Raw genomic sequence first — 125,772 nt, forward strand, 5'->3', positions numbered from 1 at the left:
TAAATTATTACAATAATATGTAAACAAATATATTATGTATGCAATCTCTTGATTTATCAGAGAGCTCTAGTTTGCAGGAGTGCAATTTTGCAGTATTTAAACCCTACTTTTTAATAGTTTACAAAACCCAGACCAGTCATGGTGAGAAAGTTCTTACCTCTAATCTGTACTTCCCATCTATTTTTGCAAATAATACAGTTTAAATTATATTTAAACCCAATATATATAAAAATGATAGATATAATCTTCCTTAATTTCCATCACATTTCAACAATGAAATGTTAATCTCAGCTGTTAGTAGCCTCTTTTAAAGACTTATTATCTTCTGTATCTTAATGGGTAACAGTTTCATCAATATATTTCAGTGCGTGAAAGTATACAACAGAAGAGGCTATTGTGTTCAAAAGTAAACTTTATAAAATCATCTTGTGAATTCCATATAATGTAGCAAAGGACATTCAAACAAAAATTAGTCTATGAATGAAGATTATAACGGGTGGTTCAGAAGTGTGAGATATACGGTAAATTAATAAATAAATTGTTGTTAAAAGAAAAGAAGAAGAAAACTTTCTCACATTGCTGCTTTGTGTATTAAGTTGCAAATGAATTCACTTCTTGATTATCAAAATTGCATCATTATTTGGTATAGGTAATGCTTTTTCATTTTTGGGATCGTGGTAATATTATTAGCCCTGTTCACTGCAAAATAACAATACAGTGCACACCTTACTTCTATGATTGAAATGCAGTTTGAAAAACATGATAGGTAAGGTCATGATGTATGTTCAACAAGAATGCAGAAGATGGTTTTCAGACTTCTTTCCAATCCCTTTCCTAGTAGCAGTCATAGAAGTTATTTGTATTTTCTTCTCTGTAGTCAACTATTTCTTGTGTTTGAGAAACACTGATTATATAGGGTACATGCCATTCTAAGCCAAATGACTGGATTAGAGTAGAATAGTTGCCTACTTTTTAAGGAACTGCCGAGCTGCTTCATCTAGGTATATTGGATATTTTTCTCCCTACTTGCTTCAGTCTGATCAAGCCCGCTTTAAAATTTCAACTTTCTTTTGTCATGTATGTATGTATGTATGTATGTATGTATGTATGTATGTATGTATATATATATGTATTTGTTTTCATAGATTTTCACAGGTACAGGTATCCAGGTCTTGGCATGTTCAGGTCTTTTCCCGTGTAAGATTGAGACTATCTTGGCGAAGTTTCAACGAGGCCCCAGCCTGAAGATGGCGAGTGGGACCTCATCGAAATGTCGCCAAGATACTCTCAATCTTACATGGGAAAAGACGCGAACACGCCAAGACCTGCATATATATGTATATGTATACATATATGTATATATAATACACACATATACACACACACACACAGAAACCCTGTTATAAGCATTGTAACCAAGTTACTAAAATGTATACATAGATTACACTAAAAAAATTTTTTTAGCATTTTTCAACCATGAGAATTATTCTACCTCTATTACCCCAGAGTTAGCTCCTTGTAGTGTATTGCTCTCCATCACATATATACTGCAAAGTGCCTTGATAATATGATGGAAGTCAGATGTTTTAAATAAATAAGCAAAGTATTGTTCTAACTACCTAAGGTCTATGGACCTTTCAACTGGAAGGCTGGAATACTCTACAATCTTGTCTGGATGAGAAGTTAAACGTCTTCAAGGAAAAACCAGGAAGTCCAATTGCCTCTTGGAAAAAGCATCTTTGGGACAACCATGATCTGGATGACCGAGAATCTCTGTAGACAATCTGTCTGAAAGACCTGGAGCGGGCCTTTTTCAGCTCTCTTACTTTTATCTTCTGGTGCACCACATTACAAATACAAGGAGGTGGAAGGGGGGAAATTCCATCTTGAGTATGTCTTCCTATAAACTCACTATAATTAGAAAGTTGTTTACTATCTTCTGCTCCTATTTATATATTCTTGGGTGTTGATTTTCAGTAGAAGTCATGTGGAACAACATTTGAAAACACATGTTACAGAACATGCCGTGCGTAGATGCAATCCTGAACAGGGTGTAACGTGAGCTCTTTTTCATGGGAAAAATAAAGGTGGGGGAAGGAGTGGAAGCACAGAGATCCTTTCTCTGCCTTGTCTCATGACCATCCATCTTGGAATGTTAATAAAATGATCCCCACAATATCCCGTATCAGAAAAGATTTTGAACCTGGTGGAGCATGTGCTTCTAAGGCTGCCTTGAAATGATGTAATTTATCTCCAGATAATTTTAATAACCCTGAATAGTATTGCTATGCTTGACTATTTTAACTCCTGGCACAATAAGGTGAAATCATATAACAAATTCAGTACAAATTTAAAAAATAATCTATAATTAACAAGCCAGGCCTAATCATGCCTGAAAAGTGCATAAATAAAAAGTGCATAAAATGATTGGAGAATGATGTGCCTCTATTAGTTTTTTGTGACTCTCTCCTTGGCCAATATTTATCAAAGCTTGGGGGGCAATCGTGCCAATGGTCTCCTGCCTCACCAGCTTCATTCCTAACAGTAAGTAGGAGTAGCACTCTCAAGTTGACAGAGGGCAAACAATTGATTAAAGTGGTGCCACTGTATATTATAATACATATCCTTATCTAGCCACTCCGTGTATAACATTGGGGAAGCTTCTGTGGAATTCAAGTCAGGGAGCCAGATAGTTCATCCAATAATGTAATTATGGGAGACAGGGAAGAGACAAGGAACCTCTGTACATTATCTTGGGTATAAACTACCCAATAATGTTAGTAGAATAGAGATGAAATGAGCAGACAGGCCTGTACTGATCTGTACAACAATTCACAGAACTGATAACTGGCATCTTGTATATGTGTAGCTTCTCTCAGAGGTGGTATTCAGCAGGTTCTGACCAGTTCTGGAGAACCGGTAGCGGAAATTTTGAGTAGTTTGGAGAACTGGCAAATAGCACCTCTGACTGGAGATTTTACAGTATCCTTCCCCTACCACACAAACAAGCCACACTCACAGAACCGGTAGTAAAAAAATTTGAATCCCACCACTGCCTTCTTTGCATGTGATTGAAACTCACTTTTAGGTCAAGAAAATGCTATGATCCCCCTTCTGATTCCTTTTCATTCAGCTAATAGCTTCTTATTGGTTTCTTAAGTGGAGATAATGAGAGCGAGTTATGAGGGAGAGCATGGCAGGGATACATATATTTCCTTGTAATTCAAGTATTATGGGTTTTCTTTTCTCTCTTTCTCTCATCTTTTACTTAATAGTCCATTTCATTCTCACATCTACAGCTGATTCTATACAGGTCTACACGGAAATATGATCTATTGAGCAAAAAGCACCTATAAATATCTAGGGTGCCCAATTAAAACATATTTAAAAGTGCATTTTATATATGCTAAAAAAATGTGCAAATATGCGATATAATTCATTCAGTCTCCCATTCAATGAGTGAAAATCCTGAACTGTCAAAATAATTTAGAAGCTTCTTTATTTATTTGATTCAATTCTGCCAATAATTGAATTAATTGTGGCTCCTATTGATTGCTATTAATTAATTTTCCTGTTTGATAGAAAACAATCCTCTCCCCTTATGAGATCACGAAGTGTATCATATTTCATATTTATTAAATTTATATGCTGCCCATCTCACTTAGAGGTGATTCTAGGCAGCTTATAAGCAGGTAAAAGCAACAAGATAAAACATTAAAATATTAGTTTTAACATAAAATTGATTTAAGTATACATTTCAAAATAGTATACACATTTAAACATAATTATTGCATGTAATAACTTTTTTCTCAAATGGAACAATTATTGGACACTAATGAAATATATATTTAAATAAAGCATTAATTTCTATTTTTGCATTTTTTTAAAAAAAAAATCCTTACATTTCTGTTTCTGTAAACAAATAGTCCTTGTGATATTTTTAAATTGTGCTTTCAGCATTTTCAACACAGCAATACCAGAACACCTGTAGCAGTCTAGCCTGTTACACTATTTCACAAATAAATTCATTTTTAGAAAATCAAAAAAGTTCAATTTTTTTTAAAATAAAACATTAATCGACATTAGAGTACCTGTAACACTCTTCCACTGAATAATTGAGAGAAGTGATTGGTACATGATTCTGTTCTCAAAGTTAATCTGGCATTGTATTTTTCTTTTTTTCTTTTTTTTAGGAAGCCACAAGATTAACACTGCGGCCTTTCCAGGAATATATATGTGGATTTTGGCAATGATTCATCCTTCTTTGGTAAAAATGACAGACCAAGCAATCAGCGGGAAACAAGAGGCCTGAAATTCAGTTGTAGAAGACTAGGTGTTCCATTCAGAAAGTCATATGTTTAACTTTTGACAAATTAACCTTTAAGAAAGAATAAAAATCAGATAGTAAAAAGCAGCTTCTGCCTAAGATCTCACAGTACAACCGGATACAACTTAACTGTAGTACTGAAGAGGACATTCAGTCATTTTGTCAAAGATCTGTTTCCTGCTTAGCTTACGAAAACAAAACAACTACATGTGTCAACCACCGACTCTGAAAATGTGGTTTCCACTCATAACTGATACTTCTTGTTCTATCAAGATTCAGTTTGATAAGTTATATGTAAGAGGGCATAGACATTTCAAATCACAAGTTCAAAAAACTCCCCTTAGTTAATATATGCTGCAAGTACTGATTAGTACAACCTAAGCTAGGCTGAAGAAAGTGGTACAACATTGATAGGAAACATTGTACTAGTTTGTAATAAATAGAACCTTTGCTGTTTCTGGGATGCTATACAAAACTTTATTTTTTAATTTTCTGACTCATTTCTGTATCCAGACATCAATCTTCAGAAGTACTGAGGGAAATATATGTGTGCATCAGTGGTGAGATTCAAATTTTTTTACTACCGGTTCTGTAGGTGTGGCTTGGTGGGCACGGCATACTGTAAAATCTCCAGTCAGAGGTGGTATTTGCCGGTTCTCCAAACTACTCAAAATTTCTGCTATCGGTTCTCCACAACTGGTCAGAACCTGCTGAATACCACCTCTGATGTGCATATGTATGTGCACATGCATGTATATTTATCTTACATTTACAAAACAAACAAAGGAGTCACTGGAGGGAAACATGATGCTTGCATAAAAATTAAAAACAGCAAAAACATGCCTGACACAAGTTAAAATAGCTAGATTTCACCACTGAAAGCAAAAGCAGGGGGCTACAAGATATTAGAGAAGGAATTAATGACAAGCACTCCTGCTAAGGTGATGTTTCTTGTGTCACAATAAAAAAGAGCCAAAGAAAGGATATATCAAATAATTATGAGAAATGACAAGGTGTGGCAAAATATCCAAACTTAAAGGACCATATAGTACCATATTTTGACAAAGATACTGAGTGAATAGCAGCATCACTGCTTTCTTAGATGTGAATTCTGATGCCTAGTTTGAAATGTATGAACTCCTTTACATATAATGGTACAAAATCTAACCTTGATGGATCAAAATGATACAAAACTACACCCCAAATTTGGGATATATTTGGGTAGAAACCATTTTGAGGGGTACAAAAGTTAATATAGCTTTAAAAACAATGTTGCCTGAATTAAAAAAATCCAACTCCCCCTCTCCATTTACTTTTGAACCCTCTGTGTGGAAAAACAGCATTTTGTATAGAAATATCTACCACCTTCAAATATAGGAATAGATTTGGAATCATTGGATAGCATTTGAGTAGATCCAGAAAAATGAAAATGGACCCATCCATTTTTTTTCCATATGAAGATCACTCCACTTATTTCCAATTATTCCTGTATTTGAACCACTTCATCAGAGACTTGAGTATAATAAATTAATTATACATAGAGGGTAGTTGCTTTCAGAGCTAAAGTAGATGAAGATAACAGCTACACTCACTGTAAGTCTCCCTTTCTAACTCTTCAACGCATAATAGATGATTACCCTCTCTTGTTTCTAATAAATAAATTATATACATATTAGCTAAGAATGTTTCAGACATTATGACCTAGAGAGCTGGAAATGTCTGGAAATGAGCTTATAAAATGCATTCGGTGCCAATCATGTCTTGGAGTAGAGTAACAAAAGTAGGTGCTATTGGAATAACAATACCCCAAAGAAAATCTCTAGTATATTTCACAGCTGCTTTGTATTGTTCCATATTTCACAATCTGCAATTAATAATATCTATCAGATGAAGGCAAAAGCAGAGGAGGGGGAGGGACTTGTGAATCAGAGTCCTTCACTGTTCCTCCAGTTTCTGAGAAACACATGCTGCAGCCAATGATGAGTGTCAGCTGTTGTCCTTTCAGCAGATTTTAACCTGTTTATTGTGTCCAAAATTAAGTGTTTTTCTCTAAGGGACAAACCCAAAGAAAAACTGCAGAGCTCTGACAAATTAAGAAACATGTTTGAATGCAAAGGTCTGCTGAATTTTCAGTAAACCATATGAAAAATCCTGCAAGCTAGCTGTCAAAACATCTTTCTGATTTTCCAATGTGTGTGCATGGTACTTAAACATTTAGCAAAAATTGGTATAGTTTATTTATGTCTCTTGATTGAGGGTATCAATCTGCAATAATTCTTAATAAAAAATAAGAATTGTATTATTTTTTGATTAATCGCTTGTCTAGGAACTGGTATAAATTATGTTACATCTAGTCATAATAATATTTTAAAGTAGATCTATTAATCAAGATCAAATAACTCTTAAGATCAAATTAACTAAATTTCAGTGAGCCTATGCTAATTAAAGCAAAGTCTAGATTCAATCTGTTTATATTTATTTATTAAAACATGGAAATACTCCTTTCTTGCTTGAATCATTCAGCTATGATAGATAGATAGATAGATAGATAGATAGATAGATAGATAGATAGATAGATAGATAGACAGACAGACAGACAGACAGAGATAATGCTTGTGTGTGTACAAGCCAACTGGTGTTGGGTGGGATCTAAATTATGTAAATATTTTAGAATAAACAGCCAAAATGATCAAATTAGTTACTAAAATACAAAATTTTAGTAAATACAAAATACATAATTTTCCACATATAATGCCAAAACCAAAGAGCAATTGCTTTTACTAAACAAGATATCAGTTATTTGCTTGTTGATTTTTTATTTATTTATTAAATTTAGAATCTGTTCAACTAAGAGTGATTTTAGGCAGCTACATTTAAAACAAAACAGTACAAAATAATCTAAACATCTAGACAAATACACATTAAAATATTCTATAACCAAACAAAATCTTGGAACAGATAACTTCCTACATAATTTGATTTAATGATCCCACAGATTAGTATTTAAAAATATTGTTTCATCTAAATTGAGATCAAAATAACACCTAAAGATTTGTTAAAGGGAGTGGAATACATGGTAATACTGCTTTTCAGTCTGGGTATAACTAAACCATTTTACAAATTTCATATCCTAAGGGGTATGGAACAGATTTATCAGCCTCAGCTAATTAAACACACATTTTTAGCACAGATTCCATATAGTCATCCAGATGTGAAAGGCATTTCTAGATTGCAATCTGATTCTTTAACAAAGAACCATGCCATTCAAAATAGACTGAATATTACTTCCTTTACCAATCTGGAATACCTAAGTATTTTCTGGAGTAAAGCTTTTCCTTGCAACTGTTGATTGGCATTTTTCCAGTCTATGAGTCATCAGAAAAATACAACATAATTTGTGCTGCCTCATGGCTGAGGTCTGATTTGCCTTAGTAATGAAACTGCAAATGTTTATGTCCTTGCAACTTTCCTACAGGACAGTTTAAGGGTGATTAATGAATTTCCTTGGCTTTATTTGCCATCATTCCTAGTGTCACTTGCTGGCAAGCAAAGTGTCATCAATTCCTATTTTTTAAAGGTGGTAAGAAAAACTGGGTGAATTTAGCATAAGTAACAGGTTGCCAGCATGGGTAGTGTTAGGGATTGGTCTTCTTGAGGATCAATAGACTTCTGTCAAAAATAGTTTGGCTGCCAGGTCAATGGAAAGGAACAGAGTATCCCTACATTAGATCAGATTTCTCTTTTTGACCCAGGGGAGCAGGACAGCAAGGCGGTGGTGGGAAATGATGAATGATCAACGAATAATCCATAACAATGGGCACTATAGAAAATTTCTCTACTTTCAGAGCATAAAGTCCCCAGCCAAACAGAAAATCAAATCCATCATGTGCTGTGCTGCATGTTTATGTCAGATGACAACTGGGATCCATGTTTGCTGTAGCAGACATGAAATCCTGACCCATTTCTGCTCTTTCCACCAGAGCAGAAAGAAAATTGCCCTATGGCAGAGGAACAAAAGTTCAACTCCTGACAAGTTGATTTTGGGAAACTGAAAGAAGAACAAGACCAACCTGAATGTAGGGTGGAATGATTACAAGAAGGCATTTGATTTCATGCCACATGATTGGATAATCAACTGCCTAGAAAAAACATGAGTGAATAGAAAAAGCAAAAACTTTGTCCAAGGACCGATGGCACAATGGAAGACACAGTTGCTAGACAATGGTGATAGATTGGGAGAGGTTAATATCAAGAGAGGAATCTTACAAAGGTACTTACTATTCAGTGGTGGGATTTAAATTTCTGTACTACCAGTTCTGTGGGTGTGGCTTGGTGGATGTGGCTTGGCTTGGTGGGCATGGCAGGGGAAGTATACTGTAAAATTTCCATTCCCTCCTCACTCCTGGGGGAAGATTACCACCAGTTCTTCAAACTACTCAAAATTTCCACTACTGGTTCTCCAGAACTGGTCAGAACCTGCTGAATACTACCTCTGCCACTAATCGCTTCTATTTGTCATTGCAGTGATTCTCATTGCACTGATTCCTCTGTCAACAACACTGAATAACTCAGGCCATGGCTATGAAATACCCAAAACATCTGCCAGACTATTCTACCTCCTTTACATGGGCAATCTGAAGCTGTATGGAAAAACACCACCTGAAATAGAAACGCTGCTATAAGATGGGCTCCAGCACAAGTCGAAAAGCTCAGAAGACAAGACCTCTGGTGCCAGGGAGTGACCCAAGATGGATCCTACTTTGATGTTCTTGTGGGGTTTGTGTGCTCTGAGGAAGATGAGAGCTATGCCAGAGATTCCAACATACTGACAGGTCTCATCAGAGGAGTCAGACAAAGAGTGTCTCTCCCTTCAAAAAATATGATGGGACATAACTTAGAGAAACCCATACCTATTCAGTGATCACCCAGGTTACAGGAACCATGCTAGGTGTTGGAGTTCCTGGACATCTGGTGACAAATGGGCTATAGAGCTCAGGATTGCTAGCTGAATAACAAAGGCCATTAGCTGAAGAATTACTGGAAGATAAGATGTCTTTAAAAGAAATAATGATCTGCTATTACACATCAAGCCCAACAAGAAGAGAAAACAGTATTTGAAACAAATGCATCAATTCTGGAAAGAACAAAATCCAGAATCATAAATAACAGAACAGAGGATAGCAGATCATTCTTGAGTTATAATACAAAATATTCACAGAAGAAGAATTGGAAGAATTACAAAGGTCTAGCCTCAAAAAGAACACCAAAATTCCCTCCAAAAAGAAGTCCAGAGTAGTCCAGTGCCACATCAGAGATCATTCCAGTGGAAATCAGGAAGAGATCAGGAAAAGAGCCTATTGTGCAGAGGGTTAGACTGTAGTAAAGTATTGTCCCACTATTTTAGCTCCTCAAATGCAACAGCAAACATTCAACATTGGCAAATTGTTATTCTATTACTAACATGAAGTTTCTATAGATACACACATAATGCACACATAAACACCCAGCCTTAGGCTGCTGTATCATAGAGCAGCAGACACAACTGGAAGTGATTGATTCCTCTCTTAGCCAGGTCTCTGCAATATATGCCAGGTCAGCACCTTCAGCATGCCATTACACCAAGGATAATCAATGTTTTATCAGCAATCGACCTGGCATTAAAAGCAAGGACATTTAGGTTGCAGATATGTCTGATCATGAAGTTTTAAAAAAGAAAGAGGGTTAGGGTTTGTGTTTTGCATTTGGAACAGATTACTTTTCAGGTAGGGAGGGGAGTAGAACTCCTTAGCATCAGAACGTGTTAATAATATATGAAATACTAATGCTCTGATGGTCATTTTGAAAAATCCTTTTAGTGAGTACCTAGAAACCAAGAGGAACATACGTGCCAAATTTCAAGTTTTTAGGCTTTACGGTTCTGGAGATTTTGTGATGAAGCATGAGTGGTATTTTGCTTTTATATATATAGATTAGAATTGGAAGCTCTAAGGCACTTTTGCACATCCTGCCTCCATACTTACTTAGTTTAAGCATTTTTTTGATTACTAATGGAGTAGAATCCTAAACTAGATAAGCCTTTGGTCCTATTAGCCAAGTCTGAAATTCTTACGATAGTTTCCTATACACCTAATTTACGAAATTGAATTACAAAAGACAGCTATAAAAGTCCATTAAAAGTGTTTGCTTCAAATGTAATATATCATATGGAATATATAAAGTATGATTAGTAGATATGAAAAAGTAACTGAGAAAGGCTAAGATGTGAGCCATATTATTACTCCTCCAAATGTTATTTCACAATTGGAAAATTGCTGACTAAGCTAAAGATTTCACAGAATTTCTTTCATGCTATGTACAAGTGAGAAGTTAGACATTTTCACCTAGTGAATTGTCTATTCCCACATCCCTGGAATAATTGTGTGATCTCACATGTTTATTTAAAATGAGAATGGCAAGATTCCTGCTAAATCACTCTAGATCAGTATTTAAACCCACATATTTGTAAAAAATTATCTTCTGGTACTGCACTTGATAGTGCCAAGTCTCTAATCCAACCATTTAGCTCTACGTGACCCTGTTAGAGTTGCCTTTTTCTGATTATAATTGTTTGCAGAGATACAAGAGTTCTATTATATTTAGATCCAAATTCTGTCCACCCAGTCAAAGATGCTATACAGGTAGCCCTCAACCTACAACCAAAACTGAGCCCAACCTTTTTGTTACCAAGTGAGACATGCTAACTGAGAAGGATGTTATAATATTTCTTGCCAGTTTTTAAGTGAGTCACTACAGTTGTTAAGTTAGCAGCATGAATGTTATGTTCCCCATTGACTTTGCTTGTCAGGTTACAAAAGTTGATTGTATCACCCCAGGACAATGCAACCATCATACATATGAGTCAATTGCCACGTACCTGAATTTTGATAACATGACTCTGGAGATGCTGCAGCAGTCGTTAAGTCATTAATAAAAACGGTCATAAGTCACTTTTTTTTCAAATGGTCATTAAATGAATTGTTGTAAGCCCACAAGTTGCAAGCACAATTGGGACAGTAAATTCCATTGCTAAGTGATCTGGCTGTTAAGAGAGTCACACCCAGTTTTACAACTTTTTGCTGTGGTCATTAAGCAAATCACCATATTCCTCCATAATTTTTAAAAGTGGGAAGGTTTTCCAAGAACAAAAAAAATAGAAACATTGATCTACAACAAATAGGTTTTAATAGGAAAACATATCCAACAGATGGTAAGGGGGCTTAAAATGCAAAGCTGAATATTGTAAATGTGCTTTTAATCAGGGTGGATTTTTTTGGGGGGGAAGGGATTAATCTAATACTGCATATTATACTTGATGAATGTAGTTTTATGTATACTGAAAACAAATTCCTTGTGTGTCCAAACACACTTGGCCAATAAAGAATTCTATACTATTCTATATGTCAAATTTAAATGATTAAGACGTTCGCCAACCTTTTTGAGGGGGGAAACATACCTGTCGGTATGCATTTTATGGACAAATAACAGATCACGCTTGCCTCTGGGCAGATTCCACTAAAATTAGGACATATTAGACATCGTGTTTTTTGAGACTGATATATACTTACGGTATGAATGTAGCCTTTCTGAGGTGTATAACTGTGAGACAAAATGAAACAAGCGAAAACTGCGAGTTAGTTCTGCTTTTTTCTTGTCAGTCTGGCAGATGTTACTACATAAATCTTGTGTGGAAACTTTTCTAAGTGGGAAGCCATTGGTGGCCCAGGTTTCCACTCTAATTTCAACATCATGGATTCTATCTGGAGCCACATCCTTTGCACTTGGAGGAATTCAACTGTTTTCTTGAATGAAATACTCTCCATCAAATTTTGGGGGCAATTATCCAAATCTAATATAATTAAACTTGCCTAGCTAAAAGCTTCGCATTTCACAAAGTTCCCTTTATCTCGCAGAAAGCATCCACACAGGTTTCTTCTTTCAATAGCATAATTCCCTTATTGATACACTGTTCGTGTGGTGGAAAGTTATTGCCGAAAATCTCCCTTAACAATTGTTTGTTTGTTTTGAGTATTATTTCTCCCCAACGCCGGAACGAACTAAATGGCTTTGGCCCCACTGCAAGGGACACTTTCGGTCGGCGTTCCTCTCCAATTCAGGATTGCCAATCTCTTCTTCTTCCCCCCGGTTCTCCAGTTACCCCTCACTCCGCTGGCGGACAAGAGGCGGCGTGACTCTCGCCTGCCACGCCACCCCTCTCCGCGCATCCCGCTGTCTCAGCTCCTTCTCTTTCCTCTTCGGAGGAGCAGCAGCATCTGCTGAGTTCCCGCCTCTATCTCCGCCCGGCACCAAGCAAAAAGGGGGGAGGCGGAGGAAAGAGCAGAGAAGCGGCGCCGCAGCGAGGGCAGCCGCAGCAAAAGAAAGGGAGTTTTGTCCTCGCTGCTGCTGCTGCTGCTGCGGCCGGCCTGGGAGCAAAGCAACCATGGCCGCAGCTTGCCTCAGGCCCAAGGCGGGCTGCGAAGCGCGAAAGGCGATTACGGCCACAAGAGGAGCAAACGCCCAGCAGTGACCAGCCTTCTGTTCCCAACGTCCAGGCCGCGCGTCCTCCAGCGGCAGGAGGCGGGGGGAGGGGGGGCACGCTCCGCTTCGCCTTGCCGTCGACCCTCACTTTCTCCTCGGCAGCGAAGGAGGTTACCAGCACCATGTGGGGGAGGCTTCTCTCCGAGATCGGGCAAAACGGGGATTACCGGATAGGTAAGGCGAGGGAAACGGGCCAACTTGCGCGTGGCGCGGCGGGGCACACGGCGTCAGCTGGTCCCGCTCGGTGCCCGGCCGGCATCTCGGGGCGAGAATCGGGGCAAACGGGAGAGAGACCGTGACCCCGAATTGGGTTTGGCCGCTCCGGATTCTGGGCTGCGCTTTCTCCTTGGCTCGCCGCGGATTTTGACCGTGCCTTGCCAGCCTCCCTCCCGGGTCCGAAAGAGTTCATTACTAAAGCGCGCCGCCGCCTTACGCCATCAGGCGCGGGGCTCTTGGAGAAGGAGCGGGGCGAAGGGAGAGTTGTGGAGGGGGAAGAGACGAGTAGTAGGCACCCGGGGGAGGCAGCTTAGATCTGCGCGGCCGTGCGGATTGCAAGCAGCCCGGGTGGGGAGGAAGGAAGGAAGAGAGGGAGGGGAGCCGTTGACGCTGTAAAAGCAATAGTAGTGGCTCGAGGCTATATTTAGAGCTTTTCTCCACAATCCTCTTTAAATCTGGAATTGGGGAGCAGGGCTTGATTTGAGAAATGACAGCCAGCGCCAAGTCACCGGGCTCCTTCTTAAATTGCCCTCTTTTCGGAAGCTTCCCGAGATGAGTTTGAAGACAAGAGAGGATTTGGCGTTAAAAAAGAAAGAAAGAAAGAATAAATGAAGTATGCTCCGCTCTTGGTGCTTAGCTGGCCAGGCAGAGATGCGCGTCCTTGTTCCAAAAAGTAAAGCCAACTTGCAATCCCATAGACTGAAACAAAACTCCATCCCTGTTAGGGGACTGAGTGAATTACTCCTCAGGAGGTAATATAATTGTAGATTTGGACGGGTACACAGTATGTCCTGCCCGGTTCACACATCAATATCTCAAGTTAGCAAAACAGGCCAGTCATCTGTCTTATTAAGCCGTCCAAGATAACATTGTGTTGAATATATTGTGCTTTGTTTCTTCTGTCAAGCCCTGAGTTGATACTGTTGTGGAACAGTTAGTTTGCACTGGTTTGAGAACAAGCTGTACTTTTCTGCACAGCTTTTAGGATAAATAACAGTTATTTGGTAATTCTTTTGATGTGAATTACTGTACTGTTCTGTACTTTTTAGGAATAGAATGTGTTGCTTGAAAGGGTCAGCTGTTCTAGAGGAGAACAAGTATCATATCTCATAAAGATGTAATTGTTTACTACCTCCATTTTCTGATATTTTAATTAATAATCAGAGCCCTTTATGGTGAAACAATTGAACTCGTTTTATTGATAAATGTTATGGGTTACAAAAGAATCATAATCTTAAAAATGAAATGCAGAATTTGACTGGTTCACTATAAGTTTATATGCAATAATATATTGAAACAACACTTTCCTTGTCAGCTCATTAGAGTAGTGGTACCCCACCTCATCCGTCATACCTGGGACAAAAGTAGTCCAGATGAAAACCATAGTAAATTATGAAAAGTTTAACCAAATCTTAAAGCTTACTGTAAGTGATAAAAAAATAATCATAAAATGTCTAAAAAAGTATATTGGTAAACATTGGAAAAAGTGGACTTTTGCCACTGTCACAGCAGAACCCTGTATCTTTGATAGAGCGATTGGTGGCATTCATACAAAAAGTTGAAAACCACTGCACTAGAATATATTGTTGTATCTATTTTATCCTTTGGATCAACGTCATTGTGATTTTCTAACTCAGGAAATGGGGGTACAAATGCTTCCTTATATGTCATTTTGGATATTATCTCATTCTAAAGTAAAAAATACATTTTTAAAAAATCCATTATCTCTGCACTATGCAAGCCTCCCAAAGGCAACCTGACTCATTTACTTGCAAAATTTTATTCAGGTGACCTTTACCCTTTATTATTGGATGGACTCTGAAGATTTATCTATTCACCTTGCCTTTGAATTGAATTAGGAATTATTTTTATATATGATGCATCTGATATAATTTTTATTTGATTTCTTAAAATTGTTTAAATCTATTATTGTGATTTTAATAGTCTTACAAGTTTGAAAAAAGTTTACTTAAAAACCTGTCTTATGATTTTTTTAAAAAACCAGGTATATAATAATTAGGTATATTTAGTTTTACATTACTGATTTCTTGCAGTTTATGTTGCTTAATACTGTAGGGAAAATTACACATTAAAGGAAAGCCTGTTTTGCATTTTAGAAATGTTGGATCCAAATAAATTAATTGAAAATAGAAAACCAAAGCCAGGATATATAGCACAAAAACATGGGATTATAGCATCTATGATCTGGGCTCTATCAACTTTCTATACTCCAAATCCAGTCACATCTGACAATTGGCAATCAAATGTTGTTTAGTAGCCTAGTAGTTGAGAATTATACAGTACTACGTCATACTTTAATATGTTAATGATACTCAATTTTATGAACTTTTAATGCGATAAAGGAAAGATTAGATCAAGAATCATAGTTTTTATTCATCAACCAAGTATCTATATGGTGACAATAAAAGTTTATAAGTGCAATTAGCAGATCTTTCTATGAACATACTATTGAAATAAAGAGATACAAAGGTTTATGAAAAACGCAGTGTTATAAAAATTGACATCCTCTTTCAGTATTATATTTAAATATTGTTTGCCTGATCTTATTTTGTTTAGAAAATATTGAAATGAGAAATAAGGTGGATTGATTGAAATTAACAATAGTCAAAAATTAACAGGAAGTGGTGTTTTTAACTGTAAAAGCTTGAAATTCAGTGTGATGTTTGCTAAAATGTTTATAAAATTTAATTTGCTGAGATATAAAAGAGGCTACTCGCTGAGCCTATCATTACTGACTGGTGTTACTCTTTGATTGGTGCAAATTACTGTTTGTTATAATGCTTCAACCAATCAGATTAGTTTAACTATGATGGTATAAAGATTCTTGTCAGCTGAACTTCTTTGCATTCTGTGATTCAGAAATATTTGTGAGTATCAGAGACAGTAAAATTATGTTAAGAAAAATGTATTATTATTATTAATTAATTTAATTATGGCTGCCCACTCCAAAAATCTGTTAAAATGTTGACCATACCCAAACAGAAATATCAATCCTAATTGTTTCCAATTTATTCTGTTTGTAGATTGCTTAATGAGTAGCCTTGATTCTACAAATGGGGATCTGTTCAAACACAGATTCTATTTGCAGGCTATTGTTAGTTAAAATAAAAATATTTATGTAGTGCTATCTTCTCCCTGAGCACAATGTATGAATCCACTGATAATCTAGGCAGAGGTATACTCCAAATATTTTTAAAAATGATGAAATATAGTAGCATGTACTTTTTTGAATTTCACCTTTGGCTGAGTTTTTAATTGGGATACCTCATTGTTTTTGAATAAAATTTCTGAACTCTTATGAAAGTACCGTAGCTATGAAGATAAGACTGATTGATAATTTGGTACTTGTGAGCCTAAATACATGTATTCAGTTTTTATTTCATTATATTTTAGATCTCACTGTTTAGAGATGTGACCATCCTCCGAGAAGCAGTATGAATTGGCTGTATGAAGCATTACATAATTCATTCCAGATTCAGATGATTTTTTTTCACATGATAAATGTAGTGTTGAACAAGATTCCCAGGTCTCTTTTCAAGATGATATAGCTTCTGTTGCTTTTCTAGCATTTGAAAATTTCAGAATATATTCTTTTTAACCAACTAAACATGCAGGGCTGATATAGTAGTGTGAGGTGCGTGACTATCAAGTTACGTATGACATCAGTAGCCATGAATGACACAACTGCTCTCTGCTTGTGCTATTTTAAAAATCCTTAATTATTTCTTTTCTCTAGGAGCCAAAGACTCCTACTCTGTGCTATTTGAGTGCAGAGAAGCAATACAGCAGATAAAATGTTGTTTGTAAATAACATTATTGTTTTTAATGAGGGGGCTATTTCTGCTTTTGATGAGCCATATACCAATTTAATTACCTCCATTAATATTATAGTTCCAATAGAGATTGAAAATAGTTTTCAGGAAAGCATACATACAACGAGGCTTTTTTCAGAATGGGCTGACTTTATTGGGTGGAGGACTATTATATGTTTATTTGCATATGTATTATTCTATATAATGTGGCTTAATGGCATTTTTGAAAATATGAATAATGCAATGTTTTCAATCTGAAGCAATTTTTACAAAGCCTTCAACTTGAATGAGAAAAACATGACAATCTATGTAAAAGCTTGCTGCATCATTTAAGCAAAAAATAGAAAATAACAAATACATATGTTTGTGGGAGGGAAATGTATATTTGTTCGGCTGGTCTTGGTAGGAAAATTATTTCCAATAATATAGTAGTGTTGGTTTTTGAGGGATTGTATCAATTGTTGTTGATCGTTAATGATTGTATCCACGCACTATCCCTAACTTCATCCCTCAGATCTTCCAATGAATCACTTGCCACTTAACTTAGTCCATTCACTTTGCTTTTAGTTGTGTTCTTTTTCTCTTTCCTTCCAGATTTCTGAGCACCAGGGCCATATTTAGAGAATTAGGTTCAAAGTATAATTTGAGTCTGGTCATTTGTGCCTCAAGTGAAAAATGCCACAGTGAAATTATTTTTTGGTCCTCTTCCTTAGCTTTCATAATACAGATTTTCTTTTTGCTAAGGTTATTAATTTGCTATTCATTCTTGTAGTGAAAGCCAATCCACATTTTTATCATCCAAGTAATGATATATTTGAGTTAATGACTCTTCATAGAATATATGTGATTGATTTTATAAGACTTTTATTTGAGGGAAAGAATGAGATATTAAACAGTTTAGTAATCTTCATTTGAGCCAATCTGCCATAATACATGAAATGATTGGAATGAGGAACATGCCTTTTTTTTTTAAACATGAAGAGTTCTATGAGTTTTAAGTACAGCTGCTAGCCACCAGTAGATATCTTGAAACAAAATTTCCCAGAAATATTATCATTTTTATCAATCACTGTTTCCTACTGAAATAATAAATTGAATGTTCCTTAGTAATATCTAATAATTGCTGCTTCTTGGACAATAACATTTCTTAGCAACAGGTAATTTGTAATGAAAGTGGTAACCTCACTGACAATGTCATAATGTAAATTTCAATAGTAGGGTGAGTTCACAATCTGTTATGAACTTTGTGGGGTTTGGTGGATTGGATACTGTATTTAAAACTGCTGAATATGTACTTTATAGATGAAGATACCTGGACAGTATAACTAGAGCCCTCTTTGTTTTATGGGGTGGAATGGATGCGGGGGATGAGGATATGATGCAGATACAATGCAGTGGTGATGCGGGCTTGTAAGAATGCTGATGTGTCCTTGCAAGAACAGAAATTGATAGTGAGTTTTTAATTCTCTATAGTAGCACTATTATGTTCAGTAGATTACAGTGCAGCAGAGGTACATACAAAATATGTCTAGTTTTGAACCTATTGTGTTACACTGTTTCAGATTTGCAGAAACAAAATCTGGAATGCAGGTATAAAATTGCACCTCAAAATGGACAATCTAACATGGAACATGATATTTTAAGAATTTACTAAAAAGGAGGGAATAAGAAATCAGCTCATATTTAACCATTGTTAGCGTTCAGTTACGACTTTCATTACTTTTTTTCATTTACTTGTAAGAGAGGAAGCTGAATATCCAACATCAAATTTTTTTCCTGCCATTTAGATACAACCGTGTTTCTCACAAAATAAGGCCGGGCCTTTTTTTTTTTTTTTGACCCCCGAAAAAATGGCTAGGCCGTCTTTTCAGGGGTGACTTAATTCCCCCCCTTGCATCCTCGGGTGGGCGGGCGGCGACAGCTTGGATGTTCGGGAGACCTTCTGCCACCGTTGCTTTCCCTTCTCTCTTGCTGCTGCGGCGTTAGAGCAACGCCATGGTGTTTGGCGCAGCCACGTGCAGCCAGTCAGGGCTCCTCCCTGCAACTGGAGCCCTGAGGAGACACTTGGCTTCAGGTGCTCCTGTCATCGCCTTCCCTTTGCCTTCAAAGGTAAAGCGAATTATTTTAAAAATGACACCCTACTACAACAAAGCCTCCCCTGCCCGAGAGGGCAGCCCAACCCCACGTGGGGAGGCGAATCTCCCGGGGCCGCAGCGCAGGATCGGCCCACCTCAGGAGAAGCGCCCAGCCGCCATCCCTGCCTGGCGCCGGGCCAAGTGCGAAGAGCTCCGCCTGGGGCGCCCAGCGCAGCTGACAGGTGGGCCCTCCTTCCCAGCGACAGAGCTCTCACCAAGGCAGCGAGCGCCTCCCTGCCGGACCCTCCGCTCATCCCGCCAGGGCCGCGCCAGAGCCGTGCGGGCTGGGCAGAGCCAGGAAAGCGAGCCGCATTTTGCATGTTTAATACGGGCCTTAATTTGGGGGGAGGGGCTTAATTTGATTTTATGCCAATAAAACATGGTGGGGCTTCCTATTGGTGGAGGCAGTATTGTTGGAGAAACACGGAAGAATGATGTAAAATAGATACTATAAATAAATCTTGTAAAATATTATAAAATAAAATCAGTATTGTTATGAATCAGTAATGAATTAGTTTATTATGCAATACAGAGTAACAAAAACAGTCTTCTCAATTACATGTCACAGTCATGATTTGGTCCTTAGAAGCTAATACTGGCTCCAAATTGTGTCAGATTGGATTTGATTTAAGTAGCTTATTTATTAATTACAACCTATACAATTTGAAATGCTTCCCTTTGTATCACTTCTGTGTATGCTAGCAATCCCGTTTAAAATGATAAGAACTATCTCAAATTGCCTGGAAATCCATTTATTTATTGTATAGGGGAGCAGATGTCTCATATCCATTGTTGAAGAAAAACCCATTTGTTACTAATAGTCTATAATAGGAGGAAGGCTGCTTTTGCACTTGTCTCCAGTGTCAACTGTTCTGACTTCCACATAACTTTAGAATCCTATCTTTGGTTTGTAACCTGAGGTTCAGGAGTCAAACATGTAAGCATACAAGCTTATATTTTAATTCCAGTGGTGTCCTTTACTACAAACCATCCTCATAAAAATTTCAATAGCACTTTACTTTTATCAAAGGCTATAGTATTCTGTGTTCAGCCACTTCTTTTTTTTCTATTAATCTTTTCTTCTTGAGCAGAGTAAGTTAAATTCTGTAATTTTATATAGGCTTTAATACCTTTGTATTTTCATAAACTGTCTTTCCAGTTTGATGTTTACTTTTATAGAGGATTGATTTGTAGATTTAAAATCAACTGTAATAACAACGAAAACTGTATTTCGGATTTCATTGATTTGGTAAGAAATAATACATTATAATTTATTGGTCCTTGGAAGTGGATTATCACTGAATTGGAGCCCAGTATAATCCCATGGATCAAATAGTGAAGAATTAGAGCTAGCTACCAAATGCCTATATATAAGTATACAACAAGTTTTGGTCCCACATGAGATGGGGACTGAAAGAAATTCAGAAAAAGATTGAAACAACTTCAGCTTGTTTTAAGTGATTTTCAGATCCTAATCGATTTATCCTCTTGGTTCTTTTAATGATAATGAAAGTAGACTGTGTCAGTGGTGGTTTTCAATTTTTTTTATTACCAGTTGTGTGGGCATGGCTTGGTGGGTGTGGCAGGGGAAGGATACTGTAAAAACTCCAGTCAGAGGTGGTATTTGCTGGTTCTCTGAACTAATTAAAATTTCCGCTACTGGTTCTCCAGAACTGGTCAGAACCTGCTGAATTTCACCTCTGCTCTGTGTGCCTACCTCTTTTAGAAGTTTGCAGTGTATTTTGCAACTCAAAAAATCGTACCTGTTTATGAGGAAATTTATATATTACGGGAAAGTATGCAGAGAAACACATCAGTGGAAAATACTTTTCAAAAGCATGGCTAACTGGAAAAAACATACAAAGAGTACAGTTGGAAAGACATTTTTTACAACAGATACACATTTTCATGTTAAATGACTCTAAATTGATTAGAAATGGCTGAAGAGAAAAATGAAATATAAATGAAATAGACACACATTTATTTACACTTACACACACATGCACACACATACACCATGTCCTCACATACTGTAGTTTATGAAGGATATGCACTTTGTGTTGAATTTCTCTTCCACTAATTTTTTTCCCTAGTTTGAGGACTCAGTAATTTTTTGCTAACTGTGCTGCCTGATCTGATTTGACTTTTCCATTTAAAAGTCAAGCTAAGACAAACACAGTTGATTAGTTTTTGTGAACAATAGTTTTGTTATTCATTTAACTCTTTGGTTAAATGTTGCAAAATTTCTTTTTTTAATGGAAATGTTTTATGCCAATAGAAAAAGTATTTACGTTTGCAGCAAAAAAGAGATCATCACATTTTCAATGTTATTTTTGTTTCAGAACCCTGGAGCATAGGGTTCAATTCCCTGTTAAGTCTATGGCTGAGCATGGTGGCCCTAAGAGAATCACTATCTTGCAGCTTCAGGTTCCTAATTGTAAAATGGGAGTAATAGTGACTGTTCTTCAAAAGGTATCAGAAGACTGTAATACTGAAGGTATTTGAATTTGTTTTTTGTTTTAAGCTAAGATAGATTTTATGTAGTATAATAAAAATACATATTTCACATACCAGTGATAATAACATTCTTCCTAATCCTAGCATCCTTATAATATACAGATTTGCAGTTCCTTTCACATTCAGCAGCTATGGCGCTTCGGTAGGTAATACGGATTAAATTTTTTGTATCTACAAATAGTTTTTGTTAGCATTCTTTTTTCCCCCTAAATTAATGTTTTTCAAATTTAAGATTATAGAACATCATTTTTTTTTTTTTGGTGGAACACACATGACTGCTTCTTTAAAAAAATTGAAGCAAATTATAAATTATACAACATATAATGTATGAACTTGCATATAAAGGCATGTTTCAGTTTTTGGAATGATTTTTTTTTTAAGTTTTAATTCCTTCTAGCCTACTTTAAAATTTATTTTTGAAAGATTATAGATCTTCATAGGATATATGAGATTACAATTTTATCTGTCGAGACAATATAAGAATTATTCATTCTGTCAATATTTGGATTTCTTTGTTCTGAGTACAAAAAAAATCAACTTTCATGAAAATGAAGTTGAAAGAACAAATAGTAATCTTTTTAGTATCTTTGAAGGTGCCCATGGAACAATACCAAATTGTTGGAGAATACTGATATTCTTTGGGACACAATTGAAGAAATACTGGATTACCAAGCATAAGTTGGTTTCTTATAAAACCATTGCATTTAAACTTTACATTTTTAATTTTAGTTATATAAATTTAAAAAAGATTGTATGGATGATTTTTTTCATAAAACATCAGTTAAGTAAGAATTAAATTATAAAAAAGCTTCATTTTTTGCTTACTTGATAGCTTTGAACATTTCAAAGGGAAGTGAAGGGATCCAACCACCTGTCATTTTAACATTTCTAGGGCTCTTATGGGATAGGAACCAGAAACAATATGGGAAGCAAAAGAACATGCTTGAGTTTAGTCTTTGCCTTCTATCATATCCCATTTTTTAAAAAAAAGTTAGTATAAGAAGAAAAAGGAACCTAACAGGCACTACAGCAGGTATCCATTGATATATGCCTGTAAAATACATGACAGAATACAGATGTAAGAAAGACTTTACATTATAGTTATTTCTCTAAGACCAAGTCTTCTTGTGTGTTATTTAAGGCTAGTTTATTGAAAAAGTTTGGAAGAGCCATTGTAACTGAAACAGTTCTAGTGTTGTATTGTTGTGAACTTGAATGTAAACTTTGAGGAAATTGTTAGAAAGATGTACTGAAATTGCACAACATGTTTCTTTGTTCCCCCTAAGGCTATGAGTTTTAAATCAATAATTCTCATTCAGCATTGTCAGCAAGACCACATAAACAAGGACTGCCAAAGCTTTGTAATAATTACTAGTGGTTGATACTGGCCAGGTAAATCTGAGAAAAGTCTACATTTGCTAAAAGAGAGATTGCCCGTGCTAATGTTTACCTTTACTTTTCTCCCCAAGAAAGATATTTTTGCAAGTTAGAAGGCTCATGTAATTTGATATGCAAGTAAATAATGGGGAGTATGCAAAATCATCTTTCATAAAGGGAAAACTGTCTCTGTGTTAATCATGATTAAATAACATAATGATAAGACAAGGACTACTAGCAACTGAGGGGGTAACCCACTAACAACTTGCTTCTATTCTAACAATATAACTTTATTCTTTGAAGTATTGTAATGTCCTTTCCACTAATACTACTAATCTGATTTTTGCTATAAGTGACCTGTAAGATATAGTAGTTTTCTGAATTTGAACTGCATTTCCATGAACAGAATTCATGTCATCAGAAAGAAAGCCTTGTACTTCCCATCACGGTTTTTATGTCTATAATAGCAAGGTAATAGTCTTACTCTTATAGAAAGGCTTATAATTCTACTCTTTGTCACTTAAGTTTATTTCATTATTAAAGTAATGGGTTACATGAAGATGATGTATAATTTAGCTCTAATGTCAGCTTAATAACCTGCTATTTCATGTATACTTTACACAGTGTAATGGCTGGAAAATGGCTTCTTCCTGTTCTAGCTCTTTAATAATACATAAAAGGTTAGGTCACATGCATTTGTCCTGGTCTTGTTATTTTAGTGTGAATTGGCAATAATGCAGAAATAATAATGAAGAAGCAGTTCTCCCTTCCTTGTTCCCTCCCTCCCTCCCTGTGTGTGTATGTATATGTAAAATGTAACAGCCCACCAAAGCCAAGCTGAAAACTTGGGATATGCAGCAGTGGTGGACTTCAGATTTTTTACTACTGGTTCTGTGGGGGTGGCTTATTTGCTGGCTGTGGCTTGTCATGTGACTGGGTGGATGTGGCTTAGTGGTCATGTGACTGGGTGGACATGCTTTTGGTGGTCATGTGACTGGGTGGGTGTGGCCAACTCAATGTCACTCACATCAAGGGGTTCCTCACCTGGCCCCTCCCCTCCCAGCCATTCCTTGTCACCCAGCCTCAACTTATCTATAGTTCTGTAAAAATGTTGTTCACCTTTTTTGACTTTATTATCTGCATACTGTAGATGTACTTTCATGGACCACTGAAAGGACTAAATGGCTCACATGCTTTATTCAAGAGTGTGGTGAGCAACAGGCTTTTAAGGGGCTGCCACAAAGAAAGAGGGGGGGGGGGGTGTATTTTCCAAAGCACCAGGAGGCAAACAAACAATGGATGGAAACTGAACAGAGAGAAGCTAAACCTAAAACTAAGGAGAAACTTCCTGTGAGTGAGAACAATTAACCAGTGGAACTCCCTGTCTCCAGAAGTTCTGGGTGCTCAATCACCGGAAGATTTTAAGAAAAGACCAGACAGCCATTTCTCTGAAACGGTATTGGGTTCACCCCAAGGTCCCTTCTAAGTATTATTCTGACACCTTTCCCAGGATTTCTACTCAGAGTTTGGCATCCTCGGTTTTCTTGCCTGAGCTGTGGGCTGGATTAGAAGACCTCCAAGGTCCCTTTCAACTCTTGCTAAACACATGTGTATTTTATGCTCTGGACTATTGACACTGAATGCATGTAAACCCTGAAAAATATGTGGTAGCCCTGGGCAAAAGAAAGGCAGAAAAATCACTCTAGGTGTAGGGACAGTAATATATTAACACATGATAAATAATGGAACAATTAAAAATACTAGCACAGAGTTTTATCTCTCTCTCTTCTTATTCTTTTCTTTCTTTCTTTACCTTCCTCTTTCTTTCTTTCTTTCTTTCTTTCTTTCTTTCTTTCTTTCTTTCTTTCTTTCTTTCTTTCTCTCATACACACACACACACACACACACACACACACACACACAGAGAGAGAGAGAGAGAGAGAGAGAGAACGCACTTAACAGACAAGCATTTTGGAAGCAGATCTTTTTAATTTCTCCAAGGCTTGAGTGGATTCCCCCACCTCCTCTGTCAGACCGCACTCCTTCTCACTCCAGCGCTTTAACTCACATGGGAAAAGCGATACTTGCAGCATCCATGGGGAATCATTGGAGAAGTTTTTAAAGGACCTGCTTCCAAAATGCATTTCTTTTACGTTGCAAAAGTGCTCCAAGGCTCAATTCACCCCCACCCCCTCTGTCAGACTGCACTCTTTCTCACTCCCGACACTTTAACTCACATGAGGAAAGCGATACTTGCAGCCTCCATGCCTTTCTTCCTTTTCCCTGGGGAGAAAGAGGACATGGGGAATGGAAAGCTAGGAGAGCGATCGCAAGTGAGCAACCAGGCGACCAGGTTGGGGGCATGGCCAGCCAGGGATTGCCACCGGTTCGGCGACCCATGCCAAATAACCGCTACCGGTTCGCCTGAATAGGTGCAAACTGGTTGAATAGCACCTCTGATATGCAGCTATTCAGATCCAAATTGGAAAAGGGCTTTAGAATGTTACTCTTGCTGCATCTCTTGGCATATTGTAAGAAACCGCTTAGACTTTAACAATAGCTGATGTCATCCCAGAAAAATATCTTGAGTTTAAAAGGTACTAGAAGATGGTGGCAGGTTGCAGTTACTTTATTTCACCCTCTTTGTGCCTTTTGTAACCCAAATGCATGTTTTCCTTGAACCTCTCAGGTAATGTCTAAGCCCAGGTAAAATAGTTAAAAGAATTGCCCCATGCAACAATAAAATTTTTGAGTGACTGACAATGTAATAAAAAACTGGGGTGTAGAGTGCAGGAAGATGGAGAGGTGAGCTGTCATAGCAAGAATGAACTAATGAATTATTTTTATGAGCCTAAGTAGAAATAAGAAACATCTGTAGTTCAGATTTGTGTTTCTGTAATAAATCAATGGATTGGTGAGAGTAAAGTAAGAGAAGAAATAAGAGAAGAAATCAATTAATAGTGATACATAATTCTGCTCTGAAATTGCACATTATTTTAATAAGAAAAGTAATTCTGGAAAGAATCTTAGCCAAATAAGATTTGATTTACATATAGTGAACAGTTCATTTAATTCATTATTTTCTATATTTTGTTTGTGAAAGCATTTTCCCCCTGGAATTTGTAAAGTTATTTTAAAAAGCTATGCTAAATATTGCAAGGAAAAATTGTTTTATCATAAAAGTTTAGCATAAATATTTATGATAAAATTATAGATAACTTTCATTCTACTAAAGTAAGTAAATGGTTAACTGGAATTTTTTTTATAAGGAAGGTGGACCAGAAGATTAAAAGGAGAGGTGTGTGAGGAGAGAAGCAGTTGGCAGAGTAAAAGGAGAGAAAGAAAAATGCTAAAAGAGAAGACACAGTGATGGCTCTGTTGAAGATGTAAATTCTGTAAATAAATAGAGTCGTGGCTCTAAAAAACAAATAATAGTAATTTCTCATGCAGTGTAATTGTTAAATAATTTTAATTGTTTTTAATCACATGGTTCGCTCAGACAGAATATAGTAAAATGCATAACTTCTTGCTTAGATATGTTATCAGGGAAAGAGTTGCTAAAATAACCTCCCTATAAAGTCAGCCTCTCAGCTAGCCTGCCTGCCTGCCTACCTACTTATCTGTCTATATAGTGTAAAAGATTCTAAAGTCTCTACTTAAAATGATTGGCGAAACAAAATATATAGTCCTTGACAATTTAGCAGTTGGTCTATATCAGGGGTGACAAACTCTTTCATTGTGGGCCACATCAGGTTGTTTTTGACCTCAGGGGATCGTGGTGGGTATGGCCAGGGTGGGCATGTCCAGCTTGATGTTACCTGTGGTGGCCCAAGCTCTCTGTCAGCGAAAAGAGGCTCCCGAGTTCCATTTTCAGATGCGATGGCCTCATGCAACCTTCTGCCTGTGAAAACGGAGCTCCATTTTCTCTGGCACAGGCACCACGGGCCAGTCCTTCGTTGTTTCCAGGCCAGATCCAGCCCCCGTGCCTTGAGTTTTATACTCCTGGTATAGATTGTCTTCTAAAAAAAACCAATTCCATAGCCCTCAAACATGCCAAACTGAAATTTACACCGGAATGTGTGTGTGTGTGTGTGTGTGTGTGTGTGTGTGTGTGTGTGTACGTACACATACTCATTTTGAATACAGTGTAAACAGTAACAAGAAAACAAAAAGGAATATTGACATATATACTACTAATAATAATAGTGTAACAGAATAGTTTTGACTAGATTTCTCTATTAGCTTATTTATGATTCTATTGGTTATATTGGCATATTTATAACTATAAACTATCTTTATATTTAATTCATACATAGCAATAATCTTTCTTCATCTAATTTCTACCTCTTATCTCTGAAATATTTGTTTAATATAAGTTGAATAGAGAATTTTCAGGAAAGAAATAGATGACTGAAGAGGGCTGATGAATGTGGCTAAGAACAAGGAGCTGAAGAGTAAATTGATTCCTTTAACAGTCTCCAGAGAAAAAGAAATTGCGAAATTGCCTACATTATGTTCCATATGATTGCTTGTCACTTGGAGACTACAAGGCAATGGTCTCCAGAAGGTGAGAGAACCAGAATGAGGGAATTTGCTGTTCTTGCTGCAACCACCACTGTTAGCGCCTTTAAAAGACATTTAAGTTCAAACTTCCTTTGCTAACCACCTTTGGAATTTGCCTATTAATTGCTTTAAAGAAATTAGATACCCTCAAAATGTCAAGGCTGAGTGCCTTAATAGAAGAAAATAAAATTGTATCTTTATAAGCTTTAAAAATTCATAATAAACACCAAAAAGCAAGACATTGGTCGTGGAAAGTTATGTGTTAAGGATTCCGAAAACATTGGAATATTGGATTTTGAACATTAAAACTTTGAAATTAATAAATGCATTTTTGTGGGAATATTTCTGATATTGGAGACATAAGATAAACAACTTATAATAGTATTCAGAATACTCAATGGAATCAACAATGTCAGCTGTGTTGTATGTTTTAAGAACAACCTATTTCCAGAAGGAATTGTTATGCTAGAAGATAGTAAAATATTTTGAACAAAACTTATCTGATTTCATTGTGGAGAATAATCTGAACAAGAATTTATCTCTGGGTGTACAAAAAATTGCTTGAAAATTTTAGAAGGACATACAGTGCCAATTTAAGATTGTTATTAGAATAATTTAGAAAAGAGGTGTCTTAAAGTTAGAAGAAATTTGAGACAAAGGATAACAATAATTCAAATAGACTAAAAAGCAATGATCTTTTATGTAAAAGGGAGGAATATAAAGTTGGTTATTTGATCAGTATTATAATGGGATATGTTGTTATTGTGGGAGTTCATTCTGGACTTCCTGACATCTGTACCGGAAAAGATGTGTCATTGATTTGATTACAGTTAAGAGTTGAGATATGAAATGAGTTTTGACTAATGCAATTATTTTAGAACTCTTGAACTTTTGCTGACACCTGAAATGGAAAATATGTTGTTTATCGGACTTGCATATACAGGTAGTCAGTCCTTGACTTATGACCAGTCAGTTAGCCACTGTTCGAAGTTAAGATGGGGGTCCTCAGGGTTGCTTATGATCCAAATTTAAAGTTCTAATAGCTGCATCCATCACTCTTGTAGTCATTTAGTCACAGTTTGGGAGCATAGCAACTGGACCGTATTTATGACTGTTTGTAACATCCTGCAGTCATGTGGCTGCAATTTACAGTGGGTTTTGTTGGAAACAAGCATTTACTTGTAGAAAAAATGCACATTGTGGAAAATGGATTTGCTTAACAACCACAGCATTCATTTTATGATTACCACATTTGCTTAATGACTGCTACAAAAAAGTTGTAAAATCAGGCTTAACAACCGGCAGGTCTTATAACCATAATTCTGGGCTCTTTTATGGTCATAAGTTGTGGATGTGTTGAGTTACGGGATTAGGAGTATTATTATTTATTATTTATTTATTTATTATTACTGTGAGGAGTTAATGAGAGAAAGTGAAGAGATAGTGAAAAACTTCATAGTTGTAGTAATGAAAGTGGGAAATCACTTTCTTAGTTTTCCTTTCTTTTCCTTTCTTTATTTTTTCCTTTGCACTTTTGCATCTTTTATTACCTTTTTTTCTTTTTTTTTCAGTTTGTATTGTTTTTTATTATTGTAGTTAAAAACTTTTAATGTAAATAAAAATATAAGTTAGAAAGTTACAAGTTCTTTGTTAATTGGGCTATTTTTAAAGTTATTTCTAATATATATATGTATAAAAGCGAAATACTACTCACTCATCATCACAAAATCTCCAGAACCATAAAGCCTACAAATTTGCAATTTGGCACGTATGTTCCTCTTGGCTTCTAGGTGCTCACTAAGAAAGGATTTTTCGAAATGATCATCAGAGCATTAATATTTCGTATATTATTATTAACATGCTCTGATGCTAAGGAGTTTACTCCCCTCCCCACCTGAAAAGAAATCTGTTCCAAATGCAAAACATAAGCAGAGGAGAGGAGTTTCAGTTTTAGTTTCACAGCACCAAGCAGCTTTAGTACAGAACAGTTGAGCTAAGCCATGCTCAGGGCCCTTGCTGTCTCCTTGTTGCTCACACAGCAAATACTGTTTCAGTTTCCAAACAGTCCTCAACTCTCTCACACACTGATAGGATGCTAGCCAGCTGAATACCGATGAATGCTGGTAGGCAGAATCCCCCCCTTCCCCTTATTTTCCTCCCCAAAAACTAAGCCCGACCACATAGTTTGGTAGCGAAGCACGGGTATCGATCGAGCTAGTATCATATGTAGCCTGGCTTCCTCTGTGTGAAGCATTAATGATTATTTATGAGATAGAAATGGAATTATATGGAATGTTTGCTTCAGTGAATATTAGGTAATAGTATAATATATTTTTCTATTTGGTTTGTGCATATTGGAGAAAAATGCATATATGTTACTAGATAGGTCAGGCATAAATTAAATTCATTTTAGATATATCAATATTATAGTTTTATTTTGTTTATAGAGTTTTAGAAAACATTTTAAACAACTGAATAAGCAAATAAGAGCATCTTCTTAAAATTCAGCATGGTAAGAAATTGAATTAGTAGAAATGTCACATTAATAATTCTGTGTTGAAAATATTACATGAATTTTAATCCATATCATTAATTGGGAATCTGGCCAGCTCAATCCATGGTATTATTTGCTCAATTGTACCCAGTATTGAAACTGCAGCTCTAGATACAGTGTTCAGAATGCTGTTCAGTCATTTAGTCACTTCCTACTTTTCATGATCCATTGAGCATAATTTTACCAGCATTCTTTATGTACTTATAAACTCATGTCATCAGGGGATAGTATGTAGTTAACTTGTCTTTTGTTGGCCTCTTTTTAAATTGCCTTTGATTATTTCAAGCATCTGGAACTTCTCCAGTGGCTTTTGCCTTCAGGGTACGTGTGAAAAGAATTTCAGCTTTAGTTTTATTGTCAGATATTCCAGGGAGTAGTCTTGCTTTATTTTATATATTACTGAATGATTTGTTGTTTTGTTGTCCAAGATATTTTTAACAATATAGCAAATTTATATAAATAAATAAATTTCTCCAACACCATGAATCAAAGCCATTTGTTTGTTCTTCATTTAGACCATGTACTTTTCATGCTCATATATTGCAGTAGAATAAACCAGTCTTGACAATATATATTTTTACTGTTAATATATATCTGTGCTTTAATATTTGTAAGGGCTTATAGTAACATATATTAATTACTATATCATTCTTTTTAAATATAATTTTTATTAAATATTGTTTACAAAGTTAAAAGGTAAACATGAAAAATATTTTTAAAAAAGAAACATAAAGAAAAAATGTTGAAAACAATAGAAAGAGAGAAAAAAGGGAACAAAATTACTCGAAGAAACAACTTTTGATCTTTATAGTTGTTCTATCTATATCCCACTTCAATATTCCATAACATAGCTCCTTTCTCCCATGTACACCTCTTTTTAATCAGTAAATCCAAAAATATCTTATTCATTCCCATCCATTTTCAGCAAAAAATCCATAGTTTCCAGTATTTTATAAATGTCATTGTCCCCTCCCTAATCAAACAAATCAATTTAAGTATATTTGCAATCTCTGTTTTCACATTATTCCCCCATTGTGGATATTTTTGTATTTGTCTGTCTTTGTGTATAAAATTTCTACACAGTCATCCATGTGAAGTTTTGAACTTGAGAAAATAAAGTTTGTTACTCTTTAAAAATTGGATTGGTATTGCCTGTTGATATAGTCACTTTTCTTTTTTTAAAAAAATGTGAGAATCATACTGACTTTGCAGTTTCAACTTTACCCTTCAACAAGGAATTCCTTAAGCTTTCTTCAGTTCCAGCCACAAGAATAGTATCATCATTATGTCTGAGATGACTAATTTTTCTCCAAGCTATTTTAATTCCAATTCCTATTTCTTTCAGTTTTCAATTTCTCATGATATGTTTTTGTTTCTTGATGCCTTGGAATTGATGTTGACTCCTGGCAACTGCAAGTCTCTGCAATTTTCTTGGCAAAGTTGTGAAAATGGTTTGCTGCTGCCTTCTTCCTAGGGCTGAGAAAGAATGACTAGTCCAAAATTAGCCAGCTGGCTTGGTGCCCAAGGCAGGACTAGAACTCAGTCTTCCAATTTCTAGCCCGGTGCCTTCACCACCACACCAACTGGCTCTCTTTGCATAGAAGGTAAATAAGGTAACAGTATACAAGGTGATTGGAGCGCCCGTCTCTTTAGATGCTGACTTGTACATCTGACAGTTCTTGTTGCAGGTATTGCTAAACTCTGGATAGCAAACCTTGAACATTATCTTAACCAACCTGAGGGATAAGCGCAATTGTTCAGTAATCTGAACATTCTTTCTGCCCTTTTTTAGTATTAAAATAAGAATTGCTCTTTTCCAGGTCCTTAACCACTGCTTTCCCTACCTGCCCTCAAATTGTAAATAGTGCTGTGACTGTATCATTCTGAAAGGTTTTAAGTTTGGTTGGTTTAAAAGAGCTTCTGTAGCTTTATTGTCAGCTGTAAGTTTAGAGCCCAATTAGCTTTACAGTGACCAAACCTTCTCATTTCCCCCCCAGCAGCTATTTGCCTTCTTTATCTTTAATCACGTCCTTTGCATAAAAGTTTGATTTGTATTCTGTAAGTATCCTAAATAAATTTCTTTTCCTTCCAGTTGTTATTAACTTCAGTTTCTTTATATTACAGGTAGCTCTTGATTTACAAGAGTTTATTTAGTGACCAGTCAAAGTTACAATGGCATTTATGACCTTTTTTTCACACTTACAACCTTTGTAGGAGCCCCATGATCATGTGATCAAAATTCAGATGCTTGGCAACTGGTTCATATTTATGACTGTTGCTGTGTCCCAAGGTCATGTGATTTTTATGTGACTTTCTGACAGACCAAGTCAATGGGGAAGACAGACTCACATAACAACCGTGTTACTAACTTGTCAGCTGCTACAATTCACTTAACAACTGTGGCAAGAAAGGTCATAAAATAGGGCAGAATTCACTTAACCAAATCTCACTTAACAACAGAAATGTTGGGCTCAGCTGTGGTTGAAAGTCAAAAACTGTAGTTATTTAGATGTATTTGCTTGTCTCTTAATCTTCTCCAGAACTCAGCTTTTAATTTAAATTCATGTTTACACTGATGCCTTTTGTTTCCTGCTGTATCAGCAAACACCAATTCACGTTCTGCTGTTGTTTGCATTTTGGGATATTTTTGTTTGCTTCATTTTAATGATGTCATGAACTTCAATTCCAATTTACTCTGCTGGTGTAGTTATTCAACCTAATCCATTAAATCTAATCATCATAGTAACTTCATAATCACATGGAGTACTGCTGAAGTTGTACCTTGTTGATCTGATGATTTTGGGATATTTTAGTGTAAGTTGTAATTTTACAAAACAAGTTTGTGAGCTGAGCTTCAATCGGCATTAGGTCTTAATTTTGCTAATTAAAAAAACCAAACATACAACATGCTTATAACGGGAATTGAGACCAGAATTTCCATCCCTAAGTGTGCGAGAGACATTGGTCTGGAAGAAAATTCCAAAGACCAATCATAACAGCCATTCAGTGCCATTGTAACGTTAAACGTTTGCTAAATGAATGGTTATACGTTGAGGAGTGCCGTATTTGTTTGGAGAGTATATAATTAGTTTGATTTTGATTTTGTCAATCTGATGATGTCTACATGTACCGGTAGTTTCATTTAGATTGTTGAAAGAAGGTATTTGCCATAAAGTTTGAATTTTCTTGCCAGAACTTTTATTAATTTGATTTCTCCTTTCCAAGGTCAACTTTTCTATTATTCAACATATTATATTTTATTTTCAAGTTAAGCATTTCAGTCTCCTGTACTTTATGTATTGTTGGTTTTTGGGGGGAGGGTATTTGTTAGCAGAAACATAGATGGCTTGTTGTTTTTTCAGTGAATTATATTTACTCCGATTCCTTACCTGTGATCTGCTTTCAGGCTTAACTTTACTGGGAATCTATACTTTCAGTTATAAGCGTCATTGAGATCTGAAAGCCTCTTCAGTAGTAGAAGGCAGAATTGCAGATAAAGTTTTACTAATGTCATTACTCCCTAAATTGTCTGCAAAAATAATATGGATGCCCTAAATTACTTCCTTCAGGACATCATTATTGAAAAAGCCCTTTCATTATGTGAGAGAAATTTAATAACGGTCTCTAGTTGAGATCTTAGTGTTCTAATAAGAAAATGAGAAGGAACACTTCTTCAGATTACATGACTGAAAGCTATTTAGGTTTTATAGAGTAATACTACTTCAAATTAGACCTTGAAAAATGTCCTGACCACACACATACCACAGTATATTTGCCTTTAAATCATAGTTTATTAATAACCAATTAATTATCAGTATTAAAAGTATCCACAGGATCTGTCACTTTCATCAAAATGACAAAAGCAGATCTAATGACGTGTGGATGACCTTGGGGAATCAGGGGAAGTGATGCTGCCTAGGAAACAACCAGGAAAGAGAGGGACTGGCTCAGGGGTGGGATTCAGATTTTTTAACAACTGGTTCTGTAGGCATGGCTAGGTGGGTGTGGCCACATGACTGGTGGGTGTGGCTTTTTTGCAGGACCCCCATTTTTTTGGCCTCCTGGGCCTCAGGGAAGCCTCCTGGTGGGCATTTTTGCTCCCTGGAAGCTTCCCTGAGTCCCAGGAAGGCAAATAACGGAGTGCAGGGGGGGCATGCAGCAACCCTCTGCGCTTCATTTTTGGGCCTCAGGGAAGCCTCCTGTGGGGCGTTTTTGCTCCCTGGAAGCTTTCCTCGGGCCCAGGAAGGCAAAAAAACAGAGCATGGGGGGTGCAGCACTCCTCCCCCGCATGCCCCTTTTTGCTTCCTGGGCCTCAGGGAAGCCTCCTGGGCAAGGCAGTAAGACAGCAAGGGAGACCCCGGCCCAGCTGATCGTAGGGAAGGGAAAAAAAGAAATACCTTAAGGAGTGACTGGGTGGGGGAGATGATTTCAGGCATGCACATGATGTCGTACATGCACGATAAGGAATGACTGGGCGGGGAGAGGAGGGATGGGTGGAGAGGGGTGGGGCTACCCAGAGGCATGATTTGCTGGTTCTCCAAACTGTGCAGAATCATAACAACCGGCTCTATAGAACTGGCCCGAACTGGTAGAATCCCACCCCTGGTCAGAGGAAGAAACTTAGGAAGGAACTGGTCTAATTGATCTAATTGAGTTAAAAGTGGTGGCAGGAGGTTTGGACCTTCAATCTTGCAATATTATATTAATATAGTGTTACGATAAAGGAGAATGACTCATCTATAGTCTCCTATCTGATTTATCTGGGAGGGCTTACATCAACCATGCAACTCTAAAGGTATACATCTCACTGCCATTTTTAACCACCCAGTCAATTAGAGCATTTCCTTCCTAAGTTTCTTCTTCTTTGAATGCCATTATCTTATAACCATGTAGACTTGTAGTTTGTAGGATACACAATTCTCCTAGCCAGAGACAAGGCAAGCAGATCAGTGAGCTTTGTAGCAATATGATGGATAGATGTACAGATGGAAGGCAATACAATTTGGGGAAAAATTACAGCTCTCTGCTTTCTGTTGTGCCAAAAATAAAGATGAAAGAGAAAGAATTGAAAAACTATTCTGTGGTATGAATTACAGAAAATAGAAGAAATTCTGGCTGAGTAGTTAGAACACAAAGTGTAAGTTGCTCATATGTTCCTCTTTCTATGTATGTATAGAAAAGGGTAAAAGCAGAGGAAAAATATGGAACAATCATAAATAAAAGGCATATCTTTTTTCATATCTTGGCAACTGCATAATTAAACGAGGCTGAATGACTGAATAAAAGAAGAATGTTTCTGTTTGGTTTTGCTTAGTTATAAAATGATCTTTGTATAACTATGAACAATGCAGTTTTCCTCATTAGGTAATTGTTTCATAGTTATTTTTTTTAAAGCTCTTAAATCTGATATACTTTGAACTTACTGGAATAGTGAAATATGTCTTGTTTGTAATAAATGATACCAGAGGTCATAGAATCTATATTTTTTCCCTAACCATCACAGTTTTGTGCTATATACTGTCAAGTTAGATTGCTTATGATTGTATATTGTAAAATTGTTCTATTAAATATAATGATTGATGAAATTTGTTTTGTGGTCAGAGGTTTTTTTGTGTTTAATATAAATGGAAATCTTTGGTAGAGAAATTCATTGGGATTTGATACATGAATACCATAATGTACTTATGCATTATTTCAACATATAAAATTTGGGCAGAATCAAATTTTTATAACACTGAGTAATGTTTCATGTGTCCAAAACCTAACATTTCCTACTTACCTCTCAAATGCTGTTAAAGGAAATTTAAATTTTGCAAAGTAAATTTTAAAGTCGAGTCTAAATTCCAAGCAAATTCTCACTGAAAATAGGGGAAAAAAACATAATAATTGGTTAATGCTGATGGTCTTCTTCCAAGATACAAGAGTTTTTTATTCATATTAAAAGTTCATGTATTAAGAAGTAAACTATAGAACTATTTTCTATAGAGATCTTGTCTTTTAATTTTATATATGAATAAATTCTACATAACTGAGTTTATGTTTAATTCGTCTTGAGCTAATTTTATATTTAAACACTTTTTTTTCCCCAATGCAGGCCCTGAATGTTCTTCAGCAGGATGGTTTTCGGGTACTGATTCTCTGTGGCAAGCCACAGCCGGTCCAACCAGAGGTCAAAGTATCCATATCAGAAGACACAGCATAGCTTCTGACAGTGGGGACACAGGCGTTGGAACTTCCTGTTCTGATAGTGTGGAAGGTCAGTAGCTATGGTTAAACCAAAGGACATCTGGTAGAAAATCAAGAATAATTGTTCTTTGAATAATTAAAAGGCAGAGAAAGATACAGAGACTTAAGGTCTAAAGACTAAAAAATGCAATATGATTTAAGGATGATTTACCTAGGAATTAAAATCCATTCTGTTTTTTAAATTTAAATAAATAAAGTATAGGATAGCATTCATGCTTTCATTTTCCTTCTATTTTAAAAAAGTAATTATAAAAATTTAATTTGAGAATATGTATGTATGTATGTATGTATACACACATACACACTTAAATTTTACAGTAGAATGCATATACTTTATCATTGTTTACATATTTTCCTAATTGAAAAAGGATAAACTAGTTTTCCCCTAGTGTTACCTTTAAAATACTCTAAGGAAATATCTCAATATAATATTGATAAGTGTTCTGCAAAACAGTGTAATGTATCACAACTAACAATTTTAATGGTGTAAATTTATTTAACTTTCTAAAGGAGCATTGCTGAAAATATTTTGTAGCTATAAGTAATTAAAATCAAAATAATTAACAGAATTAAATGGAAAATAAAGTGGGAAACAGATACCTTGTGAATGATGCAAAATGCATTTTATATAGTCAAAGCATATGCATTCTTGTGTCCATATACATAAGAACAGAAAAGAGGTAAAGGCTTTAACATATTCATAATACGTTGCATATTCAGCCTAATTCAATTTTAGGAGAAAAAAGATTATACGCTTTATAAAACGTTATAAAGCTGAGAAAGGAAAACTATGTGAATATTCAGTGATGATGGGAAATCAGCCAGAAGTAATGAATCAGTTTTAGTTTAGAATTAAGAAACAAACTGTAAAACATAGCTGTACAGGCTTCATTCCTGGAGATTTTTCATGGAAAACCAATTGTGCAGTTGTAACACAGAAATGGAATATTTACTGGCATCTGGTCCTCAGCTTCACCAGTTAACACATCACTAGATAGTGACATTTTTAATGAATTATTTGCTGACTGCTGTGTTAAACAGTAGAAGTGGTATAATGGGAACAGGGCCATACTGAGTGCTATGATATAGTTAATCTTGTTCCTTGCTGTTGGTAGGAAAACAGTGAAGACAGAATTATTGCAAAATTACATTTGATGGCTTAGCTTATCCTCATGTTGATTGACAAGTTTCATTAATTTTTAGTTATGATTATTTTTGCATTGTTACTGGAAGAATGCTTTCCCCCCTTCTCTCCCTTAGCTTTCATATGCATGTTCTATTGTTTTATACTGCATGTATCATTATCATCTTAGCATTTTTCCTGCACATACAGGGCCCGCTATTTATATTGCATGTATCCCTTTGTTTTAATATATTGTATTGTTATATATTTTTTTGCTTTTATTATAAAGTACTTTAAGATATTTTCACATAGAATACTATATACAAAACTTGCATGTAGCATGGGCATGATGGTAACCTAGTCTACACCTGCTCTGTCTTAATACTCTCTGTGATTTATGAAAGAATTGAAGGAGATGAAACCTAGGTTAAGAGTTGCTTGGGATCAACTAAGAATAAACTCACCTGAACCCAGGCTAAAGCCACTATTGAGACCCACATTATAGCAGTAAGGGCAGCAAAGAGCTACTTCACCCGTATTGTGTCTGTGGATAGCCACTTGGTGGCCCTCTCGGGTAGAGAAGATGCAGAGGTACACCTAAAGGGGCACACAGAAGATTTTGCAGACTATCTGTTGGACAAAGTTACTCAGATTCATTCCCAGTTAACCCTGTAGAGATGTTAGAGATGCAGTTTAGCCATATTATCTAGGAAGAGTTTGAATCTGTTGGACTTGGGAAAGTAGAACCTTATTAGAACCATGCCTCTCCCTTGTGGTGAAAGCTTCCCAGCTGTCCCCTACCCCTAGTGAAGTAAGCAGTGCTGTTCACTTTCTGTCTCTGTGGCTAAACGGTCAGGCTACTTTGAAGTAGTCCAGTCAAGAAAATATGAGTCCTAATACTACCTTTATTATACAGATTCAGTAATGTAATTTTGTAAGAATGAAAGCATTTCTTCTACTGCCTTTACTTTCCAGAGGAGTAGGGAGGGTCCTTTCTGAGACACTTACTCCACCTCCACCCCTGTTTTGGACTCAGGATTCTACTGTCAGGCTTTTCTCTAGGTTGTAGCTTTTTCTCCTGTCTCCCAAGGTTAGAGTATATGAAAAACATCAATGCTTCTGGTATAGATGGTATAATTTGAAAAGTAATTAAGCTGTGTGATTTCCTTATGAAATCACACCTTATATCTCTAGTTTTTCAGTGTTCTACACTCTCTAACCCCCAAAATGGATTATCAGCAGTAATATTTGCCTATAGCTTTTATGAGCTGTAGTTAGTCTCGTCAGATTATTTAACACTACCTCTTTCTTTACAGGGCATGTTTTTATTAAACATTATGAATAAAAAAAGATCAGAAATTATTTTCGTGGTTCTTTCCCTTCTACTGGATATTCACTTTTTTCAGGATTTTAGGCTGATAATTAGTATCAAAATCCATAAAAATTCTTCAACATTATTTGTTGAGGTGCCAATAAACATTAAAACATTTATACTTGTCTGTAAAGGATTGCCTTATTAAACAGGAAGACATTAATCAAATTTAAGACTATCTTAGGCCTAATTGAAGAAGAGGCTGTGAAGTCAGTACTGGATCCTCAGTTTCCTTGCAGTAAATGTGGCAGTGAGGCTATATTAAATCTTGCTTCCCAACACTTTGCAATTATAGCATCTTTCAAGAGAGCGTGGGAAGGGTACACTATAATTTATCCCTCCTCCTGCTTGTATCTTGATTTTAACCAATTTCAATCTGTTTTATGGTTGTTGCCCATTTCAAAAGTAACCCCAGCATGTTCTTTCTGTTTCCTGATTGTTTTTTCCAAACAACTAATATATATTTTACTATCTTTTTTCCTGTACTTGTCAAGACTCTTTTTTTCCTTTTTCTAAATATCTGCATTTCTTGTTCTAGAAGAAATACTAAGGAGTATCAAAATAATTGTCAAAAGACAAGCAATTGTGGGCACTATGGTAAATGTCTCAGCTGAACATATTGTTTGAGATTTGTTTTTTGTTTCAAAAATATTATGTTGCTTGAAAATAAACTGAAGTGCAAAACAGCGTTCATGCTCTTAAATACCATAGGTTGAAAATTCAGCAGTACAATGTGATGAAAACAGGTGAGGAGGTTTTAAAAAGAAAAGCTATAGAGTGGATAGCATTGCTTTTCTTTAGCAGTGAACAACGGTGAACAGTTGAATGAGAATCTTGTGCTCAATGGTTGCTTCATTTCTTTTCTTATATCTGAACTGCTAAGGAAACATGTTCAGCTGAACCTATTTCTGTTTTTTAAAAAGAAATAATAGTGGATGGAAGACAAGGATTTTTTTAAAAAAGCTTGATTATAAGAGAAAGAAGCCATAATATTTATTCAGACCCACTGATTTTTATGAAAAGAATATGAACTAACATTGTTATATGCTCCATTTCTTTGAGTGGTATGACATTCCATGAGCAACGCTTCAGAGTTTAGTAAGGATTTTTTTGGTTGAAAAGTAGAGAATTATCTTATATATTGTATTAGATGAATGTTCTGCCTTTTCTCTATCAACTAAATATGTTGTCCATGACAGTCTTTTTGTGCAAAGCAGCATATAAGGAGTGTGCTTTGCACACATGGTTTTATCTGCATGACAGGTTACTGATGACACTTTTCTCCAAAGTTTTTGGATAATGCCTCATGATTTATTCTACTCCAACCTTTTTCAAAATTTATATGAAGGTGTACAGTGAAATTATCAGGAAATGAAAGCCCGAGTGCCATCTTTACTGGATGTCACTCAGATGTTCTCTTTCCCTTCCTTGGCAGATGTGTAAGCCCCTAATCCACTCCTGCTTGGACCAAATTGTAGTGCAGATGCAACATAAACAAACTAATACTGAATCCAGACAAGCCTGAGGCTTTGGTTCTTAGTTCTTACTCTTTCTGATTGGCAGTATACTGCCCCGCCATTTGTATTGATGTTTCAGTTCTTCTAAAACAGGGGTGTGAAACTCAAGGCCTGGGGGCCGGATCCGGCTTGCTGGGTGCTTAGATCTGGCCCAGAGGGCTGCCCTGGAAACAGTAAAGGACCGGCCCACAGTGCCTGTGCCAGCAAAAATGGAGCTTGGGAGGGCCGCTTGCCAGCCCCTCGAGCTCAGTTTTTGTGTCAGAGGGTTGCAGGAGACCGTCATTGCTGAAAATTGAGCTCAGGAATCTGTTTTCACTGGCCGAGCACTTGGGCCACTGCAGGCACTCTCAACAGGAGTGATGTCAAACTGGCCACACTCACCCTGACCATGCTTCCCATCCCCCCAAGGTCAAACACAACTCTGATGCAGTCCTTAATGAAATTGAGTTTGACACCCCTACTCTAAAGGAATACTTTCATAGTTTGGAGATACTTCGTAATCTTGCAACAGCCCTGACTGGTCAGGTGAATGCAGTGCTGATAAGTGCCAACTTTCAGTTATGTTTGATGAACATCAGCTTCACCGCTCCTTGATAAGGCTGAACTGGTGGAATTGTGCTAGTTATCTCTCACATAGATCATAGGTACTCAACTTAGGACCACAATTGAACCCAAAATTTCTATTGCTAAACAAGATAGTTGCTAAATGAGTTTTGCCCCACATTACAGCCTTTCTTGCCACAGTGAAGTGAACCACTGCATTTGTTAAGTTAGTAACATGGTTGTTGAAGGAGTATGGCTTCCCCGTTGATTTTGCTTGTTAGAAGGTGATCACATGACCTCAGGACACTGCAATCCTCATAAATACAGGCCAGTTGCCAGTTGAATTTTGACCACATGACCACCGGGATGCTGCAGTGGTAGTAAGTTTGAAAAATTGCCATATCACTTTTTTTCAGTGCTGTTGTAAATGAACAGTAGTGAGTCGAGGACTACATGTATTGTAATGTACTTTAAACTGATATGCTTTTAAAGTAAACCTGGAAATCGTAACAAGTTCATAATGGTGGGTATAGGCTTTTGTTTGGTATCACCTCTGAGGAGCATGTGTGTAATTGAAATGTTGTTTCAATTACATCAGCTTCATATTACTTTTTAAGTCAGACTCAGATTGCTTGTTTAAACATATATAAATCTCTTAAAGCTTGGGTCCCATCTAGCTATGGGAAGATATTCCCCATTATGTCCCCAACCTGAAGATCCATTCATCCTCCATGGATCTGTTACAAGTGTTGCTTAGAAAGGGGACCTAGCAACCTCTAGTGGCAGAACCTTCTTGCTTGCCATTACGAGTATTGTGATATATCCTTATGGAATGCAGACTTTACTCTCAGAGCCTAATTTTAAAGTCCCCAGGGAGAAAAATTGAGTTTCGTATAGGTTTAACTCTGTAGCTTCTGAATTTAGAAATTAAGTAGAGTGTAGATTTGAAATAATTAACAACAATGTTCTGTAAGTGGGCATTTAAGAATTAATTGTAATATATTGTATCTATTTGCTTTGGCCATATCATTTTAGATGCAAAGGTAGAAGAAGCCTTGTTGTTTTAGCATGTTACTTTGCATTCAAAAGAAATGTGGGTAGAATCCTGCAGAATTTTTGAAGATTCTGTAATTGTGTTTGATTCAGAACTGGACAGAAGAGAAGTTTTGAACTTAATCTACCACTGAGTGTAGGTAGCCTTTGGCATTCATTCTCTACCCCACTCACAAATTGATATGAATACAGAAATATGGTCTACAAAGTTGGGGGACCCTCTGAAAAAGTAGAGGAGGGAATGCTGCTGCTGCCTAAAAGCAGCAGCAACAACAACAAAGCTAATCCCCCCTTTTCCATCAGAAAATCTTTGCGTGGGATCCTCGTTGCTTCTGTAAAAAGGAGGAGTCCCTCTTAGAGGCCCAATCTTGTTCCAAACCATTGCTTCTTAGAATTTGAAAATGTAGGAAATTGGCTAACTTTGATGGGGGTTAGTTGAAAATAATTATAATAAGGTGTACCAGATCACTTTGTAAACCAGAAAAAGTAATTGTGGAAAACATTAGTTTCTCAAGATAGTTGTTAGTTTCAGGGGTTCCCAAAGTAATTGTTGCAGGAACAAGAGCAGAGCAGAGACTCTCTATTAAAAGCTAAGCTGTTATCTTTAAATGATTTTTTTATTATAAATAACTAGTGATATTAATAATATGAATTTGCTGGCATTGTGTGCTCCAACTAAAATGGAATATTTGAGTGATAATAAAGTAACATTTAATGTTAGAAAGGAAGAGGAAAGAAAAAAGTGGAAATGTAGATATCTTTCAACATGGTGGAATTCCGTGGAGAAAAGCAAAAAGCTTACGTCTAGATTTTTTCCCCTTTCTAACAAATGCACTTACTGGAGGAAGCAACTGTTTTGGCAGCATGTTGTATTGATTTTTAAGTTGGAGGCTGAAAGTCTCTAAGATTCTGTAATAGTAGACTGTAATTAGTTGAAAAGTGAAACTGGCTGTAAATCAAAAAAGGGTTTTGTAGACCAACCTGCTCATTTTGTACTGAACTGGAGTTAAATATGCCTTTCATTTTTCTATTGGTTTTTTAACTATTGCTAAGCAATCGGCATTAAAAGGGACTTTATGAATATCAACCTTTTGAATTTAAATATAGACATAATATTTTTCAATATAAAAAAGTGCTTTTCTATAACTTTAATAGTTGATAGTTGACTAAGTAGATATTGAAACATTGTGATTTTGAAAAGCATAGATATCAAAAACAAGTATTTGTTTCTATGGAAAGTCTTTATTTTTATCTAAATTTAAAATATGGATATAAAAATATTTGTTCTCTATATTTGTAAAATGTGCACATTTATCCCTTGTTTTCCTCTTGTCATTAAAAAAGGCCCTGGGATCCAGATCAAATTTAAACATCATTGTTTCATGAGCCACCTTAAATTGGACGTATTGTTGGTTTAATTCTATCACTGAAATCCATGTAATTCAAAATGCCTAATAAATTGGATTAAACTTTTGCACACAAGATTGATAAAACAAAATTATAATAAGTGTTATGTAAATTGCTTTATCATAAAAGAAAAAAGCAATAAATATCAAATTCTTTTAAAATAAAGAAATCTAAAAGCTTGAAATTACTTTGGAGAAATGTTTGGCTATCAGTCTCACTATTTGTATTTTAGGAAACTCAATGCCACATGGGCAGAGGGAATAGTATTACATGAAAAATGTTAAAAAAAATATAAGATCACAGAAAGAGTAGAGGTTGCCCCTGAAGCAATAATAATCAACTAACACAAAATAGAAGACGTACCACGCTACACTAATCAAATTATAGGAAGCAAAGCAATTCTTTTGGTATCATTCATTGTTTAAAAAGCAATGTGAACGTTGATTGCTTATTGAGAAGCGTATATGGACAGAACAAGTCAGTGCCTGCATAGTTTGCTGTGTATTGTTCATTCTGTAAGAGAAATCTTGTAAAAATTAAAGCTGTGACTCGAAGGATTATGGTTCATGAGGAAAGCTTCTCCCTTTCTGCTTTCTCCCAGGATATACATTACTATGAGGGGTCACAAAACTCTTCAACTGTCACTACGCTTAATGTTTCAAGTTGGTTCTCTTCCTGAGTTAATGTCTATCAGATATAAGAAGGATGAAGCAGGTGCTGGAGTTGCCCACTCTACCGTATTCTTATACTTTTCACAGTCTGTTTTTAATTCTTCATCTCAGTGTTCCAATCGTGTACAGTTCGGTTCTCCCCAATCTTAGAGAAAAAGAGCTGTGCTATCCATATGAATAATGATTAATATGATTTACAACTGGAAATATTTAAGTCTTAAGTGAAACAATATGTGAGTTTCAGAAATTCCACCAAAAATCTGAAATCATTGTCAGAGCTCAGAGGTACCATGTGGAATTTTTAATACCTGTATTAAGTTAGCAGATGGAATGCTTGAATGTTTGTTTATTGAATTTATTTGTTGCCAGGCAGCTTACAAAAAAATGCCTACATTCAGTGTACAACATAGATATAATAAAACAAGCAAACAATAAAAAATTCATTGTAAGGTCTAAAACAAAACTTCTAAAATGATGGTAAAATGTCCAAGTGCTACCCAGTAACCAATCAATATCACAAACAGTAATCCTCAAGTTTTGAATGTAATAGATCCTGCCTATTACATTCGTAACCCAATGATTAATTAATAAATTAATTCATTAATTAATCACGAATGTGATCGCTCCCTACTTTAACCAATGCATTTGTTAATCGAATGCACAGTTTGTTAAGTGCACATGAGGTATCTCAGGGTGGGGAAGACCATGGGGATGGGGTGGGGCTAGTCCTTCCAATCACCCTAGACCTCCCTGATGCACTGAGATATCCCCTCCCCATCCTGCCCCACAGGGTCTCCACAGGCACTGGGCCTGTAGACTAAAAGATTTCAATTGAATGCAAAACAATGTATTTTTAATAAAATGTAGTTACCTTTTATAAGTTTAGATATTTTTGTACAAGTAGTCCTCAACTTACAACCATTCATTTAAAGTTACAACTGCAATGAAAAAAGTGACATGACCAGTTCTCATACTTCTGACCATTGTAGCATCCCCATGGTCACGTGATCAAACATTGGGCACTTGGCAACTGGCATGTATTTACAAAGGTTTCAGCATAATTGACAACAACTGTATTAATTTGCTTAACAACAATGGCAAAAGATAAAATAAAATGGGGCATGATGCAATAACAATTGCTTTGCTTAGCAACAGAAATTTTGAGCTCAGTTGTGGTAATAAGTCAAGGACTATCTATATACTTAAATGTTTCAAAGGGGCTTGATTAAAGCAATCACCCTTTAAAAATCAGGCACAATATTATGCTGTCTCTTCCCACAAATGATGTTATGTGGAAGTTACATACTTTATAGAGTTTATTTAACTTTTTTTGGGAAAAACAGTTTGTTACCTTATATAGCATCATCTTTATAGCAATCTAATATAGCTTGAATGGAAATTGGATTACTATAATATACGGTATTTATATAAGAGGATTGGTAAAACTTCTATTGTTTTTTTTTTCTTCTCCATTAGAATATATAAATGTTCAAACCTTGAATGATTATATATTATGTGTGTTTGTAAAATGAAAATAAACTTGATGGTTCCAGTATTTTATGAAGATGCTGATGGTTTGTTCTTTTGCTGAACTCCTCACCAGCATGTAGTTGGAAATAAAGATCGGAGTAAATGGTTGCTTCTCATGTTCATTGGTTTAACTAGGAACTATAGGTAGATCTTGACTTTGAACCACAAGAAGACCAAGGCTAAGCAAGAAGGTTGTTAAGTGTGTCATGCCTGATTTTAAGACCCTTTTTTTGCTAGCGTTGTTAAGCAAATCCCATTTTCCCCACTGACTTTGCTTGTCAGAAGCTGACTGGGAAGGCCACAAATGGTGATCGCATGACCCCAGGATGCTGCAATTTTGTAAATGCATGCTGGTTACTGAATTTTGATCACATGATTGGGGGTGCTTTAATGGTCATGAGTGTGATGACCAGTCATAAGTCACTTTTTTCAGTGGCATTAACATTGTAACATTGAAGAGCCCTGGTGGTGCAGTGGTTCGCATGCAGTACTGCAGGTTACTTCTGCCAACTGCCAGCTGACTGCAGTTTGACAGATCGAATCTCGCCAGACTCAGTCTTCCATCCTTCCAAGGTGGGTAAAATGAGGACCCAGATTGTTGGGGGAAATATGCTGATTCTGTAAAGCTTAGAGAGGGCTGTAAAAGCACTGTGAAGCGGTATAAGTGCTATTGCTGTTGAATAGTCACTAAATGAATGGTTGTAACTTGAGGTCTACCTATAAAAGAAGCCCTAGATTAAATCTAGATATTTTCACATGCTATATTGCTTTTGTTGTAAAAAGCACATGGAAACATTACTTTTATTTTGAAAAAAGGTACTCCATAACAGTTCATGTTCTTCCAATACATATGTTAAAAATCAAGTTTTTAATTTATAGCCTCTTGAGCACATGTTGCAATTATTTGCCCAAATTAAGCAATTCTTCACTGACTCTACGGATTAAGAAAATATTATGACGTATTCTACTGGCATGGATATTTTGCTATGTTCTGCTGTTCTGTTATATCATCTGAAATATTTAGTGACAAAACAGTCTTAACAGCTTATGGGCTCTTCTACTAATCTAGTTTACCTTTTAATGAGTATGTGCACTCAGTCTAAATAAATGTTTTAGTTTATTTTAGTTTATCCAGGAGATTTATTTTGTTGTTGTGCAAAAAGGTTATATACTTGAATGATCATAAAAATACTGTTTTCCTAAGCTTCTGAAAATTTACCACTCTGTGGTGCACAAGAGTATGTATGCAGGTACATTTGCTGACTGTCACAATTCAACCTAGTAGCTTTCCTGTGGGCTGGATTTGCTATTACAATTAGATGATACAAAAGACATTAGAAAAACAGTTTCATTTTAAGGATGGGGGGGAAGAAAATGAGTTTAAATAATTTAATGACACTAAATCATTCTAGTTTACTGAATTGGATCTGGATATGAATGGAGCAAAAAGTTAATTACTGTATTTAAATATGATAATGTTTAATACTTTACTCTTACATTTAGTTCTTAGATTTAGAAACTACTTTTATATTCATGTATTATGTTACTGTGAATTATAAATGTTTTTAGAGAGTGCCCGTTTTCAGAGAAGAAATATATCATTAGTGGAATCCAAAGTACAATGACTAGGCAGTGAGCACCATTGTTTAGAAGCATTTCACTATGTAAGAACTTATTTTTCCCAATTTTTAAATAAGCATTAGAAATGAAAGTTGCTTATTTCTTTTAATGTTTCAGTAGCATAAAATTTGCATGCTAAAATAATGCTTTGGGAAACTGCCAGCTAGGTTGCAAGGAAGGATCAAACGAGGACCCAGCTTTTGTTGAATACCATCATTACACAGCCTCAAGTGGCATAAGCTTTACCTCCCCCAAGCTCCATGAAACCTTATCTGGTCATACCCAGGGACAGGCAAGCAGTCTGGGGAGATTCTTGTAACATAGGTAGTAGACAATCAAGTTGTTTACTTTAGATATTTATGAGTGGCTAGGTTTGTTTGTGCCTGATACAATGTCAGACCCAAGTCAAAGATGTCCCAGCAAAATCTGATTGAGTCTAATCCTTTATTTGCTTAAGGACAGAATCTTGCCAAACTTAAGCTATAACCTTCTAATGTGCTAGATATATCCCGAGGCATTCTAGGGCATGGCTACCCTGAACTTCTTCCCTTCTCCCTCCCTTCAGCTCGGGATTGTGCAGTTTCTTAATCTGGTTCTCTCTTTGGGAAAACTCAGTGTTGCTGAAACACTCCCTTCCCTCACTTCTCCAGGTGAACATACCATCACAAATATCCCAAAACTGCTTTTTCAAAAGGCAGGTGGACTTTGTTTTTCCTTGAAGATGTTTCACTTCATTGAAGGTTCTTCAGTTCTGACTGAGTGGTGGAGAATAGAAAGATTTATGTTGCTTGCAGTCCAGAGGTGGTATTCAGCAGGTTCTGACCAGTTCTGGAGAACCGGTAGTAGAAATTTTGGGTAGTTCAGAAAACCGGCAAATACCACCTCTGACTGGAGATGTTACAGTATCCTTCCCCTGCCACGCCCATCAAGCCACACCCACAGAACTGGTATTAAAAAAATTTGAATCCCACCACTGTTGCAGTCATCTGGTTGTTAACATACTTTCTGAGAGTCGTTGGGGCCACTTGGAAGTTTATCTGTGCCCTCAGGATTACCTGAATCCTGTATTCGGCCATTCTTTTTTTTAAATGTAAATCCATTCATACCCCACACCATTATGAAAGGTGTCTACTCCAAAGTGAATAGCTAAATGTCTGTGGAATTTTGCACATTTGCCTACAAGAAGCCTGGAAATTCAACTCCTAGTATTTCTTGATAGTGGTGGAAACACTTCAACCTGAAGCCCTGAAAAGTCACTAGCTGGTGGCAATGGTGCTGCTCAATGGCCAGACTCAGGAATAGAAGTCTTAAACATTATATTAACCTTCTTGTGACTCGTTGACAATCTTTCAAAAACCTGATCAAGGCCTATTATTCATGGTACTCCCTGACCTTTAGGAGAAGATTTTTATCCCCTAAATTTGCTCTCTTCTAGTCTTCTACAACATTCATCTGTTCTCCAGGATCCCAGTTTGTTCCTTTGTAACCACATTCTCTAATTCTTTCAGAATTCTAGAGTATAATTCATTGGTACTGGGGATTTCTGTTCCTTTAACTTAGCTAACTATAGCCAAAATATAAACCGTATTGCTGTATCACTTCAACAAGCTTTAGTAATGATTTAGCTGTAATACTAAGCTGTAATATCATCAGCATATAGAAAAATATAACATTCCACCCCACCTTTAATATTTGAAATTATTGTCTAATTGAATAATTAGATTACTGTCTAATTGAATAAGTCATGGTTTGAAAATTAAATTGAAAATTAAAAGAAATTTTAAAAAACAAGGTATATCCTTGCTGAATGCCTCAAAGTAATGATGCAGGATGAAGACACCAAGTTATGTTCCAGTGAAGATAACGGAAGCACATATGTTCTTAAAATAGATCTTATAAATTCAGTCTGAACAATTTTAAATGCCCTTTTGCCATCTAATGAAATTAGAACTTAGAACAGTTGCTTCCAACTCATCTGCAGCTATGTCCAAATATTATCTGATGAAAACTGCAGTTGAAACAAGTCAAGATTTTAGATGCAATATCTAGGTTTCTTAATTAAGCATGATTTCTACAGACAATTTCCATGTGAGCATTTATTGTATTTTGTGTACGTAATATTTCTTATGATACTTGACTCTGAATTTTATATTGAAAAAAATGTCCATTATCCTTTATATAGTTAAAATAGGTTTTTAATTTTTTGTTTTATTTATTCAAAATAGATACAGTGGATATAACCGTACACCTTCCTGTTAAAATGCTAGATTTTTGAGATGTTAAAAAATCATACCAAGATAAATCACTTCAGAATTATTTCCACCTTTAATATTACATATACACTGTACAGTTCAATTAAAAAAAATAAACTGAAATTCTTTAAGGGGAAAAAATAAGGGGACTTTTTAGATCCACTGCAATTCTTCTTTTCAGCCGTACATCTCCAAAAGTAATTTACTGTAATATTTTATAAAAAATTGTAGAACAACAGTTTTACCCTCCAAATTTGCATTTTAAAAGATATGACATACAAGAAAATGGGATTGAAGAGGCATCAGGCACCTCTTCCTTTTTTAAAGAAACAGGAGAAACCCTTCAGATTTGATAAGTAATAGATTTCCACTAGCTGACTATTATGGATGAGCAAAAGACCTCTTTGTTTCTAAGTGGAGGCAGTGGGAATAATCCTGCTTGTCTTTTCTCCATTTTATTTATATGCTGCCCATCTCACCCATAATGCAATTATAAATGATAAAAAAGATAAATAGAAAACAATTAAAATAGAAAGGGTTACATAGGAACCAAGACCAAAGGCACAGAAGGCGTGGGAGTGAGGTCTTCTCATCCTGTCAACCATCTTTAAGCAAGGAGTATTGGAACCCCATTTGCTCTGCAGCTTGTTGGAAGCTGTTACAAATACATTCTTTTCATAGGCTCACATGGTATAAATGGGTAAGTGAAAATATCCAGTATGAATTATACAGTTGCTTTTCTGAGTTTCTCTTTAATAAGTCAGGACTAGTTAAATAAATTGGGAAAATCTATAACAATTCATGTCATTAATAATTGTGTAACTGTATTTTTTCCCGCAAGAGCCATACAAATAGCAGAGCCAAAATAGATGTTTTAAAATAATATATAGTACACTATGATAACAAAGCAAGGATAGATTCCTATTAAATTCTGTGGAGGAATACTGGCAGAGGGATGAGCAGATAACATTGAGTAGGATTAAAAATAAAATCCTTTTGTTTAGCTTTGACCTTCATTTCAGATGACCAGACATTTTTATTATATATGGCCTTTTACAATTACTTAAATTAGAAGATGTAGTAAGTGGGGGGGTGGGGGGTGGAATCAAGGATAAAACTGAATGAACCTGCATGCTTGCCAACCTGAATTCCATATTGCTGACGAGCCAGCCACAAGAACCAAGGTCTTGGATTAATTGTGATTTATAGCAAGAGAGAAGGTCAATGGAGTCAGGATGAGAATGTGTCAGAAAACTTAACAGTGAGATAGCCTCTACAGATTTGAATTGAAAGCATCTTACGTTGATTGAAAAAGTACTACTCCATGTCAGTTTTTCTTTTAGTTTTGAGATCAAAGCTGGAAAAAAAATCCCTTCCTGTATTGGTTGTATTGGTAATTATTATCTGTTCTCTTTCCCGTAAGCTACTTTTGCTTAAATAGTTATTGTAGATATATCTCAAAATGTAGCCATTATGTACATTTTGCATTTAAAATAATTGTTACCAAAATTTAATTGTGGGGTTGTTAGATTTTGATTGCAATTGAAACTGTATCCCCATCCATTAATACAGACTGTGCTGTAAAAAGGTTTATGGCTACATGTTCTTTTCTAAAAAAAATTAGGGTACGTGAATTGTTATATAGCTGAGTAAAAGAATATATATTTGCATATAATAAACATTTGGTATTGCTGGTTATGAAATATATGACTGGACTATCTAACAAGATGCAGTTCAGTAGTGAGAAAACCCTATTCGCCAAAGCATCTTGAGGGCAGGACAAGAAGTAATAGGTAGAAATTCATTAAAGAGAGAGCTAACCCAGAGCTAAGATGACATTTCTTGACAGTGAGAACAATTACTCAGTGGAACAGCTTGTCTCTTGGAGTTGGAGGTCTTCAAGAAAAGATTGGACAGCCATTTGTCCTGGATTGAATAAGGTTTTTACTGCATTTGGCAAGAGGTTAAACTGGAAGACCCCACAAACCCCTTTCAGTTCTTTGATTCTATGATTCAATGACCTTGAATCTTTAGAATCTTTGCTGGCCCCAAAATATTGGTTTCTATACCAATAGGTTTCCGATAAGTCTCAGGTTGTACTTTTAGGCTATAGGAATACAGAAAGCCCTTGACTTACGACGTGTCAGTTAGCAACTATTCAATGTTACAACAGACCCCTCCCCTCAACAGCAATTTATGATTTGGTTTCAAAGTTACAACGTGTTTCCCTCCATAGTTATACGACTGCACTTTTGGTGCTTGGCAACTGGCCTGCTTTTATAGCCATTTGCAGTGTCCCATGGTTGCATCACCATGATTCACGTTTTTTCCCAGAAACCAATGTTTGCTTATAGTTTCTGGGGAAAAAAACACACATGGTGAACAGTAGGTTTCCTTAATGACTGTGGTGTTCACTTAACAACCATGGAGTTCACTTAACAACCACCGGGATTACTTAATGACTGCTATATTTGCTTAATGACCTGCTGCAAAGAAAGTTGTAAAATTTTATATTCACATGATGACCTGCTTTATGACTGTCTGAACTTATGACTGTAATTCCCAGATTCAGTTATGGTCTTAAGTTAAGGACTATCTCTATTATAAAAAGGCATAGAAAAATATGTAAGTTTTATTGTTCCAACAGTCTAAGCAACATTTTGAGCATTGGTATATTACATTTCCTGCCTCAGCATATCCTATTTATACTTTCTGCCTTAAAATGCAAAACTGTTCTTTTAAGTCTGGCTAAGGTGATATTTGAACCACTTAACTAGAAAAAATATTCTAATTTCCTTCAATACTTTAGTGAGAAATCATTTTTCTGTATATAACCCGTAGGTGATAAATGTCTTGTACTTTATTATCATGATGTTAAGCATACCATACAGCATGTTTGGGTTCTATTCAAAAAAAGATTTTGTTCTATTCAAAAAAAGATTTTGTCTCCAGATATTTCATTTTCAATAGAATAGAAATCAGTTTCTTTCACCAGGCAGGTTTTTTTTTAAAATACAGCAGCGAGCTTGTAAAAAGAAAGTGTTTTTAGGTAGCCTGTTCAGGTTTCTGTTTCTATTTAACCTGATTAATCTGAAGTCATAAGCATTGCATCATTGTACATACAGTTCCCTACAGTGCTATAGGCAGAAATAAAGCATTAGAAGATCTGCCTTCAAATATAGAAGGAACTATCAATAAATGAGATACCTCAAACAATACAAATAGTAACACTATATTTCTAGGATTGTTCCTTCAAGGATTTTTATTTACAGCTGTAACAATAGTTGTAATTATATGTGAGATGTTCCTGGTATATATTTTTTTAAAACTCCATTTATCATTTATTTAATCCTCTGGGGTAAGTCTTGAATTGGTCTATAATTGATACCCAGTGATGATAGCTATTGATTTTAAAGGTGAATGGAAAAATTCATTGACCATAGACATTTAAGGGTTCTCCGTTTTCGATAATAGAAATAATGTATTCCTGGTCCTAGCCTTCATTGTTGGGCTTCTTGATGGCATCTGACTTCTATCTGTTGAAAACTGAATGGTGAATTTGATGGGGCTATGACCTGATCTGGTAAGGCAGCTTCTATGCAAATAGCCAGTTTAACCGATTAAGTAGGTTGCTAGTAAACAGCATCTATCTTGGCTTTGTATTTGCAGTACTATGGCAACTTCTGTTGTGTTGATCTCTCTTTTTTAGCCAGGAACATAGCAGAGCAGTTGCATCTTAATGCAATTGAGCCGATTGTTGGCTTGCTCAGTGAAAAATAGAGACCTACTTCCTTTTTTTCAGTATAGCTCTATAATAGAACATTCAGATATTGAATGTGGCTGGTGGTTAGGAAAATGCAGTATTATGCTTTTGGGTGTAAACAGTAATCATATGAAAGAAGAAAGGATTGACCTGAATAACTAATTTTGTAAGCCACCCACCACCACATTGCCTTTGTAGCTTCATCTAGACAATAAATCTGTAATGCTTTAAACATTGCAGTGGCATTTCTTTCAAGGACTTAATCATTTGCTTACTTTACTTCTAAGTGATTACAGTATAGTGGAATAAAATTCTGTAACTAAATATTTATTTTAAATAGAAAGAAAACCACAGAGGTGTCATTAAGTCATGTTGATACAAAACTCTCTGAATAGAAATACTTTTGGCACCTTTTCCTCAGTGTTGTTGACGATGAAAACATCCATTATACACATTCATTTAATTGTGGATTTTTTAAAAAATTGAAACTGAACACCCGAACAGTGCAAATGATTTGGTAAAATTATATCTGTTCCAGCAGTTATCATGACTCCTGGTTATATAGTAGAAAACTATCATCTCTGTTTAATTAGATTGACTCCTGCTTTTCACTCTATTTAATTGGTGGAACCAGCAATCAATAAAGACTTCAAAACATGGGACTTTGGAAGAGCTGAATACCGTGCAGAACCTATCATAGTGCAAGCTGCCTTTTCATTGAGTCACAATTAAAGAAGAAACAGTTGAAGGACAAGGGCGGGGCAGTTAGTTTGTATTCAGAGCGAACCTACCGTGACTGTTCCTCTAACAATACCACTGGAAACTGGATCTGGTTGCTATTAAGCATTGATAAAAACCTTGAGCTTGATTCCTAGTAGCTTCACAAGTCTATGTAGTTTTCTTCATGGTAGTTCAGAAATAGTCTGCCATTGTCAGGTTCCATGATATTTTTGTTGTCTTCCATATGTAGCCTACAAATCTGGTATTCCTTGATGATCTTCTGCCCATGTCTTTCTAAGTCCAGGAAAACCCATCCAAATTCTACCATCTGTTGAGACATCACAGGTTTATTTCCACTTAATCCTACTGCAGAGTTACCTGACTATAAGCCCCAGTGAATGTATAGCTGATTAAATATTCATATATGAGTCATTTAAAGTTCTGTTTCTGTAATGCAACTAAGATGGGAAATATGTTTCTAATATATTACTCAAATTTAAAATGCTCAGAAGGGATGAACAAGAAAATGTTAAAACAATTGCTCTTTTTCCAGTAAATGGTATTTTAAATTAAAGATAATCCTCACTTTAACAATAATTTTTTCAGCGACCATTCAAAGTTACGATGACACCGATCGAGTGGTACTTATGGCACATCCCCAAAGTTACAGGCATTGCAGTGCCCCCCCCCTCCCCCAGTCATGTGATGAACATCTGGGTGCTTGGAACCTGCCTACATTTATAAATGCCAAGTACATTTCAAATTCTATCCATCTATTCCCCCACCCCCACTCCCATCTCTTCCCTTTTTGCCATCCAACACTCTGCTGCTGCCTACCTCTGCTGTTCCCTGCTGGCCCCAGCTGCGCATTGCCTTCTTCTTCCACCCATTGCTGAAGAAGCATACCCAGTTGAGGCTCGTAGCTGACCCTTCACAAGGCCTCTCTGATCATCATTTGTGACTTTCCTTTGTGACAAAGTAAACGGAGAAGCTGGCAGGAAGTGACAGTCACATGAGGTCCTTGCTTAATGTCCCACAACGATTTGCTTAACAACCCTTAACCAGGGATTGCCAGAATTGCCATTGCTAAGTGGGTAGTCACATAATTTTGCCCTTTATAGCCGTATCACTTAGCAATGGAAGTTCTTAACCATCAAGTTGGGCTACCAGTACTCGTTAAGTTCCCCTCAAAAAGAATTGTTGGAGACTCATTACATCTTGCCATGGTAAAGGCCTATTCTGAATTTCAGTAGTGTTATTTGGCTTAAATATTGTTGGTAGAAATATCCTTCTGGGTTCAGTTCCAAGTGGGGAAAAAGACACTGGAAACATGGAGGCTGTTTGGAAAAATGGTTTAATTTTAGACAGGACCACATGGGTTGAAGCTCTAAAGTGAACAAGATGATCACATGCTTCAAGGTGAGAAGAGAAGGTCAAAAAGGGCTGATATGCCGAGAGTGCCTGGGTTTTATAACCTTTGTTGGCATTTGAATTGAAGCTTGTTTCTAATTGGTTGTCAGACTCCCATGGGAGCAACTCTGTAGGCTGTCCTGAGTTCCAGGCTTGGCTGAACCTTGCTGGATGATAATGCACTGAAAGGGCTTTTGAGCAATTGCTATAGTTTTACCTGGAGATCTTTGTTATGTAAAGTATTCTGGCCCATTAACAAAGGTGGGGGTGAGCCACTTCTGAGGTGAGTTTCTCCTTCTGAGTTTCTACTATTTTTAGGGGAAATATTCTGCCTTTTTAATATTTCCTAGGATATTTCAATTTTCTAGGAGAGGCGTGGGTGCTAACTTCCTACAATATCTACCAGGCTTGAAAGAAGGTGAGCCCAAGAGCCGGTCTTTTGGAACGATTGGTTTTCAAACTCTTTGTACTCTTTGTATGCTATTTAAGAGAAAACTGTTGCACTTCATCTTCATATCCTAAGAAGAAACATCATCATCAATTCAAATCAGGACTCTCAGGCCCATGGGGGTGTGTGGGGGAGGATCTTAACCTATAGGAAATATTACATGTCTACATTGTTGCCAACCTCATAGTACAGCACCATGTTAGGAACCTATTGTTTATAGCCAAGTGCTTCAGAAGTATTTCTGAGTGTACTTAGTATAAAATTTAAATAGACAGTACTTGAGTTAGTTCAAATCTATCTATATAAAAGCAAAATACCATTCACGCATCATCACAAAATCTCCAGTACTGTAAAGTTTACAAACTTGAAATTTGGTATGTATGTTCCCCTTGGCTTCTAGGTGGCTCTCTAAGAAAGGATTTTTTGAAATGACCATCAGAGCATTAGTATTTCATATATTATTAATGACATGCTCTGATGCTAAGGAGTTCTTCTCCCCCCTCCCCACCTGAAAAGAAATCTGTTCCAAATGCAAAACACAAGCAGAGGAGTTTCAGTTTTAGTTTCACAGCACCAAGCAGCTTTAGTACAGAAGTTGAGCTAAGCCATGCCCAGGCTCCTAGCTGTCTCCTTGCTCACAGAGCAAATGCTCTTTCACTTTCCAAACACACTTGACAGGATGCTAGCCAGAATAATACTGATCGATACTGGTAGGCAGAGGCAGAATTCCCTCCCCCTTATTTTCTTCCCCAAAAACAAAGCCAGACCACATAGTTTCATGGCGAAGCACAGGTATCGAGCTAGTATTTTATAATTAACAATGTATTTGGCTACACTGGTTAACAGATGTATCCATGAAATGCAATATGAGAGGTATCATATGTAATGAAATTCAAGCCTGATCTTTGGGTATTCCTACCTATCATGTCTCTGTGCTTTCCAATGATTTATGTGGCTGATTCTTTACCCAGAGAATTGAATACTATTCTAGAGAAATTGCAGTAGAATGCAAGAAAGTTTCAGTTGTTTCTCCATTTCAGAAAACTAGAAATGTGACAAAAGGAATAAATGGTACGACTCATAACAAGCCTCCTGTGTAACAGCAACGTGAGCAGCAGCCTGGGGGGAGGTCGAGCTGTGTAAATGTAGGAGGTTCTAATGCCAGGATTAGCTGTTTATTTTTGCATCTCTGCAGACTTTGATGCAAAGCAGCAGTTGCTTGGCATGGGAGAGCTGCCGCCTCACCTATGTTAATTTTAACTTGCTTATTTGTCTAGGAACATTGGCACATTGGGTTTTTCTGTAAGCCTTCTGATATTTCAGATTGAGAATGGAGCCAGAATGAGAGGACTGAGACAGTTGTCATGCCATTGCAACATTCTGGGTTTTTCCAGGTAGAGCCTTTGATTTGGCCTGTTTTTTTTCACACCCTCCTTTCTTCTGCAGCCTCCTCTTCCCCATAGAGGCCCCTTCCTGAGAGTTGGGAAGGTTCATACAAAGTTGCAACAAAGGGTACATCCCAAACATTGGAAACAGCCTTACCATTTTGGCCCCAACTTATTGCGTATCTATATTGTCTGTGTATTTCAACATTTCTTACAATGATATTAGCCTTTAGTTTTTGAATATCAAAAACAGAGGAAAAATAGCATTTACATGTCACCTAATGTTTAAGTTCTACTTACCAAGTGCAACTTTCTATTTCGTTACTTAAAATTATTTTTTAGAAGATATCTCAAACTGAAGTTATTACTAAAAAGCAACTGTGTTCTTTTAAAGTTTTCTACTTTCTCATTATTAAATTTCATCAACCAACCAACCAACAAAACAATTGGTATAATTTCTGTTTCCTGGCATGTTATTGATCTCTGTAGTTTGGGTATAAAATTGTTTTTCTTTTCCACATCTCTGCTACAAATTCTATTAGGCCTTAATCTTGTATTTATATGTCAACTGTAAGACCTGCTAAAATAAATTGATATCTATCTTAAAAGGAATTAAGTATGAATATACCTTACAATTGTGTAGATTGTATGCAGTAAGGCTTATACTTTTAAATAAAAAAAAACCCGAAACCATTCTCCAGAAATTGAATAAGAAGAAGTAAAAGGATGAATTCAATAAAATACAAACATTAGCAGTTTTCATAGCCCATGTTCATACAAAATGAACAATAGACAGAATCTATTTGCTTCAGTTCAGCTCTTTTTGCAAAGAGAATTAGAGAACTGCACCCAGGTATTATTGTTAAAAACTTACCATTCTCTCTCCCTCTTCCCCTCCCTCCCTTCCCCCCTCTCTACACGGTTATTTCCTTAGCAAGTCAAGTTAATTACAAAATCCTAGTCTGAGACTGGCTTGTTAGAAGAAAAATAAGCTTTCTTGGTAAACATTTGATTAATACTGTATAACTCTCTGCAGGAGGAGACCATTCAAAGTTCATATACAACAGTGTATTTCAGCAAGGTTGCTTTCTAGTGATAAGGTAGAATTCATAGCAGTTGTTGCCAAATGTCCATATGTATCTTGGCAGAATTTTTTAAAACATACAGTTGAAAGTCATAGTGATGTCAGAGTTATATCCCATGATGCAAATGACTTGAATAAAATACCTGCATAATTTTGTAGTATGACGCAAAAGAACATTAATAGATCATTTGAGTCATTTGTGCCATGATACAATGCAACATCTCTTACCGCTACATCTGTCGATGTTCATGGGTATATTAAATGTATATTTTAAGTAATTTAAACCTATTTCTTTGTGTTATTCCCATTAAGACTGGCTATTTCACAAGAACTCACATGGTGAACATCTTTCTTCCCAGATCATTCCACATCAAGTGGTACTTCCTCGTTTAAGCCCAGCCGCTCGTTGATCTCAATTCCTACTGCCCATGTAATGCCATCTCATATCAACACTTCGCTTTCAAAACATAGGGATCCTCTGAAGTCCAGTTCTGCAAAGTGGAGCACAAGCCTTTTGAGGTCTGCTCAAAGCAGGCATCAGGGCATGTTGGACAGCTCTCTTGATATGAAAGATTTGAGGCCTGTAAGGAAGTGGTCATCGTTGTCTAAACTCAGCACACCTCTTAGTTGTAACCAGGATGGGGATGTTTATTCAGCAGAATGCAGGAGCAACTTGGATACAAATGGGAGAGACAAGACTGTTTCACCACAATTAAGGTCAAATTGCTTGTACAATAGTATGGAACTATTGAAGTCTGAGGACAGAGAAAATGGGAAGAAAAAGAATTCTACTTTGAACTGCAAATACAAATTTGAAAGTTGCAGCAAAGAAGATTGGGGGGTTCCTGATGTCACAAACAGGAGACATGCCTTAGATATGACCTATAGTGCCTTACCTGAAAGCAAGCCTGCTCCATTAAACTCTGAAGCTTTTCATCAAGAATATATAACTTTGGAACCACAGGCTGCAGTCCCATCCCAGGTTTCCATTCAGTCTTCTGAAAGGACTCAGAGGTGGCTTACAGAACAATTTCGTACAAATCCTCCAGAATCCAGGCCTTCTGATGAGGAGTCATACAGCTTATCTCCGTGGCAGTTACAGCAACTTGAAGAACTTAGAACAGGAAATGAACACTCTCTGCAGGTAAGAATCAAATTTCAGTGTTTGCTGCCACCAAGTGGTTTATGAGAAAAATAATATCAGATATCGTTTTGTTCAATGAATAAGCTTATATCTGCTGTTTTGTTTTATTTTAAAGGTTTTCATTGAAATCAGTTGAGATAGCAGTTGTTATAAAATGATGCTAACTCATCTCAGTTTTTTCTTTCTTTCTCCACATGCAAATATTGGAAGACAGATTAAATATGAATATGTACCTTGGGCAGGCATCCACAGAAAAGCAGTGATAGATAACACAGGCATGACACTATTATCACGTAAATTTTGCTGCAGCTTACATATTTGTATCAGATGTCACACAAATATAATCATACTGAGCTCTTGGCAGTCCACTTCAACCCAAAGTAGCATTCCCCTAGCATTTCCTTTAACAAGATTTATTTGAAAAGAAATGGAATAAAGTTGCAGAAACTTCAGCAACTGGACTGCTTTTACTTTAGAACCCACATAGCAAAGCAGATATTGCCATTACAGACCACTTCTTATCTGATATCCACATATGGCCATACAAAGAGGGAAAATGCCGAAATATTGTAAGCCCTCCTTAGGACAGCAGCATATTTTTTTCAGGCTTACACAGATACTTGGAAAACAATGGGCTGCTTCTAGAAATATCAGAGGGGCATGTGCAAGATCAGGAAACATATTTGAAGCTTTTTTTTTTTTCTCGTGATACCTTCAAGTCAGCATTGATTTCTAGCAACTGGTCTAGTCCTTGTAGTTTTATAGGCAAAGTTATTCAGAAGTGATTTGCCATTGCCTGCTTCTTACAGCTTAGAGGAAATGACTGGCCCAAGGACGTTCAGCTGGCTTTTTGCCCAAGTAGGACTAGAACTCTATGATGATGGTGGTGATGGTGATGATGATGATGAAGAATTTTATTTCAATTATTTCCTGCTTTCTAACCTGGTACCTTAACCAGTACACCAAACTAGCATACCAATATTATTTATTTAAACAAACATAAGTGTTTCTTTTTTTGTTCATTGCTGCAGTGTAAATGTTTCTCAATTCTAAAAAGGCGCTGAGGGGTTTCACTGTTTTTGCATTGTATGAATATTTCAGGTGACCGGTTACAGAGAAACACATCCATCTTCTCCCATTTACCTATATATTTAGCTTAGCTTGTGAATTGCAAACACCGACATTTTGCGGCTAGACATCACTGATTCAGCAAGTACACTTCAGTCACCTCGTGGTTCCATATTACTCTTAATATATCAAGATGCTGGTGGATAAGATGACATACACATAATTTGATGCAGAACTCTGGGTAATTCAAAAAGAATCAGTGTTCCTTTGCAGTTCAGATAAATTGATAAACAAAATATCTAGGTAATAGACTGCTTCTTAAACTTAATTCCTTGACTCACTTCATTCCAGTTGGCCAAAACTCTTCAGGGTGATAATAGGATTTACTGAGGCAATAAATATTAACATCAGGTTAGCATAAATTGTGCATTGAACTTCTGTGGTCCCTTCAAGGAGAAATTAGAAGCTGCTCTTTCTATATTGTAGCAGAAGCTATAAAGGAGAGAAAGAAGAGACACCAGTATGGAGCTTTGACAGTGTTTCTTCCCTACCAGTAAGAAAGAAGTACTTAAATTTATGTAGCATGTACATGATCTAAAAAATATTAGGTAGCCAGCATTTATAAACTTAGATTTATTCATTTGACATAGAGCACAGTATTTAATAATTAGTAGACCCTATAACGTAGGCCAGGGTGTCAAACTTGATTTCATCAAGAGCCGTTTCAGGGTTGTTTGACCTTGAGGGGGTTGGGGTGGGCATGGCCAGGCTCAACGTCACTTGGGGGCGCCTGTGATGGCTCAAGCACTCTGCCAGGGAAAACGGGCTCCCAAACTCCATTTTCAGCTGCAGCGGCCTGCTACCCTCTGCCAGTGAAAACGGAGCTTGGCAGTGCCGCTGTGGCCGTCACGAGCTCCGTTTTTGGCAGTGACAGCCCCCTGCAACCCTCTGCCAGCAAAAATGGAGGTCAGGAAGGCCATACGCAGCCCTCCTGAGCTCCGTTTTTGCTGACAGAGACACTGTGAGCCTGTCCGTTGTTTCCAGGGCAGCCCGCGGGCCAGATCTGGCCCCTAGGCCTTGAATTTGACACCCCTGAGGTAGGCTATTTTCTTTCTCCATATGGTAGAGGGCTAAGACTCTAGGGAAGAAGTAGTGTTTTAGGTAAAGTATTTTAGTGATTTTAGAGTAGAAGTAAGATTAAAAATAAAGTCTTTTGTTGCACCTTAGCCTTATAACTATAATAGTTGACAACATCACAGATTTGTCAGGTATGTCATAATTAGGAACAATAAATTATGTGTAAGTTTCATTTTATATTCCCAGTGTGACACAGAACAATAATAAATGACATGAAAATAATAATCGTAACAATAATTACAGATACACACATGTATTTTACCTTGGTGTCATAATTCTACTATGATCTGGATCCTTTGCTAGCTGTTAATAATATATATTTAAAAGAATAAAAGAGGAAAAGTTTGGTTTTCTGTCATTTAGAATGCTTTAATAAGATTTTTTTCTTTAATAACTTTACAAATCCTATAATGGTGAAGATTCGTTTAGATGCCCATGTTTTATAGTGTGTTGTGAAAATAATTTCATACTGAGAAGTAGAGGAAGTCATAATGTAATCAAGTCATATAATTTGAGTTTTCCTCCCCTTTGGACTTTTTTCATCTTTATCATATTGCTGCTGCTGAGTTAGTGAGGAAATTAATATTGTCACACATTTTTTTGTAGAGATGGAACACGTTATCATCTTCTTATTCAGCAGAAGTGACACTGCTGATACATTAAAATAAATGACATGATAATGTATCAGTAACCCACTGCATTCGTTGAAGTATTTGTGCTGGCATTTTCATGCAGGTAGACTTTGACTTACGACTACAGTTGAACTCAACATTTCCATTGCTAAGCAAGGTAGTTGTTAAATGAGTCACACCCCATTTTATGACCTTTTTGCTGTGGTTGTTAAGTGAATTCACTGCAGTTGTTAAATGAATCATGTGGTCATTATGCAAATCTGGCTTCCCCTTTTGACTTTGCTTGTCAGAAGCTGGCTGGGAACATTGCAAATGGTAATCACATGATCCTAGGACAATTCAACTGTCATAAATGCATGTTAGTTGCCAAGCACCCAGATTTTGATCATATGACCTTGCAATGGTTGTAAGTGTAAGACCTTTTCATAAGTCACTTTTTTCAGTGCCACTGTAACTTCAAATAGTCACTAAACAAATGGTTTTAAGTTGAAGATTATCCGTATGTGTGTAGATTTTTTTACTAATTAGCCTTTCTATAAATCTCAATAAGATGCAGCACTTTGGGAAGACCTGAGCTGGTTGTTCTTGAAATTCCTCAAAATGTCAAATTTTACTGTATTCCAGGTCATATTTAAATAAGTGCCCCTTCCCCCAATAGAACAAGATATTTGTGTTTTCAATGGCAGCATTCCAGACTCCAGAATCCAAGGCTAGTGGCCTATGTAATGTTGAGAAAGGAGAGGTATAATCTGCTAAAATAAATCTGAAATTTTAAAATAACTAAAGTATAAATAAATTACTCAAATGTGTATAAAGATGTTCACAGAAGTTTATACTCAGATATTCTGCCATATTTCTAGATTACTAGGAATTTTTATTATAATTATTTTATTTTTGAAAAGTTTTAAAAATTTTGTAGCTGTTTTTTGAAGATACGTTATCAAACTTAGTTTGTCTTGCAACACTTATTATATTGCCAGAATTCTCAAGTTTTTGAAAGTGACTTGTCCTAAGATGGGCACACAAGCACATACCTGCACTGATATAGATAATCCTTGGGTTATGACAACAATTGGGATCAGAATTGACATCCCTAAGCAATGTGGTTGTAAAGTGTGAAGTCACATGACCATGTCACTTAGTGATGACAGTTCCAGCAGTCTCAGATGCTGCCATTAAGTGAGGACTGCATGGGTTGTTAAGCGAGGACCCCAGGTAACTGTGACTTCCAAGTTCCTGTGGGTTTCCCATTGATTTTGATTGTGGAAAGCTGGCAGAGGACATCGAAAATTGCAATCACATCTAGAGTATAATTTCACCGGGTGTTTCATTTCTGTGTGAAATAAAGATAAGAAGAGAAAAAGTGGCAAATGGAAATATTTTGCTTACAAAGAAATAGTGCAATCTTAGTTTCTGAAGTCTGCTTGAAGTTACAATTTGTAATCTCATCCCAACAAAATCAATACGTTAAAAAACCTTAAAGTCATATATTCTAATTGTCTTTTAGAATCCTCTAATCTGGCATGAAAGGTATAGGAGTGAGTAATTGAATAGGACTTAGTCTGAAATTTTCTAACAGTAGTGAATTTGAGAGCCGATGCCCCCAAATAAAACCTCACAATAGAGACAAGCAGGCTTAGAAGTAACTTATATAAATTATGGGAAGGTTAATATGCTTTTAGTGGAAATAGTATTCTATAGTTTGCTAAAAATGTTATTACAATAATACTGTATTATAGCACTTTATAATTAATAGAATTTATATGCCCTGTTGTAATATTAACAATAATAAGCAATTAATCTTATGCACGGTTGTTCATAACAAAGTTACATTATGCTCATTTTTATTCCCATGTATAGGTATCATCATCAAATATGTGGAAATTTACTCTGAATAAGTATTTGTCTTCATGTAGTTTTTATACTTCCTCTAAATGGCTATTTGCCCTTATCTCCAATATAAACATCACAGGTGATTCCATGTTCACATCCATTATTTTCTTCCTGTAGAGAATTCCATGTTTGTTTTTCCTTTTTTCTACTTTAGGTTTCAGATTGTGCTGTTGATCTGATCTGTTCCATTGTAAAAATAATATATTTTTTTATTTCAGCAAAAGCTTCCCTGATCTGCAGGATGTTAAGTCTAGGCATTTTTTGTCTTGTTCATTTTGTTCTTTATATTCATACAGTTTGAAGGTTCAAGTTACCATGATGGCATAAATGAAGACTTTAAAAAAGGCCCCTCACATGAGCTTTACAAGAATGAATATAAGAACCAGGACCAAAAAAATAAGTAGAAAATTGAGTAACAGGTTGAGACCTCTATTTGCAGCAAAATCCATTGTGGCAAACTTTGCACTTATTTTGCTTGCACTAGAAATCTTGATTGCTGTTATAAGCAGGTTCACGTCAGTCACAGTGAGTTAAAGTTGACATATGTGTGGGTTGCAGTACTCTTGTGTGAGCATTTCTTGACTCATACGAGCTTTTTTTGTCCAATACCTGAAAAAAAAGATAGTGAGCCACAGCTAATGTGAGTACATACCAATGCCTCCTCCCCAAACTCATCTTGAAAGAAAATATAGGCAGTGATCTAACAAGCAATAATTTACCATGTTATATATTGGCATTAGTTTTTCACACCAAGTAGTATAAAACCTTATCCCATGCAATATATGTCACAGTTTAATAAATTGTATTCAATATTGATTTGCTGCTTCATGATAAGCAGCAATGTTAATTATCTACTCTTGTTCAAAATGTTAACGTTGTTTATAAACACCTGTCTTCTCTGATCTGGAGGCTATTAAGGGACTGGTATTAGTACTATCTAGGTATTTCTTTAGATATCCTTTTGTTATTCAGTTTTTAACTTTTATAACATCTGTTTTTTCTTCTGTAGTTTTTTAAAATTTTCATAAAAAATTCTTTTAATAAAAATTATTCATTGAAAAGTAAGGAGGGGTTACTAGTTAATTATCTGGCTACTCATTTTCAAAAAAATTTCTAGATCAAAAGAACAAAATATAACTGGGTAAATGGAGAAGGGAGCAAAAGTTTGAAATTAAGTCTTAAAACTGAAACAGTTGGAAATTGGGAATATAATGAATTTGTTTTCTACATTAATAATCTGTTTTCTACAATTAATGATCTGTTTTTATCTTAGAATTCAGGTAAACATATGGGCATGTGCAGTTTTTATTAGAATGATTAGAGTGAAATTGTACATAAACTCTGCCGTTTGGGGGCATGCGAGCAATGCCACAACACTGTTGATCCATCTCACATTTCCTTACCTCCCTTGGAAATGCTGCCTCCAGCAGATTTCCTATGTTGATACTTCCCAACTTCTGGAAACCACTTGAAACCTGTATTGATATCTAACAGTTGATACTGTTCTTTATGTAGTTATTTGTTATTTTATGTTAAACGGAGCTTTGTTCAACATTGCAGAATCCAGTGGAGAGGTGAGAGAAGGTCCTGAAATACGCAATAATGATCTGAAAACAATGTTCTTTGGATTTAATATTGGCATGCTTTATTTATGGTCGGATACTCCTTAGTGTTGCACAAAAATGATTGAACTAATATATTAAGCAGTGAAAATTAAAATAAAATCTAATACCTTGTTAAACAGCTTTCATTTTATTTTAGGAAAGTTTAGAGCTGGTTGTTTCTCAGTAGGGAAAATAAATTCATATGTAACATAATTATGTTATGAAGAGTACATTCTCAATGAGTGGAATTATTCTAATATTGTAATAAATAATTCAACATTTGTTTCTTACCACTTTAGGTATAATGATATCATGTACACATACATATATAGTTAAAGCAACAGCCTATAAACTTCATACAAGTGATAAGATTAGTCTATAAAAGAGATTTCAACACAACCAAAATATTTTCATCCCTAGTCCACTTAATGTTGACTTTGGGGAAAATTTTGAAATCAGATTTAATTATTCACTTTTTTAGCTAAAAAACAAATGCTATTTGTTATATGCAATCTGACAACAGATTGAATTTCTAATGCAACCAATAAGAAGCCATTGTATAGATTTTGTATGTGTGTGGATGTGACAAATTCTTTGTAGAACAAATCATCAAAATATTAAACTTGCAAGAATTCATCATCTAGTCCTCTTGCTAAATTATATGAATGAAGAACAATTGTATAATTTAAAGTGCCGCCTGGAAGATATCACTAGTGTTACAGGAGAGACTATATTAAATATTTATAAATATATCAAACTAGACAATCCATGAGATCATTTTCGAAATATTTCCTTAACTAATAATAATAATAAAAAACAAGCAGTGGGAGCCCAAGCAACTCCTGGCTTCCTGATCGTCAGGAAGAAGGCTTGCAAGGAGCATTGGAAATAATCATTATTATCTTGCAAAATTTCAGTTCTACAAGAGTAGAAGTTCCCAAATTTTGATTGTATTTTTTAGGTTATCCCATTTCAGGTACATTGATTTAAAAGTTGTTGCCCTATGATATACCATTTCACCTAGTTGAAGTTTACAAGCAAACCAATATGTAGGTGACTAAATACTTGCATTTCAGTAGAACAAGGCAATAAATATTCAATGCTTTATTGTCTTTTCAAAGCTTATATTATGAATATGTACGGGGAAAGAAGTTAATAAATTCTTCAGTTAACAATCCAAGTACTCAAGATACACATATCTTCTAGAATGTATAATGATTTAATTGTGCATTTAATAATAGTGCATTCAGCCCATTCTTTATTCATAAAAGTAAACACTTACAGCTGATTAGTAATAATAAACAAATAATCTGGAACCAAAGAATAATATGCAACCAAAATTTCAAGGTTGCTATTTAAAATTTTATAGTTGGACATTTTACATATAACACTGATCATCAACGTCCACAGAAGTCTTCCTTTAAAAATAAAGCAGGCAAATTAGCTCATGCATCACCATGTGATAGTAGTTTTCAAATTACTGTTCAGTACAGGTGCTTTTAATGGTTACAGTGAGTAAGAGTGGAGGTGGTGAGAAATTTTTTAGACTGAGTGCTGGATTTTCTTGCATAGATTTCCTTGTGCTGGATGTTTCTTGTTTGGTTCTTTTCTCCTTCTGGTGCATATCCCATTGCATAAGGTAGTGAAGAACAATAAAAAATATTGGACTTCAAAGAAGCATCACAATGATGCATATTAGCAACAGACATATTAAGATAAGACAGAAGTTTACAAAAAGCTCCTGAAGCCTTTGCCGTGTTTGTGGATGCACCTCAATAGTTGAGGCTCTCCTCAGAGCAGAGCGAGTTATGTACTGGACCTTCTCCATGACAACAGGAAAGCAGAAATTTAAGAAAGAATGGATTTCTAAGAAGCAGAGACTTTCAGGGAGAGTACAATGTGCTTAATGTCTTCAGTTTGGGAAGTTTTAAGAATCTTTGTGGAGCTAGGGAAAGTAGGAAAGTGAAGTTAGAATTACAGCATACAGTGATTTAATCAGCAAGTGTAGATTATTTCAATGTGACAGAATGCAACACATTGTATAGTGAAACAAAGTCTTAATAAAAAACAAAACATGTATACCAGTATTCTAAATGCATATTGCAGTAAGTATATTTCTGTGCCTTCAAGGTGTGTATACATTGGATAACTACACAGAATTTGTGAACAATTTTAGCCCTGCTGGTTAAAACTCCTAAGATGTTCTGTTGTGTAAAATAACCTGCCTAGGAAAGCAATCTTGAGAGACAGTACATGTTTGACACATTGGTTGTGATTTGTGACTCACCGAGCTGAGTTCAGTCCACCAACCATGTATGGTGATGACTCAGAGGACTGATTAAGCCTTCTTTGTCTGATGCCCACAAAAGCAAAAAAGCTGTCAAGCAAGCACCTGACAATCCAAAAAACATAGTTGGTGGGCTGTATTCAGTTTGAACCATGATTTTTGCTGGAACAGTTTGCATAATAAATATGCTTCACAACCCCTGTTTTTCCCTACATTATTTTTGGCCCTGTTTGCTTCTGGAGAGATTAAGGTCAATAGTCTATTAGCCATCAAAAATATTTGCCTGACACTATGTCCAGTTTCTTTTTTTGGCTTATATTTCTCAAGGGTTGATACTGTCATAACAAAATTGTATTCTCGAGGGACTCGGTAAAAATGGCATCACTCTTCTGGCCAAATATGGAGACATTTATTCTAAAATGTTTATCCTGCTCCAAGCAGGCTATCATGAATTAAATACTTACAGATTAAACACATTTGTTAGGTTAACATTTGACAGATATACTTCATAAATAGATGGTAGAAATATTTATTTTATTGACATGTGTAAAATCATAGCTATCACTCTGTTGAATTTCACACTGTAATGACATTTATTTTATGGAATTTTCCATGCTGTTTGGAAAGATTAGCAGTTTACTTGTTTATATAATATAATTCTGTTTCTGACAAGGTTAGCAGCTGTTGTTATTTCAATATTTAAAAATGGAAAAGGAAAAACTAAAAGAATTCATGATTAATCCTTATATACTACTCTTTGTTTTGCGTCAGTATGCAAATTTACTTGATATAATGCTATCACTTTGCTTACAAGTATTTGACTTTGGAAGTATTTTAGAGTTGTTCTTTATTTTATACCTGGAGATAATATCAGAACTACTTTGAAGGAAATGGGAATTCTATGCAAATTTTTAGAGCAATTGGGACTGTGATTCAGTTTTTGTTCTGAACAGGTTATTATTTAAAATTAGTATTATAATTTTGTGTTAGTATTATAATTAGTATTATAATTGTGGCATTAGTATATAGAACTCTTTTTTCTTGTGCCTCAAAACTGAATTCTTGTAATTCTGCTGTAGTAGTGTTTTATTTTTACCAATATTTAATTTGAATTTTTCCCTATCTCATTTGAAGTATTATGGACACTTGAATCCATTAAATCCATTAATTGAAATTATAATTCAGTATATTAGGCTGTCCCTGTGTAGAAAAGCTGTTTTGAAAGATGACCAAGTACTTTTTTTATTTTAATAAAAAATAAACAAAAGCGAAATTCATTCACACGTTATATTACTTCTGTTTAGTAGCTTTCTATTTTGTTTATGTTGTACAGTACTGTTTTAATTCCAATTGTCATAACTATGGACGCACACAAACCTTTTCAATTTTTAAAAATTGAATCATGTTTTTAAATGATTTTATTGTGTTTAAGCTATAGACTTAGTTGTGTTAAGTAAAATGTTTATGCTCTCATTTTGTATTCTACATAATATTTATGCATTACCCCTGTGAAATATGGGCAAAGATAATTATATTTTACAGTGTTTTTTCTTATTGAAAAGTTGATTTAGGGCCAACCTGTTAAAATGCCTGTTTTCACCAGCTAGTTAGCAAGAGTTTTTACTGAGGTTTTCCATCCTGATTGATTCTCCTCAGAATCAGTTATTTTCAATGTGGCATAGCAATGGGACTGCATAGTTTTTGCAAGAATTTTATTCAACAGTAGTTAAAAACGCATACTGGTTGTGTGGGGCAGTTAGACTCCCCAAAAGTAGGTTAGTCCATATACATAGGTTTAAAATGCCCCATAACAATATTGGACTACTTGCAGTGTTTACAGTGATACAATACAACATAAGTTAACTTGTGGAAAGAAAAGTTAGTAATGTTAATCCATCCATAATTATATTGTGAAGGATCTGGTTTTTTAAAAAAAATCCTATGTTATAATTATAAGCTGAAGCCTAGTATACATGTAAGTAACAATTAATAAAAAATAAAATGATAATGAATAGGATTAGTTTCTTTGTTTTATATATTGGGCAGCGAAAGGCTGGCTGGGTATGTTTCTGGAAGGTTCTGAAAACTTACTAAATGTTTTATTGGTTTTCAGGATCCCAGTTATGATCTTTTAATTTCCTCAGTGTTTACTCTTCCTGATTTAAATATAGTCTTTTTATGTCACGGTTTCAGTATTGTTTGTTATGTTTTGTTAAAATTTATATCCGTCTGTCTATCTGTTTTAGAAACTATCTTTTTTTGTAGTTTTAGAGTCAAAACCTCTTTTACAAACAACTGAATAGTGAGATTGTTTTTTCCATTAGAGGTCATGAATCTCCTGCTGCTTGAAATTTTGGCAGGTGTCAATTATTAATTTCCATACAAGCAACAGGGTTTTCTTCATGATCTCCATTTTTATCAGTTGGGAATCTAACTTATGTGGTCAGTGATGGATCTGAAATAAAACATAGTATAGAAAATACTTCATTATACTGTTAATTAAAGGTAGAAATTAACAGTAACAAAATAACGAATAATTTGCTAGACAAATAATAGGAAATGCCCAAAAAACTGTGGGAATGAAGACTAAACATAGTAGGTGGGTCAAGAAAGTTGAAAAGAAGCAGTAAGTGAAAAGAAATATTAATGTTGAATGTTAAAAGGAAATTAAAGATTATTGAAAAGTAGATAACTTAATGTGACACTCTGCCTCATTTGTAGTCCAAGAATCACATTGGTAGATGTTTTCTCAAAAGAAGTAATGGAATTATCCTCACCAGGTTTGATTTGTTTTTAGAGGAGGACTAGGCATGTTACATCCTAAGATCCAAAAATGTTGATTGTACAAAATTTGTAAATTTGCCAACCTATTTGGTTTCTGAAACTGAATTTGTATTTGGTAAAAATGCAACTTTTCTCTAAGAATATATTATTCCATAAATCAGCTTCTAAATTTTGCTAACATTAATGTTGCATTCTATCCTATTTACACAAGAGTAAACCTTACAGAATATAGTGGAATTTTAAGCATTCAAGTAAACATTCTTATAATTGCACTGTTAATAGTATACCAAATGGATAACAAACAAGCTTTTTATATTAAATCTGGATATTTTAAGAGTATTTTCTACTAAAATGCATTTTGGTTTTGCTATTTTCAAGAGGTTTTATTCTTTTTTTCCCATTTTTGTTCCTGTTATTATTTAGTCTTTTGATGTTAGTTTGGGATTTAATAGATGATAAAATAATCAGTTATTTGAAGTCTATTTGACAACTGTCCTGCAGAAGATTAGAGTCTAAATTCAAGATATCTATAATAGGTATAAGTAGTTTAGTCAGGAATTGTAGGATCAGAATTGTTGACTAGGATCCAGAAAAGGACTACTAGTGATCTGCTTGCCAATAATTCTTTGTCCATGTATTTCTTGAACATTAGATCCCTCATTCTATTCCAAAAACAATAGTATTAAAGCCAGTTTGTCCAAAAAGGGACTTTTGCTAAACATTAAAGTCCTTCCTATGTTATTCTTTTGGAACTTCTCTGATTTGCTTTTTGGATCCAATATCTCCTTAAATATATATGGTTCATTTGCTGGGCATCAGTAAATATAAACTCACACAAAATACACTTTGTTGATCTGATAAATGGATACTAGAAATGATTGTTTTAAAGGGAAACTGTTCCTGTGTCTAACAAAACTTAAATTAGAGAGGAGAGGAATACTAAATAGCAATAGTATTTAGACTTATATACTGCTTCACAGTACTTTGCAGCCTTTTCTAAACGTTTACAGAGTCAGCATATTGCCCCTAACAATCTGGGTCCTCATTCTTTACTGAACCTGGGAAGGATGGAAGGCTAAGACCCGAATTGCCAACTGCAGGCAGGCAGCAGAAGTAGCCTGCAGTACTGCATTGTAATGCTATAGTCTAGATTTATTTTTTATATTTTTTGCAGAAAGAACTGAAATATTAGATTTAATATCTCTACTAGGCTTCTTTCTTTCTTCCCCACTTCTTTTCTCATTTTCTTTCTCTCACTCCTCTTTCCTTCTCTTTGGCTCTAACATGCATACAGAATGCTTGATATGTTTACTTCTTTTATGCAACAAAAATAAACACAGAAGATATCTTACACTTGAATTCTAATCAAATTATAATGTTCAACAAAGGTATAGACTGTTACTGGAATCAGGATTGTTAATTGGAAAATCAACAGTTCTATTATAATAAAAGTAAGAGTCCCTTACCTTAATGACTGACGATTACTGAATTATATGAAGATGTGCTGTGGGAAACTAAAAGACGTTCTGTTCTCTGTCATCAGATTTATGGGAGCAACTGAAGTTCACTGAAGGAAAAAAATAACAAAAGTTTCATAGGCTGGGCTCATGATATCATTCAGGAATTTAACTCCAGTGATTGGTTACACAACAGATTGCAAGAACAGAGAGATTGCAGAACTAGCCTTGTTTAGGGCAAGGATGTTTAGTATTTGATTTCACAGGGAAAAAGTAAGAGATAGAAGTGAGATTGCATATCCATAATTCCAGAAATCCAAAAAAAACAAATGATAGTTTTGTTAATAATATTTAGATAGTGCTTGTTCATTTCCTTTTATTAAACTTGAATGATAATAGGTATCATTTAGGTATACACACACATAAAACTACTAGGTGTAAAAAACCCATGAAATTGGATGTACGGTTTACATATACTTAGGAGTAACATACTTAGACTGCATAAATATGGAGGGCCTCTAGATAACATCAAATATATACCCCAAACTCCAACTTTTAGTGATCATCCAGATTTTTGCAACCCAAATGTGATAGCTCAACACAAGCTAATATTCAGATCATTTTTCAATTAACAGATCTGTATACCGCAGATACTTGAAATGAAACTTTCTACTGTTCTTAAAGTGTATTGAAGAGTTTATAGTGTTCATTTTTAAATTATTTTAAATATTTCAATACTGCTTTATAATCAGGAGACCCTCAAGTATACTGAAAGGACATTTGTTGTTCATTGGTGAGGGAAGGACATGGCAGTCTGTATTGTGTGCTTAAATTAGCATTTGGATTTATAATCCAGATAATTTGGACATTGAATGAACATGCAGTCTTGTTACTATGTATACTTCTTACTTAAGCAGTTCAAGAGATCATATTGTCAGGTAAATTTGCAACATTGGGAACAACATAGGATATATAGCTTTAGGTGACAGGTGCTTTTGGCCTGTCTTAGCTGAGATAAGCATTTCAGGGTGATATAAGCGGCAGTCTTTTAAGTAAGTTATGGTTCCTTGTCATTGTTAAAAGTACACAGGCTTTTAAGAGAATGGTATTTGCCCTTTCAAAAAGAATCTTCTTAAGATAGATTAGGTATTCTTTTGTTTAACATACATGGCATTGATATTTCACTAATGTTAGGCAAGCTATTTGAAAAGATGTCCTGTCCTGTGTTTCATCTACTATATATTTGTTAATTTAAAATATGCATGGCTAGTATTCTATATGCATACATTTTATTTTATTTTTATTCAAGTAAGTAAAAATAGTGTGGGGTTAAATAAATACTTCCCTAAATTAGATACTACTTAAGAATTTTGGAAGTTACATTCCCAACTCATCTCAGCTATGGGGTTGGACTGTAGGTGCATTGGGTATGTTGGCTTCTGTTACAAATGAGTTGCTGTCCTGAGGGACTTTGGCCTGTGGCTTTCAACTGTGAATCACGTTTTTTTTTTAAAAAAAAAATGAAAATGGCCTCCACTTCTTTGAAAAGTGGAGCTCCTGTCAAGTCTGTCCTGGCTGGGACTGAGTTGAAAACTGGGCCGTGATCTACAGCGCAGGGCAGAGCTACAATCAATTCGGCAGACTCTGTCCAATAGGCGAGGAAAAGAGCCTACCCACTCTCTCTGGACTCTCGCAGCTACAGAGAGGAGAAGAATATATGCTATTATGCTGCACATTTCACCTTCTTACTGGCATCAGAACATTAGAAATCTTGAGTTAAAACTAATGTAATTTACTGTGCATGCCATTGTTGGTTAATTTTCTTCTGACCAGAAATCCTTGAATTCTTTTAATTCCAATAGGAAACAATACTGTAGATTTAGATCTCTCTTTTCAAAACATTTAACATCCCAATTATCCTTTTATCTCTTCTGATCTCTCAAGAATACCAATTTTATTTTATTTTTCAGGTGTCATGTTGAAAAAGCAAACAGGCAGTTGTGAACTATGAAGGGTGTGTTACCATGTTAGGATTTAAATCTCATAGCCTTCAATCACCCTCTTCCAGGATCTGAGTTTCCTTTCTCTGTTCTTGCCTGTAACAATAAAACAAATCATTCTTCTATGATCTTGGAGTCCCTTTGCTTAGAACCCCAAATATGTAATCTACACATGCATGACGTATTTCATATGTCTAAAATACTATTTAGACCATCTCATTTCATCAATTATTGGGTTGTATATGACATTTTAATTCCGTCCTTGTCCAAATTTCTATTCCTGTTTACAGTAGACCTTGTAAAACAAGGTGCTTTGTTCCTCACAGATTTGGAATTTTTGTAAAATGAGTTGGTCAGCCAATTTCTTAAGGACCTGTATCAAGTAATCATATATAGTGTTATACTTTCTCCAAACAGAAATTTTTAAATAAAGTAAATTTGACCCATTCTTCCTTAAATTTAATATTTGAAAATTTTAGGCAAGCTTGTACTTGAGTGTGCAAGATATTTGTAGAGGAAGAGAAAAGACTTAGAAATACTCTCTGAAATTAAACCAGGTATAGAAAATTCCTGAGAAATATTAGAAAAATGCTGAATAATTTGGAATATTAGCACACTTAAATACAGCATGCTTGGTGTTTTGTTTTTTTTAATTTGCTTCAAGGGACAAAAATATGCAGCTGCTGCTTACATGACCTTAAATGGAAATAATCTGGGCTTTCTCCAGAGTCTACTACTAAAGCTTTCCTTTCTTTCTTTCTTTCTTTCTTTCTTGCTTGCTTGCTTGCTTGCTTGCTTGCTTTCGATTAGATTATCTGGATTGTTTGGATTATCATATTTAGGGAGGAAAATTTCTGTATTTTCTAATAGAATTTTAAAAGCAACATCATTATGCATTTGATACACAAGTTGGCATTTTGTACTCGCTATATGTTGAAGTATACTGTGCAGGTACTTTCAAACATTTCCAAATGTATGCTTAGAAGGTTGCAATTTTTAAAAAGTCATGATCTTGACAGTAGACACTGGCATTATTTATTGATTCAAAATGTTGTTTCTTGTACATGGTTATACATCTAGAAACTGACCCAGAACAGTAAAAAATGTTAAATTATATTTCAAGTTTCACTGTTTATACTGAATTATGTTTATAAAAGACTTACAACTCTTCATGCAAATTTAATCATTGGCATCTTAATTTTAGAAGATTACTAATATAGGTAGTGCTCAATTTATGGCTAAAATTGGGACTGGACCTTCGGTCACTATGTGATCAGTCATTAAGCAAGTCACCAGTTGACTGAACCTGATTTTATGACAATTTTTTACTTTGGTGAAGCAAATCTCGTGGTTGTTAACTGAATCCATCTTCCTCAATTGACACTGCTTGTCAGATTCCAGCTTGGGAAGGTCGCAAAACACAATAACATGACTGCAGGATGCGACAAGCAGTTGTAAATATGAGCCAGCTGCCAAGCACCTCACCCAAATTGCAATCACATGATTGCAAAGGTGGCCCAATGGTCATAAGAGTGAAGATGGGTCTGAAAAGACTTTTTATGAGGCCGTAATAACTTTAAACCATTATTAGATGAATGGTCATAAATTGAGGACTAGCAATATTTCTGAGATGACAGAAATCTATCAGCTGGTAGTCAAGACAAGTGGAATATAATACAGTTTTGTATGTTTTGATTTGCTCCGATGATGGTCACATACAATATAGTAGGAAATACGTTTCTGACATTAATAAATGCAAGCTAATCTATGTAAACTGAAAATTGTCCTAAACATGAACTACTGCGTGTAATCATTTTTCAAAATCATTGATAATTTTAAAGCTTTACTTGCAACTGGACTTTTAGATAGAAGCTTTTTAATTCTATGCCTTTTTTTTATTTGCCCTCTTGATGACACCCATATGTTAAAAATGGCTTTCCTTTTTTAAAAAAGCATATTTTTTTAGAAAAAGAAAGTATTCACTGGGAACACAACCAAATGCTTGTTTGAATAATAGCAAATAAGACCAAATTTAGAATGTTAACACAGAACATGGAAATGCTATTAATTCTCCTTCAAATGTTTTTTCTCTTCTGTACTCTTGACCAAGTTTGAAAGAATATGAAATATTGTGTGTGACTGCCATATTTGAATGGGCACAATCTTTTATTTATTAGGTTACCATTTGATATCTTCATCCAATGATTAGACGTATTACAAATAGGATTGCCTTTCAACCTATCAAATTATAATGAACACCTGAAAATAATGACTTTTCCTTGGTATGCAGTTTAGTAGGAAGGTATTGGTTCTTCCATTAGGTAATTGCTATATAGTTAAGGTATTATAGCAACCAACACTGAATATCAGTTCTTCACACATGGCTATCCTTGGTAAATTATACATTGCCATCATGCCATTTGTCATTTAATTTAATAAGACTGCATGCAAAAAAATAATTAGTTGCCTTAGGAATATATTTGGCTATAGATTATTTTAAGTGATTGGGATTTATTGTTTGTAAAAACTCAACAAAATACTGGATTTTATATCTTGAAATATATCATGATGTGCTGAATTCAATCTAAGCAAATGTAGAAATTCAATTTCAGTAGATATAACTTGATGGTAGAAAATGTTATTTAAGTCTTTGGGGAAAATTTAACGTTAAAAAAATTAATAGTACCATGAGACTAATGTATATTTTAAGAAGGTGGGGGAAAGGTTTTTAATTATATTTCCATCTTTGGGCCTATTTAGAAAATAAAACTTGGAAACTTTTAGATTCCACATGTAGTAAATACAGATCTTTGAAAGCTGCTAAGCATATTTCATATTTCATGTATTATTTCATTAATAATAAATAATTTTATTTTAATCCCAAATCACATGAGAAATGGAACAACCATAATTTGAAAGTAGTGGAGAAGGTATTTTATTGTGATTTTTACATTAAATAAGGGGTCATTGCTTTAAATCAATTGGTTTTAAAAACATTAGGATATGTGAATATGAGCAATCATATATTACTTAAATAGTACAAACCAGATATGCTAGCAGACTTCCAGTTATTTGTGGTTTTAGGCTCCTTAAGAGATTCAGTGTTTCAATGGAAACCAATAATTACATTTTATAAAGAAAAGTAGAATGAAAGGTAGTATTGGTAGCATTTGAACTGTGGAACGGAAGGAAGACACCTAAATGGAATTGTGGAACGGAATTGGGACACCTAATTTTGGAGAATCAGTAGGCCAAGAATTAAAAAATATATTTCTTATAAATAAAAATTAAAAATATGAAGTTAATTCATTAGAAAATATTATTTTATGATTATTGGGCCTACCTGTCAAAGGATGTTTAATCCATAAAACATTGTCTTTTCAATCCTGGTATCAGTTGAAATTTCATACAAGGTTGCCCAAACTAACATTTGTATCTGTTTTAACCTTGCACAAATAAACTAACTATATTCTTTCCTTTTACTTCTAATAATTTTAATTTTTACTTCAATTATTTTGTAGGATTTGATTTCTCTTCATTTTTTCTTTATCCTATCACACAAAGTTATTTGGTCTTTAATAAGTCTATTTTGAAAATCCAATTAAAAAAAGATACCCAGATTATTTTTTTTTATTTACCATTTCTTTTGATTTTTAAAATGTTAATCATTTTTTTATGGGGAGGTTTGGTTTTCAGTATATCTAGAAACACATCATTTTCCAAGTTAATGTTGGCCTGTTATTTGAAGACCATCATGAGAACATGGTATGCTTTCTTTTCCTGCTCTGCACTTCATGATTTATCACAGTGCATTTCTTTTTCTTTTCTTTCTAGTACTTTCCCACCAGTGCAGGGTCTGCTTTTTTTCAGCTCAACCAAGTGTTGATCCATTAGTTTTAAAATAAGCTTGTCACCTGAGCTTATTGTCACCAATAAGCTTGTCACCTGGGCTGAGAGAGAGTGACTGCCCTAAAATCATCCAACCAGTTTACAAGCCTAATGCGGGACTAGAACTCAAAAAAGGCTCCTGATTTCTAGCTTGGTGCCTTAACCATTTGAACAAACTGGTTCTCTTTCCATTTTTCTCTTATTAAACATATACTTTTTTCTAGCAGTTAGCAATGTGCAGATCACAGTTTAGATTCCTGACCATGCAGAACGCCCATATACAGAAAATATAAATTAACATGTTTGTTCTCAGAGTTACAAAACCCTAACATTAACCATAGTAAATTCATCATGTATTTGATAATTATAAATGTAGATCCAGTTTATACAAGATTTTTTTTAGCATTTTAGCAGTAATACTACTACCTGTAGTCAGTTTGGAAGGCTTCTAGAATGAAAGCTCAAGTCATAAAATAAAATTTGTACATTATGAATTCCTCTTTCATCTTCTCTATCATTTTGTATCAGAAAATCTTACAGGTCTGGCAAAAAAAAAATGTGCTAAGAGACTTGTAACTTTGGAACTGTGTTGAGTGTTTTCCCTGATAAACTGTTCCAGGAAACAATGAGATTAGTTGTGTTCTTTGACATGTTTTGAGTGCTGGATGAACACAGAGGCAAAGACATATGAAGGAGAGATAAAAGGCTGTAATGCCAATTGAGGTACTGTTCAGTAACAAATAATTCTAGAGCTGGATTATTTCCATTTTAGCAGCAATTATTGACTAGAGGCCAGAGATTATATTTGTTGCTTTAGTGATGATTTTTCAGCTGTGTTTTAAACAAGGGAACATTCCAGCTTTAAACAAATTACCAGACTTTACAGAAACAATTAAGAATAATCACTTTCAAATCTTAGATGTTCATTCTCAGCATCATACATTCTGATTAATTAGTGTACATTGTCTAGAGTTTACCATTAGATTTTCTTAACTTGTATCCAGAGAAAATTTAAAACATAAGTTCATGGCAGAATTTTGGGTACTGCATATGGCAAAGAAATACCGAGAGGAAGAGGAACTAACATCCTCATAGAGAGATGTTATTATACCGAGTGATGGCAAGGAACATGTAGTGTGGCTGGTGTCAAAGAGAATATAGGATTCAGTATCTCTAAGGACTTTACCACCTAGAAATGATGATCACCTATAAAACCCTTCATGACATACACCCTGGTTATTTATGGAACCATCTGTCTGCACTATTTTCTACCCATTTGCTATATATGGCTGGGCAGATTGGATACCCTCAAGGTCCCTTCATTCAAATGTCTTTTCATGGGATCAAGGAAGAGTGCCTTCTGTGTTGCATCCATTTCCTGTAAAATAACATTCCTGTAGATTTATGGATGGTGCCACTCTCTTACGGTTCTGGAAAGTCCCTTAAGAACTGGTTCAGTTCCCAGACTTAGGGTTAGTCTATTTGTAGAGACCCTGACATGTTTTTGACTGTAATAGCTGTTTCTTTGGGCTACAATATTTTGTTGTTGTGTTTTTAATTGTTTCAATTACATATTTTGATATAATCCACCCAAATTTAGGAGTTTTGGAGTGGATGGCCATAATAAATGTAAATCATCGTCATCCCTGAGCTGCAACACTGTGAAATGCCCGCCCCATTGGTTAATAGCAGCCCTGTGCACATAAGTCATAAACTTATTATATGCTCATGGCACAATTCAGCTGGTTTCAGAGAATTTTATGGGAGATCTAAGTCTTTTCCCTTGAAACAATGATTTACTTAATACGTGGCATTCTGCACAGTTGAATTTGTTTATCGACAAGTGGTTTTGTGCATTAATTTAGTAATGCACAAATTCATTTGTTCAATTTATGGTCCTGTCTTTGCTCAAATTTTTTTTTCTATCTCAACAATCCCATGAGTATGACTTGTACTGAAAATGCTCTGTAAAATCAATATTGTATTCTCTTTCTATTATGGATGCACATTTTGCAATAAGACAGCATATTGAGAAATGAATGTTAATTAACATAATTAATATGTATTATTTGATAGCTTACTTTTTTCACTTTACCTTGTTTACTAAAATTCTTATCTCTTTTTTGCTCTAAAATATACATTGCCTATTTATAGGAAAACCTTCATATATTAAAGCCAAAACTTCCAACACATTCATGTTTAGAAATAAAAGCACATGGGAGAATAGCAGTACAGTCGATTAGTTTTAGAAGATGTATGGATAGTATGTCCTTATCTGCTCTTAAAAGTTCTTGGAACTAAACATATACTGTATTTTCTTATATTCACAATTATTTTTCCATGAATTTTTAATTCATGGAATCAAATTCCACTGATTATCATTTTTGTGTGTGTGTATGTACATTTTCAATTTTCTTAATGGACTAACTGCACTTTCAGCAAGTATAGATCCTGTCAGAAGTTGGCTACTTTTTTAGATGGTAAATAGGACAAGGTAACTTCTTTCCTTTGTGAAAAGCTTCATAAGATAGAATCTATATTTCACTTGTCTTTAGTATTCAGTTAAGTTTTCCTGGCTATTCCAGATAGATTGTTAATTGAAATTGGAAGATTCTTTTTTCATGTGCTGTCTCTTTGAAATTATGGAAGCAGTCTTCATCTTTAGTAAACCCATTTGCTGAAACTTTTCATACATCTTTGGAAAACGTATTGATTTTTCAGTAGCGTAGGGTACATCATTTCATAGTTAGTTACATAGAGCCAGTTTGACAAGCGATTAAGGTGCTGATGAATATTAGCCACAGTTATATATAAAAAAATCTTATTTTATCAGTTATTCAGCCAAAATATTTGGCATTGTTTTAACTTATTAAATGTATGGTTTCAGTCAGTCATATAGTAATAAATTGGGGCTCAAGAATAATGTTATTATACTTTTTATTCCAGAATTTAAAAATTGATAGGCATTTAAAAATTAATAAGCTTCTAGGAACTTCAAAGGTGATGATGGAGTATAATGATCTTTTGTGAAATTCATTGTAATGAGAAGATAATATAAACACTTATTAAAACAAGTGTTTCTATACTTAGGAGTGACCTTCTGTTATCTCTGGAAAATTCCAGACACACTTGCTCTGAACGTCATCTGAAGTGCCACCTAAAAGTGTTGTCCATAACATTGGCCAGAATATAAGTTGAAACTTTCTGAAAATGTGTGACTGACTTGTTAATGTATTAGATATTTTCTGTCTTAAAATGTTGTATCTGGTCCATGAGTATTTAAACTCTACAAGTATTTCTCTCAATGAACTGTGTTGATTGTAAAAGTGTTGCAAAAGAAGAAGAGATGAATTAGAACGTTACAAATGAAACATAATTTTTTTTCCTCATGTTAAATATTAATATAGTAACCAGAGAGAAAAAGCAAGTAAAGTAACTCATTTAAGCTCCATGAAATATTTCTTACCTGGATGTAAAATTGCTAAATGAGTCTGCACTAAATTGTTACTCAGAAGCTGAGGATTGTTATGGGATTTGATTTGACACACTGAATTCAGAATATAAAGTTTCTGCATTTCTCTTAGGTTGTCATCTGCGTTGATCAGATCTTCTGTCATATTATATAGTAGTAAGCTTGGGTACTATCTGAAATATTGTAAATTACATATATGCAGAGCCCATTAGTATAATTTCGGAGCAAAAATCTATAGACTATTTGCACATAAAGATTTCTACGTTTTGTATTTAAAGAATCTTTCCCAAATACAAGGTCCAGCAATTCAGCTGTAGTTTTTAAATAGTTTGTTCCTCATCTTTTGGATTGCTCCAAGTTAGTAATCTACTGATTAGTTAAATTGACCTATTGACTCTTTTAGGATTCTACCTTTAATATTTAGAAATATCACATAATCTGTCTCTTAATCATGCAGGATTTTTTTTTCTGATTCAGAACTTGCACAATACTATGTATCCTATAGAATCAAAAGTTCATCTGTTCTGAAGAATTGAAGGTCAATCAAGTTACTTTTAATAGCGCTGGTAAAACAGTGTACTGTAAGCTGCCTAGATTCACCTGATTGAATCAGCATTTCTTTCATCAATACATTATTTTAAAGTTGGATTTAAGTAGAAAAAACAGTTGAGATTAACCATTTAGAAATAAATGACAATTAAACAAAAAAATTAGCTTATACTGTTATTTTAATAAAAATATAGTTTCTTAAATTTCTCAGCTCTGGTTTCCATAAAATTTAAGAAAAAGTATACATAACATATATCCTGCATACGCCTTACATTCTGTAACAAAACAAAACTCATAGGGAGCTGTAAGATAGGAACCAGTACTATAGGAGTAGAGATGATCTAGAAAACATTCTTCTGGTTGCAGAACAGTACAGTGTGAGTTGAGTTACAACCATAATAGGGCCTCAGCAAAAGCATCCTTAATCACAGTCATATGACCACAAAACACTGTAAATGACTGTAAATGCTGACGAGTTGCCAAGAGTCCAAAATATTGTCTCATGACCTCTGGGAGGTGGGCTGGACATCAGAACTTCAAAACTAGGTCATAAGTCCCTTTTTCAGGGTCTGTTGTAACTTTGAATGGTCACTAAGTGACCAGTTGTAAGTTGAGGACTACTTGTCTTTTTTTTTTCTTGCAGTTTTTTTAGCAACATTTTGTGGAAATGGTATGCTATTGTCTTCTTCTAGGGCTGAGAAAGAGAGGGATTGGCCCAAAGTCATGCAGCTGGCTTTATGCCTAAGGCAGGAATAGCAGTGGTGGGATTCAAATTTTTTTACTACGGTTCTGTCGGAGTGGCTTGGTGGGCATGGCAGGGAAAGGATACTGTAAAATCTCCAGTCAGAGGTGGGATTTGTTGATTCACCGAACTACTCAAAATTTCTGCTACTGGTTCTCCAGAACTGGTCAGAACCTTCTGAATACCACCTCTGAGGAATAGACTCTCCTTCTCCCAGCTTCTAGCTTAACAGCTTTAACCACTACACCAAACAGACTCTCATACATTTTTACTGAGGTGAAAATACATTTCTTTTAAAATGTCATGCTGATATTCAGAAGAAAATTGTAGAGTAGGAAGTGGCATTTAATCATCAGATCTAATCCTCCTGCTCAGTAGGAAAAAACTTCCTCTGGTCAAGCTTAACTAGTGGTTACGCAGACATATCTCTGTATGCTTTTGGCAACAGTACAAAGTTGGTTTACCACTGCCTGCATTTGGAAATTTTTCAACTTCCTGTGTAGCCTACAATCCTGGGATTTTATTGGCAGTCTGCCTTGTATGCACTAAACAATCCAACTGTGCTTAGCTTTCTTTGAAATCTGACTAATTTTTGAAACCCCTCATGAGCCCTACATAGAGCTGACTTTCATAGGTCATTGTAAAGAAAAAGAATACATTTTTCATTTATATAGTTGTATTATGTACAAGCATCATTGAAGTGCTGCACAAACTGTCAGTGGTACAGTTTCTCAATGAGAGATATCCATGTCTCCAAAGCATACAGTAACCAATGATCCCATGCTGATGAAAATGAAAAAAAAAAGTGTTAATGCTTCAGTTATCTCTCACTTCAATCAAAATGAAAACAAGAAAACATTAGACAGAAATATTGTAGATTAAAGTTTCTATAAAATGTGAAACAATTACATTTCAGGTATATCTTAAAGAAAGAACATGGATTTTATAGTTTCCAAATATATTCATGAAGTATATTGGCTATTTATCAATGTCTAAGCACCTTGAAAATGTTATAAATGTATAAATATGATAGGAAGGTAGACTTTTCTCACTTTCTGATTTGTTAATGTTATTTTATGCATATTTTTGTGCAGGTTCTGGGTGGATCGTATCATCAAAGTTATCCAGCTACAAACTTTCAGGACTATAATAATTGGGAGTCCCTGATGAAAATTAAAGAAGGGCTGTTAAGGCAAAAAGAAATTGTGATTGATAGGTAAGTATATATATTAGAGCCTCAATTTACTTCATATTTGCCTTTCAAACCAAGGCAGTCCCTTATTTTTGTCATCTTTGAGTAATGGGCTCTGGGTCTGTTTTAGGTGACAGAAATATATTCTGAGTTTGTGGTGTATAACTGTACATTTATATAGCAATATCATGATAGTTGTTTATTATCTTGTGTATATAACATATGCACAATTTTGTATACTTTTAAGTTTTTAATTTCTATAGTTGTAATATTTTAATATATTTTAATTATATTTCTATTTGTTTTTATACTTTGTAAGCCTTATAAGAAAGATGGGTGGCAAAAAATAATAATAAATAAATGTATAATGCTGAATATTTGATTTCTGGTGACCTTTGTTTGTCAAAGCATAACAAAGCTCTGTATTAAACTTCAGATATACAAAAAGTAGTATCATTAAACAAGAAGCAATTAAAATTGAATAGTACTATGTGTTAGGGATACACCCTAGCAGAATCTGCATGGCAGTCAGGCAGGCAGGCAAAATATGTGAGATAAACGTTTTTGTAGCTTACACTCAGTAAAAACAGATACACTGTGCTAGTTAAATAGTTTATTCCAGTAAGAGTTATAGCATAGTCAAACAGTCCATATATCATTCACTAGTTCAGTCCGTCTGGGGATTATTCAGTTGCAAAGTCCAGTGTTGAAAAAGAGGTCAGTAAACTTACAAATATCAGTCCAGGAATATATCTCCTCGCAGTAGAGATATGAAGAAGTCACACCTCCTTTCTTCCTTCAGCATTCAGCAATAGGGAAACACGCAGTTAACAAACCATCAATCCATCAAAGTAGCAATCGTCAGGAATCGTCAGCAATCGTTAGGTTCTCTTGCTCCCTCTTATGGCGGTTTCACACCGCACCCAAAATTACATGCTTTGCAGTTTAAAGTGACACACACTTAAACTTACTATCATAATTTATATATTATTTTACCCAAACTACGTTAGGTAACCTTGTTATTCCTAACACTATGGAATTGTTCCGTTTCAGCTTAAACCACTAAGCATTTGGCAAAGTGTTCTTTTCTGAAGGTTTATGTACAGCATTTGATGCAGTATGGTTGCCTATATCCATATATATTCAATAATGGGGCCCTGTTTAGTCTTTTCTTACTTCACATTTTTATGGGACTAGCAGTCTTCCTTTTGATGTACCTAGGTATTTGTTGCTTTTCAACCCTTCATACCTGCATGAAAAAAGCACAAACGAAAAGCAAATGCATATGATTAAATATGTTTTTAAAAGTGTTGTGATTGACATTTCCTTGATCCAACAAGATAATCACTTGGTTGTCCATAAGGAAATATACATTCTCATTCTCAGCATTACTTCTGGTTATGTGGATTGATTGAAAGATAAAAAAGGTTCCTGACTCTTTGAAGAGAATTCATTATGAAATGTTGACAGTTTAATTGAAATTGTTGTTTATAATACACCATTAGATGAAGGTGTGAAGGCACGAGAATATGCCCTTTTGTCTAACTGCCATATGATTTAGTTTTGCTTTATTTTTTTGCATTGCCTCATTATTTTCATTATTTAGCAATTATTAAACACTACATTTTAACACTAGAGGGTGTAGTATGTTCTTACATAGTTTTGCATAGTATTACATTTGTGCCTTGACTTAGCTCTCTTGAAGATAACCTACACTATGCAACTACTTCTTTGTTTTGACCTTGATTGGCCATGACATACTGCACATTTCTACTGAAGTGTTGGTGCTAATACTGGCACTGTTTATTGGCAAGGATTGCCTAGAATGGTAATGTAAATAAATTCCAAATGCGAGACCCATGACATAAGCCCCTGAAAATAATAGCATTTGCTGTGTTCTCAGTTAAACGACAGAGTGGTGTTCAAAAGGCTTTTTTAGGAAAGGTAAACTCAAAGGTTAAGATTTGGAGGAGTAAGTATCATTCCTTATTATAGAATAATTCTGAAGCAGTTGCTGATCATCGTAATAGAAATATGATGATAATTGATCATAATTAATAGAAATATGGTTAACATTGTGAGTCTGTTGGTTAAATGCATGGTTTCAGCTCCTTGTAGAGTTGTCTTTGCTTTGACTTGATCAGTGGCAGAACAAAGTCATACTGATACTGCTTGATGCATAATTGAGCCATATCAAAGAATTGGTCTTAAATTTAATATGATTAAATTCTACCATGGAATTCCTCCTAGCAGATCCACATTCATATGTCCAGTTGCTTCATACTCTATTGAACTGCATGCTGCTTGGACAGTGGTGGGATTCAAATTTTTTTACTACCGGTTCTGTGGGCGTGGCAGGGGAAGGATACTGTAAAATCTCCATTCCCACCCCACTCCTGGAGGAAGTTTACTGCAAAATCCCATTCCCTCCCCGCCCTACTAACGTGCTTTTCAGCTCCATTCTCCTGTGCAGGACAACAAAAGAAGACCCAGACGATCAGCTGGGACTTGGGAGGCAGAGAATAGATGGGAGCAGGGCCAGTCAGAGGTGGTATTTGCCGGTTCTCTGAACTACTCAAAATTTCCACTTCAGGTTCTCCAGAACTGGTCAGAACCTGCTGAATACCACCTCTGTAGCTTGGATTTACTTTTAAATATTCAGAAACTTACGTTCAATTTTGCACAGTTGTGCTGTTCTTTCCCTTTTATAGGATTGCTCTTTTTTTTTTTACTGCCTAAGATACATTGGGGATGCATTCCAACATGGATTACAGGGTCCCACTTTTTTCTTTCTAAAAGCCATCTAACAAGCAGCTAATGTAATTTCTTAGGATTCTACCAAGCAATGCCCTTTTGGAAGGAATGTTATTGTTAATGAGCTTCAGTTCTAATTCCAAGCTCTAATGCCAAGAACTAATGCTATAATGGAGAGGGAATGCTCTGTATTAGTGCTATAGAGCTATTTATTTTATAAACCTCTACCAGGCTTGTAGAAACAGTGCTTCAACCCTTTGTTTTTTTATTGCTGAAAACTTAGGCACGCTTACTTAGAAGTAATCCTTTTTTAACAGAATAAAAATAATTCTGAAGACATTTGTGGGATGGCATAACATTATCTTGTTTTGAGTTTTGGAATATGCTTTTCAGAGCCAAGTAATAAAACTAGGCATCATTGGTAGCAAAGGTGTGCAAGAATGGTATAATATCTCATAGCATAACATATCCTCTCGCCTTGTTGAAGACCCCGTGACTTCTCAGTTACGTACCAGAGAATTGGCATCAAATTGAAAGAGAGCAAGGGAAAGTTCCATTGAATGAGTGGATATTCACTCACACATAGTTGGACTTCTTCCAGTGCTCTAAATCTGGCTTCACCAGAGATTTATATCAATGAAATATATACATGCTGCTTTTCATTTGAGAAGGCAAGAATTAATATCCAGAATAAATTAAAATAAATATTTTCTATTCTTATGCTTGGTCAAATATGACAAGAATTTCACTAAAGCAAAGGCAATAAGAGATACAGTTTGATGTAGTAATTAAGGCACCAGGATAGAAACCAGGAGATTGTGAGGCATAAAGCCAATTGGGTGATATTGGTCCAGTCATTCTGAGTCAGCTCTAGGAAGCAAGCAATGGCAAATCACTTCTGAAATCTTACCAAGAAACCTTTCTCATTTAAACATGTAGCTGGTATTTATTTACCCGTGTTATACCATAGTAATAACAGCAAACAAAATTATATAAAATACACCTGAATACAATTAAAATTAACTTCAAAATAACCGAGTTGGTTACTGAACTTTTAAAGAAAAAGAACCAAATTTAGTAGCTGAAAGTATTATTGAACCTGAATTAACTGTTTAGTTCTCTGGCTCCACGGTATAGAGGGAAATTATTTCATACTGTATAACAATTGAACAAATTCTAAAAACTTTGGTTTATATCAAAATCAGGACTCCCCCGCCCCCCCCCCCCCAAAAAAAAGCAAAGATGGAGGAATTAGAATGGTTTCTCTCTAGTTTAAAAAGTTATTTTCTCTCTCTCTCTCTCTCTCTGTATACAATAAATACCATATTGTTTTATCCTATTGAACACACATGATGAGCCCCTCCAATATTTCAAGTTTGTCCATATTTAAGTTACATCTGTTGAAAGAGAGACAGAATCAATACAATTTCAATCTGCATCTATAAGTAAACATTATACATGTGAAGATTAAATGTATAACTAAATACCTATTGCCTATTAGCACCTGTTTAACTGCCACCGCCTGCCAAATAAATTATATGCAGTATGTTTAAAATACTGTATATGTAGAGGAGAAAAGAAAGAAGAATCTTGGGACCGTTTTTTGAAATAACCAATTTCAGATTTTATTAAACCCATTAGAAAGAAATTAAATTGAATCAGCATTAATTAACAGGAAGAAAAAAGGGAGAACAAACTGGCCTCTGTGTTCCAATGTAACAGTGGAATAATTAGTTGTACAAAGAAAATAACTGTCAGCATGAGATATTTTCCTGTCTTCTCAAGGGAAGATTTATACATCTCCAATAAGATACAGTTTTGTTGAAAGGGAAAAAATGGAAGTGATAAAGAAGAACAACCTGTAATGAATCATAGAATGCAATATCAGCTGAACAGCCATCAGTATATTTTCTATGTGTGTGTGCATGGATAGCTATTCAACTTCATGTAGCACAATCATATCTGTATTCCAAGTAGCCATAGGTACATTAGCTCACTTCTGTTTATGAGAATGCCTGTTGCTGTAAACAGAACTTTGCACATCACCACTGCTACATTAGCCTAATTGTGTGATGGGGAAACAGCATGTTACTCTGATTTTTATTTAATGTTGCTATAGATTGATATTACAAGATTTGTTCACTAATCTTTAAAAAATGATGTTTGGCTTTATTCACAACAACAAGAGAGATTTAGAGAAAAGATGTGAGAAGAGTAACCAATCATAAAAGTTCAATCAAGAAATATGCTCAATATTTGATAAGAGATCAATGTTGACAAATTGACAGTTGTCTATACAGGCCTAATACATTTATTTCCAATAGTGGCTGCCTTGATAATAAAACAATGTGTCGGTGTAAGATATATATTAGGAGACACATCTGTAACGTACAAAAGTAGATCTTTAATGGAATAAATTCTACACTTTGCATAACAAAATTGCCAAGAGTTTGTATCCTGATTGATGGGATAGAAATGCAATGAATAAACAGACTTACATAACAATAAAATCCATGAATTAAGAAACAGTCTTCTTGTCTTTAGGAAAGTAGTAGCACTGTTATGAGATGTGTTCTTGGGGAATACAGTGGATTATTGTGTATGGGGCATTCCAGGATGAGGAAAAAGATTATGAATAGTATTTCATTGCAGATTTAATATGAATCAGTAATATGATGGGGTTGCCAATGCAGTTTTGGAATTCATAAACTGAGATATAGCTTCCATATGACAGGAATATTGACTAATAAGAGGTAACCGATAACCAGTTTTATCCTTAATGGGACTTTTAAAACATGAATAGCTAGATGTTTTTTATATAGTTTATTATAGACCCTCTACCAGTACTGAACTAGCAGACCTTCACATTTTAGATTACTAGATACAGAGCAATAGCTTTATATCATTCTCCCCAACTCACCAGAGTGGAGAGGCAGGGAATTCTATGAGTCCCCTTCTAAGGAGGTCCATCTAGTGGGACCAAGAAGAAGGGCCTTCTCCCTAGTGGCTCCTTCCCTGCACAGCATCATACTTGAGATAAGATTGGCCCCCACCTTGACATTCTTTTGCAAGACCCTGAAAACTTGGTTTTGCCAACAGGCCTGGGAATGGAATGGAGCTCATCTAATGGCTTATTTGATAATTGTTGCCAGGGGCTGTGGGGAGGGTTATTGCTTTTTATTGTGATTTTCATATTGGGTTTTTTTATCTTTGTAATCTGAGTAGGTTGGGCAGCCATATAAATTTTCCTAAATAAATAAATAAAATTCACATTGAAGTCATGAAAAAAATTATACAAGGGGGTATGACATAACATAATACCTGTGTATCTCTTCTCTGAGAAGTTAAAAGAAGGTGGATTGTATACATCATTTTGACAGGAAACCACAGGAAATAATAGGTTTACTAATTACTGTGCATTGCAGACTTCATCTCCAGTATTGTGTCCAGCACTGTTATCTCATATTAAGAGGATTCAGATAACCTGGAACATTCAGGGAAAAGAATTTGGAATAATCAAAGGACTAAAAAGAAGAGAGATTAAAGGAAAGATGAATGCTTAATCACAAGAAGAAAAGACTGGGGATACAATAAAATTCTTTAAATATCTGAAGTATGTCAGACTGAAGAGCAAGACATGTTCTCCATTCCTCCATAGAGCAGGACATGAAATAATAGATGGAAGTTGCAGGAAAGTAAATTCTCATTGATTGTCAGAAAAGGCTTCCTGGTATGCAGAACAATTTGGCAGTGGAACTAGCGGGATCTTTGTTCACCAAATACGTTCAAGCAGAAGCTGGATAACCATCTGTCATGGATGCTTTAATTTGAATTCTTGCCCCAAGATGGCAGGTGGACTCACTAGTTTAAATGCCCAATTCCAACTTTATGGTTATATGATTCTGGATGCTTTGTAAGGAAGGATCTTCAGATTCTAGGATAGCATTCCCCAGACATATCCTCCTGGAATGGCATGCAATCACCACCTCTGCAACTATCCATGTTAATTTCTTCTTATTGGATTCAGTGGAAAGGATACCAATTGTTTGGATCTCTCTACTTCTCTTTGATAGTTACAGAATTATTGCTTCTGTTTCTATCCAAGAAAGAAGATAGGTAGGCTGCCTAATTAATCAATGAATCACAAGTAATCAACGTTTACAGGAGTCTGATATGTAGGTGCAGCTTGCTTTATCACTGAGAACAAATGTTTGTGATTGATATTTTACTCTCTGATAAGTACAACTTATCAAATATCAAAATGATTGATATTTTACTGTGCAATAGGTACAACTTACTTTGCAAAATGTGACCAAATGAATAGGGGCTTTCAGCAAGGGAGAAATTAGAAGTATCATGGAAGGAAATAATGGAACCAGTTGATTTTTAAAAAGGATTTTAAACAGCTTAACTAAAGTAAACTAACTTAAAAAAAGAACCTATGATTGATTGTGAGAGAAAACCATTTCATTTTGATATGTGAATTTGGATTTTTCCATAGTAGAACATTGAGAACATTTAACAAGTTAAATTTAACAATCTAAAAGATGCTAGTATTATTTCTAGACTAACACAGTTGGCATATTATTTCAGTTGTCACATGCTGAATAGATTTCTGGGATCATAGTGTGAAGTGCATGCTGCAATTTTTTTCTTTTAGTAAAGCCTTATCAACATGGAGTTACATAGTGGATTACTAGTAACAGCTGTTGAGGTACCAAAGGATTATAGCCACCATATAACATTATCAACAATGAAATGCACAAGTCATGAGACTTTTATTGTCAGACAACTCCAGAGACTTAGAGGATTATGTGCAGAATTGAAAATATTCCTGTCGAGTTTGTTTTGCTATGCTTTTTGAATAGCCATCTTTTACATTCTCTTTTCAAGGTTCAAAATCATGAAAATTAAAGTTGTCCTACCTAATTGCTTTAAAATTAAAGAAAATATTAACATTGATCCATGCTTTTTTAAAATTAGGCTTGAGTATAACAAGTCATCCCTAGTAAGACATTCAGCTGCTTTTGCCCACAGCCAACAGGAGATCGTGCCACCCTAAATCTTGCTGCCGCCACAATGTTCTGTAACTTGGATTAGGTCTGTGCTGGTCTGCTGTCCACACAGCTTGAATGCACAACATTCTAAGGTGGTAATTGTGTTGCTTTCTTTGCTAAAATTCCAGCTCCAGGAACCCTGGGAATATTCCTTGGAGGACACTTTTTAGCATACATAAAGCTTTCTCCAGTTATGCAGAACAATTTGGCTACTCCATGCAATATCTTTTTTCCCTTTCACATTGTATCAAAGACTGATTGATCTTAAAGAAAAAAATTAAAAATCAATAGGTCAATTCTTTAATCTAATGATCACTTGGTGGCAATAAAGAATTAGGGTTGTATTTTTTTTAATCTCTTGCTTGCCATCTAGTAGCTTTCTGAATGTCTATAGTTGAGATGTATCCAGTAGATGTACACTGCCAAAAAGAAACAGTTTGAGAAAAATAGTTAGCTTGGGGTGGGAGACATAAATTATGTAATATGAGGAGAGGAAAATAAGAAGCCAAGATTTTCCTGGTGGAAGCAGCAACTGAAAAAGGAATTCCCAACTATACAAGCTGTAGAGATATAAGAACTGAGTTCTTTCAATTGCATTTCAAGGGTTTACATTAAGTCAGATGAATTTCAGGCTACAGTATGTAATAATCAGAAGGTTATCTTGGTATGAAAATTCATGGAAATTGGAATGTACTCATGAATCCAAATATGTATGTGCAGTGATAATATATTGTTATAGCACAACTAAAATATATAAAAATTAAATTTTACGTACCGCTTGCAGATTTCTGGAGATGGAAAATGCATATATATTATTCATTGATATATGTTGGAGAAACATTTTCTGTTCTGAGATAACTTATATTCTGCATTTGCCATTAAGAACCCCATTGGTATAAGGGACCTTTCCCCATTCAGATCAATAAAAGAACAATCCAGAGCTGTGAATCCAGTTAAATGAATCAGAAGGTTTTCATAGGCACGAGTGTTTTATATGCTCAACAAAAATCACAGGGACAAGAATAAAATGCTGATCACATCATTAATATTAATTCAGACAGTCAATACAAATTCCAAAATTACGTTTGAGATAATAAAATGCTAATTCCATCTCAAATGGATGAGAGGATGAAAATTGAAGTTGAAAATAAGACTCAAGTGACTTGACTTTTTCCTTTCTTATAATTTCCAGGCAAAACCAGCAAATTAACCTTCTGTATCAGAAAATAAGAGAGAATGAACTACGAGCTCAACAAGCAAGATTAGGGCACATTGTAAATTGTGAAGAGTCATACATGAATAGTTTCCAGGTAAGATGAGGATCTATATTTTTTATTATTAGTCCAATGAAAATCCTGAATAATTCAACATCCCTAAGGACAAGTTTATATTAACATTATAATGAAACACCCCACTTTTCACATTTTGAAGTATGAAAGGAATTGGATACATAGTGTAAAGGAGCACTTTTGCATTTGAATATTGTTTGAATCAGTACATTATATAATTATTTCCTTATACTAATTTCAAATTGGCACATATTACATTTAAGTGCTTCAACATTTAAACATAAAATAAAATAGTTATATATTTGTGTCATTAGAGGTTTGAGTAGGAGTATGACTTTAGAATACAGACTTTTGATCATATAGGTGATTTTTCTCTTATCTTTCTCTGTGATATGCTTTTGTTCACTAAAAAGCCTATGATTCATTCGGTCATCCCTTCATAGATATTTCCTTACCTAAACAAAGAAACAGATCACAGACAGGCAAAAAAACAGAAACAATTTCCAAATTCCTGTTTGGCTTTTCATTGATTTTGCTCATGAAAAACAGGCAGGGAGGGTTAGAAATCACCCGTTCATTCCTCCTTGGCTGACCTGCAGAACTGTCTGTCACTTTGCTGAGTAAAGTGGCACAAAGGAAGCTATGGGCTGCAAGGAAAACAGTATCCCTTCTCCCCACCCCAGTGTATCTCGAAAGTCCAATTTAGGAAGAAAGAAGGTTCATCTGTCAACTTCTGGCACCTCGCAACCATCCCTATGTTGCCAGCAGGCATCTGGGTCAAAAATTCCAGTAAGGGAATCTTCCTTCAGCTGTGTGGTAGTTAATAAGATTTTCTAATCTTTTTCTTGTTCTTTTCTTAAACCAGCCTCAGTATGAGAAACCATCAATGCCGGCTCAATTTGCAGAGAGATCTTTGACCCAATGTGAAAGGGAGCAAGTTAAGCTTGCATCAGTACAAAATAAGGAGGTACAACTCAGTGAGTTTTTGAAAGAAATAGTAAACAAATCTAATGAAGATAAAAAGAAAATGGAAGAGAAGGTGAGCCTCATATTGATTTTATTGAATCATTTGTTCTCCTCAATGCTGCTGAGAGAGCCAGGATGGGTTAAACTCCTCCTGATGACATCATCAAGCTGAGTCTGTCTTGTATAAAAGGAACAGCCTGTGGGAGTCTCCCCAGCTTTGACTCAGCTTCTTTCGATGACAATTGAGCTGGTGTCTCTGAAAGCAGTTTAGTCAGCAGCAAAGTCGGAATAGTGATCTCAGATCATTGGCACAGCTCCCGGGGACCCGGTGCAGCTGTGCCATTTATTGGATCTTTAGATCATTCACTAGGATGTTTTTCCATTTCGTATAATTGACATTCGTATAATTAACATTTCTTCTTGATTGCTTTATAATGCCCTATATTTTCAGATAAAGATAATTGAATATTAGTTTCATTGAAATCATCTGGACAAGTTGATAAGGACAAGTTTTAAGTAAGAGTTAGGTTGAAATAACTACATCCAATTCATTCTCTTGTAGGATAAAATTTATACTTCATGTTATACCCTAGTGCAGCAACCCCCAACCTTTTGTCCAGCAGGAACCAGTTCCATGGAGAGAGGCTTTTCTTTGGACTGGAGGGGGTGTGGTTTTGTGTGCTGCCTCCATTCCATGCATGTGCAGATGGGGCTTTACTGATATCTATAGCCCGAATTCTGGCACACCACAGTCTGGTGCCTTAAAACGGCCTGGATGGTTGAGGATCCCTGCCCTAGTGTGCATAGTTAATTCAGTTTCACTATTGTTTTTTTTTGTTCTTTATTAAAGTTACCCTCAGATTTTGTTTTGTTTCAGATTATAGCCACAAGAGAAAGAAATACTTAAAAGAGAAGGCAAAAATCTGAAAAATAGTATTGTCTAATCTTATGAATCAAAGTTTTCAACCTATAGTCTTTAGTATTAAACAATGTTGTATTCTAATGTTTTATTGATAGCTTTATGTGAATATATACAATATATCCTGAAACAAGTACAAGTATAGAAACATACAAAGCTATCAATAAAACATTAAAACACAAAACTGTTTAATATGTATGATTTTTTTTCAATATACAGTAGATAAAAATACACCAACAAAAGCATATAAAGTAAAAAAAAAGTTTTGCTTCACTTTTGATACTGTTGTGAGCCACAGTCACATTGGTGATGTAAGAGATCCACAAATTGAATACATAAATAAAATTGTAAAATGGCCTTTGATAAAACCCATCATGTTTTCCCACTGGCTTGCCGATCACTCCTGTTAGCGTGACATTTGGGTATTCAGTTTTTAGTTTATCTTTGCTCCTTTAATGCTTTTTTAACTTTAATCTCTAATAGTTTTTATGATTATCAAAACTAATACAAGTAGTATATAATTGTTCATTTTAATGTGATTAGTGAACTTAACAAATAATAAAAACAAGGTATATAATGGGTAGTAATAGATACTAAATAAAAGTATCTTTTATCTTTGTACTTGAATACAACATTCAGGAAAACATTAAGCATTAACAGTTATTTTATGCATATTTTTTACATTTTAGACATAGTGTACCAGCAGGAATAAAAATTATGCTACTTTGAAGTGTTTTTTTCCCCCCGCTAAGACAGATAATCTCAGGAAGCAGAATTTAACTGGTCTCTAGTGTGCTGGTATTAATAATACAAGACATAGTTCAAATAGACATGTAGGTAAATCTTGTAGAAATGTTTAATTATAAAAATAATACACTAAGCAAAAGTATTCAGTCTTTGAAAAAAATCAACATTATATTGCATCGTTTATCTTTTCACTGATAGTTTTATTAAAATACTAAACAGTCCTTGACTCATTGGATTTATCATTTCAGAGTTATTTCCTTGCCAGATTCTTCAATCCCTTCAACAGTGACAGAACTTATAATACACTGCCTTTATAGGAAAAGTTGGGGTAGATTCAGAAATGTATTTGCCTTGAAAAGAGCCCACATCGCACTGTATAGCATAGTCAAATATCAGCACATGAAATCTTTTGTGACATTAAGTATTATGTCATAAACTGTTTTATGATAATGTTTATGTCATAAAATGTTTTACAATATATAAATTTGCCAAATTTCAATTCCATGGGAGTCCTAGCCTCCAAATTTTGTACACATTCTGTAAGATAGCCCATTTGAACAATCTTGGTTTAAAATATATTGTCCTATGATGCACCGTTTTAACTAGTTAAAGATTACATTTTTAGTTATATATAAATAGATAATGTTGAAAAAAGTAGTAATCGAGCTTGAAAAATAAACCAACCTATTATTTTTTTAATGGTTTCTTACTTCACATTAGATAACATCTAATCTTACCTTTTTTTCTAGCTCAAAACCCGAGACAGGTACATAAGTAGCTTAAAAAAGAAATGCCAGAAAGAACTGGAACAAAATAAAGAGAAACAGAGACGAATTGAAACACTTGAAAAATACCTAGCTGATTTGCCAACCCTGGATGATGTTGAGAAGCAAAGTAAAGAGGTAATTGATGTATTGTTTTGCTTTAAAAGCACACCATTCAGAGGTTTTGAGGAATGATACATTTTAGTGCTTCCCACTTGCCCACAGTATACTCTATACAGTTTCTACACTTTTAACAGAAATCCCTTTAACAATCAGTTGTGTTCAGAATTATTGAATACACAGACATAAATCCAACAGTGGTCCTATACCAGTGCAATAGCTCACTATAGGAGCCTTCGTTCCTAGTCTCTCCTGCAACCTCCGGGTTCTGCTTTCCAGAAATTATTGAGAATGTCTGCAGAAGGAAGAAAGAGAAGAGCAAATCTTAATGTACAAATAAAAATAGTTTGCCTAAATTTTTTGTTTAACCCATAAGATTTTAAATTAATAGGTACATCAGTTTGTGTGTATGTGTGTGGAGAAATGTGTATGTGTGCACATATGCACATGCATGTATGTTTAAGGAAAAAGTAATTATGAAAAACTATATAATCTTCAATTTTATAATCAGTTGTTGCATTACATAAATTATCTTTAACATCTTGGACTCTTAAACGTAAGAAAATTAACAGGTGTGAGGTTATCATAATTGCAGAATTAATTTTCCAGAACCGCCCCCCCAAAAAAATCTGTCAGCGTAACGCAAAACATGAATTATTTTTTTACATTACAAATTAACATTATAAAATTGTTAAAAATGAGACTTCCTCTTATCCTTAAAAATGGAACAATCTTTTAGATTGAATATAGATACAATTGCCTTAAGGATGATTATATTAGAAAAAACAGCAAACTTGAAACATTTTATTTTTGCTATTTAATTATAGTACGGAGCCCAGGTTAACTTTTGGTTGGATCTTTTGTATCTATAAATGCCTCACAAAAGAAGAAATGAAACAGAATTGTGTTGAATTTTAGAAACTTCAAAAAGATTCTAAAATACTGGAAATTGTGTACGTTATGCCTCATCCCAAAGGTGCTTTTTTTTTAAAAAAAAGGCAACTGGACTTTCTAATTTTTCTTTAAGACATTTTGCTTCTCATCCATGAAGCTTCATCAGTTCTGCATTATCCCTTCATTGTTATTTCTAAAAAATGTTGATTTCTAGACAACGTTAAAAATCAGTATATGACAATGCTCCTTTACTACTACTCTTTAAACTCTTTTGCTTTGCATTTCTCTTTTGAATGGTGCCAAGATTCTATTCTTGCAAGTCTATGGGAAAACCTCCCCCCTCCCCCACATCTCTTTCTCTCCTTCCAAGTCCCTCTGAAGATTTTTTTGGCAACCTTTTTGGGGAAGTGGTTGGCTGTTGGCTTCTTCCTCACGCTGAATGAGAGCTACAGTCCTCAAATGACCAGGACATGTCTAAGGCAGGATTAGAACTCACAGTCTCTTTGATTTTTGTCTTGGCGTCCTTAAGCACTACACCAAACTGTCTGTTGTGACAAGCATAGCTCTGCATAGTAAAAACTTCCTGTTTTACAGCTACTGGGTCTTGAAGAAAAATATAAGCAGCTGAAAGCTACTATGTTTAAGCTAGAAAAGGAATTGGAGGAATCTAAGACGCAATGTAAAGAAAAAGAATTACAGCTTGTGTGCCAGAAGAAGAAAGAAAAAGAATTGATAGTTGCAGTGCAAAGGTATGGGTAATATAGTTGATCACCTTCTTTGATTTCCATCTAGTGGCATGCTGACTCAGTTCTAGTGCAGTTGACAGAAATAAACTTTGCTTTAGTAGGAATTGTTTTGCTATGTCACACAGAAGGCAGGGAAGCCACATTTGCAAAAGGTGCTCGGTGCATACGAATCATTGTGCTTTTAGGGAGAAAGGGATGGAAAAGCTCTCTTAAATGAATTATATAATTCATTAGTTAAATTATTACTCGTGATTGGCTTATGGTTTAAAGCTGCTTTTCCAACCTAGTATCCTTTTAATGTTTTATAATACATCCTCCATCAATGACAGGAGGCGTGGCTATCTGTTGCTAATTTTCCAGCTTAGTATAGCTGGCAAAACTTCAGTGTTCACACGTAGCAATCATAAAAAGATCTATCCTACAGAAAATGGTAAACTTTCACCCATAGATGAAAGGATCAAACCCAGGAAGGAGAAGTCTGTTCCCAGACTTCTTCTATAGGAAATAAGGGCTGCTTTTCTCAATAGAGACAACTCGAAGATTATTCCCTATTTTAAATGAAGCAGAGCAGTTCTTTATTTTGGCATAAAGATTCACCTTCTCTTTGTGCAAAAAAAAAAAAAAAAAGGAACATGCTTCTCTGGACAAGAAAAAAAAGTGTGCCGTGAAGTGGGGCCATTTTTTCCTATAGTGAGAAAAGAAAAACTAAAATTGATAAGCCTCCTAGAAAAAATTGTAAAAAATGAAGATTTTTTTTCCTTGTTGGGCAAGTGCTTCATGGGATATGTCTCTCCTCTATGAAGTTCTCCCCATTTCTTTTACCAGGTGTGCTGATGATGTTGGAGGGACATTTTGGCTCTTGGCATCATGAAAGTATTTATCTCTGCCTAACATCTTAAAAATTAGCTGAAAATATTAGGAAGATTCTGAAAAATGCCACTTAACCCATCAAAAATTTCTTCTAATTTCCCTTCTGTACATAATCTGTACAGATGATAAAGTCAGCCTGGAAAGTTGTATGTTTGTGCTGCTGTTTCCTGAAAGAAACTCATAGGATCCAAAAGCTTAGGAATGTTAACTTCTTGCAACGAAACTAACAATATGTGACATGTTTAAAAGCTAGAAGAGCTTTTGTGAACTGCCAGGTTTGGTGGTATCATTTCAATGTCATCTGGAAACAGTTGCAAGTGGATCTTAAAATAAGGCAATTAGAATCCCTTGTTTTATAATGTTACAGAACTTAAAAAAAATTATAATTCTCTAGTGCAGATGGTAACAAAAAGTTAACTTAGTATTTTATTTTGAATATCCTAAAGTATAGGCCACTTGAGTTCATGACCCTATGTTCCTAAAAGATAAGAGCAACAAATAGCTTGTTCAGATGATGAAAGGTTAGATATTTAAGGATAGTTAGCCAAATCTCTGAGTGCATTGTTTCCATCTTACATTTGGTACCTCTTGCGTTTGTGAGAGTATAATCCACCATGCTGGCTTTGTGTTCTCCTGAAAGTCCATACATATTTGAAGTAGTGTCTTGTTTCTATTTTAAAGCACGATTTTCATAGTGATAATATTTTTATCTTTGAAACATGATAATAAGTAAAAGTTAGGTGCTTACCTGCTCTGGAACATTTGTATGTCATAGGGGTATTACACGGACAAGGCTTTTGGGGGGCATATAATATTTAACCGATATGGGAAACTGTAAGTTATTCATGTAAGTTTTCTTGCCCTTGAATGGAAACTTTTACCCTTACTTGTCTGCTTGTTTGTTTTGCTTACTAAAATATAAACTACAGCTTGCAACAGAAAGTAGAAAAATGCCTGGAAGATGGTGTCCGTCTTCCTATGTTGGATGCAAAACAGCTTCAGAGTGAAAATGAAAGCCTCAAAGAAAAAAATGAGAAGGCTAATAAGGTCAGTACATTAAATGGTTGTCTAAATGTCAAGTGGATTCAGTTTTGTCCCATATCACATTAGTTTTTCCTCTCTGTTACCATTAACAAGAAAAGTAGTACCAGTAAGTGCTTGGACTCAGCATTACTGTATGCCCAGATAGAGAGACAGAGATTGAGAGTGGAGGCAAATCAATGTAAACCTCCACTTGCTGCTGTTAGCATTTATGTATTTATGTAATATTGAATGGAAGATATTTTATTTCAACATTACTATCTAAATATTTATAGATATAGTTAGTTTCCTAAGAACTTAAGAATATCTCACTGGGATCAAGCCAGGCCCCATCTTCATCCAGCATTCCGTCCATGAATAAAATTGCCCACGGAGTCCTACTCTTTGCCTTCTGGCTTTAAACTGGTTAGCAGTTCATAATGGATAGGTCCTTTTTCTCACATGACCACTGGGAAAGTTTCCTGACAAGCTGTTGAAGAGGAATTTTGTAGATTTCTTAAAGGTCCAAAGTAACCAACATGACTATTAGTATTCTCAAAAGCTCCAGATGGTTGGAAAATCCATGCTCGTGAAATCCATGCTGATTTTATTCAGCAACATTCTTTAGTTCTTTCCTGGTTGTCATTTCTACCAATTTTCCAGTTTGCATATATTATTGGAACTCCCCTCTGTCCCTTTTTAAAGGCTAGTATCACTTTCATCCCATCCTCCTGTAAATGCCCTTCAGAATATTAGCACTTCTAAGCTCCCCATCAATCTCTCTGTGTTGTTAATTTTAAACCTGATGTTGCAATATCTTTTAGAAGTGCATGTCCTTCAAAAAGATAAAGGAAACCAGAAACATAAATAAGAATATTATTACCTTCTTTTCTCAACAGGTCATAGACAATCAACAAAATCGGATCACCGAGTTATCTTTAGAGATACAGGTAAAGCAATGTGATTTTTCACAGTTTCATGTTTTCCGTCTGCATCAGAAGAAATCATTTTGATCATAAAAGGAAGCTGTGAATGCACTTCATATGCTAGCATTACTTTAGTTTCTAATATTTAATCGTTCATATTGCTTCAGTCATTTAGCTTTCTATTTATTCATAAGCTGCTTTGAAATATCTAGAACTGAAAGTCTAAAAATAAATCATACAAAGGAATAAATGCTATAACCTGGCCAGCTTGAATAGAAAAGGGAAACCTTATCCTAACAGACCAGTTATTTCCCCCATCAGCAGGACTTTTGTTGTGTCAGTGAAGTGAGGCTGGAATTTATTGACTAATGTTGGTATGCAGCTGACTGCTGATTTATGACTTAGCTGACTTGCCCAGAATGCCTTATGGCGCTGGGGATAGAGTTTTTGCTGGAAGAGGGCGGAAAGATAGTTTCCAGTTTTACTCTGTTCATTTTCAGTAGTAAAAACCTTCCACATAATGGCAAAAGAAATACAGTTATAACTGATACCCTAACACTGTGATGGCGAACCTATGGCACACGTGCTGGAAATGGCATGCAGAGCCATTTCTGCCGGCACCCGAGCCGTCGCCCAGAACAGAGCTACTGCACATGCGTGTGTACCTCCACCAGCCAGCTGATTGTCAGGTATCTGCTGCGCATGCGCGGGGGTTGGGGCACACACGGGAGGAACATGCATGCACAAAGGTACATGGCGAGCAGGGGGTTGTGTACGCATGCATAGAGGGTGTGCGGGGGTTGCACGCATGTGCAGGGGGGTCGCACACGCATTGCATTATCGGTGCAGGCATGCGCATGCACTTTTGGAAAGTTTAGCCATCACTGCCCTATCAGTATATCTTTGCTGGTATTTCCACATTAGTTTCCCCACAGTTTTCTCTGCATTTTCATGCCTTTAGCTTGCCTTGTACAAAAATATATGTTAATTTGTTCTTTAAAAAGAAACAAGAAAAGAAAACCAAGTAGTTTTTTTAAAAAAATTACTTTAGCAGACATCTTTGGGTATATTTACAAACAGGAAAATAACTCTAAACTGGTTTTATCTGGCAAAAGGGGTTTGTGAGAATTGATCTTTTTTGAATGCGAACCATCAGAACTTTTAAATAAAAAAGAAAGGAAGGAAGTCACATTTTATAGGAGGCAGATATATTTCATTTTTCTTTTTGAGGAGTGTTGCAAGTTGGACTGTTGAGATTCCCACCAGTTCAAACTCTGCCATGTTGCAGGGCACTATGCAGGGATGGGGGAAAATGTTGGCTGTGCTTGACAATCCTTGTGCAATCCAGGCTATTTGTTCTTCAGCTGTGAGGGAATGATAAGCAATTCATACATAGTAAAGGGGAGAGGAACAAGGATGGATGCCAAAAATGTGATGCTTTCAAAGCCAGAAAAGATCTTTGATATGAAATAGCTATAGACCTGGCATTCGGGCTTCTGTCCCGAAGAATTCAGTAGTGTGAGGCTTTATCAAGTCTTTACTAAGGGAAGACAAAACATTAAAAAATTCTACTTAATGATTATGTTTATATGAATTCATACTGGTTATTGTTAAAAAAATAGAATGTTTGGAACAGAGTTCGTTGATCAGCAATTTTCAGTTTCAGCGCAGTAGAATTCTGTTTTAAATTCCCAGTCATTATATTTTGCAATTTTATCCTTTGTCAGACATACAGTCTGAACAGATGAGCATCTTTCCCCCAAATCCAGTAATCATATTCTTCAGAGATGATAATAATGCACTAAACATACAGGGGAAAGGGTCAGCTCTGTTTGACAAGGCTGTTGTAAATTTGCATTAAGGCAAAATGACAGGTAGAAAGGAATTTAGCCTTCATTCATAGTACAGCTAGACCTTCTTATCTACAGTTCTATGTATCTACAGTTGATAAATAAAATGGATAAATCTTGTTTCTCCATGGCCAGTTCCAACTGCTGACAGGTGGGTAGAGGTCCAGTCCAAAGCTCCTCTGTGTTCTTGCCTCTGCTGTATTAACATCTACATGGAATTACTAGCTGAGGTCATCCGTCAACATGGCATCAGGTGTCATCAGTATGTTGATGGTACACACTATATATTTTGACCTCTGGTCAACCAAGTGATGCCGTTAAGGTCTTGTCCCAATGATTGGAAAGGTTCCAGGTCTGGATGCATAGGATCAGGCTTAAAGTGACAAGACTGACTACATAAGGGTACTGATTCTTCCACTGCTGGTAATTCTCCACATTTGGCTCTGAATGCACACTAGTTCCCTTAACAAAACTGGTGCACAATTCGTGAATCCTCCTTTACCCAGAATTGCTGCTGAAAAACAATTGTACTCTTTTCAGGACTGGGAGTCCCTTCTCAAGGTCACTCGTGTTGATTATTCAGTGCACTTTATATGGGACTGCCTCTGAAACATTCAGAAGCTAAAGCTGGTCAGAATATAACAACAGGAGCAGTTATGAGTATGCCTATGTAACAACTCTTGTTATATGAGTCAAAGTGACTTCTAGTGAACTTGAGGGTGCAACTTGAGGGTGCTGGTTATCACTTACAAAGCCCTTCATGATATCGGGGATGTTGATCTGAGAGACATTCAGGCTCTTGTAATGACTGTCCAATCTATTCTAACCAGTTGGCATACTTTGAGTCTCATATATTAAACAATATCATTTGATAGGACATAGGAAGTATACCTTCTCTGTTATGGTGCCTGGAATAGCAAAGGATTGGACTGTCCTTAACCTGCAAGTCTTTAAATGATGTCTGAAAACCTGATTTTTGTCCTGAAGCTCTGCGATAGGTCTGGCCATCTGAGATGCAGTGTCTATTTCAGTTACAACTATGTCAGTTTCTATAAAAGAATTTAGAGATGAAGTTATTCAAGAGCTCCTAAAGATGGACATGGACAAGCAGTTATAACATCTATAACATGTTATATGAGTGGAGGAAATGTAACCTTTTTTTGAGGTTCTTTAGGATAAGGTGTGATAAATGAAAGTTTGGAAAACCTTATAAGATTCAGGTAGGCCAGGTTAGAAAAAGGTACCAGATTCCAAAAGATTCCAGCTATGCTGCTTTATTGTTGTAAGAGGTAACAGAATCTTAAACATAAGCACATGTTTTGAAACATTATCTCTTTGTTTAACCTGTACAGTTCCCAGTATTGAGTTGGGCAAACTTATATGTAAATAAATAAAATAAGTTATTCAGTCCAGAATTTATTATTTGTGGTGAACAAATTTGTCTATGTACAGTTGTTTTATGCATGGCTCTGATCTGCTTGCTGTTTTCTACAATGCAGAAGTAAGCATTGAGCTCTCTCCCCTGCCCCCAAATTAATTTTCCAGTGACCTTTCTGACCTTATATGGTCATCTTCTTCCTGCATTTTTACCTTTTCCACATTGAAAATGAGGGTTCTGCTGAGAACTAGTAATTGTTCATACAAAATATTGCTGTTGAGCATGAAGGTAAAGTTAGCATGTTGAACAATCAAGCTGCTAACCAAAGAAAGCACCAGAATAATTATTTCCATCACAACAAAGAATTATGAGACAACAACACCAACATGTTCACATAGCTTTTAAGAGGAGGTAACTGATGAATGTTCCAATGGATTTTTTATTTTGATTTTTTGCCAGAGACCATAGGAGATTGTAGTTCTGCTAACTCCAACATTAGTGAAAGAATTCCACTACTGCTTTATATTTATTTTGAATAAAATACAGTCTGTTTTTAATATTATCTTTACTTATTGCCCTTTATTCAAAATAAAGACTGGGGGAATAGAAGCTTAAAGTTGGTCAAGATATGGTATCTTTATTTCTTTTCTTTCTGGTGATTTGGAATCATATTCCAGAGGCTATAGAAGCTATATGCTTATTCTCATAGGCTCCATGTCTTGTTGCCTAGAGAAAATCAACTGTTATATCATTGCATTCCTGGATTCAGAACTTTTTTGATATGTGAAACAGTTCAGCAGAGTAAAGTGGTCCTTTTGATCTATCAGCTGATATATTTTCCTATCCTAAGCAATGAGTGGTCAAGCAAGCAGTAGTTTTCCCCCTCAGAAACTAGAGAGCAGACAAATGATAACTAAACATGAAATCAATGGAATTGACAGTTTTGTTAACTAACAGCCTTTGAAGCACCAGGGGATAAATATCTTCTCTAAACACTCTTGTCTTTCCCAATAAGGGGAGGGGGATGCTTTGGCAAGCTTAATGCTGAATTCCTCTAAATCTCCTCCTGTCAAGATCAGACTAAGAAGTGCCTTTTCATTCACCAGAACTGACAAGCATATAACATACACTGATCCAGTGGAGAAATACTTTCTTAATTTATTCTTATAGTATAATCATCCAACTGTTGTCCAAGGAATGTCTCTCTTCTCCCTCCAGTCCTTTATAACCTGAAAGTAATAGATTAAAATGCCTATATTAGGGGACCTGGTAATCTTGAGATAACTGCAGAGATACTGATTCTTGTTTCTTCAAATTTTGAAAAAAAGTATTTATTTTCCCCTGATCAGCAAGTCAGATGTTATGGATGTAGCTCAGTCCATCATTTAGTAACAGCTTCCCTGGGATTAAGATAGGTTTTATAATGGCCCTAAATTTGCTTTTAAAACATTCTGAAAATGCTCTTCAGAAGGACTTCAGCAAAACATAGCCTGCAGCTCAAGTCAGGCATTGAAATACTGGATTGTTGGATACTTTTATTTTTACTTTTTTTACATTGAAGGTTAGACAAAGGATGAAATCAAAATCACCGAGATCAGTTTTCTGATTTGCCCAGTACCTTAAGTCTTCCCCATCAGATCAACCATTTCATTACACTGACTCATAATTACTTGGCAATAGCAAATTCAAAAAGTAATCCTTTATATTACTTGTGTTCTTTTTCGCAGAATATTTTCATAGCTATAATGTAATCAAATAAAATAATAGATTTTGGTGGGCAAAAGAAAACATCGGTAGACACAAAAGAACTGCCATGTTAGTTAGCGGAGAAACTCTGAAGCATCATGGCACAGCTGCTGAGTTTTGTTTGTTTCTCCTTCAAGAAGGAGAACTTAAGAAGAGATATTGTCATCCTCCTTGTTGATGGTAAAATTCATTGCTGAGCAAAGGCTAAACCTGAATAGTCCCCATTCCTGCAGTAGATTGTTTCAGGGAAGAGAGAATCATAAGCGGTTTTTTCATTTATGCCAGTACATTGGAACTCTGAGTACTTTCACTATCAATCACCAATCAACAAGGAAAACATGGTGCTGAAAGGTTTGAATTATTGATATATTCAGGCAATGTTAGTAAAGTTAATTTTTCCATTTTCCCCCTAGTCTATGCAAGAAAAGCTTTTGGAAGGAAATCTGACAATTCAGAAACAAAAAAATGAACTTGAAGAAAAGGATAAGACTCTACAGCAGTTAAAGGAGGTAGTTCTTGAGGTAAGTTTCTCAGATTATCCTCTGAATCAAATTTACCTGCCTTCTTTTTCATATATTGTGAGTGAACTGTGAAATAATTTTCCAACTTGCAATTAAGCATGAGAGTTTTTTTTTTAAATCATAAGTACTGAACAGGAACCAGATACACTGATAAACATCTTGCTACAATTGGGAAGGTCTCTGATGGACCAATAGCTAGTGGTGACAGATTGACTTGCTATTTGAAACAAACAAACAAAATAATATTGCATAATATTTAACAGTGTGGATATTTGTTCTATCAAAACATGTCAACATTTGATGTCCCCCACTCTGGCCTTCCATTTCTTCACAGTTTTCTTTATCAGATGCCAAGCATCTGATTCATGCCCCTGAATGCATTTTTTTTTTCAAAATAAAATATAAGCAAACTCGTTTTCATAAGCCTATGTTCAATTAGTTTTTTTTCTGAAATAAGCCAAGTGAATGAAATAATTTTTGTACTATTATTTTCACCTTGTTTTAATGAAGAACCAAAGAATTATGGAAGAAAATGCAAGTTTAAGAGAAGAGATTCATCAGATGGAGCAGTCCAGACAACCGGTGGCTGAAAAGTTACCTGTGGCAGATCAGTTGTTCATACAGATGTCTCACTGTCTATTTGACTTGAAAGCACTTTGCAGTATTCTTACTCACAGAGCTCAGGGCAAAGAACCTAACCTGTCCTTGCTGCTCGGAATCCAATGTAAGTAATGTAGATAGAGATGCCTACTGTTCCTTTTGGTACTGAATAAACTTGGGAAAGGAAAATCTAGGAATGTCAGTAAGAGAGGAATAGGAGGCTCCAGATTGATGTACATTTCTCACTTGGGTAAAATACTAATAAATACAAGTCACCTACACTTCAAAAAACAGATACACAGTATACATGAAAAGCTTATTTTCCATAATTGTAATTCAAAAATGTTCAGTTAGGGTTGAGAATTAAATTTAATCTTCTTATAATATTGGGCTTCCTGCAGCTTTTCCACAGCATAGTTTGTGTGATCTTTGTGGTCTCCAACCAGCCATGCAATACGTTCCATTTGTATCTGGGTTTTTTTTTTAATAACACATTTCAGCATGAAGTCATGCTGAAAATTGGTTCTTTGAAACAGACAGACTGTGGTGCCACTGCTAGAGTTTTACCTCAGAGTATCATGCTCTCATTTTAATTCCCTTTAAAAAAGCCTAAGGAGCAAGAAGTTCTAGTATTTCAGTTGAATAAGTAGAACACTCCAATTTCCCCCAAAATAAACTTTATTAGGATCTCATTTCTTTTTGCTGGCTTGGATCTCTATGTGTTCTGGTGACTGCCTGAATTGGGTATTATTGTCAATTTTTCTCAAGTTAACTTCTAATTCTGGCAGAAAATAAAAGCAACCTCTACCAGAGAATACTATTTGACCTTAAGAACTCATTCTTTTATCCACCTTCAGTTTTTATTAAGCAGAAAATATAAAGCCAAGAAGCTGACTTTCTTCTCTATAATATCTCTAATTTTAAAGTGATCATAACAATACACATTTTGTCAATAAAGTGAAATCTTCAATTTTCTTTCTATAGCACAGCAGAAATAGGTTATTAGGTCATTTATAATTGTATGTTTTGAACTGGTGACTTGTTTAACTTCTAGCCCTGATTCTTCTTTAACAGCAATGAACTGTTCCTCTGAAGATGAGAAGCACCATAGCACAGAAAGTCTCTCAAAGAAGCTCTCAGAGGTTTGTCAATTACGGAAAGATATTGATGAACTGAGGACTATAATTTCAGACTGCTATGCTCAGGACATGGGAGAAAATTGCATTACACAGTGATGACATCTTGGCCTCACACTAACAACTAAGTTATTAAATGCTGCTCTGGTTTTAGCTCCTCAAGTTTCTGTTACAAACAATACTGGAAAGCAAATGCTGTGCCAGGTGAAAAAGGTTTAATGCATAGTTCATGCAGGTAATACGTTCTTCTATCGAAGAGATTTTGTGCTGCAAAAAAAAAATCTAATTTCTTTAAACTACTGAATGTAGGTCAAAGCTGTGAATAATGTTCTTTTGAAAATGGTTTTTATTTCTTTTGTTAAGCTGATAAAAGAAAATGCAATGTTTTCTGGAGTAAAAATGGAATTGCCAGAAGAGGGCACTGTAATAGTAGCTTTAGGGAGAAGATCAATCCGGAGAATCTTCATGACAAAAGCAGTTGGGGATGCTTGGTGATTTGAAGGTCAAATATTAGAACTGTGGATAAAGAAGATACAGAGTCATAACAAAGATTCTTTTGAATGCAGGGAATATCGATGGTTTGGGCCACATTTGGTAAAATTATATGCTCTTTAAGGGTTGCATTCCCAGTTTAATTATTATTTTATTCTGCAGTTCTTGTGTAATGCAAAGGGAAAAAAGATGAGAAAACATTCACATTTCAGAGAAGGAAGGGATTCAGACTTAGAATTTAATCACCAACTGTTGTTCTCTTTTGTGTTAATTAGGTTGGGCAAAAATGGTTTTGATAAAAGATTATTTTAAAAAAAACAACTTCTAAGTGTGATATCTTCATAACAATATATATTTTACTCTTTGTTTGAAATTTGGCACAGTAGTGTCTTCTGAATGTGAATGTTTGAATTTCAGCACACAGAAAAATAAAAAGCCTTAAAGAAACCTGATTTTTTCTGGCAGTCTGAAACAACAGATCTTGATGAATAATTAATATAGTTGCTTCAAAATTATATCACAACTAGCATAAAAACCTTATGTGAGAACAGAGTTCTTGACTATTCAGGCAAATATGCTTAAGTTCCTCTTATTACCAGAAGAAGGCTGGGATGAAATCAGCAGTGCCAACCTTCATAGGCGCAGTGTTAAAATGCCTGAATTAATGGTATTCCACTTTGTAATCCAGGTTTATATATTTTGCTGTGTTGAAATTTATATGCCATTTGTCAAGACAAGCCTGGTACCACTTTATTCTGATAATCTATTCTACAATCTATAAAAAACACCTTCTTTGAAAAAAGGAGGAGGCTAACTAAATACAATGCGTGATGCTGATCATGCCATGAGGCTCATAATTTCAGTTAAGTTGATGCTTAAAGAGCAAGAAATAGATTAGTATTTTCAATTTCTTACATTAGTATTTTTCTTTAAGCAATTTTTAAACCTTGATTTTAGATTGATATTTTCACATTTTGTGTGATTCAAATTTACATTTTATTTGTAAATGATGCAGTTGAAAAAATTGTCCTTTTTAAAGTAATATTTATTTTAATAGGAGCTTATTCCTACTCTGGTGACTATACTATCTATGGAAATTTATTTTAATATTGAACTTAATTGATGCTCAGTTGTTTTAAATGCACACCTGTAAATATTACATGGAAGCAGCTAGTAAAGAATGCAGATACAATCCTGCTGATTGAGGCCTGAATTTAAAATATTAAGATCACAACCTCAAGAGTATTACTAGAAATAAAATTGAGCAGTACTTACAATTGTAACTTTAAATCCATATCTATGCAGATGAAGGGGTGGGTGATCAGAACTTGATTCACTTTCTCACCAATGAAGAATGGGTGCAAGACTGACTTTCTTACTATACTGTGCTATTAAGAAGCACAAATGTCATTTTGTGATTCTAAATGTTCTTATTTTATATTCTATTTGACTCTGTATCTTGCAAATAATTTGGAATTGCAGCATTATATTATTATTAAGAAAGGATCTTCCACAATAAAGATAGGAGCAATTTGTGGAAGTCGATTTTTGACACAAAATTGTCAAGAAATTTCCTTTTTGCATGGGCTGCAAATAACATTTTAATTAACTGGTTAGCTGGATTGTTTAGCTTCTTTAGCAATCCTCATATTGTCTACTTTATTACATCATGAGGTCTTATCACTTTTACTTCAAATAGACAATCATATAGCACTCAAGGAACAACTAATTTTTGAGAGATTATCCCAGATACCTGATACTTTTGAACCTTGCCCAGATATTTGTTTAACTAATGTAGTTTAACATTATACTCTATGCATGTTTATGAACCTTTTTTTAAAAAAAAAGGTTTGACAAATTATTTTACAATTCGTATTTTTAAAAAGTTGATATTTTTGCTCTTGAAATAAGAATTGTGTTACAAGAAATGTCTTCTAATATGCTGTAGAGCAGTGTTTTTCAAACTTGGCAACTTTAACCTGGACTTCAACTCCTAGAATTGTCCACCCAGCATGCTGTCCACAAATCTTAAAGTTGCCAAGTTTAAAAAAAACACTTGTAGTTAAGACGTCGGTGAAAATAAATGGGTAATTTGTTTAACAATTATTTCAGTTTAACATGCATATATGTATTCTTGTAAATACATAAATAAAACTTTACTCATCAGTTTATTAAAAATAAACTCACTGATCTACAGCACTTTGGGGACCTACTTCACCCCATCCTTCCACTCATATCCAGTGAAAAACCGAAGGTGTAGCATGCATTTCAGTTGCATTTCTATTGTCAACAACCCTCAGTGATTGCAATTCATTGGTCGAATAGAGGATACTCCTAATGGATATGTGTTGATAAGGATCTCCAGTGTTTTAGAGAAGGCCTGAGGCTGTACATCTATGTGGCCTTCTTTATACTACCAGCAAACACAGAGTGTTGGGAATTAGGGTTATTAGTACGACCCTCTTTTCTTCTTACCCATTCATTGGAACAACTAAAAAAAGGTTGTTATTTCTGACATCTTGGCCTATCAAAGTGGCCAGTAAAAAACAAAGTATGCTGTGAATCACAAATCTATTCAAGCATTTCATAGAGACTACTAAATGGAAAGCAATTGAAAGTATTTGTTCCTGCTTTAAAAAAGGAGGGACCTAGATTATCCTCAGATGCTAAATAACAGGGAGAAGGCATCTGCAACTGCTTATATGTAGGTTATGTAGAATATAGAAAGAGATTTGTTTCTCCAGTAAAGGCTCCGTCCTGGTAATTAGTTTAATCATGTGTTTTAGTGAAATGAAAACAGTCAAAGATTAACCAAAGACAGAAAAGCAGAAGGACAAAATTAAATGAGCCATAAATGCACAGTATTATTTTATTAGTAGTAACTTAGCAGTCTTGGAATCTGAAGAACTTACCAGTTTACAATGGCTATTTAGTAGCTTGAGTTTTGCATGAGTTTTTTCATTGAATATGTGTGTGGCCTCATTCAACACATGTTATAAAAATGGTTAACTAACAATAGCTTTTTAGAAAAAGTGATTCACAGTGGTATTACTAAGTTGATTTAGTCATGACAACCTTTCCCCCCAGATGCAGGAGATCATCCAAAGAACTGAAAAAAGTATTATTAATAAATAAAATGTAGTTAGATTTGTCAGCAAAGATGAAGGCAAAATTTACATATTTCATATGTCAAGGTTGCATTTTTATGGATGTGTAGATGGCATTCTATAGTAACTACTATAATTTAGGAATGTATCCCAAAAAAGGAATTTAGAAAGTTAATTTCATACAAGCCTAATACAGTTGTTTATATGTCATTTGTATGTACAGTATTCAAATTAGTACTGTGGTATAAACTTAATTTGATTTTATTTTTTTGTAAAGCACGGTCAGTGAGCCTATTTGGAAAACTGACTTAGCTGTGACAGTAATGCCCAAATCAGTAATACTTCCTCATTATATAAAGGTAGAGTTAGGTGTTAAATATTTAAGTTTTTGGAATGTAAGTTATGAACACAGTAGATCATTTTTAGTAGGTTTTCTATAATCAGTCACCCTGGATATAGATATTTTTTTAAAAAGTAATATAAATGAACCAAAATTATTTTTAACTTTTTTATTACTCTGTGAATTTTACATAGTTTTTTAGTTGTTTATTCCCATCCCTCTTTTGAAAAAATTCTGAGAACATTTTTGTTAGATTCCAGAACGAGAATAAAAGGATAAAAGATCAATGCAAGATGAGGTGAGCATCAGTTTTACTCTGCCTAAAACTTAAACTGGGGCTAAATTCACCTAAACCCCCCACCCCACCCACCCACACATTTATTATTCAATATTGCTTATGTAAATCTAAGTATATTTAAAAATAACTGTAAACGTAAAAGATATTTGACTTCTTCTAGATTTGGATTTCAAACAAAATTGAAGGCAAAGATAGTATTCTGTAAAAAGACAATGGATGTTAAAAATTAGGTGAATCAGTCAATAAGCCAACAGTCATTAGAGTATTATATCTATCTCTTTGTAACTCTGTGCCTCTTATTTTTGTTCATGGCTTAAAAGTAACGTTTTAATAGCTATGAAAGTATCAAAATTTGCACTTTGTTTCCTCTGATTTTTGAGACTTTTTAGCTTGTAAATATGTGAGAAACCTTTCGTAAATAGAAATATTTTTTAAAAGTTGTAGGTCACCTTTGAAACTTAATCTGGTCTGTTTTTACCAGCTATTCTGTATATGGTGAAGAATATACAAGAAATTCAGTCAAGAGTATCCTTTTGTATATATTAGGTATATCATTGTTAATCAGTAGCAAGAAAAGGGAAAAGAGGCCTCTCCTTCAAAACACAGTGGACTTAAACTGGATCAGTTTTCTAATGCTGGTAGTTCTTCAATGTTGGGCTCAGTTTTTGAGCCACTCAGAATACCTCATATGTACATAGAGTTGTCATGACTTAAATCGAAATGTATTCAGTGTTGTTGCTGTTTTTAATTTTAATTTTTAAAGAGCCACTGGCTGGTTCATCTCTAGGCCTGTCATTCTTGCCTACCCTCTTTTTGTAACTTTTTTAAAAGTAGCATTTACAGCTAGAATTTTGAATGCCAAAGTTCTATTTATTAAATGATAAAATTTTCATTGTTGACTATACTAGTATTTTTCCACTCAATCTGTTTGTTTGATGTTTGAATTTGTAACTGCAGAACAAAAATAAATTTTGTTACAAAAGCTGGGCATTGTGTTGTTTCTAATTATAAATAATATGGTATCATTGGGGTAAATGTTGTATGTAATCTTTGCTGATAGCACAGAAGAATATTGTCAATGAATAGACATGAAATCTAAAATGAAATATAGTCAGGTGGCCTACAAATTTAATTATTAAATTTATTAAAGATTGCAATGCACATTACCAAACTACAAATTTCAATTTTTTGACTAAAGCCTTACTAGATTAGTTTGCTAATCCAAATGTACTAGCATTGTCAAACTTTAAAAGCAGCTCAGTCCATTTATGCCCAGACTTTTACATAAGAGCCAAAGAAAGTTGGAGGAAACTGAAAAAAATTCCACTGGTTCTGTTTAACAGTAATTTTATCCAGAAGATGTCACTAAAACATACACTAATTCAGTGGTCACCAACGAGTGGGCTGCAGCCCACTAGTGGGCTGTGAGAAAATTTTGGTAGGCCGCAGAGAAATCTCGCCCCCAGAGCCCCCCCCACCCCCCCGAAGCAATCCAGGCTGCTCAGGAACACAAGGCTGCACTGCCCACATGGCTTGCGGGAACCCTCCCCGCCCACTCCTTATCTGTAAACTTGCCTGCTAAATTTCTATTTTTCCTTTTTCTGACCATCAGCTATTCTGCTGTGCCGGGAGATTTAGATTAACTAGGAAGTAGGAAATGTTTGGATTTCTTGCTTTCTAGCTAGTCTTTAGATCTTTGGCTCTGCTTGTAAGTACAGCCGAACCTCCCTTAGGACTGAAGGTTTGCTTGCAAGCAAATTCAGTGCAGACTCATGGCAAGCAAATTTGAGAGACTGAGCTAGCCGGTGGCAGATAGATAACTGAATGATTCTGTGAGCAACTCAATCTGCCTGCTTTGCCTGATTTGGGGTAAAAGTTGCTCTTTTTTAAATAAAAAAATCAATATTTACATGCATGATGTGTTGTGAGTTAATTTTGTAAGTTTGCTTGCAAGCAAATTTTATGTGACAGACTACTAGCCGATGGCAGATAGATAGATTTCTGAATGAATCTGTGATTCTGTGAGCAACTCAATCTGCCTGCCTGCTTTGCCTGATTTTGTGTAAAAGTTGCTTTTTTATTAAAAAAAACCAATATTTATATAAATATTTATAATATTTACATACAAGCCATGCCCAGCCAGTCACATGACCACCAAGCCACACCCACAAATTAGGCCACACCCATAGAACCAGTTAGTGGCCCCTGGGATCTAAAATTATGAGTTTGGTGGTCCCTGAGGTCCAAAAGGTTGGTGAACCCTGCACTAATTGATACTACTGCAGTGAAATTTATTTGAAGGGATTTTTAGAAAGTCGGTGTATAAAAGTGAGAAGAGAATGTGAAATATGTTACAGAATTTATGTAAAAACCTATTTAATAGCTCCAGCAGAATTGTAATATATTATTAATTAAATTAATGAGCCCCACCACTGTCTTGTCATCTACAAATTTAATAATTGCATTGGTGTTATATAATGGAGTGCAGTCGTGTGTACAAAGGATAAAGGAAGGGGCTTAGCACACAACCCTGGGCGGTTCCTGTGCTTAGTATCAGAGTAGAAGAATGGTGAGATCCCATCCTTACTAACTGGTCTATCTGTCAGAAAATCCTTTATCCACAAACAAATCTTCTGATTTATACCCAAATTGGACATTTTAAGAAACAACCTGTAGGATAGAATGGTGTTAAAAAGCAGAACTATAATCCACAATAACAGCCTTGCATATGTTCCCTGTTGTTCCAAATGATTCAATATAGTATGGACAACAACATTCGTAGGATCATCACTTGATCTGTTACTCTTATATACAAATTGGCATACGTCCAAGGTAGATGGAAGACAAGCTTTAATGTAGTTCAAGACCAGTCTCTCAAAACATTTCATGACAACAGATGTTAAAGCTACTGGTCTATAATCATTGAGAGATACCACTACTGTCTGCTTAGAGACTGGCACTATAATGGATGTCTTTAGGAAGGTAGGGATAGAGCACTGTGACAGGGATAGATTGAAAATATCCGTGAACACTCCAGCTAACTGCAGCACAGTCTCTAACAACTCGCCCCATGATTCCATCTGGCCCAGCTGCCTTCTGGGTGTTAATATTCTGCAAAGCACATCTCACATCAGAAATCTGAAGTTGTCTATCAATGGTAGATGTTAGTGGTGTACTATCAGTGCTAGATGCTGGAATGATGGTTTTTTCTGTTTCCACCTCAAAACGGCTGAAGAATTGGTTTAGCTGCTCAGCCAAAGAATCACTACTGCTAGACAAACTATTTTTGTTGCTCTGCCCTATAATTTGTTGCAGACCTTGCCATACCCGATGAGAGTCCAAGCTCTCAGAATGAGGTTCAATGCTCCGTCTGTACGTAACTTTAGCGTCCCTGATGCTCTTTTTCAATTTAGCTCTTGCCTCGCTGTACTGCAGCACATCACCAGAATGGAAAGCAGCATTTCTAGCTCTTAATAAAAGACACACTTCTCTATTTATCCAGGGCTTGCTGTCTGATGGTAGTGACAACATCAGTGCAGCTTTTGATATAAACAGTACTGTTGAGGTGTAAGTATCAATATTGTCCTCCTCAAACATTGCCCATTCAGTGCTCCTAAAGCAATCTTAAAGTTGCTCAGATGCACCCATTGGCCACACTGAGATCCTTGAAACACTCTGCACTGCATAATGCATGGGAGACTGTTTGAATAATAGGGACAATTGTATGGATGAAGTTTTGAACATTTCCAATCTGTGCCTCATTTTAAAAATGTACCTTTCTCTGCTTTATCCCACATAACATGCTGCCATTTAAAATACGATAAGGGCTAGATTTTATTGTGTTATCACTCCATCCTAAAAGCCTCCAGTCACAAATCTGCATGCTTTATAGAAATGTGTCTGACAGAAGAAGTACTAATTCTTCACACCTGTTCTGTGCTATTCACACCTCATTTATTTAGTATAACTTAATTTCTGAGCCATATTAACACCCTGGAACTGACTTTCTGTTTTATTGCACTACAATATTGAGAATACAACTCTTCTCGTTGCATATTCATTTTATCATTAGCACTTTTTAATCAGTCATAAATGTTCTCTGAAAGTATAAAAATAATGGTGAATTCATATAAAATGTTATATTTGTGTTCATTTTACATAAATACAGTGATCTGATGTGATACACTTTGATCTATAAATTATCTCCCTTCCATGGTGGCAGTGTTGTGGTCACAGAAAAGACACTAATACAGTAGTCGAATGTCTATGGAGCAATCTCGGTCATGGTTTTCACAAAGCTGCTTTTCCAAAAGACAGCTAGACTTCCTTTGTTTTTTCCTTGAAGACATTTTGCTGAAGTGCTGAAGAAGCTTCTTGGATGAGTAGCGAAAGTTCTTCAAGGAAAAACAAAGTCCACTTGCTCTTTGAAAAAGCACCTTTAGGACATTAATAGTTCAATTAATAAATCTTGACCATCAGTGGAAACAACTATGTTCATTAATTTTTACCACATGTAAGCAATTTATGAAAGATCAATATTATGTGAAATCGTCCTGAAGGCATCATTATTATTTCATTAAATGGCTCTACACAACATATGCTCCTATTTCTCTTATTCCTGAAATGTGCTATCGTTTTACTGATGCTGAATCCAATTCTTCAGAATGACAAGCCAACATTTTCTGTAGTTTTCAATTATTATTGTTGAAGCATGGATTTTGTCACTCTTTAATCTTGTCTTGTTATAGCTGTACATGCTCAATTCCCACATTCCTTGTAGGACATGATTTCCAGTCCTCTGATAACCTGTTGGTTTCTTCCCTTCAACTTATTCTAATAATCTGAATCTTTAAAGCCTGTTGATTTGATGCAGGAACCATAGTCACAATATTCAAGCTCTGAGCTGAGCAGCTGAACAATACAGACATGCACTGGAATAATATTCCAATTATTTCCTGTGGTATGAGAGCCTAGAACTGTGTTAAAAAAAAATCATATCTCCTTTTTTTGCAGCTTCTTCTGCATTGCTGATTCACATTCAACTTAAGATCAACGACAAGCTTAAAATATTCCTCAGATGTACTGTTACCAAAGCAGTTTTCTGCCTTATTATGCCTTGATCAGCTAAATTAACAACTTGATATTTATCTCTGTTCCATATTGCTTTATTATGCGGTGACCAATTTATTAACCTTCTACCACCTTTCTGAATTTGATTTTCATCTTCTTAAACTGTTAGATAATTGCATGTCCTCCGCAGATTTAATAGTGCTTTTTTTCCTCACCACTTTTTCCAAGCCAGGGTACTGCTGCACAACCCTTAGGTACATCATTGATAATTAGTATCTGAATAGCTTCATATTCAGATTAAAAGAAGAGAGAAACACCTTCAGATTTTAGCTTCAGATGAAAGTTAAAAACACCTTTTGAGCAACATGCACAACACGGCCCATCACGGTGGCTTATATAATGGATTCTCAGGGGAAAAATGGATTTCCATTTACATAAGGATTAGGCAAATAGTGACATGCCTTTATATGATGTGAATTCTGTAAGGCGGCTTAAACAACAGAACCCCAGCTATGAATTCCATTTACCACCACCTGTGAAAGTTCTATAAATATGAAACTTTGCTACTTCTACTGTCTTTGCCTTACAAAGCAATGATGTGACATCTTTTCATTTGCCCATGATTTTGTTACAACTTTTATCTCTCAGATATCACAAAGATCAGTGGATATCTTTAGGCTGTTTCAATAACGCTTTCTCCTAGAAGTCCTTTATTTCTTGGGTATTCAGGTAGTCCTTGACATACAATAGTTCGTTTATGAAGTTCAAAGTTACAATGGCTTTGACAAAAATGGCTCATGACCCTTTTTTCACTCTTAACTGTTGCAGCATCCCCATGGTCATATGATCAAAATTCAAATGCTTGGCAACTGACTTGTATTTTTGCTGGTTTCAAAGTCCTGAGGTCATGTGATCACCTTTCATAACCTTCTGACAAGCAAAGTCAACGAAGAAGCCAGATTCTGTGTTACTAGTAATTGCAGTGAATAACTGTTGCAAGAAAGGTCATAAAATGGGGCAAAATTCATTTAACAAATGTCTTGTTTAGCCAAAGCAATTTTGGGCTCAATTGTGGTCATGTCGAGGACTACCTGTATACATTACAGAAGAGCCAGGTTCATATAGAAGTTTAAGTTAACAGGCTAGAACAGGGGTGTCAAACTCACGATGACACATCACGTGGTGTATCACAACTTTCTCCCCCTTTGCTAAACTGGGGTGGGTGGACATGGCCAGTGTGTGATCCACCCCGTGGGCCGCGGGTTTGACACCCCTGGGCTAGAAACAGGGAAACTCTTGAATGCTAGTCCTGCCTTAGGTACAAAGCTAATTGGGTGACTTTGGGACAGTCACTCTCAACTCTAGGCAGAAGGCAAAAGTAAAACCACTTTTGAAAATGTTGCTTAAAAAAACCTAGTCCATGCAGACTTTATATCATTTGTGTGAATTCTACTTGGATTAGATGATTAGTTCTTTCTCTCTACTTGAACAGAATCTTTCTCTACTTGATCACTTTACCAAGCAGATTCTGCCAAATAAGAATGAACTAAAAGCACCAATGTTCAAATTCTTGCCTGTTATAACTTGTCAGGTTGGTATTAAGAAAAATAGGAACTACTTCTTCAGCATACGCATTATCAGGGCTGTGCAAATCCTCCCAAACAAGTGATTTGCAACATAGCTGTGAAGCTCTTTTCTTTCATTCAGAAAAAGCAGATGCATCTTTTTTTAATGGAATCAGTCAGCTGTTTCTAGATTCCTAGGCATGTGTAACCCCTTCCTTTCGTTGAGCAAAACTCCAAGGCTGGTTCTCTTTTCACAATATTCCTCGCTAATTAACAGCTATGTAGAAAGAAGCTCTAATTATAGGCACAACCACTGTGCCCTGAGATGTCTTCCTCCCTCAATCACCCTCTACCTTGGCAACTTTAAGATGTGTAGATACTGGCTTCTGGGAGCTGAAGTCCACACATCTTAAAATTGCCAAAGTGGGAAGAAAAGCAAAGGTAACATTTCTTTTCTCAAGACTCCTGCCCAAATTAACCTTACATCTGTCTTGAAAAGCATAACAGGAAGTCCTTGCAGACTGTCTCTCCTTGATTAGCAACCATTTGAATTTACAATGGTGTATACACACACACACACACACACACACAGTGACAACTTCCTTGTATTTATGACCACTGCAGTGATCACATGATTGCTATTTCCGTGCTTTCCAACTTGCCTTCTATGAGTCAATGGAGACCGTGGAAGAAAAATCCTAACTTTCAGTGACACAATGTTTCTGTGATGACCTGGGGCGTGGCACAAAGGCAACACAGTCACTTAAGTAAAAAAAGTCCCTTTAATACCTCCAACTTTACCCCCAATGTCCAGTTACCTTCAGCTGGAAAAAAAAAACTCTCCCAAGAACAGTCTTTAAGTGGAGGAAATTCAGTCCGAAAAAAAAGTACATATAAACTGTAAATAAAAATCCACACAAATCACGCTGCAGCAATTAACTGGACAGGGCAGGATAAGGAATTGCAAACTTCAAAGGCCAATAAAACACACACAGTTGGGAAGATGCCAAGAACCCAGATAAGCCTCAATCATAAAAGATAACTCACAATTTGCTTCCCACAAGTTGCTGTGCCCAATCTCCCGTTTTAACCACTGTGTTCCCAACTGCAGCTAATGAAGGGAATCAGGGCCTTTTCCTCTCCAGTAAGCCACGCAACTTATGTTGCTCCCTTCTCCATTCCTCCCTGTGAGTCCTAGGATGAAGAGGGGGTGGGCCTAGATCTTCCTCTGAATTCCCTGTCTTGCTCTACCTCTCTCCTGCTCTGCCCAGCCGGCCTTTGCCCTTCCCCAGTTTTTTCCACAGCCACTGGAGCCACACTCCCATTCCCTGTCAACTGCTCAGATTCCGACAGGGGCATGACGTCCATTAACAACTATGATGATTCACTTAATGACCAAATGTGAAGTGTTGTATATGATGTGACCATCATGGTCACATGCTTTTAAAGAACCCTGACAATTAGTGACAGAATTGCTGATCCTAATTGTGGTTACTAAGCAAGAAACTACCTGAATATGAATTCCAGTTATTATAAAGCTATTGTAATTTGACAGCTAGTTTCCAGAATGTGAATTTCTCTTTCACAATTAAGCAGGAAGATTTGTAAAATCCAGACAAGCCAGCTTTTAGTTATCATTTAATCAACATTGCTATATTTGAATAGCAATCAAAGATTGATTTCTTGACATGTACTTCAACTGCTGTGGCAATATTATTTCTATTTTCAAATAAAGCTAAATAAACTATCACATAATGGAATTAATTATTTTCAATCAGTTGTAATAAATCAAATTTAAAATTCAGCATTGTATTTAAGAGTTTTCATGACAATAACAGTGTCATTTAGTGCAGCGATCGCCAACCAGTGGGCCGCGGCCCACTGGTGGGCCATGAGAAAATTTTGGTGGGCCGCAGAGAAATCTCACCCCCAGAGCACCCCCCAAAGCAATTAATCCTGGCTGTGCAGAAACACAAGGCTGCGCCGCCCACATGGCCTGCGGGAACCCTCCCTGCTCACTCAGTCCTTACCCAGTAAACTTGCCTGCTAAATTGCTATTTTTCCTTTTTCTGACCATCATCTGTTCTGCTGAGCCTGAAGATTTCAATTAGCTAGGAAGCAGGAAGTGGTTGGATTTCTTGCTTTCTAGCTAGTCCTTAGATCTTTGGCTCAGCACAGCTGAACCTCCCTTAGGACTGAAGGTTTGCTTGCAAGCAAATTCAGTGCAGACTCACGGCAAGCAAATTTGACAGACTGAGCTAGTCGATGGCAGATAGATAGATCACTGAATGATTGTGTGAGCAACTCAATCTGCCCGCTTTGCCTGATTTGGGGTAAAAGTTGCTCTTTTTTAAAATAAAAAATTCAATATTTTCATGCATGGTGTGTTGTGAATTAATTTTGTGAGTTTGCTTGCAAGCAAATTTTACGTGACAGACTGAGCTAGCCAATGGCAGATAGATAGATCTCTGAATGAATCTTTGATTCTGTGAGCAAGTCAATCTGCCTGCTTTGCCTGATTTGGGGTAAAAGTTGCTCTTTTTTTAAAAAAAAGTTCAATATTCATATAAATATTTATAGTATTTACATACAAGCCGTGCCCAGCCAGTCACATGACCACCAAGCCACACCCACAAATTAGGCCATGCCCACAGAACTGGTTAGTGGTCCCTGGGATCTAAAATTATGAGTTTGGTGGTCGCTGAGGTCCAAAAGGTTGGTGACCCCTGATTTAGTGTGTTACCATTATTCATTTGATCAAGGAAAGGGCTGTATACTATTTGTCTGAATATCTACTAAAAGTACAACCCTTAATTCTATTCACAAGCTTCTTAAGACATAAACATTGCGCTTGAATAATCTCAAATTTAAAAAAACAACAACCCTACATTGCATGGTATTTTCATTTCTATTGAGGGGCCAATAAGCTCAATTTTAAGAAAATGGAGCACAATGCAGTCTTAGACAGATATGTAATCCAGAGGGAAGTGACACTATTTCTGATGCAAATTGATTTCCTTAATCAATTAAATGTTCTTTTGTTAATTCTACAAATGCAATTATAACTTCCTGCAGAGAATTGACAGAAATAAAATGCTTTCTCATTATAAATTATGTATACATTATTTTCCTAAGGAGAAAAATATTTTTAGAAAAGAAGACAGTTATATTATGGAATTATATAGCTAACAAAAAGGATAAATCTTTTTAGTTATGCTGAGTTTACTACAATGTTTCTACCTGGCTAGTTCTGACATTTTCACAATCCATTCTTCCCCTGTGGGAATTTCATTCTTCTTCCTTTGTTGAGCATACAATAGTCTTGCTGTGGTTAACCATATGCAAAATCAATCCACCTTGAGTCTTCTCTATTTCATTGACCATAAGCCCCAATTAAAAATATTGCAGTTTCTTTGCAATATTTAGTAGAGTTATCATGTCTGAATTGGAGTCAAAGGTCAAAGCTATTTTCTCGGTGTGAATTAAGTACGGCAAGGTAAACTTTCATATTTTCAGGCATTCTCATAACTCTACTATTTTGGCTATATCTGGACTGGGTGTACCTTTATATAGTGATATTCCTCCTAGTAAGAGGTTCAAATTATGCATATTGCACTTGGTGCAATTACTCTGTTCTAAGCAAAGTGGAAATGCTGCTGGGTGTAGAAGAAAAACATCTTTCTTCTTTGAAAGATTTTCTGTATATAATTAATTGAATATTGAACATGTGGGAAAGGGCAATTAATCATAATGGTTGTCATCCTATTTTGCAAGTTGTCTTTCCTTTCCCTGTTTTTAATTAATATAGACAAACTTCAGCAATCGCTGAGACATAAAACAGATATTGAGTCCATTATGTTGTCTGTGACCTATTTCAGCTCCTAACAATCTATTTAATGCCAAAAATTACATGAGTGAATTAAAATTAAATTGACTGTGCTAGTCAAACACCTAGAAGGTGTTTTGGATCACCAACCCTTCTCTTAATAATTTCATTCACAAAAGTCGCAATTTTATCAGCCTGTTCATTTTATTCCTAGTTAGTGTAGAGTTCTTTTGTCTGTGATGGGACATACAAGACATTGGGTGAAAACTTTTTTTTATGACTGCATTTCATACTTTCCCCAATACAAGACATGTGTCTTGTCTGTACAAAGTTAACCTTACATTCCCAATTATAATGAACTGACCTAACCAGTAACCAGACTTTTGGTTTAATCTAGCCTTCTCTGCCTCTTCAAACTCTCATGGTTCAAGTGCCATGGAGTCCTTGCTTCTCTGTGGAGTTATTTTGTGCAGCCTCTGCTTGGTTGGTCATCCATCAAACTGCAGGGTAGAGTGGCTGCCAAAGTTGAACTCTAATTGAAGTGGTTATTGAATATCGAGATGAGTTCCCAAGCCAAGCTCCAGCAAGGATTTAACTGCAATCATTTACCATGGCTTTTAGTCCTGGCAGATGGATGTCAGCGTTGTTTATTACCTTTTTCTGATTCCAGTCTTCTCTTGTTCTCTTCTCCTCCTCATTACTCTCCTCATTACTTGGCTGACTTTGTCTTCTCTGAGAGTATGGTTGGGTCAAGGTGGATTAACCTGACTGGTTATGGATATTGATGTGTCCTTGAAAAGGCCGGGTGAGGGTAAACTATCCAGTTGAAGAAGTTGAGAGTGGCCAGTTGACTGTCTGATAGATATTAAATGTAGTCAATTCAACAGACCTTTCAAGTTCAGTTAGACACAAAAGAGCAATGCAAAAGCCAACTTGGTTGCCCCAGTCAAAGCTGAGATGTCACCATGTCTTCAATGAAACAGTATAACTTTGCACCCCTGTTTACAAGTTACAATTCTTACATGCTTCCTTAGGTAGGCACAAAGTGAGAAGACTGGTCCTTGACTTACAACAGTTCATTTAGTGACCATTGTTATAATGGCACTGAAAAAAGTGACTTATGTTTTTTTTTCACACTTACAACCTTTGCAGCATCCCCTTAGTCACATGATCAAAATTAAGATGCTTGGCAAGTGGTTCATACTTACAATGGTTGCCGTGTCCTGGGGTCATGTGATCAGCTTTTGCAAACTTCTGACAAGCAAAGTCAACGGGGAAGCCAGATTCACTTAATAACCATGTTACTAACTTAACAAATGCAATGATTCACTTAACAATAGTGGCAAGAAAGTCATAAAATGAGACAAACTCACTTAACAAATGTTTCACTTGATAACATAAATTTTGGGCTCAAATGTGATCGTAGCTCGAGGACTACCTGTATTAATTTCATAGAAAGAAAGAAAGAAAGAAAGAAAGAAAGAAAGAAAGAAAGAAAGAAAGAAAGAAAGAAAGAAAGAAAGAAAGAAAAGGAAGGAAGGAAGGAAGGAAGAAAAAGAAAGGAAGGAAGGAAGGAAGAAAGGAAGGAAGGAAAAGAAAGGAAGGAAGGAAGGAAGGAAGGAAGGAAGGAAGGAAGAAAGAAAGAAAGAAAGAAAGAAAGAAAGAAAGAAAGAAAGAAAGAAAGAAAGAAAGAAAGACTCACAACTCTGAAACTGTTAGGAATAAATTGCCTACCAGAACGCATCTTATCCTTGTTATCTCTGCATGGAGAACTTTCTAATGATATGTGTTAAACAAGCTGAAAAAAAAGAAAAAAACCATGCCGACTATGTGACCTAGTTTGAGTAATGAAATGTCTGCAAGAAAGCTATAAAGCTCAGAGAACACTAAGGACCCCTCAGAAAAAGAATTACTGTGCAAGTGCACACAGACGCACTAGGAAGGACACAGAAAGAGAGGCACAGGCAGTTGTTAGAGTACCATGGTTGTGCACATATGGTTAAAATCTATATACATACTGGTAGGGGTTGCATTTAAAAGCAGAAGTTTTAGGATTTAGGGACAGGTGTATGGTATTAAAATATTAATATCAATTGTGTTATCCCACTATTTTATTTTTTGGATATATGTTTCATCCTTGTTAAATTCTCCCTGAAGAAGTAAAACTCCTTCTCTTCTTTTAAATGAATTCTTCTTGCTGATCATTCTTCAGTGTGGATAGTAACTCCATACTGAAACCAGTAGTGACCCAGCTCATCAGGCCCCACACTAAGATTCTTATGTTGTCTTGGTTTCTTGCATTATACAGAAAAAAATGTATTTATGATTTGTGGTTTTGATGATTTGAAGGAAAAAAACCCTTTGGATAATAGAAAAGTGTGTGAGATATATCTTTATAATTGTGCAGGTAATTCTTGAGTTAATGACTAGTCACTTAGCGGACCAGTGAATGTTATGACAGACGCTGAAAAAGAGGTGTAGGGAGATCATACAAGACTTTTCATCTCACTGGTGTTCTTCTTCTTCTTGTGTTATATCCATCATCAGATGTTGGTGATCATGCTGGTGATCCTACTTTTATCAACAACCTCATGAAACAGTGCTGTTGAGTTTTGTCCAAACCAGTCCCTTAGATTTTGAGGCCATGATGTTGTTATTCTGCCTAGACCTCATTTGCCTTCA

The 125,772-nt window shown here is 35.5% G+C and overlaps 2 protein-coding genes and 1 long non-coding RNA gene across 8 annotated transcripts in view; 1 reads left to right on the forward strand and 2 right to left on the reverse strand.

The window, feature by feature from the left end:
* The window catches only part of LOC148127726 (uncharacterized), a 6,852-nt gene extending 4,807 nt beyond the window's left edge, over nt 1-2,045 (reverse strand). Inside the window, exon 1 of the long non-coding RNA XR_015745178.1 lies at nt 1,620-2,045. This is a non-coding gene — a long non-coding RNA (uncharacterized LOC148127726). The remainder of the gene's footprint in view (nt 1-1,619) is intronic.
* Nucleotides 2,046-12,523: 10,478 nt separating this feature from the next.
* CEP85L (centrosomal protein 85L) lies at nt 12,524-113,611 on the forward strand. Of its 6 annotated transcripts, XM_087942098.1 has the most exons (14): nt 12,568-13,075; nt 36,191-36,352; nt 45,992-46,131; nt 58,600-59,384; nt 83,992-84,113; nt 93,093-93,210; nt 94,055-94,228; nt 96,571-96,723; nt 98,194-98,348; nt 100,145-100,262; nt 101,135-101,185; nt 106,549-106,656; nt 107,167-107,380; nt 108,331-113,611. In XM_087942098.1, exons 4-14 carry the CDS (start codon nt 58,674-58,676, stop codon nt 108,489-108,491), a joined length of 2,085 nt encoding a protein of 694 aa, XP_087798224.1. In that variant the 5' UTR covers nt 12,568-13,075; nt 36,191-36,352; nt 45,992-46,131; nt 58,600-58,673; the 3' UTR covers nt 108,492-113,611. The 6 variants fall into 6 exon arrangements, with proteins under 6 accessions (XP_026561215.1, XP_087798219.1, XP_087798224.1 ...); XM_026705430.2 differs by lacking the exon at nt 45,992-46,131 and having other exon boundaries at nt 12,524-13,075; XM_087942106.1 differs by lacking the exon at nt 94,055-94,228.
* Nucleotides 65,737-72,398, reverse strand: PLN (phospholamban). Its single transcript, XM_087942002.1, has 2 exons — nt 72,256-72,398; nt 65,737-67,663 (listed from the first exon to the last, which is right to left on the reverse strand). The coding sequence occupies exon 2, from the start codon at nt 67,544-67,546 to the stop codon at nt 67,388-67,390; it is 159 nt and encodes a 52-aa protein (XP_087798128.1). The 5' UTR covers nt 67,547-67,663; nt 72,256-72,398; the 3' UTR covers nt 65,737-67,387.
* Nucleotides 113,612-125,772: the final 12,161 nt, after the last annotated feature.

This window comes from Pseudonaja textilis, chromosome 1 (assembly GCF_049901715.1).
Source record: "Pseudonaja textilis isolate UNSWEBS1 chromosome 1, rPseTex1.2, whole genome shotgun sequence".
Lineage (NCBI taxonomy): Eukaryota > Metazoa > Chordata > Lepidosauria > Squamata > Elapidae > Pseudonaja > Pseudonaja textilis.

Excerpts from the sequence above, each read along its gene's own strand:
- PLN (XM_087942002.1), bottom strand. The coding sequence starts at position 67,546 with ATGGAGAAGGTCCAGTACATAACTCGCTCTGCTCTGAGGAGAGCCTCA.
- CEP85L (XM_087942073.1), top strand. The coding sequence starts at position 27,492 with ATGTTCCATATGATTGCTTGTCACTTGGAGACTACAAGGCAATGGTCT. Across the intron at positions 36,353-58,599 it reads CTGTTCTGATAGTGTGGAAG|ATCATTCCACATCAAGTGGT; the intron begins GTCAGTAGCTAT and ends CTTTCTTCCCAG. Across the intron at positions 98,349-100,144 it reads TTGATAGTTGCAGTGCAAAG|CTTGCAACAGAAAGTAGAAA; the intron begins GTATGGGTAATA and ends TATAAACTACAG.